This window comes from Rattus norvegicus, chromosome 12 (assembly GCF_021556685.1).
Source record: "Rattus norvegicus strain SHRSP/BbbUtx chromosome 12, alternate assembly SHRSP_T2T, whole genome shotgun sequence".
In the NCBI taxonomy this organism is placed as follows: domain Eukaryota; kingdom Metazoa; phylum Chordata; class Mammalia; order Rodentia; family Muridae; genus Rattus; species Rattus norvegicus.
Window position 1 is genome coordinate 11,780,836 of NC_141545.1, and position 121,896 is coordinate 11,902,731.

A 121,896-nucleotide genomic window follows, 5' to 3' on the forward strand; every position below is an offset into this window, starting at 1 on the left:
CTCAATATGACCCACTTGCCACTCCCTATAAATATTGAAGACTTTATAGACGTGGGCTGGAAGCAAAACAACCCAAGCCATTTGTTTGCTTCATTTCAAGAAGCTTTCTTTGTTTTGAACCAAAGCAATTTTTACAATGACTTTCATCGTGATAGGATTCTTGACTTGAGCAGTTCACCTGGCTTCCTGGTTACGAATCTGGGCGGGGGTCCCTATTCCTATTTTCTTCAGTTATAGAATGGGTGCTTTTGTGCAGTGGAGGGAGGATTGGTGTTTGTCCCATTTACTAGATTAATGGGTTCCCCCCTCTTGGTGCTTGTTGGCTCTGCAGGGAATGCACTGTTAGAGTCCAGGAAATGTCTCTGACAGCGCCTCATCTCTTCCTCCATTGTTGAGCATATACTAGACGAAGCTTCTCTGTAAGTGACTAGAATCTTCCCTTCCCTCCACTTTCCTGGCACAGATACAGGATGGCGGCCATCCAGGAATCCCCTCTGCCACGTGCATTTTGAAGTTTCTTTACCTTGCTAATTAGCAAAGTAGGGAACTGTACCTTTTGAAAATGTCAAAACCGATTGAGTTCACAATGGCCTCCCTGTCTTTGTCTACACAGTATGGAACTACAAGCCATTGAATGAATTAGGAAGCCACAGTCTACACTAACACAAATAAATGTGGACCGAAAGCCCTGTCCCTTCAAGACAGAGTTAACTGCCATGCATAACAAAAGAATACATCACAGGGAACAAAACAAAACAGAAGCTGGTGGTCCCCAGAGGACTTGTCAACTGACAAGACGTGGAAAAGGCAGAGGGGAGAAAACACCCTCAGAAAATTCTCCACAAAATGCCACCGACGCCGACGGGCGACTTCACTCAGGAGGGGGTTGGTAGACACTGACTTACTTGCCTGGCTGACCTCAAGACTTTGAAGGAATCGTGTATCCCACAAGCCCACAACCCAGGGTACCAGCATCCTTTCCACGTTATTTCTACCAAAAACATGTGGTCTGGAGCTGAGTAGGGGAAAGTGTAAGATCAACCTAGAATGGTGGCCAGACGAGAGATACGATATTCTTTAAGCTCATCTAAGACATGGGGACAGGAGCAGGCGGGTGAATGGAGGAGACAGGACAAAATGTGACCCTAGCTAGGCATTCGGTAAAATACAATGGGGCTGCGGTCTGAGTGATGCAGAATCTAGCATGTTGACTGCTGAAGCCTCACAAATTTACATAGCTGTAACAGGAGCCAGTCTCTGCGGGGAGAGCTCTCCTGTCTTGATCTGCTTTGTGTCACTATAATGGAATACCACAGACGGGTTCACTTGTAAAGATCAGAAATTTATTTCTCAGACTTCTGGAGACTTAAAAGCCATGACCAAGGTTCTGGCATCTGACAAGGGCATTTCTTAATGCACCATCCCATAGCTAAAGGCAAGAGGATGGGGACGGGGCTCACTTTTTGTAGGGGTAGAAAACTCCAGAATAAGGACCTCACTCCTGTGACAATTGCATTTGTCCATTCCAGGGGGCACAGCCATCCCCACTGAACCCCTCCTCCTCGTCGTCTCCACCTACCAAGACAGCTTAACTGGGGATTTGGGTTCCAACATTTAAAAACTGAAGGATACATCCAAGCCCCGGCACTCCCTCTCATGAGGCGTCTGAGGGAGCGCCTGAGGACGTCTTTGTTCAGTTCTTGAAACCTTCCGGTAAGCCAGAAGGCCCAAACCATAAATGAGTCTCACCCCACAAAATAGTTGTGGCAGAGGCAGTCGGCCTCTGACCTGGGATTACACGTGGCCCATTCAATTCTCCTTTGATCTGCTAGACACATAGCAAATACTTTTAAAACTGCACATTTTCTAAAGACTTTTTGATATCACATACAGAAAAACAGAATTTCATTTCTTACTTGGAGATAAACATTAGTTAACATGTCACACAATTCCAGCACCCAGGATTCATCCTTCAGGTGGGTGGACTGTGTAAGCAGGTTTTTTTGTGATTTGTGGCTTCTATGGACCACTTTCACCTATGTGAACCTCATGTAAATGGAGGTGAACTGTGCTCTCTCCAGGGTCTTGTCTTCTCCTGCTCAGCTCTGAGACCTATTCACTCCTGCTACCCAGCCACCACTTGAGCTGTAAGGTGTCTTGCCCAATGGCTGCGGCATAAAGCACCCATTCTTCTGGAGTGAACTTGGGGTTACGTCCAGTTGGAGATGTTTAATGAAGCCTCTTGTAGCCCCCAGGGCACCCCCACTTTAAGGCACTAGGCTGAGAAGTTTCAGAGAGGTAGTGAAGACTGGGGCTTGGAAAACTTTCTGTAAAGAAACAGATAGCAAACACGTGAGGCTCTACAAAGCATCGTGTCCGAGCTTGACAAGTCCCAAGCGATAATACAGGCTAACGGGCATACCGCTGAATAAAACTTTATTCACAAAAGCAATTTTGTCTACAAAATCCAGAGGCTGGTATAGGCATTTGGTTTGTTTGCTTTGTCGGAGTGTGCGACATGGTTATCCAAAGAGGCTGTTCCCCTAATGTACTAAGCAATGTTACTGAAAAAAACAGGTAGTCGCTCCATGACTTTCCCCACACTTAGGATGGCCTGTCTTTTTGTTTTAGCCATTGTTCTGGTTGTGGTTTTAACTTGTGATCCCATGATACTCATGATACCAAGCGCTTACAATCTGTGAGCCCTTTATATATTCTCACTTAAAATATGCGGAGGGAAGTCTCTGGGTGCATTGCCAATGGATTGAACTCATCTCCCACTTGCAGGAGACATCCTAGCTATGAACCTGTACTTTGGATTGCCACGGATTCATTGTGATCCAACAACTTTGGGATATGGATAGTAAAACGGTAGCTTAGCCACGTCCTCTGCGTCAGGGTCCGTCTCGAAGCTGCACTCAGGCTGCTGACCAGGAGTAAAGTCTCTTTTATGGCTCGAAGGGAAAGAAGGGCCTGTTTGCCTCCCCACGTGGCTCATGACAGCCTTCAGTTCCTTGAGAGATGTCAGGTCATCCACCTCAATGTCTTGTGGTTTGGAAGATTATTCTTACTGTCTTTTTTTTTTTTTTTTTTTTTTTTGGTTCTTTTTTTCGGAGCTGGGGACCGATATTCTTACTGTCTTACTATGTGGGGTTAAGAGGGCCCAGATTTTAGCACAGCTGACTCCATGATAGAAGAACCATTCAGGCTGTAAAACTCAGCAGGCAGACAGTCCCGCCTGCCAAAACTAAAATGAAGGCCCGGTCCATCTAAGTCCATATTGGTTCTGGGGAAGCCTCTTAATGTACTAACCTTGTTGTGTGGCTTCTGTAGTTCTGCTTCTGGCTAACTGTTCTTGTTAACTGATGTGTGTCAGCCCGGGACACGTGTTTGGTGTTTTAAAGCTTGCCCTGACAAAGACTTAATGCTACACTGGGATCCCAAACACCCCGTGTATCCACCAGTCGGCTAATGGAGACTTTCTATTGGCTTAAACCCATGCTCAAGCAAGCAGTCTTCCCTGGAACGGCCAAAACCCCACAACAGGGTCTCTCATTATGACCACACGTCCAAGCTAGCCAGGGAAAGCCTCTCTTCATTTGATGGTGTTGTGTAATTGTTTCTTCCAAGATTGGAACATTTCAGCCTGCAGGGAAACTCTTGAAATAATTCACAACAGCCTCGGGAAGGCTTTGAAACTGACCACATTCACTATGCTCCCTGCCCCACCCCCAAAAAAATATAATCAGTAAAGACGGCCGGGAGTCACTCCATGACAACACATCCGGCTGCCTTGGAGAAGCAGAGCAGCCAAAGAGCTTCAAAGCAACGGATCCCCTGGGAGAGGACACTCTCCAAGGTGCTGAGCTGCCTACAGAGCACCCGTTTTTGTGAACTGCTACCCGTGCTGGAGTGGGCTTTGGTGGTGCAGCTGTCTTTGAGTCATTTCTGTTCCTGTAAATGACCCCTCACCCCTATTTCTGTAAGCAACTCCAATAAAACTCATTGGTTCACCGTGTCGGACTTTGGGGACATCCATACTTTGGTCTGTTGTGGTTGCCCTGTCTATTTGGGGTGAGTAGGGGTGTGTGTGTGTGTGTGTGTGTGTGTGTGTGTGTGTGTGTGTGTGAGAGAGAGAGAGAGAGAGAACGGAGGGATATTACTAGCTCTTGATAAACACACACAGGCTTAGACCGGTTCTGTACCGGTAAGCACCACCCTCAGCCCACGCATGGGAGTCTGACTGTGGACAGGTCTGCAGATCAATATGAGATAATCACAGTCAAACAGCACCGTGGCCTTGCAATTATCTTATTAAATTATTTCTTTTCTTTTTTTTTTTTTTTTTGGTTCTTTTTTTCGGAGCTGGGGACCGAACCCAGGGCCTTGTGCTTCCTAGGTAAGCGCTCTACCACTGAGCTAAATCCCCAGCCCCTATTAAATTATTTCTTTTTTTTTTTTTTGGTTCTTTTTTTCGGAGCTGGGGACCGAACCCAGGGCCTTGCGCTTCCTAGGTAAGCGCTCTACCACTGAGCTAAATCCCCAGCCCTAAATTATTTCTAAGTGTTCAAGCTTTATGAAGTTTTGCTTGAACCTTTCCAGCTTTATTAAAGTTTGCTCGACAAACTCACGGCGTGGCGTGCGGCAGGTTTTCATGTATGTGTATACTCTGAGATGGCTCCCACAGTGAAGCCAAACAGTATATCCACTCTGTATATAACTAATAATTGTATATTAAATACCTGTTCCTTTGGCATTCTGCAGCTTTAATGTGTGCGGAGCGGGGCGAGCTGAGCTCATCTTTGCATGAAGGACCACAAAGCTGAAAACCCACCAAGTGTTAATCAGCTCATGAGCTCAGTCCATTCACCATCTAATCGCATTCAAGCAGATGGAGCCAGCCGTAAGCTTCGGGGCCTTCTAGAAGGATCTCCTGAGTTTGGTTCTATAGGATTTTTCTCTTTGTTATCTTACAACTCTAGGCACAGGCTTGGAATCTGACAGGCTGTTTCCCTGTGAGTCTGTTAGCACAAGGGGAAACCAGAGAGCCTGTCGGGTTATGTGCGTGATGGTACATGCATGACACTTGGGGCATGGTTTTTGTAATCCACTATTTCTATAACTTGCACATCAATTTCACTAATACCATAGAGTGACTCCTTTAAACTAAGGTCCATAGTTCCCATCAATTTAAGCAGAATCTAATTTTTTTAAAAAGATGTATTGCTTGTGTGTGTGTGTGTGTGTGTGTGTGTGTGTGTGTGTGTGTACCACACGTGTGCCCAGTGCCCAGGGAGGTCAGAGGAGTGTGGCAAAGCCCTGGAACTGGAGTTCTGGATGGTTGTGAGCCGCCATGTAGGCACTGGGAAGAGACCCTGAATTGTCTGCAAGAACAAGTGCTCTTAACCACTGAGACATCACTCCAGCCCTTCATTTATGATTTATTTATGCAAATATGCTGTCACCCTCTTCAGACACACCAGAAGAGGGCATCATCGGATCCCATTACAGACAGTTGTGGCCAGCATTTTACCAACCGAGTCATCGCCCCAGCCCCAGTCCCTGACGTCTTGAAATGGGTACGTAGAATGTGCTCTTCACTATGGAGTTCAATGTAAATGCACGTATCTTCTCATATATTTCTCTGTGGTTAACACAGTGGTTCTCAACCCTCAGGTCTCAACCACCAAAACACCACGTATTTCCAATGCTCTTAGGAACCCCCAACCATAAACGTATGTCTGTTCCTACTTCATAACTGTAATTCTGTTGTGAGAAATGCCTTAGTTCCTAAGGCCATCGGAAATACATGTTTTCCCAACAGTTGAGAGCCACAGGTTGAGAAACACTGCCATAATTTATTTGAAGAAGCTCTGTTTTCTCCGAATATATTTGTCACTCATTATTATCTATAATCAACCCGTCTGCAGTAGAGCACCAGTCATTCTCGTTACTGATGGTGATTAGTCCTCCGAGAACTTGACCTCATCCCTCCCTCTCCCCGGAAAACACATCCTCAGATGAACGTTATTGTGCTCTCAGTTTTTATGGTTTCTGCTCCTTTCGACTGTATGTCCAAGCTCCTGCAGCGTCTGTCCCTTGCTTAGCCTGTGCACCACAATGCTGTGTGCATCAATGAAGTCAGAACCGCATGGTCTTGTCTGTAAGTAGATGGTCTTTTTCGAATATGTACTGCGTTTCTTTTATCCATCCACCAGCTGATGGACACTTGAGATGTCTCCACTTCCTGGTACTTCCCCAATGTAAACCAGTGCTGTGGTGGATTCGAGGTTACAGCTGTGTCTCCATCAGACTGGCTTCGTAGCCATCACAACTGCATTCAGCAGATAACGTGGTCAGTCTGTCTCTTGAGCATTCCTACAAAGGGCATGCAAAGCCTATGTTTTCACCCTGTCCTCACTGGGACTTGGTGTCCTTTGGTGAAAGTGTTTTTTTTTTTTCTTTTTTTCAGAGCTGGGGACCGAACCCAGGGCCTTGCGCTTGCTAGGCAAGTGCTCTACCATTGAGCTAAATCCCCAACCCCGGTGAAAGTGTTTTGTATACTCAGCGTGGATGTGGATGGGGGGGAGCTCACACCTATGCCTTTGTTTGGAGGCCAGTCCTTGACAGCAGGTGCTTTCCTCTGTCGCCCTCACCCACCCTTTTTTAAAAACCTGATTTGACTCAACTAGCGACCAAGACCCCTGAGATGTGTCTTATCTCGGCCCCTCCAGGCATTTGTCTCACAGACATGAGTTATCTGGTCTTCCCAGAGAGGCTAGGGATTGAACTCAGGCCCTCGTGTTTATAAAACAAGCCCTTTATCGCTGTGCCACACACACACACACACACACACACACACACACACACACACACATCACAGTCACACGTGAACTGCCGTGTCGGTGGTTACCAAATACAGATACAATTTTGACACCAGACCAGGTCTTACTACACTGCTCAGACTAGCCTGACCATCTCTGTATGATCCAGGACGGCCTTGAGCTCATTGTCCTCCATCTCCAGTGACATTTTTAAAACCAACTATAATAACAGGGCAGATAAAATGCGTAGAGATAAAATTCCGACAGCAGAAGCTCGAAGGTTGGGAGGTAATAAACGGAGTGATTGCTAGGAGATTGCTGCATTGGTCCTGAAGAGGTAAAGCATCAGTTTGCTTTACAGAAACAAATGAATAATGCATATAACGAACGCTAGGATAATCATGGAGAATGAAAGGAAGCCAGGCGAGGAGCTAAGGTGGGATATTAAAGCCCTTAACTAGCACAAGAGAAGTAACCAGGACCAGAAGTGATGACGAGAAGCAAGACCCAAACGGAACCAAGAATTAACCTCAAATGCAACTCAACCAAAAATGTCTGTTCAACCAAATCTGGGCCAGCAGGATGGCTCGGCAGGTAAAGGCGCTTGCCAGGCAAGACTGGCGACCTGAATTTGATAGTCATAGCCCGTGTGATTAAGGAAGCAGAGAACCTGACTCCACAGAGCCGTCCTCTGACTTTTGTACATGCTCCATGACATGTGCTCCCTCTCCCCAATGCACAACGCATACACATGTCGTCATCATCGTCGTCGTCGTCGTCATCGTCGTCGCCGTCATCATCGGAAAGACAAAGATCAGAATTAAGTAACAGTGTCACACGGATTAAACCTAAATTAACTTGATGCTGCTTAACATAGGACAGCTGAGGGTAGGGACCCCTTGTAAGGAACGAGAACACATTCTGAGCACTTAGAACTAAGAAGCCAAAAGTCTCCTTTGCTGTGTTAACAAGAAACTCTGGGCAGAAACATTTTTTTTCAGAGCTGGGGACTGAACCCAGGGCCTTGCACTTGCTAGGCAAGCGTTCTACCACTGAGCTAAATCCCCAACCCCGGGCGGAAACATTTTTAGAGAGGAATACTTTGTCTACATAAGAAAGGAACAGGGCCCACATCCCTGGAAATCAGTCTGGAGGTTCCTCAGAAAATTGGACATTGAACTACCTGAGGACCCAGCTATACCTCTCTTGGGCATATACCCAAAAGATGCCCCAACATATAAAAAAGACACGTGCTCCACTATGTTCATAGCAGCCTTATTTATACTAGCCAGAAGCTGGAAAGAACCCAGATGCCCTTCAACAGAGGAATGGATACAGAAGATGTGGTACATCTACACAATGGAATATTACTCAGCTATCAAAAACAATGACTGTGAAATTCATAGTCAAATTGATGGAACTGGAAAATATCATCCTGAGTGAGGTAACCCAATCACAGAAAGACATACATGGTATGCACTCATTGATAAGTGGCTATTAGCCCAAATGCTTGAATTACCCTAGATGCCTAGAACATATGAAACTGAAGACGGATGATCAAAATGTGAAGGCTTCACTCCTTCTTTAAAAGGGGAACAAGAATACCCTTGGCAGGGAATAGAGAGGCAAAGATTAAAACAGAGGCAGAAGGAACACCCATTCAGAGCCTGCCCCACATGTGGCCCATACATATACAACCACCCAATTAGACCAGATGGATGAAGCAAAGAAATGCAGGCTGACAGGAGCCGGATGTAGATCTCTCCTGAGAGACACAGCCAGAATACAGCAAACACAGAGGCGAATGCCAGCAGCAAACCACTGAACTGAGAACAGGACCCCCGTTGAAGGAATCAGAGAAAGGACTGGAAAAGCTTAAAGGGGCTCGAGACCCCATATGAACAACAATGCCAACCAACCAGAGCTTCCAGGGACTAAGCCACTACCCAAAGACTATACATGGACTGACCCTGGGCTCCAACCTCATAGGTAGCAATGAATAGCCTAGTAAGAGCACCAGTGGAAGGGGAAGCCCTGGGTCCTGCTAAGACTGAACCCCCAGTGAATGTGATTGTTGGAGGGAGGGCGGCAAGGGGGGGAGGATGGGGAGGGGAACACCCATAAAGAAGGGCAGGGGGAGGGGTAAGGGGGATGTTGGCCCGGAAACCAGGAAAGGGAATAACACTCGAAATGTAAATAAGAAATACTCACGTTAATAATAAAAAAAAAAAAGAAAGAAAAAAGAAAGGAACAGTTCGGTTGGAAGACTCACCTGCCCTAACTTTCCGTGCAACCGACCGTGGATCTGACATCTATGAAGGTCAAGGCCGCTGAAAGAATGGGTGTATTTCAGTGAGTTGAGCCCTAGCAGTGAAAAGGCTAGTAAAACTTAACTACTTATGTTAGTCTTAAGATTTCTAAAACACTCCACCCGACCACAGCATAATACAAGCTCTCTTCAGAAGGAGGAGGAAAAAAAATTTAAAAAGTGCAACAGACCATCCTGAAAGAAGAGAAATGTGAGGCTTAAACTTTTGTTAGAAAACCCTAGGCCGAGGTCACACCCCAGCAGTGATTTCTACCCAGCATTGGAGAACAAGATCTAGAACAGTCCATCTTGCAAACATGTATCCAGAGCCCAGGAAAGGGAAAATGTTTTCCCAATTCATTTACGGAGCCAGAATTTCCCTAAATCAAATTCAGGAAAAAAGTTAAACACATCAGAGAGAAGTGTCTCGTGGATGTAATGACAGAAATCCTCTGTAAAATGAAGCCCAGCAAGACTGTAAAACAGATGGCGGGAGAGTACATCATAGCCCAGAAGAGTAAGGCTCATGGGGGTGGAGAGAGGGCTGGAGAGATGGCTCAGTGGTTAAGAGCACTGACTGCTCTTCCAGAGGTCCTGAGTTCAATTCCCAGCAACCACATGGTGGTTCACAACCATCTGTAAAGAGATCTGATCCTCTCTTCTGGTGTGTCTGAAGACAGCTATAGTATACTTATAATAAATGAATCTTTTTTTTAAAAAAAGGCTCATGGGGTATTAGACACTCGACTGGTCACTACAGCCAAGGAAGAGAGGCAAAAGCTTGAATGACGATGTCAGGAACTTCAATAAAAATCAAGAAGCATTTAGTAGACTTAATGGCTCTGGTGGTTTGAATAAGAATGGTGCCGATAAACTCATAAACCCAATGCTTAGTCAGCGGGGAGGGGCACTATCTGAGGAGGATTAGGAGGTGTGGCCTTGTTAGAGGAAGTGTGTCATTGAGGTGGGCTTTAAGGTTTCAAAGGTCTGGTGTCTGTCTCTCCCTCTGTCTCTCTGTCTCTCTCCCTCCTACCCTCCCTCCTTGCCTCCCTCCCTCTCCTCTCAGGTACTGCTCCAGCACCTGCCTGCATGGTTCCCTGACCTCCACCATGATGAGACTGAACTACAACCTCTGAAACCGTAAGCCAGTCCCAAGTAAATGTTTCTTCTTATAAGAGTTGTTGTGGTCATGGTGTCTCTTCAGAGCAACGAAACAGTGACTAAGACAATAGCTGACAGTGTTTTTAAAACACCTTCTCGTAAAATGGGCAGTGTATTAAACCGATTCCTTATAGCTTATGGCTACACCCATTGATCAATGCAGCTCTCATCCATCATCTGAGAAGTTTTTATTTGCAGTAGGTGGTGTTTACCACAGACCCAGAGCTGGTCAAGGCACAGAGAAAAAGAGAAGAAAGAATGCTCAGGCCTAAAGGGTACATTTATGCTGTAGCCCCATCCTCCCACAGCCCCACAATCTTGTAGACGAGAGAGCAGAAGGAGTGTAAGGGCCAGAGGTAGCAGAGAACTACAGGAAGCAGTATCCTCTGGGCACAGCAGATCAGTTGCACACACGAACTTACAGAGCTGCAATAGCACTCACAAGGCCCGTGCAAGACCGGAGCAGACCAAAGCTCAGCACAGAGAGGGGATCTAGGCATGAAATGCCGCCCTAGCCACCGAGCTATTGGCAGTTGTTAGCTGGAAGAAAGAGAGGCAGTTTTCTCTTAGAATGTAACCTAATAATCCTAGTAATAAGTCAGCCAAGACCCTAAGTGAAAGACCACATACACACATCCAATATTTGGGCAGCGCAAACTGATCTTGGGGATTCGGGGGCATTTTTTTTTAAAAACAAGGACATTAAATCGGTGAATGGGGAAGGACGCTGTGGATCTGGGAATTCAGAGTGAATATGATCAAAACGTACTATGCGAAACTCTCAACTAATAAAAAGTAATTTAAAAGAAAACAATCTTCCCAGAAAAGTACAAACAGAAGTTACATTCTTTGCTGCGGCCGAGTTGCTAGACCAACCAAACCCAGCGCAGTCTTTATGTCACACCTCCCCCTCCCCCGCTGCGGTGTGGAGAATGTGTTCGCTCCTGTGCCCTTGACGTGGCCTGTATATGATCACGACTGAGTCAACACCATCAGCAGATTCCAGTCAGCAGATTCCAGTCAGCAGATTCCAGTCAGGGCAAAAAGGCACGGATATAAGATGGTATTAAAGGACTTTTTTTTAAAAGGTGGACTCTGATTATAGGCGCCTGTACTGATTCTACACAGAGACAATATAGAGCGGTTTATGAGCATCCTAGGAACACCGAGGATGACGTAAACCGTGTCTCCACCCACCAGCAGTAAACTAGAAACAATGTGATCTGCAGTGGCCTCAAAGCAGGAAAGACACAGCGTGAGGAGACAGCACATCCAGCAAAGTGCTGGGCTGGAAAGCTGGAGGCCCCGGGTCTGGACCCCAGAAACCACGTAAAAATACTGGGCACGGTGATCCGTGCTTATAATCCCAGAACTGAGAAGACAAAGACGGGAGGCTCAGCAAGCCTGACAGGAGGCTCAGCAAGCCTGAGAGACCGAATCTTTTGGGTTCAGACTCCATCTTAGAGAACCTGACCTAAGGCTGAGCTGGAGTTAACTCGCAAACTGGCACCTGGTACCAGTTTCCAGGTTACCCCCCCCCAACAAGACCTACATTTAGTACCAGTTTCCAGGTCACACACCCCCCAATAAGACCTGCATCTAACACCAGTTTGCACGTTATTCCCCAACAAATCTGCACCCCCACGTGATGAGCCTGCCCCTGACACTTCGCTTCCTAACAACCACCGAGCAGGAGGAAAACGGAAGTTAAGTTCATGGTTTGGCTCCCAGCACCGGCCAATCATGTTAAAGGCCGTAGTGGCCCCCAGTCAGATGCGTGCCAAGCTAGAAACCCCCATCTTACCTCTTTAAATGCTTGCCTAAAACTGGGCTCAGGGCCCCCCCTTCCGGCTGTGTCAGGGTTGGCGGGAGCCCAAGCTCGAACTTGAATAAAGAGACCCAAACGCGATTGCCTTGTAATCGGTTCCTCGGTGGTCTTTTGGGGGTTCATGAATGTTTCCTGGCACAACAGCCCAATCGGTGAGCCCCTGGCCAATGAGGACCCTACCTCAAGGTGCTGCTGGGATGACACTGGAGGCTGATCTCTTGCCTCCGCTTGCACGTGTATATGCACTACACACACAGGCACACATGCATGGACATGCTCAAAATCACACGGAATGAAATAAATGTTCCATTTTGCTTCAAATAAAGATATTTGAGTTGGGTGGTGGTGGCACATACCTTCAATCCCAGCATTCAGAGCCAGTGGCAGGCAGATCTCTGAGTTCAAGGCCAGCCTGGTCTACAGAGCAAGTTTTAGGACAGCCAGGGCTACACAGAGAAATCCTGCCTTGAAAACTAAAAAAAAAAAAAAAAAAAAAAAGGAAGGAGGAAGAAAGGAAAGAAGGGAGGAAAAAAGAAAGAAAAACAAAAAAAAGAAAAAGAGAAAAATAAGAGGCAAGGCAGAGAGTATTGTCTTCCTTTGCATCTGTCTTGTCTTGGACTTTGTCTCTGTTTGTACTTTCTGTCGACTGGATTCTATTTCCTCTAGTAACTCCTACAGTTTTGAGATTCAGAACCGTGGATCTTCATTTTCTTGTACTGACATATTTGGAGGGTGTTTCAGTTTGCTTTTCTGTTGCTATGATAAACACACAACTTTAGGAGGAAATGTGTTATTTCGCTTTAAAAAGGTCCATCACTGAGGGGAGCCAGGGCAGGAAGTCAAAGCAGGGGTTTGAAGCAGAAGCCACAGAGGACATTGTTCGTGAGCTTCCTCCAAGGCTCACCTGCTCAGTTACCCTTTCTTCAACAATCCAGGTCCACTTGCATAGGGATTATAACCACCCATGGTGGACTGAGCCCCCTGCATTAATCAGCAATCAAACAACTGCCCATCCAGATGTGCCATAGGTCACGATGACCAAGGCAAGTCTTTAACTGAAGTTGTGACTTTTCGGGTGTGTTAAGCGAACAGCCAAGATTAGCCATCAGGGAGGGGAGAACACAAAAGGTCACACTTTCATCACCATTACCCCTAAAATCAGTGTATCCTATGGTTTTGTTCATTGCTGCTGTGGCTCATCATAATCCTTCTGTCCCCTTGTGGTAGCCACGTGCACTAGCTCTCTTCACAATTCCACCCAAAATATTTACATCTACTTACGTGGGCTGGCATTTGCCACATGCACTTTGACCCCTTGATTCTATATACTGCAAACAGGTATGGGCAAGGTAACGGCAACATTTGCTTGTTTTCTGTTTGTTTAAGCTGTAGAACTAATATGGCTGCTAAATCACACCAAAAACCCTGGCTTCTGAGTCGACAAGGCAAAGAAAAAAGAAAAAAAAAAACAAAACACTAAAAATTCCAGACCTGGGAATTGAACAAGGCGTTTGCAGCAATGCCAAGGGAATGTGGATGAGACAACTCCTGACACATCTCTGTGGCTTCGGCATTCCTTTAACACAACAGCCCTCCAAAGGGACGTCAACGGATACATTGAGCAAACATGTTCAGAGGCTAACATTATGACTTCAGCCTCTGCTGGGGTGTCTGGAGGGAGAAACAAGATGGTCTGAGAATATCCTTTCAGTCTCAGATCTCTCCCCCACCAACCACGTCCATGTATCTGGAAGCCACAGTTGCTGGGCTGTTAACGAAAGCCATGGGACAGATCTGACGCCGTGACAGGAGAACATTCAGAATTGAGGGGTCTTTTACGTGATTGCATTTCCCCCAGAGATGCCGTTCCACGGGGCTGAACGACTCCCTTGTTTCTAGTGTCTGTTTCACTATTCTGGGTGTAGTGACATCTTTGTTGCTCGGATTTGAGTCTTTGTGGAGACTGGGTAAGGTTGAGCGCACTTATCCACCATTTAGAGTCTGTCTTCCGGCAGCTGCCAGTATTTGAAACCTTGACTGTGTTTTCTTCTTGGCTTGCAGGAACTTTCTGCACGTTCTGGCCATGAGCTTGCGCTTCCTTGCCATTGATCTCCTCCTTTTATTAAAATATGTGTACGTGTGTGTGAATGTGCTTGTGTTTTTATGTCGAGTTTGTGTGTGTATGCGTGTATTTGTGCAAGTGTGAGTGAGTTTGTGTACATGTTTGTATGTGAGTTTGTGTGTGTGTGTGTTTGTATGAGTGAGTGTGAGTTTTTGTGTGTATGTGCATGTTCGTATGTATGTATTTGTATGAGTGTAAGTTTGTATGTTTGTGTGTGTTGAGTTTGTGTGTTTGAGTTTGGCTGTATGTAGGGTGTTTGTACATTTGTGTATGTGTATGTGTGAGTGTATGAGTTTGTGCATGTGCGTGTCTGTGTTTGTGTGTGTTTGTGTGAGTTTGTATGTGAGTGTGTGTGAGTATATGAGTTTGTATGTGTTTGTGTGAGAGTGTGTAAGTGAGTTTGTGTTGTGTGTGTGTTTGTGTTCTTGTGTTTGCATGTATTCATGTGTCTGAGCGTGTGTTTGAGTGTGTATGAAAATAGCCAGGGCATCTAGCAAAGAATGCAGTTTCTCCACGTGATTTCAAAATGATTTTTCCTGTTTTCCTCTATACATATTCGGTTATATGAAATTTTCTTTTTCATGGTGAGCACGTATTTTGATAATCAGAAGGGGGAAAAGATGTCTGTCTCAGTTCAGGCTGTTACAATGAGGCACCTTAGGCCACCGGCATAGACACAAAGGCGGCTTACAGTTGCGGATCTGAGGGGTCCAGGCTGAGCAGGCAGAGGGCTCTCTTCAGGCTGCACGCTGCTGAGCTTTTAGTGAGATGAGTGCTACAATCTTCAAAGGCCCCTCTGATAAAAGCTCAAGTGTTATTCCTGTAGGATCTGTCTTCAAGGCCTACCTACTTCCCAAAGGTAAGTATAATTCATACTTTGCCTTATAAAAGCATACTGACTGCTAAGCTTTCGGCATATGCATTCTGACAGAGTGCTAACACTCTGCTCACAGCATGTTTACTTGTGTGTTTAAAACAGAAAGCTGGGCCTAGAAGAAATAATTACCATTCTTTTTTTTTTTTTTTTTTTAGGATTAATTTTTTTATGTATGTCTGACAGTGTGCCACATGCATGCAGTTCCTGAAATGGCCAGAAGAGGGCATTAGATCCCCTTGGATCTGGAGTTACAGATGATTGTGAGCTACCACAGGGGCTCTGGGAACCAAACCCAGGTCCTCAGCAAGAACAGCTCCTGCTCCTAACTGCTGAGCCATCTCTTCCGCTCCAAGTAACCTTCTTAAAATGAATGCATAGGATCCTGGGGTTATAGCTCAGTGGCAGACACTTGTTTAGTATGCAGAAGGCCTCAGAATTTAAATAATAAAATGACTGACTAAATAGAACATTGTAGGCTTAGATTTTTTCAAAAGCTACTTTTAATAAGATTTCCCAAACACTTTGACCCCCTTCTAGCCCACCGTCCAAAAGTAGAGGAGAAAAGACGGTAAACAGGACAAAAGGATGTGGGCCTGTTTATAAGTAGATCTTCAGGGCAATTCCAATCTCCATTGTCAGGATGCCAGCCGTCCAATTCAATCAAAAGTGTCACCAAACATGAATCGGCCACAGGGACACAACCCAACAGAAACCGCCAGGCTTCCGCTGAATCGCCACGAGTCAGGGGGAGCGACTGGGACCAGCCAGGACGCTAGAAGTTCTCTGCTGCGTCTCTCTCAATAAAGTGAGGATTGGGGAAGACGCAAGGCTAGCTCAAGGCTAGCTAAGCAAGCCTGCTGCCGCTGTCCCTATTTATACTCTCTCCGAGCATCACGTGTCCTCCCTCAGTTGACTGCCTTTCTCGTTGGACTCAGTGAACGACAGGTTTCTGCATCCTAATTCTAGACAAGCGAGCCGCTACGCATTTCCGTGTCGATACCTCAGGACCACAACCCACCCTCTGATGACTGGGGTGCTTCCCCATCTTCCCTAGAGCACTTTGGCGTCAAAATCGTTTCTGGGGTTCTGTTCACTGGTTCAGTGAGTTGGTTGCTTTTGGGTTCTTGGCAGATGCCGACAGACATTTCTTAGCTGGATTTCCACCATTTTGCCGAATGCTCTTAGAAATCCAATGAGGCGTGTTTGGGCTAAGTGCACAGCAAGTGTTGTAGAGCCAGCGCACCCGTGCTGGGAAGTCAAGTAATCCCTTTGAATCCGGCGTCAGTAACTAGTTCCGTGGGTAAGAGCACTTGTCGCTCTTGCAGAGAACCTGGGTTCAGTTCCCAGAACCCACATAACAGCTCTCAACCCTCTGTAACTTCAATTTCAGGTGTCTCATACCCTCTGCTGGCCTCCAGGGACACCAGGCACACGTACAGTATACCAACATGCAGGCAAAACACACACACATACACACACACGTGCACACACACACGCACACATGCACACATACACATGCGCACATACACACACATGCCCACACGTACAATACACACATACACATGTACACACACACGCACACACACGCGCACATGCACACACATATGTATGAATAAATGTATAAATATATGAGATCATGTTCACGTATATTTCATATATGTATGCATCCATATATAATATGAAGTTTAAAGATAAAAATGAGACATGTGCTTGGCATCACGAGATTGCGGTCCAGATCTTCTTGAGGAGTGGTTTCTCGACCCTCCTAGTGTTGTGACCTATGGCAGTTACTCATGCTACAGTGACTGCCCCCAACCATAAAATTATTGTTGTTGCTACATCTTAACTATAACCTTACTACTTTATGAACTGTGATGTGAATATTTGTATTTTCTGATGGTCTTAAGCGGCCCCTATGAAAGGGTTGTCTGACACCCCCCCAAAGGGGCCACGGCCCACAGGTTGAGAACCACTGCTGTAGAGCAGTGCTTAGAAGAATACACCCCCTGAGCTGCGCCTGCCGCGCACAGCATTCTGAACTCAGTGCTGAAGAGCTAGACTCTTCCAGAGAAAGGGAGAGCTCTCTCCCATCCACTCTCACCACGTTCAGACGCCTTCTCTAGATTCAGACTGGCAGTCTGCAGATTCAGTCAACCCTGTGTTAAAAGCATCTGAAACACTGCATCTAAACCGGATATACATCTTTTCTCGCCATTTTCCACTACACAATATAGACTACATCCCAGAGGTGATTTAAAGCCCTAGGGAGGACTGGAACAGCTACTACACAAATGCTATATACAGCATGTTTTACTGGAGACTTGGGCTCTGGCGGGCTTTGGCTCCCTTGAGGGAAGCATCCTTCACAGATGCCGAGAAGTGATGGTATGGCTTTCAAGTGGACAAACCCCTGGGAGCAAAGCGGTGGGTCTGCTCCAAATCTTGTCATTGGTGATGGAAAATGGATGATTGAGTATCTATCAAGTGATATAAAACAGCACCGGTGACCTCCCTGAGCAGCATTGACAATAAAATCCTTTCCAGAAAGATCGATAATAATAACCCTCGGTAGATTCACGAGATTGAATAAAACAGCACTCAATGCACTCCCTGGATAGCATCGCCAATAAAATACCTGCTTACGTTCAATAATCTTCAAAACTCCAAAAAGTGTGATGAGCCAATTAGAAAGCTCACCTCTGTACATTTAACGCCTCAAAGTTAGGTGAAAATGGACAAAACCTTAATTAATCTGTATGTGTGTTTGTTAAAAAATGTGATAAAAATGATTAATACATGATTTTCCAGAATTGTATGCATTGGACTGAGAATATGGCTCAATGGTAGGGCATTTGCCTAACATGCATGAAGCCCTAGGTTCAGCCTCAGTCACACACAGACACAGACAGACAGACAGACAGACACACACACACAGACATAGACACACACACGTGCGCACATGTGCACACAGAAGAAAGGGGAAGTTGTTGAAGAAAGGAGTTCTGAAGATCTGAGGCTGGGGGATTTCTTCCTTAGCAGGTTTACTGAATGAGCACAAGGACCCCCAGATTCCCCAGAACGCATGTGAGAGCTGAGCGGTGTGTTAGCTAGGGGTCTAACATAACAGAACTGACAGCGTAAACCAAAGGTGAAAGTGGGTTTATTAGCGTGGCTTAAATGCTGTGGTCCAGCTAGCCTGACAATGGCTGTCCTTTAAAGGAAACGATAAGAATCTAGAAGTTGTTCAGTCCCCAGACTGGATGTCTCAGATGGTTGTCAGTCTACATTGGAAGCCCCAAGAAGGCAGTTCTAATACAGGAAAAGGGATGCCTCAGCAGAAGGTAGATGAACTTGCCAGCATGAGTGGGGGGGCAAACAGGCAAAGAGGTTCCTTTTCCTGTGTCCTTTTGTGTGAGCTACCACCAGAAGATGTGGCCCAGAGTTAAGACAAATCTATCCAGCTCAAACATCCAATCAAGAAAATCCCTCACACAAACAACCCAGCTGCTTGGATTTAAGTTGATTCCGGATATAGTCAGGGTGGCAACCAAGATTCACCATCCCAGACAGCAGGCATGTTAGCACCTGGGATCCCAGCACTTGGGAGGCAAAGACAGACAACCCCTGAAGCAACCAGGCTAGCTAGACCAGCCAGAATTGGCAGGTTCCTGATTCAGCCAGAGACCTTGACTCAATGTATAAAGTGGAGCACAATCATAGAAGACACAAAAACGTCAACTGCAGGCCTCTACACGCATCCACACACGTGTGCATGCACACCCATACATGCATGTGTGCACTCCCACACATGCCCCCACACACATACAAATAAATATAAAATGAATTTGAGGCATGAGTTTAAGACAAAAAGGTAATGACTCAAAAGTTCTGACCGTAAAAGAAGATTACTATTCTGTTGTGCTGTTGTTGTTTTTCTTTTTTTAAATGACTGACAGTGGGTATCAGGTAACTGTGGTAATTTGCCCTGAATAGATCAAGGCAGTAATTCAGCAATTTTAATTTTTCATCGTAAGTTTTATGACTATATGAACTGTCAAAGCATAACTCAGAAAATGTTAAAGATATGATTATCACATAAATAGATGTCAAATATCACACAAGTAGATGGGTCAGCAGTTCCAGATAACCCATTAAAGCAGGTCTCAGAAGGAGGCAAGAGAGTTTAAAAGATTCGGGAAAAGAAGATTCTATGTGGTCCAAGGAAAAGAGAATCCCAAAATACAGTGGCTGTACCAGAAGCCAAGTTAATGTCACACACCGCGAGGATTCCCTGCTCCGACAGTGAAGGGAAGTCAGCCCACCTCATCATTTTCTGCGATCCGGTCCCACATCTGTACCTAGAGATGTGTTAAGCAATGGTGCCCCCGTCACACCCAAGGTCAAGCCTAACGGTGTTAAATAAAGATAGGATCCTGTGACCTTCTGCTAAGAGCGCTCCCTACCGTGTGAGTTGAGGCTAATCTAAGTGACAAGTTTGGGATAATTCCTCTCAGCAAGACTTATAAGACACTTTAAATGTGGACTTAGAAAGCCAAGAAGAGAAACACTACTTCTCAAGGTTCTTAAGGGTCTGCGTGAACAGTTACACTGCTGACATATGTATGTGGTTCATTCTTAGCTGTGTGAGGAAAAACTTGGGGAGTCATTTTGCCTGCTGTGCAATTTCTAAGACTGTAAATAATTGAATTCAGAAACTGTGGCAAGAGAGGGGTTGGGGATTTAGCTTAGTGGTAGAGCGCTTACCTAGCAAGCTCAAGGGTTCGGTCCTCAGCTCCAAAAAAAAAAAAAAAAAAAAAAAAAAAAAAAAAGACAAAATAACAGAAACTGTGGCAAGTTGGATTAACTAATCCACAGTCCTCATTCCAACTCCCCTGCTTGTCCCAAGGGTATATTTTATCTGAGTGACAGGACCTGGCTCTATGTGGGTTCATGTGGATTCGAACTCGGATCCTCAGACTTGTATACCAACGGCTTTTACCCACTGAGCCATCTTCCCAGCACTGTAATCTCAAAGCTGAGTAAGTAGCTCTCGGCATGTGCCCCAGCACTGTCTGCACTAGCAAATGTGCCCTTATTTCAGTAAACCTTGCTGAAACACCCAAGACTTCAGCCAAACAACTTCAAAGACCCAAAGCAGATTCAGGCATAATGTGAGCAGGGTTTTTTGTTTTTTTTTTTTAAACTTTTATAATTGATTTTAGCTATTTGTGTATATGAGGTCTTTGGTTTCTGTTCTGAGAAGGGTGGTGGAATGATATCAACTTTGCAGCTAAAACGATTTCAAAATACATAAAACCGATTTTATGATGTCTTTAAATGCAAAGGTGATCCAGAAATAAGAATCCATGAGACGAACTGCACGTGGAGGTCAATGGCATCAGTGGAGTGGTGAAGGCTGTCCGTGCCGAGAGGTTCGCCCAGTCGGAGAATCCTCACGTTGGGGGCCATGAATCTAGAAGACATAGAAGACACGTCCCGGGCCACGCCAAGGCTGCTCGGCGTAATAAAAGGCTTCTCCAAAAACTCTGGGAGCACGGTGGCCACAGTCTCAGAGTAAAGGAGACACTCCTTTATCCCCAAGGAAATTGCCTGTTGAATTAATGTGGCAGAGGGGAGAGGTATTTGGTGGAAGGTTAGAGGGCTTGAAGGTCATCGGCGATGGCCCCCAGGTTTCACAATCAGCAGCCTGTAAAACCAGGAGCTGACGGTAGAGAGCTGTGACCATACCGGGTCTGATTTGTAATTGTCTGAGCTGCCCAGAGAGTCATGAGATGACTGTCTAACTGGAGGCTTTGCAGCACAGAACAAATACACTTGTCCACTCCCTTAGAGATTGGTCCAAACAGGTTTATCTATCACGAGGGGCAGGAAAACGTCCTTTAGAGAAAGCTATAGACTCTGAGAATCATATAAAACCTCTGGAAGATGTCACATCTCTTAGGGCTGTGTCTGCCTTCCTATTCAGAGAGCGCCCTACACAGTGGTCTCTCTGGTTCCTGCGCACTCCTGTCCCCAAGAATGTGCTCTATGCAGAAATCCATGTGGCCATTGTTCGCCCTTGCCCATGAGCACTTGGGGGGGAGGGGGGACTTGTGTGTATGTATTTGTCTGTGTGTGTGTTAGTGTGTGTGTCTGTGTGTGTGTATCTATGTGTGTGTCTGTGTCTGTGTGTGTATGTATCTGTGTGTGTTAGTGTGTGTGTATCTATGTGTGTGTCTCTCTCTGTGTGCGTGTGTGTCTGTGTGTGTATCTATGTGTGTCTCTGTGTGTGTTAGTGTGTGTGTATCTATGTGTGTGTCTCTCTCTGTGTGCGTGTGTGTCTGTGTGTGTATCTATGTGTGTGTCTGTGTCTGTGTGTGCCTCTCTGTGTGAGTGTGTGTGTGTGTCTGTGTCTGTGTGTGTGTCTCTCTGTATGTGTCTTTCTGTGTGTGTGTGTGTGTGTGTCTCTCTCTGTATGTGTCTTTCTGTGTGTGTGTGTGTGTGTGTGTGTGTGTGTGTGTGTGTATGCACGCACATGCAGACATCTGTGGAGGCTATTGTCCAAATATCTTCCTAAATTGTCAAACCTATGGTTGGGGGGTGGCGCCACTGTGAGGTGATGTAAGCTTTATAAGGTGGGTCCTGAATTACTGAAGGGAGGAAAAGGGGGCCGTGGGACTCTCATCCATTTTCCTGTTTGTCTCCTGGACATAGGAGCCCATCTTCCCTGTGGGCTCCCTCCATGACATGCTGCCCTGCTGCAAACACACAGCAAAAGGGCAAAGATCATTGGCTGGAACCTCCACATCTGTAAACTGAGACCTCCCTACATCCAGGCAGACATATTTAATCTAATGCGGGATTCTTCATACCCACAAAAAGTAGGCCTGTTCTTTTGAACAAAAAAAGAAAGGAAGGAAGGAAGGAAGAAAGCAAGCAGGAACGCACTAGGCTGGGATAGGGAAAGTGACGCAATAGTTAAGATCTCGTGTTGCGGGGGTTGGGGATTTAGCTCAGTGGTAGAGCGCTTGCCTAGGAAGCGCAAGGCCCTGGGTTCGGTCCCCAGCTCCGAAAAAAAGAACCAAAAAAAAAAAAAAAAAAAGATCTCGTGTTGCTTTTGGTGCCCAACATCAATGCCGTGGCTGGCAGCCATCTATAATTCCAGTTCCAGGGGGGACCCAATGCCTTCTTCTGGCCTCTAGAGGTGCATACAAATGTGCAGGCTAACATCTATACACATAAAATTAACATTTTTTAAAATGCATTTGGGCCAGGTGTAATGCTATATGCCTGCAGTTGCTAGCACTCAGAAACCGGAGGCAGGAGGATCTCCCGTATCAGGGTGGCCAGTGAGACATACAGTGAGACTCCGTCTCAAAAACAAACAGAAACGCGGAGTGCATTTGGCTCTTTGCCCCCTCAAAGTACAAATAGAGGGTTTGCGTGGAGTCACCTGAGAGCAGTAAGGTCATCTTCCCGTTCAGAATTCTAGGTTTCCCTCCCAACGAGCTCCCATCAGTGAGAAGGCGTGTGGGTCGTTCATGGCACATAGAATAAATGTGGCACTGGTTGATCTTCATCTGCTGGACGTGGCTGATCTAATCATCTCCGAAGGAGTTCCTTTTGGATTCATCTCTTGAACTAGCAGCTCCCTTGAAACACCAATGGTCTCCGTCTTTATGAGGGCTTCTCAAGCTGCGGGAACTTTCTACAGACAGTCCCACCGCAGCACTTCTCTGAGTCAGCGGGTGCTGGGCGTCTGAAGTGCGCACCTAAAGAGCCTGAACACCGTACCAGTGCGCTGAAACTCTGCTGCCACAGGCACTTCCTTCCAATGTTTTCTTTCCTCACGAGTGGCTCTGCTTTCTGTAATGAAGTATGAGGACCCCAACTGGTGAGAAGGGTGTGCGAGGAGACACGTTGATGAGGCGGGACAGGAACGCTAGCGGTTCCGAGCCTGTGACCGACAAAGAGAGAGGAAAACGCACCCGTGTCAGTTAAAAAGAGAGAGAACAGCGCCAACATAATCCAGGGTGTATACATGACACATGCAGCTCATGCACGCGCGCGCGCGCGCACACACACACACACACACACACACACACACACACACACACCTATAAATCTAAACATTCAAAGGAGATAAGTTTTAAAACAGGTAGATCCGCCCGAGGAGAGAAAGGGATGACCTCACCTACGACATAGTCACATGCTGGGCTCAGAGGAGGGTTTAACGCAAGTATCTTCAGGTAAGTTTGGCTTCCAGACACGTTTAAGAAGAAAAGAAAAGCTTAGGCGTGTTGCACGTGACGGTTAATCTTGACCGCCAGCTCAATAGAAATTAGAATCACCATGGAAACCAACCTCTGGGCGTATATGGTCTGAAGTCGACTTTACAGATGCAGCTAGTAGCAACCAGACGCCACCGCCTCCGTGTGTGGCACCGTTCCACCAGCTGGGGTCCCGGAGAAAAGGAACTGGGCACCGGTACCCATGATGCTCTGCTTCTTGAGGGGACCCATGAGGTCCCCAACTTGCCTTAAGCTCCTGCTGCCATAACTCCCACAGACTATACCTGCGAAGTGGGACACCCCCACTTTTTGTCTAGTATTTCGTTGCCTCGTGAAGACACGCGCCTAATACAGCGCGAGAGGCAGGATGTCAGCATTCTGGTTCTGAGACCTGTAAATCCGTAAAGTAGCAAAATGAACTTGGAGGGGAGATTAAGAATCCTGAGATGTAGGTGCAGCCAAGCCGGAGGACCCGAGTTCAATCCCAGGGACCCACATGATTGAAGACAAAAAACCAACCAAACAAACAAAAAACAAAAAACAAAAAAACTGATTCTGAAAGTTGTCCTCTGACCTCCACATGAGCACTGTGGCCTCTGTGTACACACAAGTGAAGAATGAATGAATGAATGAATGAATGAATGAATGAATGAAATTTTTCCATTAGTTTGTTCACCTTACATCCAAATCACACCCCCTCCTCCCAGAACCCCTCACACAATCCCTTCCCTTCCCTTCCCTTCCCTTCCCTTCCCTTCCCTTCCCTTCCCTTCCCTTCCCTTCCCTTCCTTCCGAGAAAATGGTTACCAACATACACAGGCACCTCAAGTCTCTGCAGGACTAGGCACATCCTCTCCCAATGAGGTCAGAAAAGACAGCCCAGTAAGGGGAACAGAATCTGTGAGCAGGCCACAGAGTCAGGGTAGGCCCCCACTGTGAGGGGACCCACAGGAAGACAAAACTGCACTTCTGCTACGTATGTGCAGGTGTGGGAGTGGCTAGGTCCAGCCCTTGTACGCACTTTGATTGGTAGTTTGGTCTTGGGAGCCGCCAAGAGTCCAGGTGAGTTGACTCTGTTGGTCTTCCTGTGGAGTCCCTGCTCCCTCTGGGTTCCTCAAGCCCTTCCCCAACTCTTCCACAAGACTTCCTGAGCTCCGTCTGAGGTTTGGCACGGGCCTCTGCATCTGTTTCGGTCAGGTGCTGAGTGGAGCCTCTCAGAGGACAGTTATGCCAGGCTCCTGCCTGTGAATCCAGGCTGACTGACACAAATACAGCCTGAGGCGCCAAGGTAATCGATGGAGGAAGGCAGGCCTTGGCTGTGTCCTTATTGATCCTCTGAGGACACCTGGACAGCTCGGCACACACCCCCTAAATTGGTAGGGGTTACTACTGCATTCATGTATGTCCGTGCCAGCAGTGACAAATATAGCTGTCAACACTGTCTTCATGTGTTACGTCATTGTGACAAGGCTTTGACCAACCAAGAGGCATCAAAGTCACACAGCATGTCCCTGTGAACCCACTGCCTGTGCAGACACAGTAATAGTTGTTTCCTCCACCCACACGTAGATCTCCATGGAGACACATCTGGCTGGCACGTTCCCCAAAGTTGAGCTCACAGTGGTCTCCAGTGAACACAGTTTCGTTGAAGATGAACCTTGAGATGGCAAGATCATCCCGAACTATCTGCTTTGGCTGACGACATCACAAGGTGTCTTGTAAGAGAGCAGACGTTGAGATTTTGAGTGGGCGGGTTCTATCCATTGCCATCACCCTCTCTTGACCACCCACCCCCTTCCCCTCTCTTGCATTTCTAAAAAGTCAAGATTCCACACATGAGAGAAAGCATTGTCTTCTTCCTTCCTTTCCTACACCACCTTTCCTGGCTGCACCTTCACCCTCCTGTCAGCTCCTGCCAGCCCCAAAAAACATCTGCTTTTCTACTTTCTGCCATGTGTGCATACGTGTGCGTGTGCATGTGTGTTTAGAGTCCTGCATACAGGAGAAAACATGGTATTTGCCTTTCTGGGTCATTTTGCTTGGCTGGATGCTCCCAAGTGCAAAGTGTTTCGCATCACGACACCGGCTCCTTCTCCGTGGCCGAGCCACACTCCATCTCGTGCGTGGAAAACATTTTCGCCCATTTACATTTTGATGGGCAGTAGAATGATCCAGTGTCTTGCCTGGCATGTGTGTAAACAATGATGCAATCAATACAGGGGAGAGGTTGTCTCCGTGGTGTGCTTTCTTGGACTCCTTCTGATATATACCAAGAAATGGCATAGCTAGATCATAGGATAGTTGTATTTTTCCAGCTATTATTATTATTATTATTATTATTATTATTATTATTATTATTGCTGGCACTAATTTATACACCCCCGCAAGCATCACAAAAGCTCTTCCCAACTCTTGCCAACATACATTGTTGGCTATTTACTTAACGGTATCCATTCTGCCTAGGGTAAGATGGCATCTCCGGGTAGTGTTTGCAAACAAAATTGGGTCTTAAAGATCCCTGGAAATGTGGGTGAAACAGAAATAAGGCCTCCCCGGCTCCATCAGATACGGTGATAACCAAATACCAAGTAATAGAGAGTTCCCAAGAAAGTTTTGCTCTAAACATACAATGACAGGCGAGATGTGGGTTTTATTATACAATATCTAACAAGGTATCCTTGATATATTAAGGGAAGGAAACAAGTTACAAAGCCTGTGAAGGGTTTGGCTCGAGAGCATTCCAGCCAAACTTAGCTTATCGGGAAAGTCATAAATCTCCCACTAAAGAGCCTAGACCATTCTACATGCTGACCTGCTTTCTCCATGTCTCAAGCCAAGCCTCAGTCCTTACTAGAGTTTGAAATTACATATTTGACTATGAATCGGGTTTTAATTATCAAAAGTATAAATTCAACGAAAGCAGGAACCGTGTCTGCTTTTATTCACCGTCCCACCTCTAGGACCAAGGAGACAGTAAACACTTAATAAATATTTATTAAGCTAACCGGGCCCCAGTTAACTTTTGTGTCCATGAAATACTGCCATCTTAAAACTGTCTTGTGGCCGCATTTCCTTATGCCTTTGAGCCTGCGAATGAGAGTCAAATGTATTTCAAATTGATTTGATTCGATGACAAAATTTTACATGTTGATAAAGCGGGTGATTCATCCTCGTTAGCAAATCTCGAAGTCTCGAAATTAAGGAGTTTTCATAATGCGGCACAGATGTGGTACCCGGTGGGGATATTTCACCATGAGAGGCAGGTCCCAGCTGTAGACAGTAGACTCATGGGTGCTTCTTATGGCTACAAAACTGGCACCCAGAGCCATGAAGTGGGGTGCCCGAGAACGCATGGGGCGGTCAGAACAAGGACCCGGGGAATTCATTCTACCTCAGTACAAAGGTGCAGGAGAACTGCCCGCTGTCGGTGTGGGACTAAGAGCGATTCTAGACTTAGGGACATCCTCAGATGTCCAGTAATAGTGTGCAATGAGGCCAGAATGCGACACAGCAGATCTCCATTTAAACTTCTATAGCTGAAAGGGAATTTTGTTTTATAAAAAAGGTTTGCCTGGGGTGGGGGTGGGGGAGTGGGAATTCCGAGGGCCCTGTGCCCGGCATAACCCCAGTGCCTGGCACGGTTCATCTGTCAACCAAACAGATGAAGAAGCAGGCATGATGTGCCCCCAGCCTTACCAAAGTCACTCACCTGACAGCATCTGGAAACACTAAACCAAGGGAAGGCCAAGGCGGTGGATACTGCCTCCCCCTCCATCTAAACCGAAACCACGAGTTCGTCTTTGAAACCGGCGAGCCCTTCCCTACGCGATCTCGGTGCCCAATCAACACTGATCAAAACCGACTTGGGGAAGTAGAGAGTTTATGCGGCTTACACGTCCACATCGCAGCCCATCTGTGGAGGGAAGCCATGGGAGAAACTGAGGCGGGAACCGCCGAGGAACACTGATCACTGGCTGGTTCCCCTCGGCTCGCCCAGCCTGCTCTCTTCCACCACTCAGGATAACCTGCCCAGGGGCCGCTCCATCCACACTGGGCTAGACTCTCCCACAGCAGTCATTAATGATGGGAATGCCCTACAGATGTGCCCACCGGTCACGGCAATGAAGATATGTTCTCCGTTGAGGTTAGCTCTTCCCAGATGACCTTAGCTTGTATCATGCATATAAAAGGTGCTTGTGCATTCATTGATACCACATTTTTCCTTATTCTTTGAAAATAGACATTTTTATCATATAACATACTCTGATTACAACCTTCCACCCTTCTCCTCCGAAGTCCCTCCCCATACCCAATTCCATCCACCCCCTTTCTGCCTCTCACTAGAAGACAAACGGGCTTCTATGGGGCTATGATGTGATGTGATATGTTAACCAAAATCTAACACATCAAAACAGGACAACACTAAACAGAAGAGAAAGAGACCAACAAAAGCTACAGGAAAGAGATAGTAGGGGTTGGGGATTTAGCTCAGTGGTAGAGCGCTTGCCTAGGAAGCGCAAGGCCCTGGGTTCGGTCCCCAGCTCCGAAAAAAAAAAAAAAAAGAAATCAGGAAAGAGATAGTAGACTGAAAGCCCACCGGTTTGCACTCAGGAATCCCATCAAAACACTAATCTGGAAGCCACAATATAGATATAAATATAGATATAAAATAAAATTAAAATTAAGATAATTTTTTTCAAAAAAAGAAAAAGCCCTGACGACAGTATGAGAGAAGGAAGCTCTGAAGTTGAATCCATTTTCCGTTGGCCATCCACTGCTGGTCATTCGACCTACCCCAAAGAGTAGTTTGTCTCCCTAGTAGGGTATCCTTGAAGAAACCTAAATTTTCATTTGCAAGGGTAATCGATTGGAGATTGCTTCTGGCCAGGGATGGAGGCATGGGTCTACTTGCCCGTTCAGCTCTAGGATCCCATCTGGTGCAGCCCCGTGCACATCGCGTGCACACCTCGTGCACACCATGTGCACTCTGCATGCACACACATGCACACCATGTGCACACCACAGCACATGCACACCCCTTGCAGGCTGCCTCAGTCTCTGTGAGCTCATCCGTGCCTCCCGCTGGTTTAGAGATCGTGTCTTCTTGGCGCCCTCTTTGGCTCTTACACTCTTTCTGTCTCTTCCTCCTCAGAAAGGATTTACTGGAGAGAGCTCATTCATGGTTGAGCATTCCAAGGTCTCTCATTTACTGTATAATGTCTGCCTGAGGGGTATTTGTTCCCATCTCCTGCAGAAGGAAGCTTCTCTGATGATGTCTGAGAAGGGTACTGATTTATGAGTAAAGACGAATGTCATTTTGTCGCTATGCCATTTTGTTTGTTTGCTGTTTGTTTGTTTGTTTCAAACTGTAGTATTTCGGTCCCTGGGCTTCCTACTCTCAGGTTCTTGGTCACTCAGGCGATTTGGAGTCTGGGTTCCACCTTGTGCTATGAGCCTTGAGTACAATCAGTTGTTGGTTGGTTACTCCCACAAGCCTTGTGCTACCATTGCTCTAGCATAACCTGCAAGCGGGACACCATTGTAGACCAAAGGGTCGGTGGCTGTTTTGGTGTTTACATTTACACTTTGTCTGGATGGCCTGCCTTTGGATGAGAGAAGGATACTGGCATCAGTGTGTGAGGGTCAATTTGTGATTTAAGCTATGCTAGTGCTTCTTTTATGAATTTGGGTGCTCTCGTGTTTAGTGCATAGATGTTAAGAATTGTGACCTCCTCTTGGTAGATTTTCTTTTCCTTTGATGAGTATGTAGTGTCCTTCCCTGTCCTGATTAGTTTGAAGTCTCTTTTGTCAGACATTAAAATAGCTATACCAGCCTGCTTCCTCGGTCCATTTGCTTGGGAATATCCTTTTGCATCCTTTTACTCTGAGTTCATGTCAAGCCTTGATGCTAAGGGGTGTTTCTTAACCAGATGCATGGAGGATGGATCCCGTTTTCCATCCCTTCTGTAATCTGTGTCTATTTGGGGAATTGAGACCACTGATGTTGAGAGATATCAATAAGCAGTGTTTGCTGATGCCTGTGGAGGCAGTGGCAATGGTGGTGGTGGTGGAGTGTGTGTGTGTGTGTGTGTGTGTGTGTGTGTGTGTGTGTGTGTCGGGGTGTGTGTGTGTGTGTGTGTGTGTGTCTTGGTGTGTGTGTGCCTGTGTGTGTGTCTCAGTGTGTGTGTGTGTGTGTGTGTGTGTGTGTCTTGGTGTGTGTGTCTTGGTGTGTGTGTGCCTGTGTGTGTGTGCCTGTGTGTGTGTGTGTGTGCCTGTGTGTGTGTTTCCTGGTCTGAGGTTATTTATCCCTTGTGTTTTCTTGGGAGGAGTTAAGCTCTTTAGGTTGGAGTTTCCCTTCTAGCACCTTAATTGTGCTGAACTTGTAGATAGATGTTGCTTAAATTTGGTTTAATCATGGAATGTCTTACTTTTTCTCATCTATCGTGACTGAAAGTTTTGCTGGGTATAGTAGTCTTTCTGCCATCTGTGATCTCTTCGAGTCTACAGAACATCTGTCCAGGTCCTTCTGGCTTTTAGAGTCTCCACTGAGAAGTCAAGTGTAAATCCGATAGGTCTGCCTTTATATGTTACGTGGTTCTTTCCCCCTTACAGCTTTTTTCTTATTTTGTTCAGTACACTTGTGTTTTGATTACTCCATGCTAAGAGGACTTTCTTTTCTGGTCCAGTCTAATGATGTTCTCTAAGCTTCTTGTGCTTTCATAGGCATCTCCTTTAGGTTAGATTTTTTTTTCCTTTATGACTTTGTTGAAAATATTTCTGTGCATTTGTCCTGGGCTGTAAAAAAGAAAGTATATCTGTCTTTTCCTTCCCAGCCTCTGCTCCCCAAAATGATGACTCTGAGACTAATTATTTATTAAGACAGGCCACAAGTGTCGGGGTTGGGGATTTAGCTCAGTGGTAGAGCGCTTGCCTAGCAAGTGCAAGGCCCTGGGTTCAGTTCCCAGCTCCGAAAAAAAGAAAAAGGAAAAGAAGAAGAAGAAGAAGAAGAAGAAGAAGAAGAAGAAGAAGAAGAAGAAGAAGAAGAAGAAGAAGAAGAAGAAGAAGAAGAAGAAGAAGAAAAGAAAGAAAGGCCACAAGCTCTGACTCATTCTCTCACTAGCTCATGACTTATTTATTCCATTCAAACTATTCTGTGTCTCCCACGTGGTTGGTTACCTCTCCTTCCGTCCCAGCCAGCCTTTCCTTTCCATCTTCCTCAGCATCAATTCTCTCACTATTTCCCAGAATCCTCTCTTCCTGCCAATATCCCACCTCCTATTTCCCGCCTCAGCTCATTGACCATCAGCTTTTTTATTGACAGATGTTGCCTACCAGAGATTCTCTCTACAGTGGGTTTCCTCTCCTTCCTCTATTCCTATTCTTAGGTTTTGTCTTTTCGTGATGTCCCAGATTTCTTGGATATTTCATGGCAGGAGGTTTTTTGTTGGTGGTGGTGGGGTTTTTTGTTTTTTGTTTTTGTTTTTTTTTGTTTGTTTGTTTGTTTTGTTTTGTTTTCTTAGGTTAAGCATATTCTTTGACTAAGGTACCTATTTCTTCTATCATGTCCTCTTCTATGTGTGAGATTCCCTCTTCCATCTCTTGTATTCTGTTGGAGATGTTTGCCTCGGAGGTTCCTGGTTGAGTTTCTAAATGTTTATTTTCCAGATTCCCCTCAGTTCGGGTTTTCTTTATGGATTCTATTTCCACGTTCACTTTGAACTGTTTTATTCATTTCCTCACATTGCTTGCGTGTGTTCTCCGTAAGGGATTTCTTTAAGGGATTGATTCATTTCCTCATCAAGGGCCTCTCTCATGAAGGCTACTTTAGGGTCTTCGCCTTGTGCCTCAGCGGTGTGGCAATGCTCAGGGCCTCCTGTGGTGTGGCAGAGCTGCTGGGCTTTGGTGGAGACATGCTGTCCTGACTTTTGTTGACTATATTTTTACCCTGGCATCTTAAGCATGTTGGTTTGGGGAAAATAATGTAACTCTGGGTGTTGATATCTGGTCTTGTCTTTGTTAGAAGGGTGTTTTGTTCCTGTTGCCCTCTCTGGTTCCGAAGGGTGTGGTGGCTGAGTGTTCCCTAGTAACGAATCCCTCTGGGATCCTAACAAGTGTGGCCACTGGGGTTTCCAGGTAAAATGTGCCTCTAGGTATTGAGAGCCCATACTCAATGGGGATGGGTTAGGGGTTGAGATAAGGGACTCACAGGAGGGAAGAAAGCAGGATGCTCCCCCAGGAAAAGCTTAGTCACCTGGGAATGGAGATAGAGAATGAGAAGAGACACAGTAGGTTGCCTGCTATGGAGATGAGGATGAGACTGGGGGTTGACTTGCAGGAGAGGAGGGAGAGTAAAGACCCGAAGCTCACCTACCTGCTTAGCTGCCCTACCTTATCTGGCAGGTTTAGCTAGTGGGAATGCTTGCCAGGGTTGGGGACGGGAATAAAGCCATAAGTGGTAGGGACGGATGGCTGGAATGGAAGATCCGTGTGAGCCACTGAAGTTGGGGGAGGAAGGGGAAGCTGCAGCAGGTGGTTTGCTCTGGAGGAGAGGATGAGACTTGGAGTGGGATTTGGAGGGAAGGAAGGAGAAGTGAAGATCTGCAGTTAGCCTACCTGGTTCCCTGGCCGGAGTCCCTTCATACAGTATTAAAAGTATTTCTAGGCAAACATCTGTATGCACACTGGGGTGGTCTGGATGGGAAATGTCCCCCACTCGGCCGTTCGGTGAGGTGGTGGACTTTGATGATATCAGGCTTTGTGCACTTATAGCGTTGTCCCTCTTCCTGTCCACTCTTTTCCTGTCTGCTGTTCTGAAGATGCGGTCTCTCGGCTCTGCTCTGGCCCCTGCTGCCATGACTCCTTCACCACTACGGCTCCTCCCTGTGGAACCACAAACCCAAATAAACTCCTTTTTTCTATAAATCACCTTTGGCTGTGGGGTTTTATCACAGCCACGAAAAATAAGCCGTGTACCTACCAGCCCATCTAGCAATCAGCAGTGGGGGTACCCCAGAGTCCCCGACATCTCAGGGCTTAGCTTCTCTCCCGTCTTTTCCCTGTAAGCAGTCGTTACCTTGGACTCTGTGTTTATGTTTTCTCTGCTTTCTGATTAACTTTCTTTAAAGGTACGCACGTCCCACTACGTCCCCTTTTTCTGTTTTTGTGACTTCAGATTGTGTCACTGAGATCCCGTGAGTCTTTACTCTTTGACGGTTTGACTCATGTCATGGTGTCTCCTGGACCACGTGAGCTACAGCCCGTGCGGATGTCATAAAGATCCCCATGCTTTATCTGCTGTTCTTTAAGCCACAGACACATAGGCTGGATACTGCTTGAGAATAGGAGATGCCACTGGGAACAGGCGGGCTGTGCTTCCTGGTGTACGGAGTAGGCCATGTGCTTCTCAAATAGCTTCTTCCTTTCTTAATCTGCTTGTGTGTACTAGTCCTATAACTCACTCAATAAATAATCATAATTTACTTAATAATCTCTAGTCTGTGGGGCTACTGTATGGTTAATGCGTGGTCTCTTCCTTCCACAGGCTAGCATTTATAATTAGATATGCATTCGGTCTGGAAAGTCTACATGTTCTCGGTGGGCTGCAGGAAGAATGAAATACATACACTCTGGAGTCAAAATGCCTGTTCAAAAGTCTAGTTCTGGGACTGGAGAGGTGGTTCAGTGGTTAAGAGCACTGGCTCCTTTTGCAGAGGACCCAGGTTCAATTCCCAGAAACCACACAGCAGCTTGCAAACACCTGTGACTCCAGTTCCAGGGGATCCAGCGCTCTCTTCCAGCCTCCTCGGGCACTGGGAACACATGTAGTACACAGACACACCTACAGGCAAAACACTCATACACATAAAATAAATTCATTGAAACCCACTTCTGCCACTTGCCAGACATGGTCCCTTGGGCTGCTGACTGCAGGTCTGTGAACCTCAGCTAAGAGATCCATGACTTAAGGAGTGCCTCTATTGTAACTCACAAGGCTGCTTTCCACAAAAAGCACACGCTACAGAGCTAAACTCAACAGAGACGTGTCTCAGACATGAACAGACGTGCCCATCCACTCGTTCACCACAATAAGTCTTCCTTTGTCGGCCTCTGGTCTCCGCTTACAGATTCTCTTAAGCACTTGGAGTCCTGCAAACATGACCATGAACTCCAGCTCCACTCACTAGCACGGCCAGGGCAGTCAACAGTACTCTCTATGGGAACACTGTCATTACAGGACTTTCTATCATGAGAGGTAAACTCCACACGCCTAATGATCCATCTTCTGTCTCAAGACACCCTCCTTTTCTTGACTCAGAACTCTCCTTGCCTCTGTGTGTGTGTGTGAGAGAGAGGGGGGGGGGGGGAGAGGGAGAGAGAGAGAGAGGGAGGGAGAGGGAGAGAGAGAAACAGAGAGACAGACAGACAGAGATAGAGACAGACAGAGTTCTTTGTGTGAGAGAAGGAACCCTGTGTGTGTGTGTGTGTGTGTGTGTGTGTGAAAAAGAGAGAGAGACAGACAGAGAGAGAGAGAGAGAGAGAGAGAGAGAATTCTGTGTGTGAAAGAGACAGAAACCCCACATGTGAGAGAATTGTGTGTGTGAGAGAGAGAGAGAGAGAGACAGACAGAAACATGGAGTTCTGTGTTTGCCGACTGTCTTCAATTGCACTTGCTCCTCAACCTGCCTCACTTCGGGGGAATGGGTGTGTCTGGTCACATGATTTCCAAGCCACTGAATCATACAGTCCCTCTGTCCTCTCCTAATGGACCTCTTGGCAGCTGGAATAGACTGGAACATTTGCTTCTTGAAATACCTCCCCTGGGTCCCCTTACCACACTCCCTGACATGCAGCTCATTCCACAGACGCACATGCACAGGGGCGTTGAGCGTGAGTGCGCACGCGTGTGCGAGTGCACACACACACAAACATAACACACACACACACACACACACACACACACACCTGACCCCTGCACGGGCTGCTCTCTCCTTCACTTTCTCCCCAGTTCATCCTACCCACTCTGGAGAGCGTGGACCCTTTCAAATGCTCATGCATATGCTGGAGCCATAGCTCAGGGGTCAAGAGCACTGGCTGCTCTTCCAGAGGACCTGGGTTCAGTTCCCAGCAGCCATGTCAGGAGGCTCATAACTGTCTGTAACCCAGGAGATCTGACACTTTTGGCCTTCGTGAGCATAACACTCGTGTGCCCACACCCACATGCAAGCACACACATCCACATAGAACTTAAAAACAGCAAATGTTTAAAACACCCATGATTCTCATTATCAAACCTCTGACTTCACTGAAGCCCAGACTTCCACATCCACTGCTTGCTGGCCATCATCTGAACTTCATGCCTAGACACTAATGATGGCTGAGGAACAGTCCCTTCTCGCTGTCCTGTTGGGAGCCTGCACCCTGGCTAGTCCCTCTGGACTGTAACATCCTCCGCAGCCACTAGCTAAATTCCAGCTCCCTTAATCTTCCAGCTCTTCACCCCAAAGCCCTCTTCTCACACAGGCCCTCTCTCTAACTCTCCCTGCAAGGAAACCTCTGAACCTCACCCAGCCCTGCTTAGTCCTGGCACCAGGACTGTGCTCCTAGGGCTGTTACAGCAGGATTGTATCAAGCCAGCTTTTTGTTAATAGACCATATTCCTGAACATCCCCCTCCCCTCCCCTCCCTTGCTCTCCCCTCCCCTTCCACCCCCTCCTCCCCTGCTCTCTTCTGCCATTCCTTCCCCTCTCCTCCCCTCCCCTGCTCTCTTCTGCCATCCCCTTCCCTCCCCTCCCCTGCCTCCCCTCTCCTCCCCTCCTCTCCTCTGCCATTCCCTCCCTTTCCCTGCCTCCCCTCTCCCCCCTGATCTCCCCCTCCCCTCCCCTCCTCTCCCCTTCCCGTCCCCTGCCCTCTCCTCCCCTGCTTGGAGTTTCCAAACCTTTAAAGAGACAACAGGGGCCAAAGCATACCAGAAACAAAGCTGTTATTTTATTCTATAGAAAGGAGGAGAACACATTTTGCAGGTGACTTGTTTAGAGGGCTTGGGGACATAAACAATAGCACCTTTTCAGGCCTGTCATTCAAAGACGGGCAGGAACAAAGACCCTTTGTAAGTCTGCTATAGCATACGTAATGGTACATTGATTGATTTTCTTCCACAGAAATGATGCGTCTACGAACCGAGGCGCCACAAATATTCTTACAAATGTCTACTGTGTTGTGAGTCTCTGAGGTTCTCTATACACATCAATAACCGTGATGGCCATGATGCACTAAACGTCGCCGATCAATCAGGGCACGCAGAGAACACTGGCGTCTACATGACTCTGCGTAGCATCGTTTGTTACTCGGGCTGCTGAGCGATTACGTTCCCGAGCATTCGACAAAGGTTATTTTTGTGTCTCGACGTCTGATTTAGCTGTAAGATGTAAAAAGCCTACAGTCAGGCGATGTGCTGGGTCATGAGAAATGGCTTAAGTGTAAAAATGACCTACTAGGTAATTCCATACATAAATCCTTGGTGCTAAATCCTTAGGATAAAAATATCCATTGGCAAAGAAATCCTTACTTAAAGGGGAAAAGAACAGCGAAGAGGGTGGAATGTGCCCCGAAACTCCAGGCTCAAGATTACGTTTTCTGTTTTTGTTTTTTAAGATATCAAATCTCAGTTGGTGTTCAAATAGGGCCTGTCATTTGCTCCATCAAACATAATACCTTTGTAAACTATATTTTTATTTCTTTGCTTTTTCCTAATTTGTTTAGCTTGCATCGATTGCCTTACTGATCTGCCAGTGTTCCCAATTCCTCCGATCCTGTCCTTCATGCTTCTCCCCACCCCCCATCTAGCCTCAACCAATAGATAAATGTGAACGGAAGTGGAGGCATTGTATTCACGGCAAGGCTCCTGTAGTTCCAAAAGGGAAACATATTTAACCACATATCTAGAAATACCAGGAGGGATCCTGGGGGGGTGAGGGGTGGGGAGGAAGAGGACACAGCTCATGAAAAGAAAGGTTTAGACGACTGCTTCTGTCCTACCAAATGAAACTTCCTCTGGTCTCAGGCTGGTAACTTCATGAGCAGAGGTGGAGGGATGGGCTGAGCGGATCCCTGTCCTGTACTGGTGTAGCAGCCAGCCCCCGCCCCCCGGGGGTCGGTATTAGTGCTCAGTGTAAGAGCTGTCATAGCAACGGCCACACCCACAGCTGTATCGGCAATGATGCTGGAGTCATCAGCTGGCACCCAGACACCCGTATGGTCCCTTTTCATGCACTTGACTGTCCTCTGCCCAGTTTCTGGCTGAACCACAAAATCCATTTTCCCAGACTGTGTTCCACCAGAGGCCAAAAGTAGCAGGCCACACGTCAGTCCTGGTACTTATTAATTTGGGAAGAGGATGATAGATACTATTACATCAACATGAGTCAAAAGTCAGCGACATAGGACATACAGATAAAAAATAATTACACAGGTATTTTCGATGGTGTGGCTTTAAAGGCTGTAGGGGTTTAGAAGCCTTTAAGTAAGGTTAATGAAGCACAGATAGAATTAAAGGAAGGATTATGACATATAACCCCAGGAGCTTGAGATCAGATCACGTGCAAAGACCTTTATATAACAAAATCATCGTCTTTAAACATTAACACACAGTACTCTACATATTAATACTGAACTGTTAAATTCCGACATAATAAAAGGTGTGATTGGAAAATGAGGGTTGCTTTAAAACACAGTTGTTCAGATTTCATTCTTTATAAAAAAAAAACAAAAACAAAAACAAAAACAGAGAAATTGCCCAGCCAGGTGCTGTCCTCTCCTGAGACTCCAGGCTGCAGCTACCAGGACCCGGATGGTCTAGCCTGAGCCAGAAGCAAGTTACTATGTATCACTCAGAGAAAAGCAAGAGTTACAGGCCAGCTCCAGAAGCCGCTCACATCTCCAGACTCCCATCCCCGCTGCTGACACAGAAGAGATCCTAATTTCTGGTGACGTCCTGTCCACTCTACATGGGAGGACTTTGGGGAGACTGGCACCAACATGCACTTCAAAGGGAGCAGAGGCTTCACCAGATGGCCTTGAGTTTCTGTTTTTTGGGGTGCAAGCAGCAGAACGGGGGAAAGAGTAACCGTGATTGTACAGCTGGTGGAGTTCACATTGAGTTTTAGGTTGTACTAACTAGCCTTGGTACCGCATTCCTACTGAGTGCCTGGGAACCAATTTCTATCAGCAGGACCACTTAAAAGTCGTGGTTCTCCACCTTCCTGAGGCACTGACTCTTTAATATGCTTCCTTCGTGTTGTGCTGACACCATGACCAGAAAACTATTTCCCTGCTACTTTCACAACTGTTCATTTTTCTACAGTTGTGGATCGAAATGTAGATACCTAATGCACAGGATACCGGATATCTGACCACTGCCATTCCTAGGGGGTCGAGACCCACAAGCCAAGAACCGCTGGCTTAAAGGTCATTCCTTTGGCAAATGTCTAAAAGACTCAATGTTTATGTGGAGTGGTAGCCAGTCATATTCTTGTATTAGAGTCCCCGTTACAATGGAGAAAATAGAAAAGGACTTCAGGAGCCATTTATTTCCTGTGACAGTCAAAGAGCTGTTGTGTCACAGCCCGTGGTGGCTATACTAGGCACAATAATTGTTGTGTTACAATAAAGACATCAATCAAAACAAGTGATTTTTTTCCCCAGGTCCCTCTAGGAGTTTACCCATCCAAAAAATACCACATATCCATGAGGGCTGGGAAGTGCCCGCTTCACATGGCACATACAAGCAGTCGGACTGACGCTCCATAGACAGGGCGAATCTCTTGTATCCGCGTGTCCCACACTCGCCCTATAATTCTTCTCTTGGATCCTTCTGTGTCTCCTGCGTGGCTTGGTCTTCCTCACTGGGTGCCAGCCACGTGAGATACACCTTTACCGGGTCAATGTGCCAGTGTTTGTGAAATGATACTGGAATCTGATGGGAGAGGTAGTCCTTGGGGTAATCTACTGGCCGAGCCTGCACACACACACACACACAAAAAAAAAAAAAAAAAAAAAAAAAAAAAAAAAAAAAAAATCAGAGAGTTACGGCTTCCTGGTGATTACGAATGATCGGCTCATTCCTCCTGCAGATGGGGACAAATACGAAGACCCACAACTGCACGAGGCAGAGGGACCTTGGAACACCCAGTCCCAAATGTAACATCTCCATCAAATCTCTCCCTCGGGGCTCAAAGAGTCCGCAGGGTGGGGGTAAGAAAAATTGTAAGAGCCCGTGGGAACGGAAGACGCCACGGAAACAAGGCCTTCTGTGCCCAATATGGCTGACGCACTTATATGACCTCACGGAGCATGCGCAGGGCCTGCACCGGTCTAAGCTGAATGGGGGTCCCAGCACTGAGAGAGGAAGTGGACACAATGTTCTAACCCTAACCCAGAAGTTATCTCCAGTTGATAACCGCTGGCAAAGGAAGAATTAGTTTTCTCCAAAGGAGTTTCACTGGGTGTGCAAACCTCACCCAAGGTCAGGTTCCACACTCAGCAGTAGATAATCAACACAAAATGAACTCACTGCGATTTTTAGGTGTGTGTGTATGTGTGTGTGTGTGTGTGTGTGTGTGTGTGTGTGTGTGTGTGTGTGTTTCTTGTGCTTTTGACAGTTTGGGATGGTGTGTGTGTGTGTGTGTGTGTGTGTTTCTTGTGCTTTTGACAGTTTGGGATGGTGTGTGTGTGTGTGTGTGTGTGTGTGTGTGTGTGTGCGCGCGCGCGCTTCTTGTGCTTTTGGGCTGGGGCCCCCCTGTCCTATTTTGGTCTGTTTGTTTTTACTTTATTTTACTTTATTATTTTTGGGTTTTCGATCTGTTTGTTTTCTTTTTTTTTTTTTTTTTTCTTTTTTCGGAGCTGGGGACCGAACCCAGGGCCTTGCGCTTGCCAGGCAGGCGCTCTACCACTGAGCTAAATCCCCAACCCCTTGTTTGTTTACTAATGAGAGAAAAAAAAGGCATGTGGATTTGTGGAGAGGGGGAGGCAGAGAGGAGCTGGGAGGGACTGAGCAAGGGGAACTGTACTCAGAATATACTGTATAATAAAAACATCTATTTTCAAGTAATGATTGGCACAGCTTAATGCCAAGCCTGAGGAACTGGCTCCCACCGTGAAGCCCCTGCCGCTTTAAGCAGTTGCCAGATGCACCTTGCCTGGCAGCCTTATTTCTTGCCTGTGGTTTACATGTGGGTTCAGATAGCAAGCCTCTGTGAAGTGGGGTCCCCATGCAGGTCACCTCCCCTCCTCCCAGCCTGACACTGCAGGCCTTTTTGGCATTAGGTGCTGTTTAGGACTGGGCTCAGCTGCCTCTGACTCCTTTCGAAGCATAGAGCACCGCCAGCACTGAACCACTTCGCTCTGACACGTTCCGTGTGTATGTCAGGCTCTGGGGCACAACGGAGCTAGGAATCCGCCCTTGTCCTCAAAGAGCACACAACCTGGTGGCATGCAGCGAGGCCTCACCTGACCATCGCATGATACCATGGCATCCCTCACCCACCCTCACAATAAGTAAAGGCGAATCTTTTAAATTATTATTCCAGAGGACCATTTTGTTTTTTTTGATTTTTGAGACAGGATTTCTCTATATAGCTCAGGCTGGCCTAGAACTTCCTATGTAGACCAGGATGGCCTTGGATTCTGTAAAAATGGCCATCTTGCTGAAGGCAAGATACAGATTCAATGCAATCCCCATCAAAATCCCAACTCAATTCTTCACAGAGTTAGAAAGAGCAATTTGCAAATTCATTTGGAATAGTGAAAAAAACAAAAAACAAAAAAACCCAGGATAGTGGAAACTTTCCTCAACAATAAAAGAACTTCTGGGGGAATCACTATCCCTGACTTCAGGCTGTATTACAGAGCAATAGTTTTAAAAATTGTATGGTATTGGTACAGAGACAGGCAGGTAGATCAATGGAATAGAACTGAAGACCCAGAAATGACCCATACACCTATGGTCACTTGATCTTTGACAAAGGAGCTAAAATCATCCAGATGGCACTTTCAACAAATAGTGCTGGTTCAACTGGAGGTCAGCATGTAGAAGAATTCAGATCAATCCATGCTTATCACCCTTTAAAAAGCTCAAGTCCAAGTGGGTCAAGGACCTCCACATCAAACCAGATATACTCAAACTAATAGAAGAAAAAGTGGGGAAGAGCCTCAAACACATGGGCACAGGGGAAAATTTCCTGAACAGAACACCAATGACTTATGCTCTAAGATCAAGAATGGACAAATGAACCTCATAAAATTGTAAAGCTTCTGTAAGACAAAGAACACTGTCATTAGGACAAAATGGCGACCAAGAGATTGGAAAAAGATCTTTACCGATCCTACATCCAGTAGAGGGCTAATATCCAGTATCTACAAAGAACTCAAGAAGTTAGACTGCAGAGAGTCAAATAACCCTATTAAAAATGGGGTACGGAGCTAAACAAAGAATTCTCAACTGAGGAATATCAAATGGCTGAGAAGCATCTGAAGAAATGTTAAAAATCCTTAGTCATCAGGGAAATGCAAATGAAAACAACCCCGAGATTCCACCTCACACCAGTCAGAATGGCTAAGATCAAAAACTCAGGTGACAACAGATGCTGGCGAGGAAGTGGAGAAAGAGGAACACTCCTCCATTGTTAGTGAGATTGCAAGCTGGTACAATCAGTCTGGAGGTTCCTCAGAAAATTGGACATTCCACTACCTGAGGACCCAGCTATACCTCTCTTGGGCATATACCCAAAAGATGCCCCAACATATAACAAAGACACATGCCCCACATGTTCATAGCAGCCTTATTTATAATAGCCAGAAGCTGGAAAGAACCCAGATGTCCTTCAACAGAGGAATGGATACAGAGACAATGGCTTCATGAAATTCACAGGCAAATGGATGGAACTAGAAAATATCATCCTAAGTGAGGTAACACAAACACACACACAAAAAACCCAAAACACACACACACACACACACACACACACACACACACACACGGTATGCACTCACTGATAAGTGGATATTAACCCAAAAGCTCAGATTACCCAAGATACAATCCACAGACCACATGAAGCTCAAGAAGAAGGATGACCAAAGTGCGGATGCTTCAGTCCTTCATAGAAGAGGGAACAAAAATACTCACAGGAGGAAATACAGAAACGAAGTTTGGATCGGAGACTGAAGGAATGGCTGGCTATTCAGAGACTGCCCCACCATATACATACAGCCACTAAACCAAGACAATATTACTGATGCCAAGAAGTGCGTGCTGACAGGAGCCTGATATAGCTGTCTCCTGAGAGGCCCAGCCAGAGCATGACGAATACAGAGGTGGACACTCGCAGACAACCATTGAACTGAGAACGGGGTCCCCATTGACGGAGTTAGAGAAAGGATTGAAGGAGCTGAAGGGGCTTGCAACCCCATAAGAATAATAATACCAACCAACCAGAGCTCCCAGGGACTAAACCAACATCCAAAGAGTACACATGGACAGACCCATGACTCCAGCAGCATATGTAGCAGAGGACGGCCTTATTGGACACCAATGGGAGGAGAAGCCCTTGGTCCTGCCAAGGCTTGACGCCCCAGTGTAGGGGAATGTCAAGGCAGGGAGGCCAGAAGGGGTGTGTGGTTGGGTGGGGGGAGCACCCTCATAGAAGCAGGGGGAGGGGGGATGGGATAGGAGGTTAGTGGATGGGAAACCAGGAAAGGGGATAACATTTTTTTTTTTTTGGTTCTTTTTTTCGGAGCTGGGGACCGAACCCAGGGCCTTGCACTTCCTAGGCAAGCGCTCTACCACTGAGCTAAATCCCCAACCCCAGAGGATAACATTTGAAATGTAAATTTAAAAATATCCAATAAAAAAATACTGATAGCAATGTTGGCTGACATTGTATGTTTTCCTCTTGTCTTCCCCAAGCCAAGTCCTCTCCTCTGAACAAAGCCTTTATTTATTCCAGTGAGGCACATACAGGTAAAAGTGTTCTCTGTAACCAAGCTAAAGGGCAGGGAGCGGGTGGGATGATGGACACTTCGGACATGAAGGGTTTGTGTTCCACTATTCATTTTTGAAAGGTATGTATAGCAGGGAGATTTTGAGAAGTTAACGTTTCTAAGTTTATCATTAGTTTTCATTTGATGTCCAGAGTCCTGAAAGCATTATTTATTATTCTTGTCCGGCTTAATATCTGGGTTTTTTTGTTGTTGTTGTTTTGTTTTGTTTTATTTTGTTTTTTTATGCAGAGAGCTCGCTGGGCATCACATTATTACTATATCCATTGGTGAAATGTGATTTTGGAACGGGTCATCCAGTCCTAGGATTTCCCAGTGACCAACCCTGACAGAAACAGGAGGCGCTGATCGTCTGAGGACGCTCTGAGTCCCTCTCCATCCCTCATACACCGGGGATCTGAGGTGTGGGTACCCTGCCTCGGGTTCTCTCAGCACAAGCAGCATGGAGCTCTGGGTTGAGATATTACAAATGTCAAGTCCCCTTCAAATCTGACCACTCTCTAGAGAGAGCGGATACAGCAGCATAGGCTGGGGGCGCAGGCTATAAACCCCCTTGGACACCACAAAGGGTTCAGATTTACTGTGTGAATCAGGGAAATCAAGAGTTTGAAACGTGAGCAGCAACACATAACTTTAAAAATATCGTTGCTGAGTTATCTTCAAAGGACTTCCGCTCCAGGGTTACATTATCTTTCGGTCTTCCTAGGAGGAAGGAGGCTGCTCTAGAAAATTCTAATTAATCTTCCCAAGTTCCCTTACACACAAGCACTGTGAGTGAAACATGAAGACCCAGAGTCCCAGAGGCAGGAACAAAGAGCAAATCACTTTCTGAGCTATCGTAAAGATAGCGTAAGACGCAGGCCTAAAAGGGAAAGACATCTCCAGGCCTGGGTGCGTAAGTGCCTTCCAGCAGGGGCCACGAGTGAGGGCTCCCATGAGCTTCCTCTCAGAAAAGCTCTCTTCTGAGCCCCCCTGTGCATCCCTGGATACAGGCACATTCTACCTTCCTTGACAATGCTTACACGTTCTTTGCTCTGTTCACGTTGCTTTTCTATAGTGAGATTGTGCTGTGCTCAGTTTTCTGTATTGCTAGGATTGAAGATCTAAAGTGCTTGGATTTGCTACTTATTGGGAAAGACAGAAAGAGGGAGGGAGGGAAGGAGGGAGAGAGGAAGGGAGGGAGGGAGGGAGAGAGGGAGAGGCTGGAGAGATGCCTCAACAGTTAAGAGCACTGACTGCTCTTCCAGAGGACCCAGGTTCAGTTCCCAGTACCTACAAGGCAGCTCCCGAAGCATCCACTGCTCCAGTTTTCTGACCTCTGTGGGTAGCAGGCATGTGCGTGATACACATACATGCAAGCAGACAGAACACTCACACATCTAACAATCGATAAATAATATTCCCCGTGGAAGCGGTCAGCATCTTCCTTAAGATTTCCAAAATATGAGAGGAGAAAGGAATATAGTCTCCAAGGGAGGAGGACTCCCCACCTGAGACAAGAGGAACGTTTTCTCACCTGATGGAAGAGAGGGCTGTGTGTCACGGGGATTCCCAACCCGCTGAAGCACATGCCCAGGACCATGTCGTCGGGAGCGTCGTTGCTGTAGCAACGGCAGTTGCTCGCGAGAAGTCTCCGGATGGCTTCCCTGCTGAACACCATGCTGGCGGATGGATGCAGACAGAAACAGGGATTAGAGCAGTGCCCTGGAGTCTGTTTAACCTAACTGGAGAGGACAGTTTGTACACTGTGTGGGAGCAAAGTCACCTTCAGAGACATTTACCTCCCTAGTAGACACTTTTATATGTATCTCCTGTAAATAGACCCTGTGTGATTCTGTTTTTCTAATGTTACTATGTTACTTTTTGTCAACCTGATACATGCTAGAGTCATCCGGAAAGAGGAAACCTCTCTTGAGAAAATGCCTCTATTAGTTTGGCCTGGAGGCAATCTGTGGGCCATTTTCCTGGTTAATAACTGATACGGGGGTCCAGCCCACTCACTGTGGGTAGTGACACCCCTAGGCATGCGGTCCTGGGTTGTATAAAAGGCAGGCATGGGGAATGAGCCAGGCACTCCGCCATGGTCTCCACTTCAGCTCTTTCCCTGACGTGCCTTCATGATGGACTGCAAAGTATCGGATGAAACAAACCCTTTGCTCCCAAAGTTACTTTGTGTCATGGTTAACACATGTATCATGTTTAATCACAGTAACAAAAAGTAACGCAGGGGTGGACAGTGACCTGTCTTTTTCTGTTTTGTTTGTGTAGCTCTGGCTGTCCTGGAACTCACTCTATAGACCAGGCTGGCCTTGAACTCAGAGATCCACCTGCCTGCCTCTGCCTCCCAAGGACTGGGATTAAAGGCACAGCCTGGCTCAGAACCCATCTTCAACATGCTGGGACACTGTTTGACCTTGTGCGTGGTACTTCCTAATGGAGTCTCAGCCCACTCTGGTCTTTCTAGGCCCCCACCCCCAGCATCTCGGACAGCAACATTTCTTTCATACAACTTTTCTGTCTTCCCTTGACCGCTGGGTTCTAGATCCACATGACACCAGGGGGCCCAAGTTTGAGGGAAGACTGTTTACTACTGTCCCTGCCGGTCTGTGCTACAGAGGTAGGCAGCGGGGCCAGACACATTTTCACAGGCCGTCCTGGGAGCAAGTCCCTAGCTGTGCCCTTAGGGAGTTATCTGAACATCCAGACTTTGCAGCAGCAGTGGGAACTGACAAGCGGCCAGTGCTCTTCACCACAGAGCCCCCTCTGCATCCCCTAACCTGCTGCGTTTAAAAAAAAAAAAAAAGCAACAACAAAAACCAAACAAACAAATCAATTCTTAAGGCAAATCCTTGGAAACTCCTAAGTGGCCCTGGAGAAAGTACACAAGGTTGTAATGTTGTCTGTCCCTTTTATCAAAGGCTTACCGAAGGTATCAGTTCATGAAGATCACTTCAGTATCTTAATGAAGTGTTTAAAAACCGAACCTTGTGTGACTCATGTCCTCTCCGTGGAAATTAAACACCAGTGCTTACTCACACAGGTTTATGTACTTGCTCTCTATAGCTTGAAAAGCAATGAGTCCCTTTGCTACAAAGTGGGGCCATGATGAGAAACAGACACAGGTGCTGTCTACGAATAATTCATAACTTAAGTGGGAAGCAGCAAAGTAAATAGGCAATTAGACGGTAACGGGTGTCATAATGTGCTGTGCTAGCAAATGCGTTAGAAAAGCATCCAACCTCGACTGCAGAGGCTGCGCCCAGCTGCTGACAAGCAGGCCTGGTGAATGCCAGTGACCAACGCAAGTCTACAGGGAGAGCCCGGGACACCGAAAGCTGGGAAGGGAAACGATGCTGAACAGAGGCCATGTTCAGAGAAAAGAAGAAACAATGTGTTTCTGGGAAATTGCAACAAGTTCAACATGGACTCATTAGAACCAGAACGCAGACAGATGAGGCTAGAAGGACCAAAGAGTGCAAGCCAAAGTCAGCAGAGGTTTTAGGAACCCAGATAGGTGGAGGGCGTTACACTCTGGTCACAAGACAGGGAGAAATCAAGTTAGTACTGATCAGTCTGCTAGTCTGCTGGCTATCAGGTTATTAGGAAGAAGCCCTCCCTCAGCCTCTGCTGTTTTCTGTGTCAACGTAGATTTTCCCTCACACGGTGGGTTCTCCCTCACACCATGAATTCTCCCTCACACTGGTACTTCTGCTTCAATATCATCCTCCTGTGATGTCCCCCAGAAGGCTGCCACCAAGGCTGAGCACAAGTCAGGGCTATGAACTTCTAAAACTGTCAGCTAGAGAAACCTCTTCCTGTTAAAAGTTACCCGGGCTCGAGCATTTTGTTACAGTGGCAGGCAAAAAACGGACTAAGACAGAGCCATTCCAAACCAAGGTTTCACAACACAGGAATGAAAGGGCCTGACCCTTCAAAGGTTATAAACTTTAGATGACACTGCTTGGCGCATGGCAGGTATAACTGTCTAGGGCTGCAAACCAGTTCATACCCTCAACACCCACTAGTAAAGGCTGCAGCAATAACAGAGGAGATTAACTGCTCGATCGATTTACCCATAAAAATAATCAAATTAAAATCTTCCCCCATAGAGTTCAGGCAGGTGCTTCATTTAAAACGATTGATTTTTAACTATTATTTTAAAACCTATAAATCCTATACAAATATTACTTAATTGCCTAATCTAAGATTCTATGCTCCTCTTCCATCAAATATGATTTATTAGGCACCGGATAATTTAAATTTTTAATGACTTTTTTTTTTTCTCTGAAACTGAAATCCGTGAGCATTTTCTTCCATCTAAAAAGACAGTGGAGGCTACTCGGCCACTTAGAATTAAGCATTCCCACCACCGCGTACTTTGACCTGAATTTTCTATTATTTCTTCAAAGAGTAAGATAATCTTTACAACGAGTTCGGTTCGTGTTTCCTAAATGTAATGTTTGTTTTTCTGTAATAGAGGCAGCCACTGCCTAAGAGAATCTGTGGGCCAGCACAGACAGCCCTCAGAACCGCAGACCATGTCTGCCTATGCAGGGAGGGAAAAAAAATCTAATGTTCAAAGAGCAGGTAGTTCTTTCTGGACTCAACCAACCCCAGATGGAAAATATTTATTGTTTGTATTCTTTCCATCATCCCACAAATGGCACAATATAAAAACTATTTCCAGCTAGGCCTGGTGGCACACCTCAATGCCAGCATCACTCTGAGACGGGGGAGGAGTCGCTCCGGGCCAGCTGAGGATACACCCTCAGATCCTCATCTCGAAAGGGGACGTTCCAGAGCATTTATAATGCAACGTGTATTAGAGTTGATCAGGAACTGATTTAAGGTTTGCTGGAGCTTAGGCACAGGTCACATTTTTTTTTTTTCTTTTCTTTTTTTCCGGAGCTGGGGACCGAACCCAGGGCCTTGCGCTTGCTAGGCAAGCGCTCTACCACTGAGCTAAATCCCCAACCCCACAGGTCACATTTTATCTAAAGGCCTTGAGCCCCTGCGGGGTTTCATGGACTCTTTTTTTTTTTTTTTTTAATTAACTTGAGTATTTCTTATATACATTTCGAGTGTTATTCCTTTTCCCGGTTTCCGGGCAAACATCCCCCTCCCCCCTCCCCTTCTTTATGGGTGTTCCCCTCCCCATCCTCCCCCCCTTGCCGCCCTCCCCCCAACAATCTAGTTCACTGGGGGTTCAGTCTTAGCAGGACCCAGGGCTTCCCCTTCCACTGGTGCTCTTACTAGGATATTCATTGCTACCTATGAGGTCAGAGTCCAGGGTCAGTCCATGTATAGTCTTTAGGTAGTGGCTTAGTCCCTGGAAGCTCTGGTTGCTTGGCATTGTTGTACATATGGGGTCTCGAGCCCCTTCAAGCTCTTCCAGTTCTTTCTCTGATTCCTTCAACGGGGGTCCTATTCTCAATTCAGTGGTTTGCTGCTGGCATACGCCTCTGTGTTTGCTGTATTCTGGCTGTGTCTCTCGGGAGAGATCTACATCCAGCTCCTGTCGGCCTGCACTTCTTTGTTTCATGGACTCTTAACCCTGAAGGGATAGACACGAGAGCTGGCCCAGTCTCTAAGCCACTCCCACTTACCCGCCTCCTCCTGTGACGTAGCTGTAGCCGCCTGTGCCTAGGCCGTAGCCGTAGCGCTCACCCAGGAACACCGGGTCACTGGAGTCATAACAGCTAAGCAAGTGCCGGAGCCTGGAGATGCTGAGGTGCGAAGAGAAGACTTCTGAATAACGTATTCAGCGGTGAAATTCAAGTGCAGAATAAATGGATTTAAAAAAAAAAACAAACTATGAACACAGTACATCAAGAGAGGAGTCAGAGGTGTCCTTCATCCAATTTGAACTCAGCCCCTCCAGGGACAGGGGCCTCCCTGGGGGCAGCGGGGTGGCAGGTGAGGGACTGAAGGTGGTCAGATTGCTGTAAATCTCTACCAGGCTGTTCCCAAAGTAAGTGTTGCTCAAACCTCTCCTCAAATAAACTAGGGTTGTCTTAACACTTGACAGCCACAAAAGAGCTTCCAAAAGGTAAGTGGGCTTGGGGGTGGGGGGTATTTGTTCTTCTGCCAGGGCGGGGCTGGCAGGTGGGAAGAGACTTAGTCCAGAAAGGTGTCCCACAAATCTTTGGGGTACGCTACATTTCTTTAATAAGGTTTCCAGGACATGAACTATGGTTGACATATGTATCCCTTGTATAGTTTGGGGCCCGCTTGTCCTAGTGCGGTGTCAACAGTGGCAGCTGACAGGGCCAGTGAGAATGCACACAAGCATGCCTTGAGGTACACAAACAAGATCATGGGAAAATAAAACATAAAACTCACTTTTTAAGGCTAACATACATGCCAATGTAACAAAGCACACATGCACATGCACACACACTCACACACGCACAGACAACACACACAGTCTTTAAGCATTATACCATTTTGAGCTGCGCATGTTGGGGCACACTTTTAACCCCCACCAAGTTGTCAGGCAGGGGTAGGTTGATCTCTGAGAGTTTAAGGTCAGCCGGGTCTACACAGCCAGTTCCAAGTTAGCTACAGAAAAGAGGAGGGGGGACAGAGAGGGGGAAGGAAAATAGAATAGAGACAGAGGTAGGACAAGGAAGGGAGCAGAGGAGAGAGAGAGACAGATAGGAAAAGGCTAGGGACTGAGAAGAGGGTGGGGGATACCCAAGATAACACTTAGATGCCTTACAGAGGTAAAGTGACCTTAAGATTTCCAGGTCACCCACCAACAAGCCTTAAGTTTCCCTCTGAACACTGACCAGTGACCCTTAAAACTGATTCTTGAATGACCCATAACGTTGGGTTAAAATCTTAATGGACTAAGCGTCACAAGGCCTCTCAGACCAGTGAGCTCACGGGTGGGTGTCACAGGTACTGAGCAGCACGCAGAGCTGCAAATGGACAGGGAACAGCAGGTGTCCCAGACACTCACTGTCCTCTGCCTGCGGAGAGTGGGGGTGACAGGGAAGAAACCGGCAAACACACAAGAAGGATCCTAGACCTTACCCCAGAGAAAAGTGAGCTGGGAGCCAGCCGGAAGCCGCCGAGGAAGCAGCTTTACCGTATAAGGACAAGACAAGAGCAGCCGAAGCCCCTCCGTACAAGCGTGTGCTCCGGAGTCTCACGCGTCTATAGCTCCTCACGAGTCGGGAGACTACATAGGCTTAGAATGTCTGGAGGCCAAAGCCTTTGCCTAGGCTGGAGGTTTCTGAGTGAGCATAAAACATTATCCCTCCGAGTTCTGCTGCTTTTGGCATGAAGGTTAAACATTCTAGGCACCTAATTCGGAATCTGTCTTCAAGGAACAGTCTGAGGAACTCATCTGCACGGAGAGAATGACTGCATTTGCTGACGGAGGGGCCATGTTTGAAGATCTAAGGAAACTGAAGTTTGGTGTGTAAAAGACCAAGATCCTCCAGACTTTCTAAAGCAAAACAGGTCTACTTCTTGAGCTTAAAGAAAACAAAAACAAAAACAAAAACAAAAACAAAAACAAAAACAAAAACAAAAACAAAAACAAAAACAGAGTGGGGATAGAGGTGGGTCTGCATGGAGCACTGGCTGCTCATGCAGAAAAGCCAGGTTCCATTCCAGGTACCCACAAGGTGGCTCACAATCATCTCTAACGCCAGTTCCAGGGCATTCAGCGCCCTCTTCTGGCCTCTCTGGGCACTGCATGCATGTGGTGCATATACATACACGCAGGCAAAACACTCATAGGCATAAAATAAAATTTTTTTTAATTTTAAAATAAAAAAATGGAGAGAGAATTGTTTTTCTCTCCTTCCTACATATTGTGAAATTGTCAATTCCACCTCCAACATTCAGTATTTTAAGGTTAAAGTAATTTAAGATTCCTCTGGGCTTCTACCGTGGATGACTCTCATGTTCAACTTACTGTTGAGAGAGAGGCTCAGAGACCGCGAATGCAGTCTGATAATTATCACCCACTTCACATTCACTAAGGAGTAGGAATGTGGGTGAGTCAGAGAGATTTCAACGCCATCTAAGGGGATTTGGCCCAGGAAAAGCATTTCACTTAACAAGCTGTTCCTGTTTCAAGCACTTCTGAGTCTCGGGCACATTGGGGAAAAAGCACGTCTGTGCTCTTTGACAAGTACGGCCCAAGCTGGATGTGTGCAGCCTGGCAGAGCTGGCAGATTTCGCCAGCAAAACACCAACCTTCCAAGGCCAGAGCATGCTTTACCCTGGCCTATTATGGTGTTGTATTTTAGGATTATAGAAAAGTTACAAACACAGGGTGAACATCCAGCTACCCCTGCCCCAGATTTTCAATTCTTCCCACTCTAGTGCCTCATTCACAGGATCTACTCCGTGTATATTGAAAACATAAATGCATAATAAAAAAAAACGCACACTAATTCTCCTAAAAGTGTAGATATTATATATACCCTTCCCCAACCATCCCATTGTATATTTCCTAAGGGCAGAAAAGTCCTCAGCTTCAGGAATTTTAACACCGACAATGGTAGGTTTCTTTAGACATCAGCTATTCTGCCCTTAACACATTTAACCAAGAGGAATGAAAGCAAGATGTCTACACTGAGACTTCTCTACAAAAATGCTCAGTGGTGGCTAGGGCAGCGGCTTGGCGGCTACGAGCACCGGCTGCTCTTCCAGAGACCAGGGTTCGGTTCTCAGCGCCCACATGAGCATCTGTAACTCCGGGTCCAGATCCGATGCCCCCTTCTGGTCTTCCTGGGCACTGCACCCATGTGGCACGCATAGAGAGATTCGGGCAGAATAGATAAAATAAGATAGAGGAATCCTTAAAGATATGTAGCAGCCTTGGTTATAATAACTTGAAATGAAAACACTAGATGCATTTAAGTGGACTGCTAATTCTAGTTTGTATGGACTGATGTAGTAATGTCAGTTACAGGACCTCCTGCCTTGACCCTGTGTTTTCCTTTGGCTGGTCATTATCGCCTTCTCTTTGGAGTCTCAGGCTTTGCTTCTGCAATGTCTAATTTTTTAATTAATCCTATTCAAAAGGCTTTTAAATCCCTGATAATAGAGTCTTCGTGCCTATAAGATTACTTCAGATGAGTGTATCTTCCATGCATCCCTTTGAAAATATGAAATAGAGCTGTGATGATCACTTAAAAACAATATAATACATATACATATACACATACACAATACACACACATATACATACACGTATACATTGTATACATATGCATCATATACATAAACACACATGGTAACTAATGGTAATACCACCAATTCTGGACAGTGCCACTCACTGAGTTACGGTGTCTCAGTCTGCCCAGTAGAAATAGATACCATGCCTAGCCCCACAGAGTAGCCACAATCATTCCTTCTGATTATTTTGGTGGGATCTGTTCCAGCACAGAGAGGCATCTACTGAACATGTAATGCTAGGGTTGTGGTTTGGAAGTCTGTCTGTCTGGTTGTTGTTCTTGTTGTTCTTGTTGGAGACAGGGTTTCTCTGTATAGCCCTGTCTGTCCTGGAACTCACTCTGTAGACCAGGCTGGCCTTGAACTCAAGAGATCCACCTGCCTCTGCCTCTTGAGTGCTGGGATCAAAGGTGTGTGCCCCCCAGCTTGTCTGTCTGTTTTCTTTTTTCTTTTTTTTTTTTTTTTTTTTTGGTTCTTTTTTTCGGAGCTGGGGACTGAACCCAGGGCCTTGCGCTTCCTAGGTAAGTGCTCTACCACTGAGCTAAATCCCCAGTCCCGTCTGTCTGTTTTCTATTTATGTGTCCTACAGCAGCCTTGATCTCCTGAGACTCTCAGCCCCATCTCTTTAACACAGACTGTGTAGGCTCCAGCCAGACCCTCTTCCTACACAATGGCTTGGTGTAGTCAGAAGGCAGTCAGCAGGGCAGTGTCCTGCTTCTGCTGCCAGATATTTGGTATCTTAAGACCACCCCATCTCTGCCACTCTGTCATCACCAGAAGCAGATATAGCTGTTACCGGCTTTGAATATGAGCCCATGTAGCAGTCAGAGCCAGTCCCAGGACGAGAGGGACTCTTACCTACCTGATTAATGTGTCATCATCCACGATGACTAACCACGCAATTTTGTCATGACTGTGATTCAAAAATCTTTCCAAAATGGCAAAGGTTTTTCCACAATGACCTAGGGAAGGTGAGGATAAAACTGACCATGTATTATTTTCTCTAAAATACGTAGCATTCATTTAATTTTTTTCAGTCTTAAAGTATCAGAGGAGCCTGAAGGTTGACATGTATAATAATAACAGGAAATTGTTCTAGAAATTAACCTTCCATAATTCCCACCTAAGCTGAAATAAGCCCTTTCCTCCCTAAGTTGCTTTGGGCCATGGTGTTTCGTCACAGCAATAGAAACTCTAAGGAAGACAATATCTACAGGCCCAGCACTTAGGTGGATGTAGGAGGACCTCGACTTCAAGGCCAGCACAGTGGCTTTGAGGCCAGCCTGGGCTGCTCGGACTCTTTCTCGAAAGAAAACCAAACTGAAAGTGTTTTTCACCAGTAAACAACCTGATAGACTCCCAAGGACTTCCTGTCAGAATATTATCATCTCCAACACTGCTTCCTTTCTACTCAGAATATTATCACTGCTTACTGTGATCACCTGAGCGCTGCAGAATGAGCCAGGCCCTCCGGGAGAGTCAAAGAATGAACTGGACCACGGACTGGGAAGGACATAAGCTTGTCGTGAGAAGACAGAGTGATTCGGTGCCTCTCTTTCCAACCACGAGGAACTGTGCGGAGCTGGGGAAACGCTGCCGCTTGAGTATATCGTACCTGCTGTGTGCCCAGTGCTAAGGTACAGCCCATCCTAATTTGCAGAGCATCTGTGTGTGACTCAAACTCCCATGTGAGAGTCAGTTTCTATCTATAGCTTAAGATGCTCGGTGGAGGAAGAAGAAAGAAAAGCCTAAAATAAGAAATCCTATTACTTAGATTTCAGTCTATCCAGACTCAGAGCATTTACAGTATGGGGGGAATTAAGGACTCACCCCTGTCCGTATTGGGAATTCCCAAATCCACAGTAGGGATGGAGGTTTCCGCGTAGTCACTGTAGTATTCGATATGGCTGGCCTGTGCCGCCCATGTCTTCTTTACGATGGGTACTGAACACACAACGGAGGGGATGGTCATAGCCATGATGCAAAAAAAAAAAAAAAAAGAAAAGAAAAGAAAAAGAAAAAGAAAAGAAACAAAAGTTCAAATCAGCAGCGCCATCCCACAGAGAAGCAACACTCATTCTTTCTCAGTGCTTGCACCCGAGGGAGCACCAGTGCCCTCTGCTGGTAAGAAGAGGGCAGAGCACTCTCGTTGAAGTGTCCTGGGCTGCATCCCGCTTCACCTCCATGTAATACGACACGTGTCGGATAACACTGCCTTGTTTAGACGAATTGTGAATCATTTCTCTTCTTCCAAAATGTTAGTTCATTTAACTCTTCCCTAAATGAACTCTTAAGATATTATTTGTAAGCTGGAGAGATGGATCAGTGATTAAGGGCGCTGGCTGCTCTTGTAGAAAGACCCCAGGTTCAGGTCCCAGCACCGCCGTGGTGACTCGGCTCTCTGCAGCTCTACTTACAGGGGATCTGATGCCCTCTTCTGGCCTCCTTGGGAACTGGATATCCATGTGGTACGTGTACTACAGGCAGGCAAAACACTCATACACATAAAGTTAAATAAATTTAAAATGTATTTTGTGTATATGTGCACATGCATGTGTGTATGTGTGCATGCAGGTGTGTGAGTGTGTACTCATGTCAGCAGAGGCAAGAAGAAAGCTTGGGGTGCAGTCACCCATCACTCTGGTTCTGTTGTTGTTTATTTGTTTGTTTGTTTGTTTGTTAAGGCAAGGGCTCTCACTGAGCTTGGAGTCCATGCTACTCAGCCAGGCCACACATTCAAACATCTGAGCCAATGGGGGACACTGCTCATCCAAACTTTCCACCATGGAGAAAAATCATAGAGAATCCTCTCAAGGCAGTGTCCCATCGAGGTATTTTAAATTGGAGTGGAGTAAAGTAAAAGTTTATTCTTTAAAAATCATTATTCAAAAAGGAGAGATCCCGGCTACACAGGTAGCATAAATCTTAGGGCTTTCTAGAGTCAGTGAGACCCTCACTGTAAGAATGACCGATTTTCACCCCTGAGAATTTACTTGCGAAACTGTGTTCTGTTACATTTTATGAATGTTCAATCAACCAGATGTGAACGTGCTATGAAGTCAAGAGTGAAGGGCTCTGGGGTTGGGGATTTAGCTCAGTGGTAGAGCGCTTGCCTAGCAAGCGCAAGGCTCTGGATTCGGTCCCCAGCTCCGAAAAACAAAAAACAAAAAACAAAAAACAAAAAAAAGAGTGAAGGGCTCTTTGGATTCTGAAGAATTTCCTATTATCAGCTACCTAGCGGACCTTTTTTTCCCAGGTTCCGGTCGGAGACCAAAACAGGGCACTTGGCTGGTGTTTGTGTTCCCCAGAGAGTTAGAGACAGACACGTGTACCTATTCCTCATTTTTTGCCAAGTGGCCCTGAGTTTGCAAAGCATCCCTCCTGTCTGATCAAAAACAATATCTGGGACACATTCAGCCATTCAACAGCCAGGTAGGGTCGTGCAGCCCGTGACTCCCTCCGTCAATTCACCTCATCTGACTATTGTGGCCGGAAGCAGGTCGGGTGGTAAGGTACCTGCGGCCCCTTTCATCAGAGATGGCAGTTAAGACCCGGTCTAGTCCGCCCATTGTCTCCCCCCGGACATGATCATGCAGTAAAGGCAGCTAATAGATTTTATCTTTTTTTTTTTAAATCTGGAAGCAATTGTGTTGTTTGATTTTGAGAGCCGGATGAAGCTGTGAAAAAAAACTAATGGCTGAGGAGGTCTCACTTAATCTTTTTAATTAGAGGGAGCACATAGGAGGGCATCACCTCATAGCTAATGTGACGGACGGAAACTGCCTGCTGTAGGAGTGTGAGACACACCAAGGCGCCATGGAACAATACAAAGAAAACAGTTAAGGGTTTCTGACAGACAGCTCCCGTCACACAGTGAAGACCCCGGGACCCAGAGGAAGTCATTGAAATGCATATTAAAAATCAGGGGTCTTTTCCCTACTCACATGTTTCAAATGGTATCAACACGTATTACTTCCTGGAGCCTAAAAAAAAAAAAATTAAATTCTTTTTGCTGTGGTCTGAGAATTTTCTAATCTGTTTCTGTTGGGATCCAGGCAAATTCAGTAGTGGCATTGCTATTTGGTGGTCAGGGATACAAGTAAAACAGTTAAGATATTCAAACTCGGTCTTGTTATCAATCCATTGAGGTGACATAAAAATATAGATTCTGCATGCATTAACCCTTGTTATTCTGTCCCTCTTCTTCCACGGAGGTGGCGGAAGGTCACGAACCAGACATGGTTTTTCAAAAATATACCTTCTTATCTGTTTTATTTTTCCTCCCCTTCATCGACATTAGGCCTTCGTTTGACCGTAATTACATCTGCGGAGGCCCCACCCAGTGTGCGCACCGGTCACACGCAGGCTTCTTCAAACTGACCGTGAGCACGGTCAGGCATCAACATGAACATCGAAGACAATTTATCAACTGAGGTCTGAAGTAGATCCAAGAAGTATAGTCAGGCAAGAGCAGAGACGGGAGTAGCACTGGAGGCTCCCGAAGAGAACGCTACTCCCTCTTAGTCAAAGGCATGGGGTGTGCCTGGGGCTGGAGAGAAGGCTCAGGGTTTACAGCTCTTGTTACCCTTGACCGTGTTCAGCTCCCAGCACCCACGCTGCGGCTTACGTTCATCCTAACTCCAGGTCTAGGGGACCTGATGCCCTCTTCTGACCTCTGCAGGCACCGGGCATGTGCATGGTTCACAAACTTACGTCCGGACACATAAATAAGTAAATCGCGGAATCTACCTGTGGGTGGAGACATGCCATTGTCTCTTCCGATTGGCTGGGTAAGGACCCACCCCTCGGGAAGGTAGGTTCAATCCGTCCCAGAATTCCTGCCCCCAGTGCCTCCCTACAGCTTCTGCTGGGTCTGCCCACCCTCAGCAAAGTGTAACTTTTCCCTATCCACTGTGCTCCTTTTTCCAGATGCTGGTTAGAGCCCCCCAGTATGCTTTCTCTGGGTCTCTGTGTTGCTCTAGCTTCTCCTAAAGCCCCTCCCATGCCTCCATGCCTGTTCAACTCAAACCCATGGCCCCGTGGTCATTCCCCACATCTGGGCAGCTGTCAGGACCTACGGTTTCCCTCTTCGGGGGTTTTCTTTTTCTTTTTTTTTTTTTCGGAGCTGGGGACCGAACCCAGGGCCTTGCGCTTGCTAGGCAAGCGCTCTTCCACTGAGCTAAATCCCCAACCCCAAGCTTTCTTTTAAACTCTAATGAAATTGTCTTGGATTTCTACTTAAGTCTGTTCTTACTTTTTTTTTTTTCTATTAATGAGACTAAGAATCCCAAGAGTGACCCTGATTTTCCTGATAACATTAGGTGACTGTAGCAAGGCTCCCCACCCCTCTCTACGAAATCAAGGGGATCACAGTATTGCCATAGCATGAGGAATTGTCCAATTATGATCAAATTGGTGTTTTACACACACACACACACACACACACACACACACACACAAAATGTCAGGCACACGGCACTGTCAGCCACTAATAGGGTAACTGATCAGTCTTCTTGGGCTAACTGGTGTTCAGATTAGACATTTTTAATAAGTTATTTTATTATTTTTAAATTATATATGGTGTGTGTGTGTGTATGTGTGTGTGCGCGTGTATGAGTGTGTGGGCACATGGGTATACACGAGAGACAGAGGTGTCAGACTCCCTGGAGCTGGATTACAGGCAATTGTGAGTTGCCTGACATGAAAGCTGGGAACTGAACCCGGGTCCTCTGGGAGAGCAGCACGAGTTTTTCGCCTCTGAGTCCTCTCTCCCATACTAGACTAGAGTTTCAAAGGAGACTGTGCAAGCCCAGCGGGCAGGCCAGCTTTACATCCACCCAGCAAAAGGGGCAACCAATCTTGAATTTTTGGTTCATTATCATCTGAAAAATACACTTTCAACCAAAATTTACAACGTCGCCTCTTACGATCTAATTATTAACCTCAATATTGCAAAAAAAAAAAAAAAAAAATCGCTGCTTTGAGCTCAGCTTCAAGATCAACTAAATCAATGTAAGTATTTTTCCTGCAAACCAAAAAAGGGAAAAAAATCTACTACATTTTCCTATCAACTTTTTTTCAAGAATTTTAAAGATTTATTTTTATTATATGCCTCTATATGAGGTGTGTGCATGATGTGTGTGCAGTGCCCACGGAGGCCAGCAGAGGGCACCAGGCTCCTGGAACTGGAGTTACAGACAGTGGAGGGCACTGTGGGGAGCTGAAGGCTGAAGCAGCCAGTGTCCTTGATCTCTCCAGCTCCTCAAAGACATTTTTCAAAATCATCTCCCGAAGCCCTGCCCAATATCAAACTTAGGTTAAATTTATGAGAAATAAAAGTCTTATTTAAACTCCTTCATTGATTCTTAACTTGTATAATTAATATGTAGATTTATTCAGTCAGACTTAATAGGATGCATGGTTTGCCATGACCAATTTCGGTCAAACCTAGCAATATAGGATTAACTCAGTTTTACCTGGTTTTAATCGCTGACGATGTCATAGGTAATCCCTATAAATTCAAATTAGAATAGTCTTTCGTTTTAAAATATCTTCTCCCTTAAAACATAACCTATTCAGACTGTGCTACGGCATAAAAATATGCACACCAATCTCCCAACACCCTAATCCCAGGACCATGACAGCCCCAGTAGGAAGCCACACCCTGTGTCTTCTCAAGGAAAAAATGGAAGTGCTAAAATGAGATCATGAATGTCCAGTTCTAAGCATTGGCAAAGTCCTGATTCGAATGAGACATTATCCCTTTCACTAGCAAACTTCTATAATGAGACACCAGAAACCCTGTCTCTAAGGTGACTCTGCTCTCTTTTCCAATACAAACACTAATGTGTACACAGGCAATAAATATAAAAGGGGATTTTCTTTGTTGGTATTGTATTTCCTCCAAGGCCCTCGAGTTGTTCCCGGACAGCGGAGCCCTTGACAGAACGGAGAATAACCAGTACACCGTTTCAGAGGCTGCCAGAGCCAAGTCTCCATTTTCAATTTAAGGAGCTGATCTCAACAGTATTTAGAAGAGCTATGACCACTCACGTTTCCAGACAAAATTGCCTCTCCTGAGTGATCTCGGAGTGGCCCAGCGAGGAAACCTGATCAGATAAGATAGCCTCTCTTCCTTCCGAACCTACTAGCATAATCTACCATCTTGAATCTGCACCTGGCTTGCTCTGTTTCAAAGGCATTTGGGATCTCGGAAGTTCAAGGAAAGGGAAAAAGCCCCAGACATACTTCTGTCAGCATGAAATTTCCTGCACGTTTTTACTGCAACAAAAATCTCCTCCTTCTTTACCGGCATTCCCTAAAAAAATGGGGGGTGGGGAGAGAAAGGAAAAAAAAAAAAGGTCAGCATTACCCAGACGCCATGCCCACAATAGATCTTAAATACAGTTAAATTAACCAACACCATAGATAGTTAAACATCTATGTGTATGTGTATCTATTTTCACAGTAGTTTTAGGAGAGAGGTGACGTGGGAAAACTATAGTGCAGGCTCTGGAGTCAGGAAGCACAGAACCTGCCTCCCAGCTCTGCCCTGGACCTACGTGAGTTCAGCCCTGAACCTATCTCCCTCCCAAGCCTAAACTTGCATCCCAGCTCCGCCCCGCACCCGTACTCCGGCTCAGTCCTGCACCCCCATACCCTGGCTCAGCTCTGCACCTGCACCCTGCACCTTGCACCTGTACCCCGGCTCAGCCCCGCACCTGCACCTGTACCCCAGCTCAGCCCTGCACCTGCACCTGCACCTGCACCTGCACCTGCACCTGCACTTGCACCTGCACCTGCACCTGGACCCCAGCTCAGCAGTTGCAGACCATGAGTCATACTAACAAGTCCTTTACCCTCTCTGGAATCCCCTGGTCATTTAGAGATCAGGACTGACAGCCACCAGCAGGCTGTTGTCACTGCTAACTTACTAAGCACATGGCAGGTAACTAACAAACGTGTTACTGTCCTCTATTCATGTTCTCAACTAGTGGAGATTTTGACAAAGGGAGAACAGAAGACGACTTCATGCAAGCGGGAGATGTCTGCTTCTCTGGGTCTGGCCACATGTGGTGCTGAAAGTCATACATGACTCCTTCCTGTCTACTTAAGTCTAGGCCACAGCTATTCTGCCCTCTGCCAAAAGAGGACTGCTTCAAACCCTTGGTGGGAGAAAGCACACACAGACTGAAGAAGGAACAGAGAAATTTGATGATGACGTAGACCTTCCGTTCCTTCTGGGAGGCAGCTCTGACTCCACTTATTGGATATACTTTTCGTACACGCAACCAACTAGAGCCACTTGGGAAGGCGGCTCTCAATTGAGGGTTTGCTTCCAACAGCCTGGCCTGTGGGACACTCTCTCCACTAAACACTGACGGAGGAGGACTCAGCCCACTGTGGGTGGCATCATCCCTGAGCAAGTGGCCCTTCAGTGCCTGCCCTGACTTCCTTCTGTGGTAGACTGTGAGGGGGATGAGAAAGCCAAATAAATAAACCCTTCCCTCCCCCACTTCCCCTCGGTCAGTTTGTCACAGCACAAAAAGGGAATTAGAACACCCCTTCTTTATGTCTTCTTATATGACCATAATAAGAGTCACAGTGAGGCCACCACTCTCTCAGAGGTTGGGGTTGGTTCGTACTGACATATCCCAACTCTATCTTGTTACTCAAGATACCAGGAGTATTACAAAGCAAATAGGTTAGGTGTAGAAAGACTGGTTGCCCATTGGGAACTGCAAATATTACAAGTCCCCTCTATTGTCACACTATACATGTGTGTGCATGTGTATGTGTAGTGTGTGTGCAATGTGTGTGTATGTATGTGTGCAATTTGTATGTGTGTGCAGTGTGTGTGCATGAGTGTGCACTGTGTCTATGCAGTATATGTGTACATGCATGCAGTGTGTGTGCAGTGTGTATATGCAGTATATGTGTGCAGTGTATGTGTGCGCTGTGTATGCACATGTGTGTATGCAGTGTTTATGCAGTGTATTGTATGCAGTGTGTGTGCAGTGTGCTCAGTGTGTGTATGCACTATACGTGTGTGCAGTGTATATGTGTGCATGTGTGCATTGTATGTGTGTGCAGTGTATGTACATGTGTGTGCAGTATATGTGTGTGTGGTGTGTGTGAATGTGTGTATGTGTGTCCTGTATGTGTATGCAGTGTGTGTGTGTGTGTGTGTGTGTGTGTGTGTGTGTAGTATTGGGTATGAGTGCAATGTGTGTTTAAGACAATACACAACCTTTTCCATAACTGACCTGAGAACAACACACCGTATGGGGTTGCCAAAGGTCAATGATCTAGCAAGTTTCAGAGCCTTCGGGGTCATAGTCAACCACAGATCTGCCATGAAGACATGTCTGTCCCATGAGAATCTGAACTGTGCCACTTGCAAGATCATCTACTGAGGGAGTGGTGGAGGCAGGCGCAGAGGCGGGCCTCGTGAGTCACAGAAAATGGCTGTACTCGCCTTTCTAAGGAGTGGAACCGAACTCCTGTCACCACAGGCTGCTCCTTTAGTGGACCTAGGCAGAGCTTCGCTTCCCTGGCTTCCTGATCTGGAAAAGCCACAGCTAAGTGGTTAACTGGGTCTTCCTTTGGACTTCCAGAACATCTGGTGACCCTTGAGTAACGTCAGGGTGGGCAGTTCAGTTTACTTCCTCAGTCTTTAAGTGCGAGCATATAAAGACGGCGATGTGGTTGTGAGCAGTCGCAGGAGAGCGATGGTAATGTGAGGCTGGAGCTGGGGGAGGGAGCACAGGAGGGGGAGAGGGAGGGAGAAGGGAGGAAAGGGGGAGGGAGTGAAAGGAGAGGGATCGAGGGACGGAGGGAAGGGCAGAAAGAAAAGAGCAGAGGGGGAAAGACAGGAAGAAGGGAATAAGGACAGAGGGGCAGACCTTACCATGACGAAGGCCCTACTCAGGGCACATACTTCCTGCCTACTGCACCCCTTTCCCTGCCCACAGAGCCCTGTCACGCTCACACTGGCTTTCTCTGAGAAAGTCTCTTTGGGAGACAACACTCTCGTCTCCCCGTGCGCTGCACTAGCTTGTTTCCCTCCAGTTCTTCTCTCCCTGGCACGGGCTTCCGAGTGGTAAGCAGATGGACTTGGGTCCAGGAACACTGACTCCATGCATCCCTCAATCAATGCAGAAGATGGGAATAGCAACAGTACTTACCTAGAAGGCATAAGGCACATGGCTGCGGCCTGGCTTGGAGCAAAAGCTGGTTTATGTTTAAATACATAAATTACCGGGATAATGCTATGTCTACAACAAGTAAATGTTATGCACACAAAACGCACATCCTCCTCTGGCCCACGAGGGAGCTGCTTTTCTCACTTACACAGAGAGGTAGGAAAGAATGAAAGGTGGTGGCACAGAGGGGGTCCGAGTCTTCCGTACAAAACTCAGGCACAGGGGTGAGGGCAGGTCCTCCACCTTTGTCCCAGATGTAGAGGGCAATCTAGATCGAGACAAGAGAGTGACAGAATGGACAGAGATAAGTGAACGCCACAGACATAGAACAGTACAAAATGTCCCAGAGGGCAGCGGGGCACACCTCCTAGAAAGAGCGTTAGGTTGAACCGTGTCCATATATTAATATTCAACAGAAACTTTCCTCGGGTTTTTTTTTTTTTTAAAAACTGTAACACCACATAATTGATCTGATGTTTATAAGTTATAAACAGTTAACCATGAATCAGTATTCATATATGCAAACAAAAAGAATCCCAGAGATGACTATAAAAAGATCCCAAAGACGACACAAAAATGCTTTGAGAAAGTGCACAGCACGAGGAATGAGACCTCAGCTCTGTTTCCCAGAGTGACTTGGAAACACCTGTAGTGTGTGAATGAGAACAGTTCCCACAGGCCCCTGTGTCTAGATGCTTGGTCCCTAGTTGGTGGAACTGCTTGAGAAGGATTAGGAGGTGTGGCCTTGCTGTAGGAGGTGTGGCCTTGCTGTAGGAGGTGTGGCCTTGCTGTAGGAGGTGTGGCCTTGCTGTAGGAGGTATGGCCTTGCTGGAGGAAGTATGGCCTTGCTATAGGAGGTGTGGCCTTGCTGGAGGAGGTGTGGCCTTGCTGGAGGAAGTATGGCCTTGCTGGAAACAAGCTCCCAAGTCTACCCAGTCTCTGCCTCCCAGTACTGGGATTGCCTACAGTACCAGGCTTTTCCTGTGAGTACAGGGATCTGAACTCAGATCCTCACACTAATACAGAGAGCACTTCACCAACTGAGCCATCTGCCCAGCCTAAAAAAGAAAACCTATTGTTTTTTAAAGTTGCAGTTCTGGGGGGAAAAAGTCTTAAATTACCTGCAATAGAGGAACTCTCACAGATCTATTGTGGCACATGCCTAACATGTTCATAGGAACAAGGATGGTCACAGTGAAAAACCAGGAGCCAAGCAGACACCCTCAATCAAGAGAGTAATGATTACTACAAAAGACCATGTTTGGGCTAGAAAGATGACTCAGCAATCATGATTTCCTGCTCTGGCAGAGGACTGTGGGTCAGTTTCCATCACCCAACGGTGACTTAGAACTGCCAGTAGCTCCATTCCAGGGGATCTGATGCCCCCTTCTGGCCACCCAGGGTACTGCACACACACGGTACACATGCATACACACAGGCAAACACTCAGACACATTAAAAGAGAAATAGACCAATCCTTAGCTTCTGGCGAGGATGCAGGCAGAGAAACCTTCGCCCTCCCTGGGGGCCATGGTGAGGGTTGGCCACAAGGAATTTGACTGTGCTCCAGTGAGTATATGGACAACACAAAATGGACTTGTTTTTTTCTAGTTTTCTTTTTTTTGGGGAGGGTGTATAGGAGAACTGGGGGTGGGGATGAGGGCAGGTATGGGAAGCTTAGGAGGTGAGTATGATCAGGGTGCATGATGTAGGTCCCCCAATAATCGATCATAATTTTAAATAAATAAACAGATCAACCTTTTAAAAAGTCAGAGGCAATACAGCATGCTAGAGCTGTGTGCCCCAGCATACTGCAACTTCCAGATACAGCGATGCTCCTGGTGCAATTCCCCTGCCACAAAGTGCAGAAGGGCAGCAAAGTGCTTACGCGCGGGGCAATATGGAGATATTTTCAATGACACTTTGGCATGCTTTCAAACACTCACCTCTGGACCCATCTACCTACATTAAAAACTAGCAAAGATTCATGAATCATGAGATTTAACCTTCCCCTACCCCGATCTTTCTCCCCCTACTGCAGTGAGATTATCTCAGTGGGGAGAATACTGGGTGGGGGCACTATTACGGGATGTAAAAGATAAGACGCAACTTCTGCATCAAAATACATGACGATTTCTTCTTTGGTGCAGAGCTGGTAGCAGTAGTGACTGTCCTAGCAACCACGACTGAGCGACTCCTGGATCACTAAGACCTAATCAATCAAGACCTACCTCGTGCTTTAAATCGATTGTGAAGTCAGACTTCAGCGGCTCGCTCTTCAATTTCTTGGTGAGCCTAGAAAATAGACATCGCCTTTGTTTGCTTGCTTGCTTGCTTGTTTTTAGAGCAAAAGAACGGTCAAACAAGAATAACAGATTCATGAAAATTTCTAATGGCTGAACAAAACATAAATTTCAAGATAAAAGCATGTGGCTTGGAAGGAAAATATCAGTTTTCTTTCAGCTTACTTTAAAATGGAGGAGGAGGAAGAGGAGGAGGAGGAGGAGGAGGAGGAGGAGGAGGAGGAGGAGGAGGAGGAGGAGGAGGAGGATTCTCCTATGGTCCCTTTCCCACCCAGAATAAAGCCCCACACTCCTACCTGAACTGAGAAACTGCTGGAGTCTGAAGCCCGACGGGCTCCCTGAAGGGCGCGCTCACGCATGCATGCACCCTGACCCCCCCCCCGCCCCCCGCCTCATCCAGTCTGCTACACCGAGCTTTCACTGAACAACTTTTTTTTCCTTTTTTAAAGACTAAGCTGAGGAACCTTCCCTAGAAAGCTGCTCTTCACTAACCCATCAGAACAAACACTGCCACGATCCTCAAGCGTGAGGGTACCATGTCAAAGGAAAGAGTCTTCCTTTTGGCAGAAACAGACCAAAAGCAAGCCTATATGAATTCCCTACCCCTCCTCATGTGCCTTCTGTCTCTAACAAAAGGCTTATTCTACATTTACTCAACATTATGTAGGAGAGGAATGAAGAACATCTGGTCTTAGCCACTTTTAAAATTCTTATTTCTTTTATTTATACGGGCACTTTGCCTGCATGTATGTCTGCGAGCCACTTGCGTGCAGTACCCATAGAGGCCAGAAGAGGGCGCTGAAACCCTTGGTCCTGGAATCACGGATGGTTATGAAATGCCATGTGGGTGCTGGGAACCAGGGTCCTCTGGAAGAGCAGCCAGTGCTCTTAACCGCGAAGCCATCTCTCCAGCCCCTGAACCAAATTTTTACCAGAGTTTATAAGGGAAGAATTTATTGACCCAGAATGGCATTCAAACAGATGTTATCAACCTATTCACATACTGCTTCCAACCTTTGTGGTGAATAGCTGCTCTCTTTAAGGTTGCTTTCAAACTATTGGCTGCTTTCAGCGAGTGACCGCCACAGCATGCATGCATGCGCACAGAAAGAGAGAGAGACAGGCAGACAGAGACACAGAGAGAGCCATAATATAATAATAATTGTTTACCAAATCCTGTCTCAGATATTCGACTAGATGGGGTTTAATATCTTCTTTGTTAATTCCTTGTCTATATGGGGGAGGAGGGGCGCGACAAAATATAGTCTAAAAGACCAGATTTTGAATTTGTTACTATGGCAGAGTCCACATTTAAAACAACAACAAAAACAAAAAACAAATAAAAAAACATAGTTGTCTTTGCAGGCAGAAAAAAAAAAGTGGGAGGGAGGGAAGGTGGAGGGAAGGGGGGAAGACCACAGTTATTGATTAAAGCTCTCATTTGTTGTTCGGCGTGGTAAGGAGCAGATGTCACTGAATGCCAAGGTCACCTGGCGCTGCGCTTCCCTCTCTCCAGAACTACAGGGGGCATGCTGGAAGCTTTCTTTCTCTTTCTTTTTTTCCCCCACTTTTAGGAACTGGTATTTATTATCAACGTCATATTCGATGTCAACGAGATGCCACAACTACACAACAAATACTGTGGACACTGCAATCTCAATGCAAACAGTCCAATGGGGCCCCAATCATTAAAAAAATTAATTCAACTTACCCCAAAAAGCAACTGAGTTTTTTAAACATCTTATATATACATCCAGTTAACAAGAAGAAATACAAATCCAGAGGTCTGGTATTGATGTTTAAAAAGGCAACTGCTCAAGTATTTCTATCAGTTCGAACATCAGTTTCTCGGCCACTCAGCTCCATGCCATTCATCATCCCGCAGGCTCTCTCAGCCACCTCTGGAGACTCAAACTTAACCACACCGCAGCCCTTTCCGTTCTCCATCTTGATGTCGGCGTACAGCGCGTGGCCACATTCATTGAATTTGTCCTCTAGCATCTTCCACGTAAAATCAATGGGAGATTTCTCACAGATACCTGGCCGGCCTTCCTGGCTACTCCAGGTACGTGGCCTCCAGCTCCGCCCGAAGAACCTGCCAAGCTTCCTCCAAAGTTGCCCACTCCATCTCAATGGCTCCGTCAAAACTAGCACCGCCGGCGCCACCCATGGCCAGGCCCATTCGCTCAATACCAGCGCCCAATGCTGGGCCCATAGTAGGGCCCATACATTCCAGGCCCTTGAGCTCAAGACTGTTGGCTCCCATGCACTCAAGGTCCACGAGCTCCAGGTTGTTGGCGCCCATGCGCTCCAGGCCGGTGGCCATCACAGGACCCATGCGCTCCAGGCCGGCCCCCATGTCCATGGGCACCATTCGATCCATGCTTAGGCCCATTCGCTCAATGGCAGGACCTATGCGCTCTACCAGAGCCCATGTGCTCAGTGGTTTGGCCCATACGGTCAGTAGGTGCGGCCATGCGCTCCAGGCCAAAGCCCATGTCGGCACCCTTGTGCTCCATACCAGAACCAATGCGCTCCAGGGTCTGGCCCATGTGCTCAATACTGGAAGCCATGTGGTCAAGGCCTACTGGGCCCATGTGCTCGATGCCAGAGCCCATGCGCTCAACTGAGCCCATGCGATCCATGACCAGGTCCATACGCTCAATCTCAGAGCCCACTCGATTCATGCCATGGCCTAAGCCTGCGCCCATGCACTCCATGCCAGCACCGCTAATACTGTCAAGCTGGCAGCTTTCTGAACTCCATGTAAAAGATCAGGCTCGGGGCTGGGGATTTAGCTCAGTGGTAGAGCGCTTACCTAGGAAGCGCAAGGCCCTGGGTTCGGTCCCCAGCTCCGAAAAAAAGAACCAAAAAAAAAAAAAAAAAAAAAAAAAAAAAAAAATCAGGCTCTTGGCCTGTAGCGTGTAATGAATGCTTGTGGCCCTTATATAATTCCTCTTAGGAGGAGGAAGGGAGGTCAGTAGACATCATACAGAGGTTTGTAACTTGACTGTGCATTCTTCAGAGGTCACAGAGAAGAAGCGTTAGCACTAGAGGACAGCCTAGCCCGTACCAGCTACTGAAACTGCAGATTCCTTGATCTTGTAATTTCCCAGCATCCAATCTCTCAGGCACACACCTTCCTTGCTTATAAACACCCGGTTTGTGGTATTTTGTTACAGTGTACCAGACTAAGGCACCTACATACTCAGCTACCTCAAGGAAACCCTCAGCTTTCTCCTGCCTCAGCAGGAACCATGCAGAGGCTTGGCTGAGGAGATGGGAGACACTGTGGAAGCTGTGCCGGGCTGCCTCCCTCATCAACAGACGAGTTCAGTGGGTTCTATTCCCCCCAACCCCCGTCACACATGTGCATGGACACAAGCACACACTCGTGCACACACAGTGTATACATGCAAAACCTTTCTTAAAAACATAAATAAGAGACCCAGGCCATGAGAGGGAGCCCACCCTGGACACTGCCCAGGGGGTCAGCATAACCCAGAGACCCAGGGTAGAACAAAACACAAACAGTAAAAAAAAAAAAAAAAAAAAAAAAAGTCAATGAAACGATTCCTAATGATTGGTGTCTGGCCCAATTGTCACCAGAGAGGCTTCACCAGGAACTGATAGAAACAGTGCAGAGACTCACAGCCAAACAACAGGTAGAACTTTGGGAATCCCAGGAAGCAGGGAGGGGAGGTTGGGGAGTTGGTGGGGGCTGGGAGATTGGGAGGGAAGGATTATAAGGGCAAGAGAGGTCAAAGACACCATTAAAAACAAACAAACAAACAAACAAACAAACAAACAAAAACAAAAAACCCCACCAGGCTGGAGAGATGGCTCAGCGGTTAAGAGTGCTCTTCCAGATGTCATGAGTTCAATTCCCAGCAACCACATGGTGGCTCACAACCATCTGTAAAGAGATCTGGTGCCCTCTTCTGGTGTATCTGAAGACAGCTACAGTGTACTTATATATAATAAATGAATAAATCTAAAATAAAACAATTAAAAAAACCCACCAACAACAACAACAAACACAGAATCAACCACCCTGAGCCCACGGGGACTCACAGAGACTGAACCGCCCACCAGGAGCATGCGTGAGGCTGACCTAGGCCCCCACACACGTTACAGTTGTGTAGCTTTTGTGGGACTCTTTTCGTTTTGCGAATTATTGATCTACTTTGCGATCTACTACTAAGTGGATCCACTGTCCCTCTCTTCAGATGTCATTCAGAACAAATGACGCAGTAAAGTAAAAAACAAACAAACAACTCCAAGTGAGAATGAGGCAAAATGTCTGACGGGGGGGGGGGGGGGGGACTGAGTGGGGTACCTGAGTGGGGTTCCTGAGTGGGGTTCTGGAGTGGGCATGCCACTATGAAACATCCCACCAGGTTATCAAACTTACAGGAAATACTGTAGAAATCAGCACATATAACTTTAGAGTCAAAAACAGCACAAAGCCTACATTTTTTTAAAGAGACAAGAGGCTTTGAGGACAGACATCAGACACTTAAGGAGACTTAGTTATATTAGTTTCGCCTGAAAACTATGTAAGTTTGCTGTGTGTGCTAGTCATTTAATTTTTTAAAAAGATTTCATTTATGTGAGTGCACTGTAGCTGTTCTCAGACACACCAGAAGAGGGCATCGGATTCCATTACAGATGGCTGTGAGCCACCATGTGGTTGCTGGGATTTGAACTCAGGACCTCTGGAAAAGCAGTCAGTGCTCTAACCACTGAGCCATCTCTCCAGCCCCTCTTGTGGGAATCTTAAAGAAAGGAGTTTGAGTGTTCTTACCATAAATGATGATAATGTTTGAGAAGACAAATGTGCGTTTCCTGGTTTATACATTTCTTTGTACAGAGTGTTTGTGTGCATAGACACATGAACACACCGTGTGCCTGCAGTGAGGGCCGGCAGGGACCAGAAGATGACATTGGATCCCCAGGAACTGGAGTTACAGACCGTTCATTGTGAGCCTCCATGTGGATGCTGGGAATCAAACGTGGGTCCGCTGCCACTGCGCCTAACCTCCAAGCCATCTCCCCGCCTCTGTGGAGCCTGACTGAAACAGCCCACAGCCTCTCCATGTGCTGAGACACTGTGTGGTACTCGCAAGTGTGCAGTTGTCACTTAGAAACTAAACTTAATTTAAAAGCTCTAGTGGTAACCAGTGGAATTAGGGCCGAGAGCTTATCTTGTGCAAAGTTCAGAAAGCCCAACAAACTCCGGCTTAGATTCAAATTGTGTGGGCTGGGTAATCGCTCTGCCACTGAGGAATGTTCCTGTCTAAATGGGGCAACTGTGTCATCAATACTGGGACAAAGCAGAGTTACAGTGTATGAAACTACCACGCATGAACTGAGTCACGCAGGAGTTTAGGACAGCTGTGAATTCACATGGTAAGTGTCCCTCTACAGCGGCCCACCTCTGATGACACAAAGGCCGCAGATGTTTTCCAGCCTTCTATCTTCCAAAGGAAAAAAAGGTGCATAATTAAGGCACACTAACAAAAACCTGAACACGACATATTTCTCCTCAGCTGAACTAGGTCACCTTCAATCTCCTTACAGCTGTGCAGGGCCCTGAAACACTCAAGGACACAACAGACACCATTGCCCGGAGGGCCTTCTCCCACCTGAGTATTCATTCCCTTAATTAGCATCCCCGTCAACCCCCCCACCCCCCCACCTCCCCGCTAGTCACTGAGTCTTTCTTGTTCTTGTTGTTACTGGTGATCAAAGGTACATGGTGGTGAAAGAGATCCCCACAGGACGGTCATGATTCCTCCAAGTTCTCTGTCCCTTTGGTCTCCTCCCTCAGGACTTACTAGTCACTTTACTTTGCCAGAAACTTCTAGGAAATAGAAAGAAGGGAAGGGTCTGTCTATAGGGCTTTGTCAGGGACCGTGCTAAGGCTAGAGCGCCCTGTCTATCTCTCTGTCACTTTTTCCCACTCCTTCGAGACACCTCTGGCTGAAGACTCATCCGAGAACCTATGAGAACCATCAGGTGCCAAAGTCAGTGAAATAACACACGCTCCCCAAAGCGTCTACTGAATTCTTACTTGCTCACAAGCGGGATGCTAAGGGCCCAGCCAGCAGCGAAGTCCGGATATTTAAAGACAGTCGGGTTCTCAGAGAAGGCGTAATGGTGAATGATCGTGGATTCTTCGTCGTACAGTGCTTTTCCCAAAAACCATTCCTGTTAAATAAAAAATATAATTCTTGAAAAGCCGCTTAGTTGTAAGGCCAGATGCAAGGCTGCAGAAGCAGAACTAGTCAACTAAATACCTTGGGAGACAAAGTTAACATAAATTATGCTTCTGTAGACTCCAAATGAAAATATAATTAACACGAGTCTGGTAATAAATCTATCACAATCTTTGTAGTTAAGAAGTAATTCAAGATCGGATTATTGGTGTGAACAAAATACTAGCTATCATTAGATCACAAATATAAGAATCTTTTTAATTTTCATATTGCCTAAGCTTTTTTATGTGCAGATCTGTGCCATAAATAAAGGAATTTTTCTTAATTTTAAACTGTGCAATTATTTAGAGTGTATATGTATGTGTGCGCAGCCTGTGTATGTGCAGCCTGTGTGCAAGCAAGAGAACAATTGTGTGTCCTAGCGTTAAACTTAGACGGTGAGGCGTGACGACTACAGGTGACTTCACCCCTGTCTCCAGCCTGAGTGGTATTTTATAGAATAGTCCACATAAGAATATTACGGCAAGGGAAGCCATAGAGTGTTTTATGAAAGACTTAATTATTTAATTTTATGTGGATGAAGCTTTTGCCCACTTGGCTGGCATTGCACCACATGCACACAGTGGTCAGAAGAGGGCATCGGACCTCTTGGAATTAAGAGTTACAGATGCCTGTAAGTCATCACGTGGGTGCTGGGGTTCAAACATGGGTCCTTTGTGAGAGCAGCCAGCGAGCGCTCTTAACCCGAGCCATCTCTCCAGCTCCAGGCAGGGAGGTTTTAAACTTTGAGAACTTCCTTCCAGATTAATATTCATCCACTCGCTCATTCTTCACTCAATATTTATCAAGGGCCGACAACCATCAGGGACACAGCATGTACAATTGAGAGGCGACAGAAACTAAAGGAGGTACAGCAACCGACCTGGGGTTAGGGTGGGCGGAGCCTGCGCGGGAAAGAGAGAGAACCCTCTAAAGACGAACAACAGCGGTGAAATAACACCAAGACGCTCACAGTGGGGGAAAAATCTGAAGAAGAACAGTCAGTGAGATTGTGCGAAGTCCCCGGTGTGGAGGAACTAAAATCATCAATAATAAGGAAGTCCCATGTGCCTGGTACACAGTAGGTGTGGGGAACCTGATCAGAAAAGAGGCAAATGGCCGGGATTGGGCTTCTCAGACTAGAGGAATATTATCTGTGGTCAAAGTGCAGTGAAAAGCATCCCCACCCAGCCACTCCAGGACGGCCTGGCTCAGACCTCCACAGCCACCAAGGAAAAACAAACACAAGAAAAACACGTAGAGCTGCTGGAAGGTGTCAGGAAACCACAACAGAAGGAGGGACGGGAAGAGCCGATCCCAGACCCGGAAGCCCCATTCTCAGGATTTCCCAACCTTGCCCCCACCCCTATCCCTTCTCACAGAGCTCTCACCACCTGAACCATCCGTGCCAGCACTGTTTTACGCAAAACATCGTCATATTTTATCTCCTAATCACGCTGTCCAGATATTATAAAGCACACAGGACTGCCTATTAATATTTTACTGAGGTCATAAACTATTTTAAGGAAGGACTCAATGGAGACTCTGTGGAAAGAGCCAAATATCTTCCCTCCTAACTAGTGGCTTTCTTAGTGGCTCTGTGGAAAGAACAACAATAAAAGATAAAACTGGGAAAATAACCAGTGATATTCTACAAGGACTACTCGTAACCAGCACCATGCCTCATTGCTACTAAAAATAAATCAAAGTTAATATGCCTTACCAGCTATACAGATGTTAAAGGCACACTATGGGGTGGAAGAGCTCAAACGAGATCGTAGGGGATTTTCGGAAACCAGCTAAGAAGGCATTTGAACCGAGATCAATTTCTTCAACGACTATTAAACATACACATTCAGAGCACTGAACAAGGACCTAAGTTTGCGTTTGCACAGATGCCGGGGAGACGCTGAGGAGGGGAGGATCGAAATCAAAACGCCCAGTCAGTTCCCAATGCGTGGCGCAGTGATTCTTTCTTGGTGTCAATTCTGACCTTCTTTTTCTCCTAAGATTCCCAACAGTAGAGGGGGAAAAAAGCCCCGCTGGTTTGAACATTGTGTCATCTATATTCCATCACGCTACTTTCCAAAGAAATAAAGCATTTTCTCCATACAGCAGAGTTCGGGAAGGAAAAGCAAGCGTCTCCTTTCGCCTCCCGTCTGAACTTGCCTCTCATGAACCCACTTCGAACTTCTCCATTTATCATCCCGATTCCGTTAAGAAGCCACCGTGAGTCACCATCTCCCCTACAGAGTTGGAACCACCACGGGTCATGAGGCAAGAATCTCCAGGTGAAGCAGACACTGGGAAAGAGGTCGCAACCCCAACATTGGAAAGGAAAAGATTTAGGGATCTTCCACAAGTCAGGAGGAAACGTAAAAGCCTCACCAATGGTTTACACAAAACACAGCAACGAGTTTCATAACTGGGGCCGGCATCGTCTGGGAGGACTGGGCGAAAGGCCTTTCTATCCCCTCTCCTACCTAAGGGACTCCCCATCCAGTTATGTCTCTGGCTTCTCAGAAAATGGAAGGAAGCCACAACGGATGCTCCTGACACTTAACACCATCGAAAGCAGTGGGCTTCTTACACCGGTGGACCGTGCTGCCTACAAAAGCTGTCTGTTGATGAGTGTTGCCTGCACCAGCACACAGCCTGTATTCCCCAACACTAGTCACAAAAGCACATGCATGCATGCAAAACATCACCGCGTGTAAGATAAAACAACACATAAATAAATAAAAATCCTTTTGTGCGTTCTGTATGTGCCCCTTTCTGATGAGGAAAACCAGCCAATTTAATTTTATTCCTGTAGAAAATTGGTCAATGACCCTAAAGGTGCTGCTGCTTCTGCTGCTGCTGCTGCTGCTCCTGCTGCTGCTGCTGCTGCCCCTGCTGCTGCCCCTGCTGCTGCCCCTGCCCCTGCTGCTGCTGCTACTCCTGCTGCTCCTGCTGCTGCTGCTTTTGCCATGGTTTTCACTTCCTTGTGTTGTCACCTCGAATAAATAGACTTTTTTCACAGAGAATGGCTTATTGCATGTTCTCTGTGAGCCGCAAACTTCAGAGAATTTTACCACACCGCTTTTAAAACTCAAGCTATTACTTCAAATATCTCTTACTGAAAATCGAGTTTTCTCTGAATTATTGTCCCCCAAGTGAAAGCATGGTTTTGAAGTCATACACACCTTAGATGGGTCATATCGTCTGAGCGTTTCTAGGAGTCTGGGGATTTGTATTCTCGTCTCTTCTTCACAGAAGAAAATCCACGCTGAATTCTTGCTGTACGTTACCGAAAACCTGATGGGAAGAAATGAGTTATGGCACACAGATTCCTGGTATATATTCCATATGATGCAGGCTTTGCAGGGAGGTTTAAGCCAGTATCTAGGAGATGGGAGATGGTAGAAAGCACGGTGTCTGTGCTGCACACCACATATCCCCACCGTGTATCTCAGCATCAAGAAGAAAGCAGGGACTACCAGTCTCTAGATGGTGAGCTCTCCTAATTCATCCTGCCCATAATAACAACTGTTTACAAGAACAATTTCAAATGCAAGTTTGAAGCAGTTTGCCATTTAAGAAAGAAACACACCTAAAAATAAAAATAAAAACTTTGGGGGTGGAGAGAAGGCTCAGTGGTTAGGGCACTGGCTGCTCTTGCAGAGGACCTGGCTTTGGTTCCCAACACCCACATAGCAGTTCACGACCACTTCCAGGGTATCCAATGCCTTCCTCTGACCTCTGTGAGTACTGCATGCAGGTAGTGCCCATACACAAGCAAACATTCATACCGATAAACTAAACTAAATCATTTTTTAAAGGTAAGCAAAAACTAAGTATAATTAAGAACCAGTCATGAAAAAAAGCTAGTTCATACAGTAGTCACAAAATATAAAACTCAAATTCCATCCATTTACCATCTCAAGAAACATACAACCTCTTAATCATTTGAAAAACCTTCCTGGGGCTGGGGATTTAGCTCAGTGGTAGAGCGCTTACCTAGGAAGCGCAAGGCCCTGGGTTCGGTCCCCAGCTCCGAAAAAAAGAACCAAAAAAAAAAAAAAAAAAAAAAAAAAAAAAAAAACCTTCCTAAGAAGTACAAGTTAAAGGTACCTACTGCGGTAACAAGGGAAGGATGGTCCAAGCACCTTCCTGCTTCGCCAACTGATGGAGAAGGAGGACTCTGGGGAGATCCTGAAAAACGTAATGGTCAAAGAGGTAAAGTAAGCATTAAAAAAAACCTTCTAAAAAATGCAGAAAGGCACTGCTGTCCATATGATGTCCTTGGCACTGCTGTCTGAAAGTCAAGGAGCTATCCTTTGGCACTGTTGTTAACACCACTGTGTTTCCCAGGTTGCCCCGAGGCCACTGCACTGAAGTTTCTCAGCAGAACTCAACCTCCATGCCCACTGCAAACCCCACCCCTCCCCCACAGATGCTCATGGCCTATGTGAAGAGCTAATTAGAGATTTGTGAATGTAATTGGGGAGGGAAGACCCTGGGTTTGCTTATCAGGAATAACTCAAGAGGCACAAACAAAACTTGTACACACATGTAAGCAAAACGTGTTCTGTGAAACCCTGTGGTCTGAACAGTATTCTCTATCTCATGAGCTAAATTTTTATTTAAAGTACCCAAAAATATCTGTAAAGGTGTTTTGCCCCATAGAAACAACTCCCCAAGTCCAGATCCTAGAAGTATCATCCTTAACTACTCAGGCAATAGGAATGGCTTCCTGAAAGGTCTTACAATCAATAAACATGGAAGGAAGCAAAAGAGCCTTAAAATAAAGCACTGTGGCTACAGAGATACAGACAAAGCACAGAGATCTCCAGGCTGTGCACATTTGCTTGAAATTTCACTGCTCTGTGCTATATTTCAAGTTGCTGGGAGAGCCAAAAGTCGGATTTTCATTTCACATACACTTGAGCCTTTTTCCTCCAACACACATTGCTGTGTCTCCTATCGTGTATTAGCTAGAAAATGAGATCATGGTGACTGCTAACCAAGAATTTAATAATGAATTCCTAAACATCTGAGATGCTGTGAGGGAAGCTACACTCACCAAGACACCACCAACATATGCTACATTTGAGACACAGGGTCTCAAATAATTTTGATTCCATACCACTATTCCAGTATATATACATTAATTATTGACTATAGGTGGGTTTTAATACAAATTGATTCTGCTGGATATCAACTCCCTCCTCATTTCCTTCTATGTGGTATTTGTTCCAATTTTTATGTGCAAATTTGTAAATATTCAATAGTTAGATCAGACAAACAATGTGACCTGCTCAGAATAAAGCCAGCCTAAAGGCTGAATTAATGATCTAAGAGAGAACGAGATCAATAATTCAGTCTCCCCACTGTTGCTTCCGAATTATGTACAAATTTTAAAATTTGTAATGTATATACATAATCATATATATTCATGAATGATTATATAAGAGCAAAAACACATGTAAACTAATGAAATTGATATTTACATAATATAGAAATAATCATATTTGAATGTTAATGTGAACAAAGAAGACACATAGCAAATACTGTTAAAATCTTGAGATGGAAAGCAAGTGCTAATGAATCACCAAGCAGCCATTAACATCATGATAAAAGTACTACCCCAGTGGAAACACCTTTGGGTCAAAGGGAGAATCTGGTCTTAGTCCTCTAATAAAGTAACTTCTTATGTAAGCAAAGACTGAAGCAACCAGAAAGTGACAGTTTGTTTTGCAACATCAGAATGATAAGCTGCATGCTTCCAAAAGCCTTCAGTAAAGTTGCAACAGGATGATAATTGTTTTTCCTTTAAACGGAGGGGTGTTCTCCTCTTCTATGGCTGTGATAAGACCATGACCAAGGTAACTTATAAAAGAAAATGCTTTCTTTGTGCTTATGCACCCAGTATAGATGTCTGTGGGTTCAAACCCCACTCCTGGTACCAACTTCTATCTTTGTTGCTTTTCTATCATGATAAGACATTATTACCAAGGTTACGTATAGAATAAAGTATTTGGGGGGGGGGCTTATGAGTATCAAAGAGTCCACCACAACCATGGTGGGGAGCATGGCAGTTGGCATGCAGGCCTGACTGCAGGGCAGTAATTCATAGTTCACATCTTGAGACAAAACGCTAACTGGGAATGGAGTGGGCTTTTGAATCCTCAAGGCCACCCTCAGTGACAAACCAACAAGCCTCCTAATCCTTCCCTAACAGTTCCACCAACTGGGGACCAAGTGTTCAAACATATGAGCCCTGGAGGTCACTTTCATTCAAACCAACACAAGAGGAGAGGGATGCTCCACAAATTTTTACTTGTGAATTCATATTTCACATTGCTGTTGCCGGACATGTATGACATCAGCAGGTAGCACCAGGCTTCCATGCCAACAGCAAGAATACTTTGCTGGCAGAGCCTAGACACCAGTTTATGAATGACATCTACCACAATACAAATACAAGAGGGGTTTAGGCAGAAAAAAAAAAAAAGAGTCGAATCTCCCTCTGAAATAGACTGAAAGGACTAACAGGAGACTAAACCTATTCCTGACTTCATTGTTTTCCGTTCGCTAAATTGTTTGACATGTCTCCTAGCTGCTTCTACTGTGACTATGAGAAGGGCCAGGTTTCTGTCTTTGTTTTGTGCCTCTGTGTTTCTAAGTATTTAATAAACACGTATCTTGTTGATTACAGTCCCCGAATGTGCGCTCAAAAGTGACAGGCACTCAGAGACTGTCTTCACTGAGGTAGAGCAGGCCAAGTTCACCTTAATTATAAAGACATGTTCATCTAGTCTGGACAGAATGCCTAAGAGTTTTTATTCTTATCACATGCTCAGATGTATACCATGTCCAGATTATTAAAAGTCACAATAGGGGCTGATAAGAGGGTTCAGTGGGTAAAGGTGATTGCTGCTGAAACCTGACAATCAGAGTTCAATCCCCAGAACCCACATAAAGGTAGGAGAGAACTAAAGGCACACACACACACACACACACATGCACATACATACATACACACACACATGCACATACATACACACACACACCGCACACACACACACACACACACAATGCAGGTACAGTGATAATAAATAAAATGAACTGTTTTAAAAGGCCACAGTAAGATATTCTATCAAATTATTTATGTTTAATTCATCATCAAAAAGATTTAGACCACCTTCAAAGGTGCTACGTCACCAGCTCTATGACTCCTTTACACACAAACAAATGTTTGGGGTGCTTTGTTGTTGCTGCTACTTTTAAAGTGTTTTGTTGTTGTTTTCGTTTTGGTTTTTTGAGGTACGGTTTCTCTGTGTAGCCTTGACTGTCCTGGAAATCGCTTTGTAGACCAGGCTGGCTTCCAACTCACAGGGATGCCCCTGCCCCTGCCCCTGCCCCTGCCCCCGCCCCCGCCCCCGCTCCCGCCCCCGCCCCCTGAGTGCTGGGGTTAGAGGTGCGCACCAGCACTATCTGGTATAACAAACAGGCGGCTTCTTCTTCTTTTTTTTTTTTTTTAACCAGAGATGCAGCCGAGGGGTGGGCCGCTCACCTAGCAGAACCCTGGATTTGTTCCTCAGCACTGAAAAGTAAAATTTAAAAAAGAAATAGAAAAAAAAAAAAAGATGCTGGGCTTAGTGGGTTAGGGCTCTCACCGAGCGTGCATGAGAATCTGAGCTTGGACCCCTGCACACAGACAAAAGCCCTGCATGGCTGTGCATGCCTCCCCCCCACCCGCCTGATGTGGAGAGCAAAGACAAGAGGACCCCTGGAGTCTGCTGCCTAGCCAACCTAGCAGAAGAAACAGCTAGCTCCAGGGTCAGTGGAAGACCATGTCTCCGAGGAGTAAAACAGAGTGTGAGAGGGCCGGTACCTCACCACCTCCTCGGGCCTACAGAGGTGCATGTACCCAGAAATGTGCGCTCACGAGCGCGCGCGCACACACACACGCACGCACGCACGCACGCACAAGCATGCACATGCACTCACAAAGAAAATCCATTGTTGACAGCCACTAGTGACCTATGCCTGCAATTCTAGCTCATGAAAAGTTGAGGCAGGAGGATTGCTACCAATTCAAGCCTGAGCTACACAGTGAGTACCAAGCGGAGAGAAGATATAATCGGAGGGGAAGGAAAAGGAAGAGGAGGAAGAGGAGCGGGAGGGAAAGGGAGAGAGGGAGAGAGAATTTCCAAACACAAAATCAAGAAGAAAAGGAAAATGCTGTATCGCATGAAGGGATTAGAAACGCAGCTGCTCAAAGGTGGGTAAATGAAAGGGTTTGGGGACCCCAAAGGTTGATCACAGTACCCTTACCCTGTCAGCGTGACCCCTGAGTTTGAATCAGAGCCCACTTTGCCCACCTTTACTTCCTTTTCCTCTATCTCCCCCTCCTCCCCCTCCCCCTCCTTCCCTCCTCCATGACTCCATCGATCTCTTTGAATGTTAACACAAAGGAGAACCATGAAGACTCGATGTCTGGAGATATTAACTGGATAAATGAAGAGGCTAGTATATGAACACACACCAAAGCAGTGAATATTTAATTTGTAAATAATTCTCATCCTTCTGCCTCTGTCTGGAAAAACGTTCAATGACTTAATTCAATTGCTAATCGTCTCTCCTTTCAGAGGTCTACTGTATGCATGTGTGCCTACATGTATAAATGCTTGCAAAAGCCTTCAGAGACCAGAAGAGGGCCTTGGATTTCCAGAACCAGAGTTACAGATGGCTGTGAGCCACCACGTGGCTGCTGGGAACTGAACCGGGATCCTCTGCAAGAGCAGCCAGTGCTCTAACCACTGAGCCACCTCTCCAGCCCCCACCCCGGTCTCTCTTTGTCCATAGATATTCCTGTCATTGTGATTTGCCCTCACCTTCATCTTCTAAACTAGGCTTTGAAGAATGGGGCCTTAGGGTCTCCTCACCCCACTATGCAGCACCACGTGCTAGATCAGAGAGCAACATCAAGACGTTTACAGATCTTGTGTAGCCCTTGGGCACTGAACTGAGCCGTTAGGTCAATGTAAACTATAATGAAAATCCACACCAGGTGAGCGTGGTGGCAAGCACCTTTGATCCCAGAACGTGGGAGGTAGAGCTCTGTGAATTCAAGGCCAGCCTGGTCTACAGAGAGAATTCCCGGACAGTCAGGGCTACGCAGAGAAACCCTGTCTTGAAAAGAAGCCAAAATAAAAATCACATCTGCTTATTATTATAACTCCTTCTGCAAAAGACATGTATTTATTGTCATAATAGGGCTGTGTGATGTGCTTCTTGGAACATATATGAGACAGATTAATAACCTTTAAAATACAGTACTCACTTATAGGTCAGACTACTATGAGTGATATTATATTAATATTCCTTCCAAGAACCCAAGTACGTGTATGTGTGTGTATAAATATTATATGCACATATTCCATATACCTGTCTTAACCGTTAACTGTTTTTCTCAAAAGAAAATGCATTACAGCATTATAAATTTTATTTATAAGCAATGTGCTTTGAACTGAACTACTAAATATATTTTTATAGCACATATATATTTTAACTAATCGTTTTCTCATAAAAGCAGTAAACCCTGGTGTTTAAAGCCCTGACTTCTGGAGGCCAAGTATTCCCATCTGAATCTTAGCTTTTTTTTCCCCCCTGAGCCCCAGTGACCTTCAGTACAATCCCTGAACTAGTGAGCCTGTTTTCCCTGTAGTGAGCTAATACAATAGTGGGAGGTGGGAGGGGTGGGGGGGATAAGTCAGTTACTGCACGACATGCATTTAATAACTATCCACATTGTCGTTGGTTTTTACAGTCTATTTTTAGCATCTCCTATGCACCGGCACAATGGTTTGAATGAGATGGGAATGTTCCCTGAGAATTCACATATCTAATACTGGGTTGCCAGTTGGTGGTGGTGATGTTTGGGACGTCTAGATTGGCCTTAGTATGTCACTAGAGGCAAGCTTTGGGGTTTCAAAATCTCCAGCCCTTCCCGGTGTTTTCTTGTCCTCTTATCTCTTTCTACCTCCCGACCCCACTTCTTATTCTCGATCCACCCACCCTTCCTTCCCTCCATTACTCAGTCTCTCTGTTCCCCCTCCCTCCCTCCCTCCCTCTTTCCCTCAGACTGCCCTCCCTTCCCTCCTCCCTCACACACTCTTTCCCTCAATCCACCCTCCCCTCCTTCCCTCCTACCCTCCCTCCTCCCTTCCCTCCTCCTCCCCTCCCTTCCCTCCTCCCTCCCTCCCCTCCTCCCTCCTCTTCTTTGTACTTGTACTTCAAGATGTGAGCTCTCAGCCTGCTGCCACGCTGTCTCACCAACATGGCCTCAACCCTCCACAATCATATGCCTGCCCATAAGATCCCCTTCTTTCAAAAGGTGCTTTGGTTATGGTATTTTACCACAGCACAGAATGGTCACAAACACACACTGGGTCTGACCACAGGAATATAAGCAAGAACCCCAGAGAGCAACGGAGCCCCTGTCTGCTCCAGTCTCTCATTTCCCATGAGAGTCAGGCCACCCATAACTGGATCTACAGGAGAACAGCAAGGACCTGTGCTATGAAGTCACAACGCCAAAGTAAAGGGACAGCGGCCTGAGAGAATCATGGACCTGCCTATGGGCCTCTGGCCTGGTCCCACTGGAGATGGTACAGGCAAACCGCTCGCCTCTCTGCAAAATGTGACCAACTCATGTCTGCAAACAGAGCATCGTGCACAAGGCCTCAGAGTAAAAGTGACGGTGACATCCACCCAGTAAATGTCACCCATGATTGCAACTGAGTTCCCAACTGTCTCCGCCCCCTAGCCCTGGCCCTATGCACTCTCTCTCTGGTCCCTTACCCGGCACTTTCCCAAACACAGCTCAGCCCCTTAGCTCAGAGCAGCACCACTTTTCTTCATTCGCTCAAACCTCATCTCATTTGTTCCCCCCCCCCGCCCCCCTAGTCTCCACTGACACTGACACCGATGTTAACTCTAGAGAATAGAGCCCTAAAACAACCTTCTTCCTCAGGTTCCTGACTCTAAATTCCACACAACACTCTGCTGCCCGTGCTGCATCTTGCACGCTTTCAAGCGGGGCATCTGCCACCTGCTTCCTTCGTGACTTTTCTCATTAGCTTCAGCTGACAATTTGACATAGCCTTGAGTCCCCCGGGAGAGGCAGGGTCTCCATGGAGGGATGCACCAGATCAGACTGTCCTATGGTCTTGTCTGTAAGAGACCGTCTTGATAAAGGATTGATGTGGGAGGAGCCAGTCCACTGTGGGCAGCAACAACCCTAGACAGGTGGGTTTGGGTTGTATAAGGAAACAGACTGCACGAGCTAACAGAAAGTGCTCCTCCACGGGTCCTCCTCCTGATGGACTATGAAACACAAGTCAAAGAAACCCTGCCTTCTCCTAGGCTGTTTTCACAGTATTTAATCACAGCAACAGAAGGCAAATAAGAACAATGACCAAGCCCCAAGTTTCTGCAGACTCACACAGGACAGGTGTCTGTGAATACTTCCAGTGCTGGCCAGCCAAAACAATTAACAAACGTGCACAGGATGGCTTCTCAGGCACGCAACCCCCGCCTTGAGTCACAATGTCCTATTTCCTGTGCTGCAGCCAACGCACTAGGTAAAGGTGTGTGTAGAAGAGATGTTTCTGGGCTGCTGAGATGGCTCAGGAGGGAGAGGGGCTTGCAGCAAGCTTGATGACCTGAGTTCAATCCCCGGGACCCACACAACGGAAGGAGAGAACTGACTCCAGCAGTTGCCCCTCGTGCACAGTGCAGCACGCACGCATCAGTCACAAACACAAAAATGAGTAAACAAAGGATATGTTTAAGAATTCTAGTTGTGGGGGTTGGGGATGTAGCTCAGTGGTAGAGCGCTTGCCTAGCAAGCGCAAGGCCCTGGGTTCGGTCCCCAGCTCTGAAAAAAAAAAAAATGAAGAAAAAAAAAAAAGAATTCTAGTTGTGTAAAGAAATGGTTCTTTAGTGAAATTATATATATATATATATATATATATATATATATATATATATATATATATATATATATATATCTGGGCTGGAGGAATGGCTCAGTGGTTAAGAGCACGGGCTGCTTTTCCAGAGGTCCTGAGTTCAATTCCCAGCAACCCCATGGTGACTCATGACCATCTGTAATGGGATCCGATACCCTCTTCTGGTGTGTCTGAAGACAGCTACAATGGACTTATATATAATAAATAAATCTTTAAAAAAAGCTATTTTCTCCTGGGATATTTTGCCCAGGTACTTGCAAAAACACTGATTAATAATGACATTTACTATTCATTATATTACAATACATTATATATTATATTTCAATGCTGTTGTATATTATATTATAATACATTATTATTAGCATATAATTGTGCAAAATAAATATTAATAGATATTCATAAACTGGATACTAATAGGTTGCAGCAAATGAACGGATGAATGACTTCTCACTCAGCAGCAGTATAATAAAGTCTCCAGTTTCATAAAAATAAAAAAACACCTTATATGGTGAACATCTCATTAGCACCAACCTCTACCCAAAAGAAAGGGTTTTGAGTGATTAAGTGCCCACCTGTTTCCACCTCAAAACCAAAGTATGGCGCTAGTAACATCAAAAAGCTAATGAGAGCTGGGGGTGGTGATCCACGCCTTTAATCCCAGTGCTCTGGAGGCAAACGTGGGTGGATCTCTGAGTCTGAGGTCTACACAGTGAGTTTCAGCCCAGCCAGGGATGACACAGTAAGGCTGTGTCAAAAAAACAAAACAAAACAAAAACAAACAAAAAGCCCGAAACCAACCCTCAGCAACAGAAGGGCACTGTGGATTCTCAACACTAACCTTCTAATGAAGTACCTCACACTGTCTCCTTGCCAATAAAATAAATTTCTAAAATTAGGACGTGCGAGGCCATCTTTCTCCAGCTTCTTGGAGCCAGACTGTGCCAGCCTGTTTTATGGAGATGGGGTTGTTTTAATCTAATGAGACAAGGCCTGACTACCTCAGCCCCAGAAGAAGGAAAAAAAATGGCAATTTCCAAAACTTTCTGTGAACAAGCAAAGGAATAATTTATTGGCAAGGCTAGGGCTCTGCCAGGTTTGAAATAAGGCCTAGAGTCTCCCCACAATAGAAGGCAAGGAAATCGGAAGCTGTGTGGGTAGGAGTGAGGGGAGAGGGTTCTGAAGCGGCTGGCACGGCTCCACTGTGGCTGAGAGAAAAATCATCGGTCCCCGACCCAGACCCAGATCGAGCGTCTCACAATAGCAGGTGTGTTCTTTGTTGGGAGGTTGCCTGGAGAAATGGAAGTCTAACTCGATACTCTGCAGCTTTATTCTAAGCTCCACCCTCTGCTCCTCCCCGGCCCCGCCCTGTCCTCCTACAGTAAACTCCTTGACCCCCATCTACAGTGACCTTTTCCTTGTGCTAAATGTAATGAATATTCTCAACATAGTCTCTACAGAAGGTGCCTGGATCCTTGTTTGACTGGAAAGTACTAAACATGAGGGCATAGGGCGTTCGTTATGCCTCCTTTTCTTTTATTCTTTCAAACTCAGCTCACAGTGGAAACCCCTTCGGTTTCCAGGGCAGCTGGTATCTGGATTCCATAGTCCCGAAGGTTAAATAAAAAAACACCTTTCGGGGTTGGGGATTTAGCTCAGTGGTAGAGCGCTTGCCTAGCAAGCTCAAGGCCCTGGGTTCGGTCCTCAGCTCCGGAAAACAAAACAAAACAAAACAAAACAAAACACCTTTCTTTGTATCCCAATGAAGCTGTAACAAACAACGGACGAATGCTCACATAAGTTATCCCTTTGAGAAGGAATTGTGCCAGGTTCAAAAAAAAAAAAAAAAGTCAAACTGGTAGCCAGATGCTATGGTCCTAACAGGCATTAAAAAATCAGCTCAGGTGCCTTGATTGACTAGGAGAGCTGCCGGCAGGACCGCTTCTGCAGGGCCCTTCCTTGGCTTAACCGCCTGCGCCTGCGCCTGCGCCTGTGCCTGTGACCCTCTTTAGAGAGTCCATCTTTTATCATTTCATATCACTTCTCCATCTATGGAGCAGAGGGAGTGGGAGGGGGAGAGGGAAGAGGAGAGGGAGGGGAGGGGAAGGGGGAGAGGGAGGGGGAGAGAGCAGGCAAACAAGCTAGCTAGTTGTAGGAGAAATGGCATTCCTTCAAAACCTGCTTTCTTCTATGTCCCTCAAATTTCGGGACCTCATATTTCATCAGCCATGGTACCGGTTGCTCCAACATTCCCTCTCCCTCTCCCTCCAGCCTAACCTAAAAGGGTCCTAGTTTGCCCCCAGCATGTGTTTGCTGTACCCCACAAGGATGACTGCTCAACTTCCAGCCCCCGCTGGGCATCCCAGAGTATATCTTTCTGAAAATTCCCATTGTCACCTTCCAGGACTCTGTTCTAAATCCATATCCCCCCAGGTGATTTTTCCCTCTCTCTGTGACCTAATTTCTCAAATGTCTCAGCCCTCCCTGGTCTCCAGCCGTACATGCAAAACTGGTACAACACTGACTCACTTTCCGCATAGGGTGGTGCTTCTTAAATGGCGTTACACGGACATCACGGTTTTCACAAGCCTGTGGGTTGTCTAAAATCGCCTTTTCATATAAACAACCTGGTCTAATAAAACTACGGAATCCGGCTACATGGGTACAGTAACAGGTGTAGCCTGTGCTTCCGGTCTTCATCTAATGACTGCCATGCACAGTATCGAACATCTGCTTTTAAGTCATTAATTAAGAACTAGAATATTCCTCTTCTAGGTTCCACCATGACTCTTCACACGACGGCAGGCTACAGCAGCAGTCGGCATATAACATAAAACTTGGTAAAACCTGATAATCCACTAATTAGAAAGAACGATGCTAAAAATTAAAAATTTCAAAGTCATAATTAACTGCATGTCAAGCTTCAGTACAAGGGAATCTTCTAGAACACCAGGAAAATGGTTTCGCCCCTCCTCCTGCAGCCACTGGGAGCACGCTACTAAATTTCACAGAGTTGGTACAGATGCCTGTTTCTTACTCACAGTGTAAAAATGAAAAAAAAAAATGTTTGTGCTTTTAATAAGACCGAGTTTCAGCACCTTGAGGCGAAATGGGCCCAGGTAACGCTGAGAGCAGCTAGGAGGAGCCGCTAATCACAGAACGACTTCGGTTTCCTTTTCTTTTTTTGTGTGTGTGCCTTGATTTCTTTGGCAGGCTTCAGAGAAGCGTGCAACCTGACAGGAGTGATGAATAAATAAACAGCAGTTTCTGGGAATCTGCTACTGTGGGAGGCACAGATATTTTGAGCTATCAGATAAATATTCAAATGATAAAAGCTAACTGCTGATTGCACCTCACGGGGCGACTTTTAGGAACGCTCTCAGAAGGCGAATCTACAGACAGACTAATATTGTAAGCTAAGGGCTTCATCCTCAGGCCCCAGGAGGGTACCCCAAACCCATCCATCACAGTTCGCGGTACACACGGTCGCACCGAGGCCCCCTGATCTGTGGTCCTTGCAAGCTCCCATCACGGTGCCAGCGAGACCAACAGCTTTTCCCTCTTCCGCTATCACAGCTCCGAGGCAGCCTGCCAACGCGTTCCCAAAAGTATGCCAATTCCTTCAAACAGTTTGATTCCAACTAGGGAGAGTCCCTGCTTCACATGGCGAGGTTTCCTTGCTTGGTTGGTACTTCTCCGCTATTAATTCTCCGCAGATGACCTTCTCTAGCGCTCATGAGTCCCAAGGCAAAGTATCTCGTCCCTGCCCGCCCCCTCGAGAACCGTCTACAGACCCGGTGCTAGCCGTCAACTATTTTTAAATCTCTGAAGTGCCATTCGTGGAATTAGACCAAAGCTTTACTCCCGTATGAGAGATAAAAAGCTCCGTAAAGAGAAAAAGATCCAGGACCAAGCGTAGCTGCAAATTCTGCAGTCTTTTGATTGACAAAAGCCTTGTTAATCCACATTTGAACCTGCCCGAGGCATACAGCACACTCCAGCGCGCCCCAGCAAATTAAAGTCTGAGCATTACAGATCTGTTCTCCCTACGACAGCATTCACAGCTGAGCCCCAGCGGGGAAGAAATGTCAGGGTAACAGTAACAGTTGATCTTATAGTCGGAGGGGGGGGGATGTGTGACTCTTTATCACTTTAGATTCTATTTACTATCACAGAAATTAAACTCTGGGGCCCCGGGGTACTTAATGGCATTACTTAACTACGCCTCTTTAAATGTAAAACCAATATCGCCACCTAGTGGCCGGCGGGCTCCTAACTCACTGAGGATGTAAATGGAAAAAAAAACAAAACAGTAAAAATTAAATATAAACTTTAGAACTAAAGAGAAGCAAGGGGCTAGAGGAGCCACTTCTAAATGTTAAACCCTGAGACAGTACATCGATGAACACATAGTCTCTAATACTGTAATTGGCATTACAACCAGGGGTTGAGGGTCAGGGACACAAAAAAAGTGAAGGTGAATCCTGCCTCGCTCTGCTGTCTAAGCATTGGATACACGGGGACAAGAGGTTCCATGAAGAGGCCTTGGTGGACGCCAGCCAGAACTCAGGGAATAAGATGTCTAGGGATGATGACAATGTCCGCTATACTAGACTGGGGTCACGGGCCTGAACAAAAAGACTGACAGCTATGGGGGTTTGATTGGTTTTGTTTTTGTTTTATTTTTATGTATGTGTGTTCTGCCTGCCCGTATATCTATGAATCACATACATGCAGTGCCCACAGAGGCCAGAAGTAGGTGTCAAATCCCCGCAGGAATGGAGTTACAGACGTCTACGAGTCTCTATGTAGATCCTAGGAACCAAACCCAGGTCCCCTGGAAGAGCAGCCAGTGCTCTTAGCCTCTGAGCCATCTCTCCAGGTCCTGGCTATTCCCTTTGAATGAAGGAACTTTAAAAACACAGTTAAGTAAAGCAAGCCAGTCCCAGAAGGATGATTACTCTAAGAATCGTCGCCCTCCCCCTCTCGAGACCATTCCATAGCATACGGAGACTGAAAGTTAAATGGAGGCCACTTGGGGCTACGAGGTTCTCGGTATTAGTTTTATTAAATAAAAGGGCTGTGGAGATGTGTGAGAATACACCTGAGATGACTGAACTGTGAACTTGTGATATCATTTGTGGGCTGGAGAGATGGCTCAGTAATTAAGAGCACTGGCTCCTCTTGCAGAAGACCAGGGTTCAGTTCCCAGCACCTACATGGGGGCTCCCAACCATCGGTAACTCCAGTTTCAGGTGATGTGACGCCCTCTTCTGGCCTCCGTACTGTGTGCATGTAGTACACAGGCATACGTGCAGGCAAAAATACTCACACACATAAAATTAAATGAATTAATTCTTTCTCTTGCTTTTAAAATAAAAGAAACATCTACTACAATAGAAAAGAAAGCCACTCCGGAAAAAAAAAGAATGAATTTCGGGGGACTCGGGGAAAGTCACGCAAACACAGCTTGGTTCTGAGTGATCAGAAATTAATGGGATTCAACCTGTTCTCCGCCTTCAACTTCTGTGGAGGAGGAAGATAAATGGGTAATAACACAGAGCAAAACGAATACAACAGGTCTGTACAAGATGCAGAAGGTTTGTACAAGATATAACAAGTTTGAACATGATACGGAGGTGGGACCAGGAAGGAGTGGCTTAGGCATGGGTCAAGTGGGTACAGAGAGCCCAAGTATGATGACACCTGCCTGTAATCACCGGATCTGGAAGGCAGCACTCACTCACCCCCTATACCGTCAATGTGTGCACATAAATGGGTATGCGCACACTCATGCAGTTACCCGCAGGGGCCACAAGAAGGCACCAAATCCCCCTGGACCTGGAGTTGTATAAAAGTGCTTATCATTCCAGCAGGAGGACCTGACTTCACACCCATAGCACCCAAGTAATGGCTGACCATAGCAGAATGCATCAGAAACCCCGGTGCTAAGAGGAAGACTAGGAATGGGGGTGGGGGGGACCTGAGGCTCAGCGGCCAATCAGGTTAGCCTTCTTGGGCCTACTGGGTGAGCTCCAGGACACTGAGAGATCCTATCACAAAAGAAGGAAAGAAAGGAGGGAGAGAGGGAACAGAGAGGAAGAGAGGGTAGGAAGGAGGGAGGAAGGAAGGAAGGAAGGAAAGAAGGAAGAGGGGTGGACAGATTGTCTAAAAACTACACCAAGGTTGTCCTCTGGCCAAACACATGCACAGGCCCAAATGTACACTCAGACTCAGGCACACACATAAACACACATGCCCACATATATACAGATACCCTGGTTGGTTTTGTGTGTCAACTTGACACAAGCTGGAGTTATCACAGAGAATGGAGCCTCCCTTGAGGAAATGTCTCCATGAACTCCAGCTTTAAGGCATTTTCTCAATTAGTGATCAAGTGGGAGGGCCCCGCCCATTGTGGGTGGTGCTGTCCCTGGGCTGGTGGTCCTGGGTTCTATAAGAGAGCAAACTGAGCAAGCCAGGGGAAGCAAGCCAGTGAGTAACATCCCTCCATGGCCTCTGCATCAGCTCCTGCTTCCTGCCCTGCTTGAGTTCCAGTCCTGACTTCCTTTGGTGATGAACAGCAATGTGGAAGTGTAAGCTGAATAAACCCTTTCCTCCCCAACTTGCTTCTTGATCGTGACGTATGTGCAGGAGTAGAAATCCTGACTAAGACACACCCATACATTCATACACATATAAACACAAACATAGGCATACATACATATACACATTTACATACAAATATACATACACATATACAGACACCTATATACATACAAACATATATGTACACACATATATGTACACATATATACATATATATTCACATACACTGGTATGTATACACATAAACGCACATACATACACACATACATGCACACACACACAGGAACTGTGGAAGGTCACCACTGTTCTGCTGGATCCTCCCTCTCTCTTTTGCGTGCGTGCATGCATGCATGTGTGCATGCGTGCATGTCTGGGCTTCACAAAGAAGAAATATCTGTCAGCCATGTTGACGTGCACCTTTAATTCCAGCATTCAGGAAGCAGAGGCATGGGGAGCTCTCTGTAGGCCAGCCTGGTCTACATAACAAGTTGCAAGCCAGCCAGGGCTGCACAGTGAGACCCTGTCTCAAAGGAAGAAGGAGGAGAAGAAATAGAGGAAGAGAAGGAAGAAGGAGTGAGAAGGAAAGGAGGTGGAAGACGGGAGAAAAAGAGGGGAGGAAGAGAAGCGGGGAAGGAGGCATGGGAAAGAGGAGGAGAGAAAGAAAAAAGGAGACAGCATCTATGGACAGGAGAGCGGAGCCCTCATCTGCAGCCTCAGCTCCCCCAGGTCAAATGCGATTGAAAAATAATAGATGGAAAATATCATGCATAAAACAGCACGCTATTCTGAGACATACGTAAAGTATTAGGCTTCTCGATGCCCTGCCAGGACACCCATCAGGCCTTGGTCCAGCATATCCTGACAGTTAACGCCCATCCACTGACTGACAGCCATGTCAGGTACCGGGGCTGACAACCGGCACACAGCAGTGCCTGCTTCAGGCGCCCCCTGGTTCACAGCCAGAGCATCGCAGCAATGGGTGGCCATGACAATATCTAATCACTCAGCCTTTATACGGCTAGCCTCTTAGTGTGATTGATTAATAATTTTATCTTATATAACAGAGGTGTGTATATGGGGGAAACACGGCATAGAGAATCCGGGTCTCTCTGTGGCTCCGGATACCCATGAGGAGGCTTGGCCTGTGTCCTCCTCAAATAAAGGGAGTGACATGTAAGGAGGAAGAGCTTCCTCGGCCGGCCGCATCATGCGGAATGCGCTGGGACGCAGTTCACACCTCTTTCGAATGTCAATAGGATGCTTATTTTTTTCTCTCCATAATCCTCCCGGGATATTACACTATAAATCAGATTGAAGGTTCAATTAATGGTACCCAATTAAAAAGAAAAACGCGGATTAAGAGACTCACAGGGGGTGCACTACACTAAGATTAATGAAAATGTTGTTTCATGAAAACAGCCTCAGAACATGTTGCTAAAAGTTTGCATGTTAATTACCCCTATTTCTTTAAAAAAAAAAATATATATATATATATATATATATATATATATATATATATCATGAGAGAACACCTTCAGCAATATTCAACATTAAAGAAGCATAGTGAGTCCCAAGAGTTATTCTCACCTAAATAAAATTGATTTTCTATGGATTCAGAGAACCATAAATATCTCAAATATATACCTAATTAGTCCTAGGTACCCCTCCGGGCATCTCTACGTACCTGTGTCAGGTTTGCAGCCTGCCTTAAGATGTTTCTTCTCAGCTGTTCTGCTCTCCTGGCATGAAAAGGATTACTCTGACTCTGGATGACAAACACGATTTCTTTTAAGTCTAAAACAAACAAAGAAAAACTTCTCAAGGTTTTTTTTTTTTTAACAGTGACTAAAATAAACTTGAACATCAGCAAAAGATGACAGTTATAAGGCAGAAATTCAAACATGTAGAGAAAATTCCACAATTTTAGAAATTTTATGTTTATGGGTATCTTTCCTGCATATGAATATAGTGAGTGTTTTGCCTGCACGGGAGTATACGTACCACATGTGTGCAATAACCACAGAGGCCAGAAGGGGGCGTCAGATCCCCTGAAACTAGAGTTGCAACAGCTGTGGGCCACCGCATGCGCACTAAGAACTAAACCCAAGGTCCCCTGCAAGAGCAGCCTGTGCTCTTAGCCACTGAACTATTTCACCAACCCTGAAATGTTTTTATTTATATAACTCTAGAGGCAAAAACTCTTTTCTACCTTTAAAGCCATGTCCAAAACTTCCTAGAGGTGTTATATAAAAAAAAAAAAAAAAAAAAACCTCACCTCACTAAACCATGCCTTTGATAACAAACTATATGTCTCCTTCCACATCTGCAAAATAAACCATCACTCCATCCAGTGACCTTCCAGCAGTCCCAACACAACTGTACACTGTGCTATGGTGTGAACTGTGCCTGTCACCAAAGATATATGCCGAGTTGTAGCCCTCAGAACATGGTCCTGTTTAGAACTCGGTCTTCCAGAGCCACCGGCTAACCTGGGGTCCTATCCCAGGATGAGCCTTATAGAGGAGGGGAAACTGGACACTCAAACACGCAGGGCAAAGCCAGGGTGAGAACACAGGAACTGCTATCTGCCAGCCAAGGAGAAGATCCCTCCCCTCCCCCAACCCCAGCCCCGCAACCCTCAGGAGTAAACCCTGAAGACAGCTTCACCGTGGAATTTAGCCTCCAAAATTCTAAGAGCATGAGCCATTTTATTACATAACAAAAGCTTGGTACAATCAATGCACACGAAGGAAACACTTCCTTTGGCTCTGGTTTTGGTGGTCCCAACACATGCTCACTTAGCCCCACCATCTTCCGCAGGTGTCAGGGAAGGCAAAGTCATGCGTGGTGCCGGTGCCTATGGTGGTTCAAATTTGAAATGCCCTTCACAGGCTCATTCTGAAGGCTTGGTCCCAGCGGCCGCTGCTATTGTGGGCCCCTGTGGGACTTTTTGGGTCATGTTGGGCCGGGTGGCAGAAGCAGGTGAAAGGGGCCTTTGACAATTATCCTTGATCTCCTGCTCCTGGCTCCCGTTTGGCTTCCTGATGTGATGTGAGGAGACTCTGTGTAGTTCCACCTCAAAGAACTCCCTGAGCCTTCCTGACCTGACTGACAGTGGACACAGGGCAAACCCCCAACTACCCGGGGGAAACCCCCAAAACCCATGTGACTGCTGCTCAGGTCCCTGTCAGGAGAAGCACATCAGGCCTCCTGAAAATGTAATAAAAACACATGGAGCCAGGGGACCGCAAGATGTCACTTGTGGCCTGCAGCCAGGTTTATAGCAAATTGATATGGGGTCCTTCCTGCCACCAGAGGCCGCCATCTTTAACATTTCGGACCAAGGACGCTAATTTGACTTTCACTGTATTCTACTGTGTTTTATCGGTCCATTCAGTTCTAGTGTTCCGTTCATTTATTCCACAGGGAGTCATCTAGGTCCTAAATATAATCAGAAATGCTCTTTGGCTAAATAAAAGCCAATAAATATTTGTAGAAGGAAATTCTGAGCAACCTACTGAAAACGGCCTAACTCCTTTGCTTATCTATACGAACAGGAACACATTCTAAATTCACTATACCGAGCACAAGGATAAGGTTAAAAGGGAGTCTTCTTTCTCAAGCAAACATTCTTTGATCTACCTGTAATATTAATATAAAAAAAAAAAGTGGTTCTCAACCTTCCAAATGCTGCAACTCTTTAACACAGTTCCTCATGCCGTGGTGAACTCCCCAACCATAGAATTATTTCCTTGCTACTTCTTAGCTATAATGTTGCTACTGTTATGAATTCTAATATATGCTCAGTAGGATATCCAATATGCAGTCCTGTGAAAAAGTCATTTGACCCACAAGTCAAGAAACACTGATACAAACTAACATGTCAAAGACTCAATTATAAAAATGGCTTTTGGGGCTGGAGAGATGGCTCAGTGGTTAAGAGCACCCGACTGCTCTTCCAGAGGTCATGAGTTCAATTCCCAGCAACCACATGGTGGCTCACAACCATCTGTAATGGGATCTGATGCCCTCTTCTGGTGTATCTGAAGATAGCTACAGTGTACTTATATATAATAAATGAATAAATCTTGTTTTAAAAAAATGGCTTTTTGTTAAGCATGGAATAGGGGCTGGAGAGATGGCTCAGTGGTTAAGAGCACTTATTACTTTTGCAGAGGACCTGGGTTCAGTTCCCACATGAAAGCTCAAAGCCATCTGTAACTCCAGTTCTGCGGGATCTGATGCCCTCTTCTGGCCTCTGTGGGTACTGCACACACATAGTGCACAGACATGCATGTGGTCAAAACACTCATAAACATAAAATAAATGATTTTAAAATATAAAAACAAACAAATGGAATAAATACATTTAGGGAGATTGGCTTCCAATTTTTAATTAAATCAAAGATTTCACCCTTTTAGTCATCCTTAAAAAAGCATGCGGAAAGAAAAATTAGAAGCAACCTATCCAGCAGCATCATATAAGTCAGAATATTACAGGGCAATAGAAATCGACTGGCATGGCCTCATTAGCTACCACTAATTAAGACTGTAACTAAGACTACCTGTATAAACCTCGATATTCTAGACTCATCTTGTAGGGAGAATGTTATTATATGCCAAAATACAAAACAAAGAATAAAAATCTGTTAGTAACTCAAAAAAAAAAAAAAGAGCAGAAAAAGACATCACAGAGATAATACTGCTCGAATTTACCTGCTGCTGTGATAAACACCAAGACCGGGACCAACTTGTGGAGGAAAGGACTTACTGGGTTACAGGCTATCTTCCAGGGGAGCCCAGGCAAGAACTTGGGGCTGGAACCCATGCAGTGTCCATAGAGGGACACAGGGCAAACCTCCCTCTAGCTTGCTCAGGCTGGTTTCTTAAACAGCCCAGGCCTGTCTGCCTGCCTAGGCAGGACGCCGCCCACAGTGGGCCAGGCTCTTCTCCACCAGTTAGCTGTCAAGAAAATGGTCCACAGCACTCCTACAAGCCAGTCTGATAAAGACAGTTCTTCAATGGATGGTCCTTCTCTCTGGGTAGCTCTAGTTTGTGTAAAATTTACAATAGAAGCGACCCAGTTACACACCACGTATATGTCACTTAAAAGCATAAAAGTCACTAAAAAGTGTAAAAGATCCCATAAGTGACAAACAGAACTGGGGATAAGGCATAAAAGCTTTCAGTTCTCCGAGTAACATTTTGCTGCTTAACTTGGAATGGTGGGTACCCAGACATTCTTTGCATTAGTCCTTACAGCATCTCCTAAATCCAGATTATTTCCTCGTAGATTCTGCACTAGAGCAATCCACCTGTCAGAAGGCTAATCCTAGGCTCACCACCCCACCGTGAGCAGCCCTGCTACCTCTGCCAGCTCAGCAAAGCTGCCATTGTTCTTCCTCCCCAGACAGCAGATCCTCCGCGCAGGGAAAAAGACTGTTCTAGAAAAAAACAAAAGCAAATTCTTCCGCTTTCAGGCTTCTCCGTCGTGTGAGTCGTGTTCATCCTTGACTTTTTCACATAGCTGAGATCACACTGGCCCTTTCTTTCCCGTGGACTACAATTTTGCCTGCTGTGCACTCGGTCTGCATCTTGAGTAACCTGCTCGCAGAGTCGGAGCACGGGAGCCACACAGAATAATCGGAGCCCCGGTGCAGAGCCAAGGCCTGCCGGGGGCCACAGAACTGGGTGGAGAGCCAGAGTCGCTCACGGGTGTTATGGGAGCACAGAAAACACGGGGCCAGCTCACAGAGGGACCTGCTGCACTCCTTCAGAAGGGCCACAGCTTCCTGCACAGCTGTACACAGAGGACAGCAGCAGAGGAAGAAGCATGCAAGGGTGGGAGGGTTGGGGGGGGCTACTATAAAGCCCACACTCGGCCCTATGTCGGCAGCATCCCCATGCCCACAGGAGTCCGGAAACATTCTCTAAAAAGGTTTCCGGTGCCCAGGTGATGTAGTTAGAGAGTGGGCAGGCTCAGCCAACTCAGATCATGAAGGAGTTATACGCATGCTAAGAGGCCGGGACTATGAACTAACTGGCTCCAAACTGGAAAAGGCATCAATCAGGGGCCAAGTGGAACCTGAGGTGCCAATGCTTTTCCAGAGGAGGGGAACCTGTCCTGGGGACAGAAGCATATGGGGGAGCTATCTGGGACATGGGGCATGGGGCGGATAAAGAAGAGAATGGGGGATAATGAACGACAGATTACCCACTCTGGAAAAGAACCTTATGGCCCGCTATTCTTTACATAAGAAAAGTTTTCTACCTCTAACCTGAGAGCTCCCTTTGTGAGCCAGGCTCTGGCTGAGTCCAGGGCCCAGCGCTGACCTCCACAGCCTTCTCTGACAAGCCATGCAGCCACCTGACTCTGCTGCCCGGTGACAGAGCTGTGAGAGGTGAGAGTCCCCTCTTTCCTGCATGCCTTCGCTGCCATTCTCTAAACTCGCTACAGTTGGCCGTCAGCAAACATGTCCGTGACTCAAAATGACAGGCAGCGTTTCTCCTCCAGGAACGAGCAATAAAGGGGCGGGCCAGAAAATACTTCGCAAGGATCAAAAGTCATATGAGACTGTTCACCCAAGGTCTACTTGTTGGCAAACTTCAGGCTAGCCCAAAACATGCCTCATACGTATAACCAAAAAGGAAAATCCACCTCGCTAGAATACAGCTTACAGTTGTATTCTTTTCATGGAAAAATAGGAAAAGTCCACTACTTACCTATGTCATGACTCCTTGGTAGACTACTTTGCCTCAAATCCTGTATTTCAAATGAAAGAGACAAGGATGAACTCCATCATTTAACCGAACCAGCAACACACTCAACACAATTAATAATCTGAATTAACATGTGGTACCAGGGCTCCTAAAGTAAGGAGGCTGGAACAGAAGGGGGCAGCGGGAGCATGTGCATTGCTCCAGAAGTTCTGTGACAAGGCTGTGCCTTTAACATGGCTTTATTTTTATTGTAAGTGTGTGGGAGTTGGCCTACGCATGTGGATGTGCACCATGTGTGCAGTACCCACTGTGGCCAGAAGAGGGTGCCAGATTCCCTACAACTGTAATTACGGATGGTTGTGAGCTGCCAATGATGGTGCTGGGAACCAAAGCCAGGTTCTCTGCAAAAGGAGGCAGTGATCTTAACCCCCGAGCCATCTCTCCAGGCCGGGCTGTGTCCTTAGTGCATGACCTTAGGCACTGTTTGCTCTAGAAGCTTATTCCTCCTCCTGCATAAAACTGCATCTGGGGGAAACTTAGTTCTAAAGACCTTGTCAGCTCTAAAGTATCTCAAGGATGCCAGACACAGTGCAAAGGCAGGCAGGACTCGCCTCAGGATTAAAAGGTCTCCTCTAGGGTTGGGGATTTAGCTCAGTGGTAGAGCGCTTGCCTAGCAAGCGCAAGGCCCTGGGTTCGGTCCCCAGCTCCAAAAAAAGAAAAAAGAAAAAAAAAAGGGACCAGGAGACAAGGCAGAGGCACAGCCGAAGGCAGGGATGTGACTGACGGGTTGCATTTTATGAAACTATCCTTGCCTCGAGAGCACCAAGGCCGCTGAGTTGCGAAGATTCCACAATGGATGCTGATCTGTTAAACCCCAGGACCAAACAAACAATAGCTCATGGAGTCCTGGTGAAACAACCTGACTTTGGAAGAAATCTCCTGAGACTTGGAAGCTCAACCCCTCAGATGGCGTGGTGCCAAGCCCAGGTAGCATCCCAAGCGTGCGGGACACCACCGCGGGCTCCCACCATAACTGCTTCCTGTTCCTGCTTGAAGGGCCCATTCCTTCTTTTTTTTTTTTTTTTTTTTTTTGGTTCTTTTTTTCGGAGCTGGGGACCGAACCCAGGGCCTTGCGCTTCCTAGGCAAGCGCTCTACCACTGAGCTAAATCCCCAGCCCCAGGGCCCATTCCTTCTTAATGAGCCACAGAACCAGCTGTGCTGTGTGGTTCCTGGGAAAACAACGTTTAGATGAAGAAACAGAGCCAGATATGACTGCAGCTAATGCTCACCCCATTTCCTTTATCTCAGAAAAACACAAAGGGATTCCCCAGGGCTCACGCACGGGTCACTGGCCACAAAACCAGGATTAAAGGCCTAGGTCTTCCTAGCTCTGCTCTTCCTCAGATCACCAGCCTGGAGGTCTTCAGAAACACGGTCGGTTCAACACAGCATCTGTGTGCAACCAGGGTCACCGGCAAACAGTGGGAAAGATGAAACCCCTCCAAACCCAGGCGGTCCACATAATTCCAGCAGCCCTGGACCCCTGCTGTGCTTCCCTCTCCAGGGCTCTGTAGCATCAAAGAAAACCAACGTGGATCACATCTCTTCCTATCTGGTACTAAGCCTCGTGGCCCGGTGGCTGACACATGGTTGAGAAATGATTAGCTTCTTCAAACGTCTCAATTTGTGGACGGCAAAAATAAAATAGCCGAGGAGTGGTTGAGTTGGGTGATTTGAACAGAACCAAAATAGTCGTGAGTAAATTCCCCTTTGAGAAAGAAAATTGGGCTAAATGAAGTTGCTGACAGAAAATTTAAAATCCTGTCTTCCGCTCCCCTCACGAAAAGGCTTAGTTTTTCCCGAGGAGAACGGCGCAGGGTTTGTTTTACGATCTCTGATGCCGCGAGTTTCTTCCACGGGCTATCAATATGAATCAAAAAAACGGGCTCCCTGTCAAGATTGCTTATCGGTCGCTGTCAGACAAGAGAGCCGTTATCAGTGCATCTCTCCCACACACGGCTACCAATCCCACACCACAAGACATGGCCAAGTCCACATTTCTACCTGGGTTTCATTTTCTTCAGCCCGAGATTCGAACAGTTACAATTCCAAATGCAATGCTTAGTTTGGAAGCTCTTCAGATAAAGATGATGATAGGCGACACCAGTGGTTAAGAGGTCTTGTGGAGGACCCCACTTCAGTTCCCAGCACCCACATGACAGCTCACACCACGGGATCTGGCGCCCTCTACGGGACTCGACAAGCACATGCACACGTGTGACGAAAGCACAGGCGTAAAAAAAATAAAATTAAAAAATCGTTTTTAAGTATGAATAATTTCTAAATTCATTAAACACAATTTTAATTAGCTGCTGATAGCCCTTCTGTAACACTTTAAACTCTCTATGAGCGAGCCTCACTCCGGTCAAATGCACACATTGTAATTAAAATGGAGTCCAGGCTGAAAATACAGGACTCAGAACATTTGAACTTGAACTTTTAATGATCCCGTATCCTTGGTAAAATCACATAATTGCTTTCAGGCTAAATCCCCTCTGTTTAACTGGGAATATCTTTTTTTTTTTTTTTTTTTTTTTTTTGCTTAGCAATAAAAGTGTCATTGAGAAGATCAAATTAAATAAAGTGTATCCAAATGCTTTTATTAGTCCTAAAGAGTCTTAACATCATAAGAAATTATTAGCATTATTTTCTCTTTGGAGGGATCCCATAGCACAGTCAGATAATGCTCTTTTGAGAAAAGAAATCTTCTATTCAAAATACTTTTACACTAATTGTGGAGTAAAAAGTTGGCTCCATTGGAGCCTTAATTAACATAACAAAAATGAGTAGCACTTTTTAAATCTTTTATATATTTATTTACATCCCAAACACTGTCTTCCCTCCTGGTCCTCCCCTCACAAAGGCCCCTCCCCCTCTTCTTCTATGAGCAAGTGGGGCCCCCCCTGGGTATTCCCCCATGCTGGCACATCAATTCTCTGCCAGAGTAGGCACATCCTCTCCCACTGAGGCCAGACAAGGCAGCCCTGTTGGGGAACAGATACCACAGTCAGGCTAAAGAGTTAGGGAGAGCCTCCTCTGCTCCAGTTGTTGGAGGACCTGAGTGGTACTTTTTAAATATTGTTCTCTTACACATCTGTTAGGCTGATCAAGTTTATGTAAGTATGTATATATTATGCATATATAATATATGCACGTAATAAATATGCACATAATAAATATGCACACATACATATATACATACATATGTGCACATACATATACACATATATATGTGCACACATACATATATACATAAATATATGCACATATACATATATGCATATACTCCCAGGCCTGGCTTCAGGTTCTAAGGAATCCAGTAGCTTAGGCACTGTGGAGTCCCTCATCTGGTCCTCAGGATGCCTCCCCACAAGGCTCCGCCTTCAGAGCGACAGTAATCAGGTTTTGGACTCTTTCCAGCCCCGTGACAAGAATCCTTTCACAGACTGGGAGATGAAGCAGAGAGCAGGATGCCCTGAGACCCGAGAACATCTACACAAGCAGAGCTCCTCAGTGATGCATCTCTTTATCAAAACCTTCTCTCCTACCATGACTGAAATGAGTCAGTCAGTCAGTCTGAACTATTAAATCACAGCTTTCAAAGCAAAGCTGGGCCAGACATGGCTCTGTGGGTGAAGCATGTATATGCATGAAGACTAGTGCACGGGTCCCCATGGCCCGCTAAAGCTGTGTCTCGAGGGAAGACAAAGCTAAGACATTCTCAAGAACAAGCTGAGTAGCCAGACTAGCTGAAAAGATGAGCCCAAGTCCCTCGAGAGACCCTGTCTCAATATATACAGTGGGGAGTAATGGAGGAACACACACACATGCACACACATGCACACACGTGCCCATACACAGTGGAAACAATCAAATGTGTTCACAATTGCTATTAGGGCTCCAAAATCTCTATCAATGACCACAGAGCTAGGTCAGTTGGTAAAATGCTTACCACATAAGAATGAGGACCTACGCTAAACAGTTAGGCACGGTGGCACATGCTGCAGTCCTGGAATTGAGAAGGCAGAGACAGACAACAGCCTAGCCTAACCAGCAAGACCCAGGCCACTGAAGGATCCTCTACCAAATGCAAGGTAGGGCTGGAGGAGATGGCTCAGTGAGTAAGAGTGCTTGCTGCACAAGCATGAGGATCTGAGTTCAAATCCCCAGCCCCTATGTAAAAAGCCAGGTGTGGGTATGTGCACCTGTAATCTCAGAGCTGACAAGGTACAGACAGGAGGGTTGCTGGGGCTGACTGGACTCCAGCCCACCCGAGGTTCAATGAGAGACTCTGTCTTAAGGGAATGGGGCAGAGAATGATGGAGCAGGACACCTGACATCCTCTGCTGGCCTCCATATAAGTATATATGAGGCATACACTCAAGTGCACACATGTACATTGTATTGATTAGGGTTTTACTACTGTGAACAGACACCATGACCAAGGCAACTCTTCTAAGGACAACATTTAATTGGGGCTGGCTTACAGGTTCAGAGGTTCAGCCCATTATTATCAAGATAGGGGCCTGGCAGCATCCAGGCAGGCATGTGGCAGGAGGAGATGGGAGTTCTACATCTTTATCTGAAGGCCAATAGGAGAAGACTAGCTTCTAGACAGCAAGGATGAGGGTCTTAAAGCCCATGCCCACAGTGACATACCTACTCCAAGGCCACATCTCCTAAGAGTGCTACTTCCCATGGGCCAAGCATATTCAAACTACCACATACATGCTCCCACATGTACACTACATAGATACACCACACATACACACACACACACACACACACACACACACACACAGAGAGAGAGAGAGAGAGAGAGAGAGAGAGACACAGATGGGTTTAGCCTAAGAAACAACTCCAAAGTTGACCTCTGACCTCTACATTCACAGCAATGACACAAGTATACACACACACACAGGGAGATACCGAACAATATCTCAGCTTATATAATAGTAAAAGAAAAACATTAACTGTTAAGGATAAAAGATTTACATTTCCCATTCAATCTAAAGGAATGCCGTTGGGGAACGATTAGACTAGATCATTACATTTAGTACCTGAGAAGGCGTGACCTTTTCTTTTATCTCTTCAGACACCAAAGCAAAAGCTAGGAGAGAAAAGAGAAAAGCATATTTACATTAGAATTAGCAATCTGGATTCATTCTCACATTTGACAATTCTGCTTATGATAAGGGGGGGAACGGAATATTTTTTGTTGTTGTTGTTTTGTTTTGTTTTTTTTCCAGAGCTGAGGATCAAACCCAGGGCCTTGTGCTTGCTAGGCAAGCGCTCTACCACTGAGCTAAATCCCCAACCCCTGAACAGAATATTTTTTTTTTTGGGTTCTTTTTTTTTCCGGAGCTGGGGACCGAACCCAGGGCCTTGCGCTTCCTAGGTAAGCACTCTACCACTGAGCTAAATCCCCAGCCCCGGAACGGAATATTTTAACGAGATATGTTTTGCTCATTTTTAAACAGCTGCATTGCTACAAACACGTATTAGAGGTTTTCTTAATCTTAGACCCAAAATAATTCATCACTGTAAAGTCAATGAGCTCCAGCTACAAAGCAGAACACACACACACACACACACACACACACACACACAAAGAAAACTTCAGTAGAGCAATTAAAATCTTTAAAAACAATCAAAAACTGTAGGAAGAACATTTCTTCAAGTTTTTGATTCACATACCAAAACTCCTGAGGAAGGAGGAGCTGGTGGCGCAAGGCGCTCCCTTCCATTGTCCCTGCCAAAGCCTGACAGGCAACAGAAATAACATTGGGGTGCACTTCTTGTTTGGGGCTGTGGGGTTAGAATTGCAGATGCTGTTTACAAGCATGCTCGGAGGATATGCAGAATCCACTAAATTCCAGGGCAGGAGACTGAGGGAATTAAAATCACCCTCCATTCAGAGTGATTGAATGTTTTCGATTTGAGTCATAAATAGCCAAAGACTTCCTTAGAGGCGCACTTAGGCTGAGCATTAAAAATAATAACAACAACAACATAAGACAGCACTGGAAATATGAAGCGAAACGCTAAGCCGAAAAGTCAGGAAGCTGTGTAATGAGTTCTCCTAAGGATGAAAGGGGAGCATCGCCGGGAGGTCAGGTCCTGCAGGCAGCATTCCCAGAGGAGGTGGGCACCGTGCTGGCACGAGGCAGGCACGAGGGTCATTGGGGAATGCCGCCAGGCAAGCACGAGACAACCCCACCATCGGACCCTTCCGTCTAATCCCTCCCGCTAAACGCCCCCGCCACTGGCCCATGAGAAGGAATCTAAGACGTGGTCACGCTAAAACGTAAATGACGAACACGGTTTCATCGTTTCCATCTCCAGAATGGCACTTCTAAAGGCAGGGCTGAAACTGAAACAGGAGCCAAATGGACCTTGGCGTTCAGATGAGAGCAGGCAGTGGCGCCTGTGACTCTGGGACTTCCTTGACAGTACACCGGCCTCCGCGCCTGCCTCAGTCCTCCCCAGCTCACCTCTACTGTTCATTAGAGAACTCAGCACCGACTCAAAAGACGTATCTGGGGACCATTACTGATAGGCTCTTATTACAAGCTCCACGCTGGCAGGAGGGTAATTTTATTGACTAACCAAGATACAAATAGCACACAGGAGGAGCTCAAATATTGAATGAATGAATGAATGAATGAATGAATGAATGAATGTCTTCATTGTTGTCATTCTTCTCTCTTCACCGAAAGGCCACATCACCTATCTAATCCACTAGAAGAGAGCTCAATGCCCACTCCCGAATTATTTTCATCAAGATATAATCTATGTTCCTTCCCTTTACACGCATGCATGGCTCTGCGCATGCTCACATAAGGGCACGTGGTACTGGTGACTTTTCCATGGCTCTGAGAAAACACCATGGCCAAAGCAACTAACAGAAGGGTGTATTGGAAGCTTACGTCCACCGTGGTGGAGAACGGTACACAGTGTGGCTGGAGCAAGAGAGCTGAGGACTCCGGTCTTCAACCGCAGCACAGGCAGAGAGCGAACTCAAAAGGTGAGAGCTTTAGAGACTCTTAAAGCCCACCTCTAGTGACAATGCACTTCCTCCAACAAGGCCACACCTCCTGAGCCTCTCCAACAGCATCATCAACAGGGACCAAGTACTCAGATGCCCGAGACTATAGGGGACATTTCAGTCAAGCCACCAGACACACACACACGCGCGCGCGCGTGCGCACACACACACGCACACACACGCACGCACACGCACACACATACACACACACAGATAAACATACACACACATAAACATGCACACACATACAAAAACACATGTATACACGCACACACATGCACGTGCGCGCACACACACATATGTCAAGTCCCAAATCATTAACCAAGTTCTAAGAATAAAGCAGAGATTTAACCCAAACATCATTTAAATCTTGTTTCTGGGTACTTGAGACTTTAGGGCTGTTCTATTTCCTCTGCTCCCAAGAAACTTGCAAACACTAAACATTCAAGGAGGCCAGAGGTGCGACTCGGCAGCTAAGAGCAGGCACTGTTCCTGAGGAGGACACGATTCTCAGCACCACGTGGGTGGCTCACAACCGCTGTACCTCCAGTTTTGAGGGATCTGACACCCTCTTCTGGTCCCCACTTGCGCCTGCCCTCACATATGCACAAACCCACACACGGACACACCCATACACATGATTAAAATTTATTCAGTAGATGTTGATGCTGGCATGACAGCGCAGTGGACATGAGCTTCACATGAACAAGGACTAAACATGGGTTTAATCACTGATACCAGTGAAGAGCCAACCAACAGCATGTGCGGTCACATGTTAACTCACTTGCTGGGCACCACGGGCCTCTGACAAATACACGTGCTGAAACTCAGACTATAAAACTGTCATGGGGGGGCGGTTTATTTAAAACTGCCCCTTGCTGGGAGTATGGTGGCTTACACCTTGAAGCTTAGCACTCAGGAAGAACAGATCTTTGTGAGTTTGAGATCAATGTGAATATACAGTGAGTTCTAGGCCAGCCAGGGCTACACACACACACACACACACACACACACACACACACACATACACACAGGGAGACAGAGAGACAGACAGAGACAGACACACAGAGAGAGAGAGAGACAGACAGAGAGACAGAGACAGAAACAGACACATACACGCGCGCGCGCGCGCGCACACACACACAGAGACAGACAGACACAGACACAGACACAGACAGACAGAGACAGACAGAGTAGGGGGTAAAACAAAATGGAGAGGTGGCTCAGCAGTTAAGAACACTTGCTGCTCTTGCAAGGTTCTGTTCCCAACACCCACTTGGCAGCTCACAACCATCTGTAACTTGAGCTCCATGGGGATCCAACTCCCTCTTCTGGCCTCCGTGGGAACTGCATGCACATGAATACACACATACATGCATACATACATACATGCATACATATATGAAGAGGTGCCTCTTCTCCTTTTACCTTCCCTCCCCTAATCCTTTTGTGGAAGGAGGGGAAGCCATTCCTCAAGTTCTGGCTGCTCAACTGCAGAAAACAGTCCACGGTAAAGTTCTACTAGCCAGGGGAGAGAAGACACAAGACCCCGGCCAGCATGTGGGCTCTCTTGCCTATTGTCTAGTCGCAATCCCCCCTTTTAATCCCTCAAAACCCTTCTGGCCCCAGAACACTTAGAGATATCTGAGGTTGAGAGTTGCCTCTGGCTTCTTTAGAACGGGATTTGAATGAGCCCGTTTTCTCTGGTGAATTTCTGCCTCCTGGGTTTTCAGCTGCGTGGTAAGCACTGTGAGCCATCTTGGTGAGGACATAGCTCAGTGGCAGAGGGATCGCCTAACATAGACAACTAGGCCCAATCCCCAGTACTAGAAGAAAAATGGAAAGAAAAGAAAAACCTCCCGTCCACCCCAATCAGTTCTTATTTAAAATCTAGATAACCAAAGGTCTCTGAGTTATAATTTCCCCTTTCATCAAATGAAGTAACTTTCTCAGTTTAGCAGGTCCGGTGGCATCGATGGCCTAATAACTGGAGTTTTCTTTCACCTGACTTGTTTGCAAAGCCGGGGGGCTATGACTGACTGGTGGGGCTGTGTCAGCAGCTTGAGAGGAGAGTGCACTGAGGAAGGCTTGTTTTCCCTATGGTTCTGGAGGCACCAATGCAGAGCCCCTCCGAAAAGAAGCAGCTAATATTTCTCAATGTCACTCTTGATAGAAGAACCACACAGCACGGGATAGATTGCCAATAAAGCAAAGGATTCTCCCAGATTTCCCCTGATGAGATCAAGGCCCCATATTCGCTGGCTTCTCTCCCATCCCAAAATACACAGATCCAGGATTTTTTTTAAAAGAACTTTAAAACACAATGCTTAAAGCAATGCTATGAGTGTGCCCATCGCTCTCCATCCCTCTCCTGCAGTGAGAGTTCTATAATCTAAACAGAACAAACAAAACCATGAAGGCCCCAGATGTATTCTTATAATAAAAGATAAATATTGCTTTTATTGTAAAATGGGCACGCAGGACATCAAATCATAAAATGGCGAGTCATTTCCAAAATTCCTCCTCCCCAAAACCCTGGTTTCTTGTTAAACGATGATGAGAGATATATGGAAGAAAAGGGATAAATACGGTTAAATAAAAAAAACAAAAAACAAAAACATTTCCTTCAGCAGTTCTAACAAATGTTAACTTTGTATTACCAAAGCAAAGCCGATTTCTCAAGAGCCAAAACGTGATAGTCCTAAATGTCTAAGTTTTGCGGTAAATTAGGTCTCGATATTAATAGAATCAAGGCTTTCGTTCTCCCCGTGTGGGAGGAGACAGATCACTGCACTTGTTTTTGTTTGCGGGTTTTTTTTTTTCTTGTCTTTTCTTTTTAATTTCAGTATTTTGACGCACTGCAGATTCGGGGTATGCTAATCAGAGGAGCGAGCAGAATATGTAACATATAAATATAAACAGAGACTGAATAATTCAGCTCAGGAGGATGGGGTTGGCATGGCATTGTGGAATGTGCTGTGTTCACACGGGGTTCCCCAAGTTGCCGGCAAGGCTTCGCGTCTACAGGATATGGCCCTTATTTTCCACGTTCACAGTTGACTTCATTTCGATTTTAATATTAAGGGCTGTCAACTTGGGAGGGAGGGAGGGAGGGAGGGAGGGAGGGAGGAAGGGAGGGAATCAAGGAGGGAGGAAGAGAAGGAGGGAGGGAGGAAGGGAGGGAAGGAGGAAGGGGGAAGAGGGCTTTTCCCTCTCCAGTTCAGACCCTCCCAGCCAAAGGGTCACCCAGGAATGACCACCTGGGGGTCTACATTTCCAGTTTCATTTCACAGTGATTTCTAGGTTTGGCAGGGGAAAATCTGGCCTGAGTACCTTAACGTGCAGTGGGAGAAATATTCCGAGGTAAACCATGCTCTTCCATGCCCAACTGCTGCTTAAAAGGCATTTTCTATTTTCAACAGGAATCCTGGTGAACTGAGACTACATTTAAAGTGCAAGTCAGGGCAGGCGATAGGAATCAGGCCCTTTTCACGATAACCTTAAATAATTCAAGCCAGCGGATGTGTGAGCACACCTAGAACGGAAAGATAAATGGAGATTTTTACAGGTGACTCGGGACGCAGTTTTATCGCTGGGTGAAGCCCTTGTGTGGGCTTAGGAGAAACTGAAGGAGTTAAGTGAAGTATGTGAGCGCTGGCTCACCCCTGTTTTCTCCGGTACTTGAGAGTGAACAAAAGACCCTGCCTCCAGCCAGGGAACACACTCTTATCCCCAGAGTCTTCCAGAAACATCCATCAGAGAAACCGAACAAAATTGAAAACCCGCATTCTCTGCACTAGCACCCCACCTCGGGAGGACCCAGGGATTAAGGAGATGGCACCTATGCCTTTAGGGCCCAGAGTGGCACAGAGAGAAAGGCTCGGGTAAACAAGATGAGGCTGTAATTCCAGCACTCAAGGGACAGAGGCAGAAAGGTGATGAGTTCGAAGTCTGCCTGGGCTACATGGACCCTGTCTTCAAAACAACACAAAAAAGCTGGGGCAACACCGGAGGGTCTGCTGCTAACCAGGACAATTCAGACTGTCCATTTGTCTGTCCAGTGGTCAGGAGCTTTACACAAACGCCAAGAGGAAGGCATACAATCTGATACCTGATACTGTCACCAATACGCTAGGTTTTTTGTTCATTTGTTTGTTTTGTTTGTTGCTGCTGCTGCTGCTGCTGCTTCTTCTTCTTCTCCTCCTCCTTCTTCTTCTTCTTCTTCTTCTTCTTCTTCTTCTTCTTCTTCTTCTTCTTCTTCTTCTTCTTCTTCTTCTCCCTCCTCCTCCTTCCCCCCCCCCTCCTCCTCCTTCTTCTTCTTCGGTCCTGTGGGAAGGAAGCCTTGGGGCTTTCTTTCTTTCTTTCCTATGACCTACTTACCAAATATTTCCCTTCCCCTAGCAGCTCTGGCCTCCAGGGGCTGGCCTCCCGCTCCTCCCCAGTCTTCTGAATTTCACTGCAGGTCTCAAGAGGGGGCCTTCTAACCCAGGACCACAACTCAAGGCCAGTTTGTCCAATTAATGCTTTAAAGGTAACCCACTCCAGCTGAGGAGAGAGAATACAATACCCACAGCTCAGCAGTCTGAGCCCAGAAGGCCAGAGGAGCAGAACCTATCTCTTCCTCTTCCTCTTCCTCTTCCCTTCCTCTTCCTCATTCCCTGGACACCCACATCACCCACAGCAGCTGCTGACACACTGAGAAGCAGCTCCAACCAGTTCTGCCAAACCAAAGGATGAGGGCCTATGGGTCCATATGGAGCCAACACAGTTCCGGCCCACGAGTGACTGAGGATCAACCCGCTCTTCAAGTGCGACGTTTGGGAAAGGCCTTGGGGTGTATGCGAAGTGCTGCGGCTGCCGGCAGCAATCCTGGCCAACATCAGTCACTTAGACTTTCATCTGTTCCGCAGACAAGAGTAACTCTGTCTGCCCGTGACGACTCATGCAGAAGATGGAAGCCCCAGGTCCCCAGAGGAGCCGGTATGTCAGCATGCAAGAAGCGTGCAGTTGGATCTCTGCACCACTGGATTCCATTCCCAGGGGCTTGCAGTAAGACACTAAGGAAGCTGCCAACAGACTTTCCACACCCTGCACTGGACATCCAAGGGATGCTATGATGCGCAGGAGAGAGGCTGGGCAGGGACTCCTGAGGATGGGGATGAGACAACTGTGAGAGGGGGTGACCGGTAGGGGAAGCAGCCATGTTGGGGATACCTGGTCACTGGGATGGAGTCACTTATACCAGGGAACAACCAGGTTAGGAACTTACAGTGTGAGCTAGGGAGGGAACTTGTTGGGATGGGGACATTTGGTTTAGGGGAGTGGCTAAGGCAGAGACCTCTGAGGGGATGGGTGGGGTGGGCCCACCTGGTAGAGGGTTGGTAGAGCAGGGACACCTGTGAGTTGGTGGCTGAGAGTTATGGTGAGGATACATGGAGGGCAGGAGTTATGGGGTAGATGGATATAATGAAGGGGTTCCTTAAGAACTCAGTTTTCGGAGTTGGGGATTTAGCTCAGTGGTAGAACACTTGCCTAGCAAGCGCAAGGCCCTGGGTTCAGTCCCAGCTCTGAAAAAAAAAAAGAAAGAAAGAAAAGAAAAGAAAGGAAAGGAAAAGAAAAGAAGAACTCAATTTTCCCCTTGGGAATGAAAGCATTTTGAGGACTGTAAGGGCGGGAATATGGGGCTGGAGAGACGGTTCAGCGGGTAACTGCTCTTCCAGGGATCCTGAGTTCAAATCCCAGCAACCACATGGTGGCTCACAACCATCTGTAATGGGATCTGATGCCCTCTTCTGGTATGTCTGAAGATAGTGACAGTTACTTATATATAATAAATAATTAAATTAAAGAAGGGGGGCAGGAATGTAATATGGGGCTCTCCCTAGATAGACTTCTCAAGCCAGTGTACAAAACGACTTATTAGGGGACAAAAATGGGCACACATATGCCAGCTAGGAAGCTATTTGTGCAAGAATATATCTGGTCCTGATTGGAGTTTGGGGGTGGGAGGGCGGTTTGCAAGCCAGTACCATAGACTGTCAGACTGAAGAAACAGAAGCCTTGGCCTCACACACCACAATACTCAAATGCACCACACACACACACACATACACACACCACAATACTCATGCGCACACACCACATGCATGCATTGCCCAAGGAGTCCCCAAAGAGGGCAGAAGGCATCAGAAGCCCTTGAGCTGATGTTACAGGCGATTGTGGACATCTGGACGTGGGTGCTGGGATTTGAACTCAGATCCTCTGGAAGAGCAGTAAGTGCTCTTAACCACCGAGCCACCTCTCCAGAATTTTTTTTAAACTTCTTTAAATTCTTTATTAAAGGACTCATGTGCTTCAAGTTGACAAGAGAAAGGAGTCACCAGAGAGGAGACCTGAGCCCTAGCAGTGCTTGACTATAAGAAATAGCATAATACAAGGCAGAAGACAGCCCGGCCCAGAGACCCTGTGGGCTGGAGGATAAATATATTTACAGGAACGGCTCATGGGACCGAAATGGGAATAACCACATACATGTTCAAAGAAAAGAGAATTTGCTCCTCTGATTTACATCTTGATTAAAGAAATCACTCAAGATGGGGGACGGTGAGAGAGAATGTGTCAACTCAAACAGTTTGGAGTTGCGACTCAAGACCTGCCTTCCTGAGGATGTTCTGGGATCAGAAACGAAGTCAGAAAGTCCGTGCTCACAGCTCTTTCCGAAACACACTGAAGTAAAACACAAAGCAAATATCCAAACGGAGGAAATTGGCTCTTTGTACAATTCCTCTAAATTGCAATCATACTGCTGAATGCTAACTGTCACATTTTCCTTTTTTAAAAACACAATGGACCACTCACTGGTGGGCAGCGGATCCATTGCACGAAAAAAGTCGAATTTGCATATCCCCGTCAGCACCACTCAATCCACGCTGAATACATCTGAGACGTGCGCTCAGCTTACAGACTTCCTTGTGTGGGCTTCTAAAAGGATTCTCAAGAATAACCCACTGCTCTCGTTTGGGTTAGTTTTGGTTTTGTTTCTTTAAATCATGGAGTCCCTTCAGAAGGACATGAAAATCTGTCAAATTATATACCCTGGTTAGGTTGTTGTCGCCTCCTCAAAAGCTGGAGTCACCTGTGAAGAGGGAGCCTCCTTGGGAAGGTGCCTTCATCACATCAGCTAGCAGGGTGTTGACTTGGTCAGTGATTGATGGGGGCTCCGCCCACTGTAGGCGGAGCCATCCCTGGGCAGGGAGGTCCCGGATTGGATAGGAAAGCAGGCTGAGCAAGGCACAGACACCAAGTCTGTACACAGCACCCCTCATGGCCTCAGCATCGGCTCCTGGAGCCAGCTTCCTGCCTCGAGTAACCTGCTGTAAGCCAACCTTCTCCTCCACAAGTTGCTTTTGGTGTTTTATCGTGGCAATAGAAAGCAAACTAAGGCACCGTGCTGGAGACAGTGAAAGACTTCTTGGTCTAAGTTCTTTCCTGAGTAGAGAATCCCGCCTAAGTGATGGGATCCGGGATTCTATTCTATAATAACTACACACAGCTCAGGCCAGGCAGTGGTGGCACACACCCTTAATTTCAGAGACAAGCAGACCTCTGCGGTCAAGGCCAGCCTGGGCTACATACAGATCAAGTTCCAGGACAAGGCTGTCTTAAAGCAAACGAAACAATTACAAAGCTCATCTTAAAGGCGAGGCAGTTCCGAGACATCTTTACATTTTATGAGTGTTCATGAGAATTACCCAGTAATGGTCACAGTTTGGTACCCAAGCCTAAGGTAGGCCAGAAAGAGGTCCCATACTTGGCTGTGCATACAAGGTAACCTGAGCACCTTATTTAAAATACACATCCTCAAACCTCATCTGAGACAGAGCTAGAACCATGGTAGGGAAGTTTGGAGAAGGTTGACCCCAAAGGTTTAGTTGTTGTCCTAACTAGGTTTCTGTTGCTTTGATTTTTTTTGTAAGATTTATTTATTTTATTTATACGAGTACACTGTAGCTGTCAGACACACCAGAAGAGGGCATCGGATCCCAGATGGTTGTGAGACACCCTGTGGTCCTGGGAATTGAACTCAGGACCTCTGGAAGAGCAGTCAGTCAGTGCTCTTAACCACTGAGCCGTCTCTCCAGCCCTCTGTTGCTTTGATTAAACAGCGAGATCAAAAGCAAGTTGGGGAGACAAGGGATTATTTCAGACTCCAGGCTGTGGTCTACCATCTAGGGAAGCCAAGACCGGAACTCAAAGCAGGAACTTGGAGACAGGAGCTGATGCAGAGGCCATTAAAGAATGCTGCTCGTTGGCTTGTTCCTCATGGCTTGTTCAGCCTGCTTTTTTATAGCACCTAGGATAATTTGCCGGGGTGGCCCCACCCACAATGATCTGGGCCCTTCCACATCCACCATCAACCAAAAAAAAAAAAAAAAAAAAAAAAAACCAAAAAACAAAAAAACAAAAAAAAACCCCACAGGCTTGCCCATGGGCCGGAGGTACTCTCTCGAGTGAGGTTCACTCTTCCTAAATAACTCTCTAGCTTGTATCAAGTTGACATCAAACTGCTGGTTTGTACAGTCGGCCCATACCGAAGTGCTAGAGACAGATGGGGCCTAGTGAGAGATAATCAGGTCATGGGCACTCAGCTAAGAAAGTATGATTACTCTCTCCCTCAGGGGCATCCCAGGCCTCCAGGGACTAGATCAAAGTTGTTGTTTTTTTGTTGTTGTTGTTGTTTTTTCCGGAGCTAAGGACCAAACCCAGGGCCTTGCACTTGCTAGGCAAGCACTCTACTGCTGAGCTAAATCCCCAACCCTAGATCACAGTTTTATCGTAGCAGGTGACCGCACACACTTTGTCTTTCCATGTCTGCCTGTGTTCCTGCTACAGCATACCATCTACCATCAATGTCCAGCTTCAAGAGCTGTGAGCTAAATAAAATGTCTTTTCTTCTACCTGGCCACGTGCACACTGCAGTGCGGCATAGACTAAGTCACCCGGAATCTACATTTTAACAAGTGTAGGAGATGACTGTCGTGTACACACATCAGAGGGGCCACCCAGAACTTGGGGAACTCTGTGGAGCTAGTTCCAAAATGACATTGTCCTTTTTCGAATCCTTCCCTTCACAACTGATATACAAACCCGTGCATAACCACCCTCAAGGATCTGCAGAAGATAAATTCAGACTGACGTAGAAGAGGCCTTGAGCTCCTCACAGCATGCAGTAAAGCAAACAGCAGTAGATCACCTTTTTGCTATCTTATTCCACTGGACCTGAAGATAAGTCCCGCTTCTCGGAGAAGACGGCGCTGTCGTATCTGACAGGTGCAAATCTTCGCTAATGAGACTTATACTAAACCTACAGTTTCATATTTACAGAGACTGCTTTCTTCCCCAAATGTCATCATGTTGTCACTGTGCACACATTTTGAGTAAAGCAAAAATGAATTATTTTAGGCTGGAGAGATGGCTCAGAAGTTAAGAGCACTGACTGCTGTTCCAGAGGTCCTGAGTTCAATTCCCAGCAACCACATGGTGGCTCACAACCATCTGTGATGGGATCCGATGCCCTCTTCTGGTGTGTCTGAAGACAGCTACAGTGCATTTATATAGAATAAATAAATAAATCTCTTTTAAAAATGAATTATTTTGGGGTTGGGGATTTAGCTCAGTGGTAGAGCGCTTGCCTAGCAAGCGCAAGGCCCTGGGTTCGGTCCCCAGCTCCAAAAAAAAAGAAAAAAGAAAAAAAAAGAATTATTTTGTCAAGCCTTTCTTCCTTAAAAAAAAGTAAAGAAAAAAAAAGTACTGAGAATGCCTCCCTGGGGCTGGAGAGATGGCTCAGTGGTTAAGGGCACTGACTGCTCTTCCAGGGGACCAGGGTTCAAATCCCAAAACCCATGTACCAGCTCACAACTGTCTGGAACTCCGAGATCTGACACTGTTGCATAGACATACATGAAGGCAAAACACCAATGCATAAAATAAAGGTAAATGAATAAAACATTTTTTAAAAATAACCTCTAAATTTTCCTCAGTGAGCATGTGCTTCTGATTCCTAACTGTCCACCTGATGCAGAGCCTGAACAATTTACACGTACCCTAAACTCGACTTGACCAGAGCGCCCTCACCTCTCTACCCCCTCAAGATTAAGAGTCAAATTATTTAATCCCTCAACTTACTCAATATACCTGTATACTTATAGTTACTAGATATGACTGTATACCTCAGTTTATACTTAGTAAATTTCCTATTTCACATATTTAACCACAATAAAAAATTCTTTTCTTTTAATCCTGACCCTCCTCTGAGTGCCTACTTCTGAGGGAAATGAGAGCATAGGTATAACTCAGCGCGGAGTATATGCCTAGCCTGCACAAGGGCCCAGCATCTTTTTGTTAAGATTGTGTGTGTGTGTGTGTGTCTGTGTGTGTGTGTGTCTGTGTGTGTGTGTGTGTGTCTGTGTCAGAAGAGCACATCAGATTCCATGTGGCTGGAGTTACAGGCAGTTGTGAACTGCCTTATGTGGGTGCTGGGAACCCTACTCTGGTCCAATGGAAGAGCAGCAAGTGCCCCTAACCACTGAACCATCTCACCAGTCCCAAGACCCTGGGGTTTGATCCCCAGGTTAAAAAATAAATAAAACAGGAAATGAAACAGATGACTCATTCTCACCCCAGTCCTCTCTTCAGCCCAATCCTGCCCCAGCCAATCATGGAGTCTAAAAGTATCTCTCATTACCACGCAAAGGAATGGGTTCCATTATGGCATCTTCAATATCTATCTACGGGTCATGGAAGAGTGTACAGAGCTGTCCCCTGCTCAGTGTGCCCCACACCTACATGACCCCTCTAATCCCTGTCCCGTAGGGACGGCCAAAACAAGCCTTATAAGGTGGAAGGCAAGCTATGCACAGCTCTTCAGCAAGGCCACCCACGGGTCCATGACCCAATGCAGGGCCCTCCTCACCTGGCCCTGAAGATCTTGCCAGTGGCTGCTGTCCTTTCTCTGACTGAACCCTCCAGGCCCACTTTCCCCCACTGCATGCTGCTTCCCCTTCCGATGATCCTGTTTCTCCCTCCGTTCAGGACTGAGCTTACAGTACTACCATTCCCTACAGGAAGCCTTCATTGACCTAAAGGTTTCCCAAACCTCAACACTATAATATACGGAGCCCAGGCGTGTTAGCGTTTTACTGCAGTGACGAGACACCATGACCAAGGCAACTCTTATAAGGACAACATTTAATTGGGGCTGACTTACAGGATCAGAGGTTCAGTTCAGTCCATTATCATCAAGGCAGGAACATAGCAGCACCCAGGCAGGCATGGCGCAGGAGGAGCTGAGGATTCTACATCTTCATCTGAAGGCTGCTAGTGGAAGACTGACTTCCAGGAAGCTATGATGAGGGTCTTAAAGCCCACGCCCACAGTGACACACCTACTCCAACAGGGTCCCAGCCATTCCAATGAGGCCACACCCACCCAACAAGGCCACACCCACTCAACAAGGCTACACCTCCTAAGAGTGCCACTCCCTGAGCCAAGTATATGCAAACCACCACACTAGATAACTAAATCGTTAATTATTGGGACAGAGTTCTCCTGTGCCTTGTAAGATACTTTATGGCAGCAGTTCTCAAAATGTGGGTCTGACCCCCTTGGGGGTTGCCTAAGACCATTAGATATTTACATAAGTAAGTATTATGAGTCGTAATAACATCGAAGTCAGTTATAAAGTAGCGTCAAAAATGATTTTATGGTCTGGAGAGATGGTTCAGCGGTTAAGAGCACCAACTGCTCTTCCAGAGGTCCTGAGTTCAAATCCCAGCAACCACATGGTAGCTCACAACCATCTGTAATGAGATCTGGTGCCCTCTTCTGGTGTGTCTGAAGACAGCTACAGTGTACATATATAAGATACATAAATAAATTTAAAAAAAAAGATTTGCTTTAAAAAAAAAAGATTTCGGGGTTGGGGATTTAGCTCAGCGGTAGAGCGCTTGCCTAGCAAGCGCAAGACCCTGGGTTTGGTCCCCAGCTCCGAAAAAAAGAAACGAAAGGAGACATTGCAAAATCAAAAAACAAACAAACAAACAAACAAACAAAAAACCCATGCACAAAATGCAGAACTGGGTTTGACTCTTCTGTTCTAAAATTTCTAACCTGCGGCAGTGAAAAGAATCCAGGCAAGACTTGGCTCAGAAGAAAAAGAAATCATCCGGATTTGGCAGGTGCTAAGAAATACAATGTTGGCTCACTCGGAGAAGAGAGACAGGGACGTGGAAGAGAGAGGCTAATAGCTATTATTCTACCGTTGGTTCGGGTCATCTTTCCCACGGAGGTATCAATTAAGATTGGTTTTGGCTGCATGTAATCTCCTGCAATACAAGGCTGGAAGGCGACAGACAGGGCTGCTGTGGCACTCCCCATCCATCTGGTACCCAGACTGTTTTCTTCTCTCTACCTGCTTTCTTGGTGATCTTATGGCCACGATGTGGCCTTCAGAGTTCCAGCCACCAGACCCACACAACTCGGCGAGAAGGATAAAACAAGCCCCAAAGGTCTACAGCCTGGCTGCACCAGACACTTTAAACGAGAGCCCCCATAATCCTTGTAGATATCCCATTGGCCACCCCAATTGGCAAGAGCCATTGAGAAATAGCTCATCATGACATCATCAGCGTTACCCCTCCACTCATCCCCCCTTTTTAAGCATATATGTAGGCAGCCAAAGGAAGGCAAAGGAAACAGGTATTCCTTGTCCACCAGAGACCTTGGGCATGCATGGCTTTCTTCCAAGTTGCTACGTCCCTGAGAAGGGCACACAGTCAGTCCTTTGGAGAGGGAATCACCTTGGACTCCACCCATCCTTTTAAACCCCATATAATCCAATCAAGCCTGGCTAGACAAAGGCCCAAAAGCTACAAGGTAGACAGTGGTCCCTTCTCTGGCAGATTCATTATGTTAAAACTGTATGAGACAGCAGAATTCCCAGGCGTCTATCAAGTCCCTGCCTCAAGTTTTATATAAAACAATGAAGGCTCAAAGCCACTAAAGGCCACAGAGCTCATGAATGGCAACTCAGGGGCTGTAAATCTCCCTCTGGGACTCATTCCAGACCCTAGAACTGAAGCTGCCGTGACTTCCTGTCTGCATGCACACGGGTTTAAAATAAAACTTCTATATTGACTTTCCTAAAATAAAATAAGATAAAATGAACGTGGTAGTTGGGGAGGGAACTACCCAGTCAGATCACTCTTACAGGGGTGGATGAAAGCTTCTTCTAAGCTCTCAGGATAATTCAATGATTCGTAAGTCGTGTCACTTTCAAACGGATTCTAAGTGGAGGCCACATCTTTAGACGTGTCAATGTCCCTCTCCCCATGTCAAAGTACAGAACAATAAACACCAGGTCCAAAAGAAAGAACGGGCTCGTTCTTGTACTAACTCAGGGAAGCCAGTGCACAAGACTCTAAGTGTCTCCAAGGGACTTGGATTTTTTTTTTTAAGATCATTTTATTTTTAGTATACATGTATGGATAATTTGCCTGCATGTTGTGTATATGCACCACACACGTGCCTGGTACCTACAGAGGTCAGAAGGGGACATCAGAACCCCTGGAACTGGAGTTCAGATGGTTGTGAGCCACCACGTGGGTGCTGGGAACTGAACCCAGGTCCTCTGCAGGAGCAGCCGGTGCTCTTAACCCCTGAGCCATCTCCCCTTTAAGGAGACCTTTTAAGGGATTTTGTCTCCTTTATTGTGCTCTTCTACCGGCTTCCTGAGGCTCAGAGATATCTCTAAAAACGTTGGCATTTTAGTTCATTCTGAATGTCCTTCCATGGGTTATCATCAAATCAAATATCCCCTTAAGGGTATTAAAAAGTAGATATGAAAATACTAATGTGTCTTTAGGCCTATATGCTGCATTGGTGATATACAAATATTATTATTAAATGCAATTCTATAAACAGAAGGCCAATTTCAGCCACCACCACCACCACCACCACCACCACCACCCCCAGCTGGTTGGTTCCAAAGCCTACGGGCAATAAGGCAAAGGAAGCAACCTCAGTCACCCAGTTTGCCAGCCATTTTGCCTGCCTTTCTCCAGGGCTCCACAGTGCTTTCTTCAACCCATGATCTCTGGCCAAATTCCTCGTGATCAATTGCTACCTTCTGGGTCCAAGGTGCCCTAACATTTTAAATTACAGTGTTGCCAAATTAATCATGTGAGTGAGCAATTAATTACAAGCTAATCTCGCTCAATTTTCTCACACTTAGTGAGCACCGGAAGGAATGCCAGGGGTAGACAGAAGCAAAACAAAACGTCCTTATTCGGAAAGCATAAATCCAAATACAAACGAGCTGTCAAGGCTCTCGTGAACTAAGTCTTTCCCTAAACTGCACCATTCTGCCATTTCTAAAGCTCCGAAATTCTGCCTTTTCAGAAGCAGGAAACACAAGCAAGTCAGGGTTAGGGAAAAGTATTATGACAAGCTACAAAGAGTCATATTTTCTTTTACCCACGCTTTCAAACTTGAACAAATATCATAAAAAGTCATTCGCACTGACTTTTTAACTTTTTCTCACATCATCTTAGGGGAACGGGGGAAGGAAACAGCCTCCAGAAAACGGAAAGAAAAGGAATGGCAACTGGACTGCCTAAAACCAGATCGCTGTTTTTCCCAGAGAATCTTCCCTGAGGCCCCAAAACTCCGAGCTTCCCCCGCTTGCCCAACTGCATTAGGAAGAAGGCAGGTCAAGTTTGGAGGTTCCTAGGGTGTGGTACCAAGATATAGGAGGTCTCTGGGAAATTGCAGGAGCTGAGGGTACAGGGTGGGGATGACGCAAGGGATACGGGAAGGGGGGGGGTGGGCGCGCCTGGGGCACAGGATGTGTTAATGGCTGCATGAGGGTTGTGTAAGGCTGGGTAGGGTCGCAAGGGACACACGATGGGACGCAGGGAGTAGTTAAGGTAAAACGGTGAGCGCTTGACTCGGGGAATGGGGGAGGAGGGGCCATAGTGGGACACAGGTCATGCACAGCAGGAGATCCAGGGTACATACGGAAGAGTGGGAAAAGGGATGCCTATGGTCGGGCGCAGGTTGTCCACAACAGGAGGAACAGGGTGCACAGGGCGGGACACGGGGGACGCACAGGTATTGAGCGGGGTGCACACAGCGGGATACTGGGTATGCACGGTGAGGGGATGGGAGGGACAGTATTTAAGGTCCGGAGGGGTTGAACAAGGTGGGACTCGGAATACGTACGGCCGGGCACCGGGAATGCACACGGCGAATCGAGGGGTGTGCCCAGGTGAGGCGCGGGTATGCACATCTAGGGAGACGGGGTGCACAACTATGGGGCCCATGAGTGCTCAGCTGTGGGGCGCAGAGGCACACGGTGGAGAGCAGGGGGTGTACGGCAGGGCACAGAGTATGCACAAGCAGGGAGTGCACACGGCGGGGCACACGGGATACACACAGTGGGGCGTAGAGTGCACAAGGCGGGCCGTGGCAGCACGCCGTGGGGCGCAAGATAGATACGGTGGGGTGCGAGTGCACACCGCGGAGCGCGGCATGCATTCGGCGGGGCGCTGGGGACCCACAAGGCGGGGTGCACATAGTGGGTCGCGAGCTGTGCACCGCAGGGCGCGCGGGCGGCGCGCATGGGCGGGCAAGGCGCGGCCTCTTGCAAAGTTTCTAGCAGTTGCGCGGCGCTGGCTCTGGACCCGGCCGCGCCCTCCCCACAAGCCCGCGTGCCCCGGCGGAAGGAGGCGGAGATGGCGAGGGCGCGGGCCGAGGGTGGCGCCGCTAGAGGGCGCTGCGTCCGGGACGGGGCGGGACGGGGCAGGCGGCAGCCGGAACCGCGCGGGGGTGGCCAGCAGCCCCGGACTCCCTCCCCGCGCCCGCCCGGGCCGCTCGCTACTTACCCGCGGAGCAGCTGAACAGCGCCAACAGCGCGGGCGGCCGCATCCCGGCGACCGAGGCTCCGCGCCCTTCCCGAAGCCGAGCTGCGCGGACGCCCTGCGCGCCTGACCCTTCTCGCGCTCCCCTCCTCCCTCCCGGCGCCGCGCCGGCTCGGGCTGCGCCCTCTGGCGGCCGGGATCGGGAGCGCCCCGGTGTACGCTCGCAACCGCCGCGGATGTAGGTGGTCCTGCTGCCCAGCCGGACCGCGCCCTCCTCTGGGCATCTGACCTCAGAGGCTCTTTTCTGCCCCTCTGACATCCCCTGCCTTCATGTCCTCTTCTTCCCAGAACTTCCTTCCCAACCCCAGCAGTAGGTCACTCACTCCCCTTACTGTCCTCAAAGTGAAGGAGGAAGGATCGTTTTTTCTTCCCTGCTAATGGACTATATTCTGTTTTTATAAAAAGCAAAATCGATAATTCAACTCTTAATATTGTTGGCACCGATGTTCTACTTTGATGAAGGTGTTTTTAATCAGCTCAACTAATTTACTTAATATCCTCTCTTTAAATGGAATTTGATTAATAGCTTTGGCCCGGAGTTTTGCTCTTCATAGATGTTGGTGTAAAGCTAAATTTTTATAAATGTTATTTTGAGTGTTCGCTATGATGGAAGGGAGAGGGTATACATTTATTCAAGATACCTGATAAAATGAATCAATTACGAATACAGGGTAAAAAATAAAAAAAAGAATACAGGATAGCGTGAGGTAGAAAAGCCGCATAGGCAGAGTCCCGCCCACCTACCAAGAGTTCCGCTGAGGAGCTTACAGTTACACTGTAGCCCACTGAAGAGGGAAACAATTGCAAGGGAGAAGGAGAGGAACCCTTACCAGAAACACAAGCTCTCTTGCGTCTCCCAAGATGTGAATAAGACCGATTGAGCAACCCTGGCTTGTGTTTAGACGATGAGGGTCTGGAAGGCAGCTAGGATTACCTTTCAGAGACTGTGGTCATAGGACAAAGGAACTCACCAGACATTCTCTCCCAACCACAGACAGAAAGACTCTCAGGGCAGGCCTGCTCATTAGCACTTTGGCAGTCATATATATTAGTTTCTGCGTGTCTCCTGTTGACTAATACCAGTCTCTGGACTGATGAAGACCAGCACTACATTTTTTTTTTCCAATTCTTGGTTGACTGCTTTAACTCCTTGGGCCTTCTTGGGAAATTCTAAAGTTTCTAGATCGTTTCCCATTTCCAAAGTTGTCTAGCGTTCTCCCAGGAAATATTCCTTCCCTATGTTAGACACCACCGTATATGAACAAGATATAAATGGAGGGAAAAGTCTAGTAGCCAAGTAACTTGAGTGAAGGCCCTACTTTGGTGGCAAACAACTTTGAGGGCTTAGTGGATCAGTTTTCACTGAAATTATCCTGAAAGGCTGGAGAGGTGGCTCAGTGATTAAGACCACGTGTTACTCTCCAGACGAGCCGAGTTCCAGTCCCTACTCCCACATCCATTGGCTTATGACTGCCTGTAGCTCAAACTCCAGGGTGACTGATGATCCACCAATGCCTCTGGCTTCTGCTGACACTGGCACGCTCACACATAGGCTGACACATAGGGTTACACATTTGCACAGAAGTAAAACCAGTAAAATACAAATTTTTAATTGAAAATTTCATCACGATACAATATTACTGCGTTCCAGGAGGAGTGTGGGAAATTGGACCGTTAGGATAAGAGCACATCCTTTAAGTAATGAACTTGCCCATCTTCCTCGTCTCCACAGAGGACAATGATAAATGACACGTCACACAGCTCCTTAACTCAAGTTTGGAAAAGGCCTGCCTTTCGGTGATTCTGGTCAGAGGATAAATAGACTCCCTGGGGGAATCCTTCCTCACTCTCCGGTAGGAGAAACTCTCAAAGCAAACCTGCCTACAGGGGTACTGACAGACACACGATGAGGCTTGCCCGTAATACCCACTGTGAGGGGACAGTTTTCCACAGGAAAAATAAATAAATAAATCTCAGCTACTCCAAGACAGTGACATGAAGAACAGTGGGCCATGGCTCTACTTCCATGATATCCTCTCTTGATCTGAGTCGTCACCCCCGTGGCTGGCTTCTGGGATCGTCCAACTCTCCTTGTTGAAGGACGGGGTGAGAAGCCCAAGTTAATACAAGCTGTCTCCTGTCAAGGACCTTACAGAAAACAAAGATTAGACAGGCTAGTGGTTTTTAGAATAATTAAAATGCCATCAGTAGGGGCTGAAGAGATGGCTCAGCGGTTAAGAGCACCCGACTGCTCTTCCAGAGGTCATGAGTTCAATTCCCAGCAACCACATGGTGGCTCACAACCATCTGTAAAGAGATCTGATGCCCTCTTCTGGTGTATCTGAAGACAGCTACAGTGTACTCATATATAATAAATGAATAAATCTTTTTTAAAAATGTCATCAGTAGGGGCTGGGGATTTGGCTCAGTGGTAGAGCGCTTACCTAGGAAGCGCAAGGCCCTGGGTTCGGTCCCCAGCTCCAAAAAAGAACCAAAAAAAAAAAAATGTCATCGGTAGCCAACAGTCTAATTAGCAGCTTCTTTATGGATGGCTTGTGATCTTAGAACAACGCTAGGCTCAAAAGGTTCTTCATTCAAATGATCCTGTGCTATTGGTTGATGGGCCTTGTATCAGGCTGTGAGTCATATACACAGTACTGAGCCCAAAAACTCCCTAGTCCAGTCAGACAGAATGTCCATAACTCGCCATGTAGTGGATACGTCAGCACAGGCACAGGAGAGGGACACTCTGGAAACACACAGCAATATATGACACCTACCACACCCTTGGGGGCTGATCATAAAATATATATATATATATATATATATATATATATATATATATATATATATATATAAATGACTTCTGTGTAACTTCTTAAGGGAGAACTAACAAGCGTCTGGGCTGAGAGAACAGGGAGAGCCAGGCCCAGCAGAGGTATAGCATGTGGCAGATCTATCAAAGGACATATGGTGGACTAGGAGGAAGGCTTCTGGGTAGGCTTCCTCTAATCTGCTGCCTCTCTCCTGTGACT

The 121,896-nt window shown here is 46.5% G+C and overlaps 1 protein-coding gene, 1 non-coding gene and 1 pseudogene across 3 annotated transcripts; all 3 read right to left on the minus strand.

Annotated features, from left to right (window-relative positions):
* Positions 1–35,374: 35,374 nt before the first annotated feature.
* On the minus strand, positions 35,375–118,975 carry B3glct (beta 3-glucosyltransferase). Of its 2 annotated transcripts, XR_015634139.1 has the most exons (16): positions 118,826–118,975; positions 100,897–100,946; positions 95,779–95,818; positions 90,741–90,850; positions 74,545–74,621; positions 73,613–73,724; positions 70,244–70,380; positions 64,096–64,159; positions 62,013–62,132; positions 58,908–58,977; positions 53,490–53,603; positions 52,522–52,621; positions 48,068–48,187; positions 43,978–44,122; positions 38,192–38,424; positions 35,375–35,826 (listed from the first exon to the last, which is right to left on the minus strand). XR_015634139.1 is itself a non-coding variant. In NM_001398955.1 (15 exon segments), coding segments are annotated over 15 exon segments (1,470 nt in total). In that variant the 5' UTR covers positions 118,869–118,944; the 3' UTR covers positions 35,375–38,256.
* LOC148002165 (uncharacterized) lies at positions 65,918–69,842 on the minus strand (annotated as a pseudogene).
* On the minus strand, positions 115,606–115,748 carry LOC120096107 (small nucleolar RNA SNORA67). Its single transcript, XR_015635002.1, has one exon. It is a non-coding gene; the product is annotated as a small nucleolar RNA SNORA67 (small nucleolar RNA).
* Positions 118,976–121,896: the final 2,921 nt, after the last annotated feature.